Raw genomic sequence first — 144,179 nt, 5'->3', positions numbered from 1 at the left:
CAGAGGTACACACTTTACTGCTGAGGTAATGCAAAATGTAATGCAAATGATAGGTGTAGAACAAGCATTTCATACACCCTACCACCCACAGAGTTCAGGGAAGGTAGAGAGAATGAACGGGACACTAAAATTGAAAATACAGAAAACCATGGAACAAACCCATAAACCATGGCCAGTGTGTCTCCCATTAACATTATTCTCAGTAAGGTACACACCCACGGGGAAAGCTAAACTGTCACCCTTCGAGATACTGTTTGGAAGACCACCGAACACAGGGTTGTACTACCCACAGGTCTTAACACTCAATGTGGATAATTTGACAAGTTATGTAATCCAGTTGCAAAAGCATTTAACTCAAATGCATTCTCTAGTTTTCTCTTCCATTCCAGATCCAGATAGTGTGGAAGGAACTCACTGTCTACAACCTGGTGATTACGTATATGTCAAGAAACACTCCAGAAAGACCCTTGAACCCCGATATCAAGGACCTTACCAAGTACTCCTGACGACGCCTACTTCTGTTAAGTTGGAAGGACAACCAACCTGGATCCACGCATCGCATTGCAAACTAGCCACAGGAATTAACAAAGCATAAGAGTGCATAATGTTTTGGTTTGGTTTTGTTGCATTATCTGTAATAATGGTAGCTGCGTGGGACAATCTAAATTCTCCAATGTCCTTGAATAATAAGTTTATACAACATCATGAAAAAATACTAAATGATTGGTCAAATCATTTGCTGGATCTGCACACATTCAGCAGTATCAGCCACTAGTATTCCGTTCCTTGTTATTCCTATGCCACCCGAGGAATTATTTGCCTGGACCAGTGGTTCTGATACACTTGCTAATAATGCCACAAATAATGTGAAGTTATGGAACACAACTGTTGGAATACCTATTGTGGGATGGGTAGGATACCCTTGGTGGCAGGGTAATCTTTCAGGAAGTAATACATACCTTCAATATCTGGCATATAAAGGGGGGGCTTGGGTACCCAGGAATAGAACTCGATTAACCTACCTGGGGCAAATTCCAATGTATGGCCTACAAGTTAGTTTTAATGTAACTTCCCACTCTACTGACGCCTTTAAGCCAATACTGCTAGAAAGGAGGTTGCATAACACGTCCTGGGAGTATTCCAATTTATTTCCCCAGGGCAATAATGAAACTTGTTTTAATATTTCAGGTAATATACCTTGCAACGAGTCATCTGGATATGAGAAAGGAACTCCCACCTGTTGAAATCCCAATGTAGGGTATTGTAGCCCTTTAGGACAACTTCCAAATTGGTGTATGGTTCAGAATGTATCTGCGTTCATAGATTTAGTTCATAGACTGGTATTACAACATTCAGCCCTATGGGACCTACCTAGTGACATGTACTGGATATGTGGAGACAATGCATATAAATGGTTGCCAGTAGGGGTAAAAGGTGCTTGTACTCTGGGTCGTTTGACTCCAGCTACCTTTGTTTTTCCGAATGACCAGTTGAATACTCAGAGCATACCTAAACACACGTTGTACAAAAGAGCTGCTGACAATACACCTCGCCTCTCTGGGAGACCACATATAGTGCAGATGAGTGTGGCTAATAAAATTGTCAGTTCTATTTTTATTTATCCTATGATTACTCAAATGTGGGATAAATTAGTCAGGGCTACAGATTACTTAGATGACCAAATATGGGATATATTGGAGATATTGAACACCACCGTTGCTGTCCAAAATCAGCTCATCATAGCCACTAATCAGCATACCATAGTATTAGATTATTTAACTGCAGCGCAAGGAGGTATGTGTCAAGTCATCGGACCCGCTTGCTGTCATTATATAGATCCCAACAGCATTATAAAGTTAAGATCAAAAATAGAGGATGTTCAAAAACTTAGAGATCAGTACGATAAAGACAATGATCGTACTAAGGATAGTTGGTGGTCAGATACATTCTCCTTTCTTAATCCAGCTAATTGGTTTAAGGGTATTGGAGGCTGGATAACTGGGATTATACTAAGTCTATTACGTATTGTTGTTTGTATCTTCGTAATATATGTGCTATTGAAACTTGTTTTTTGGTGTATCTCTGTATGCAAGAAAAGATGTAGAAATAGATAAGGAAGTTTGACTGTAAACAACAAGAATTTAACTATTATTCCTTTGAGTCCTAGATTGACATCTCATTTCTGGCATGAAGGAGCGTACTCTTGCAATGATGGACGTGGCTTCAGTATCTGGGGGATGGAGAAGGTAGAAGACCTGTCTCCCTTGGGCAACCCGTCGGCCTGGGATAGTACCTGGTGAACGAGCCACTATCGGCTGTTGTTGCAGGATCCAGTGTTCCAGATTGTGGAAAATGAAGATGTCAAAGGGGGGAATGATAGGAACTGAAGGAGTTAAATTGAGTTCTGTCTATGTTGCATTCTCTTGTTTAAAACCTTATCTGTTCTTCGAGGAGATGTCTCAGACATCTCCCTTGTGAACCAAGGTCAAATACCTCTGCTTTTTCGCCTAAGTGACTTTCTTTGTAGAAAACAAGTTGTAAAATCATTTGTACTGCGCATGTCTGTAAATGTCTAAATTCTTTACTATAAAAGACGGAAGCCTAACTGATAAGCCAGAGGCGTCTTGGAGGCATCCCGAGTGGTATTATACAGCCGTGTCTGTGTTATCCTTCTCGACGGAGCAATTGATTAGAGACATATGGTGCTTCACACCTAAGAACATCGGTCCTTCAGATGAAAGAGTAATCTGAGGGATCCCGACACCTGAGAGCATGTAGCAGGCCCTTAGAGCATGTAGCAGACCCTGAGAGCATGTAGCAGACCCTGAGAGCATGTAGCAGGCCCTGGGAGCATGCAGCAGGCCCTGAGAGCATGTAGCAGGCCCTGAGAGCATGTAGCAGGCCCTGGGAGCATGCAGTAGGCCTTGATAGCATGTAGCAGGCCCTGAGAGCATGTAACAGGCCCTGAGAGCATGTAGCAGGCCCTGAGAGCATGTAGCAGGCCCTGAGAGCATGTAGCAGGCCCTGAGAGCATGCAGCAGGCCCTGAGAGCATGCAGCAGGCCTTGAGAGCATTGTCATGTCGGACGCTGTTCACACCACAGCATCCGGCAGGCAGAGGTAGTTCCACCTCCAACCACTATAGCCTCAGTGGCGCCGGTTTGATCTTCAGGCTCTCGGGGGTTAATCCTGCTGGAGACCAGGTTGGAAGGTTAGTCACGCCCACGGTCTTTAAATAGTCATACTGGCATATGGGCGTCGCCGATTATAGCTTGTGTTTCATACCAAGTGGTTCCGGTCTGGAGTGGAGGTGTTCAAGAGAGAGAGATTCATATCTGGTGTAGTATGATCCGTCGTTATCCTTTCTCCTTCCCATATTTGTGTTTAGTTGTGCCCTGTTCACATTACTGTATATTCCTGTGTGTGTGCGGCGCAGTGCAGTTTAAGTTCTCCCTGTCTGTCATTATTTGTGTGGGAGCTTTGGTGGTGTGACTCCTCACTGGGTGGAGGGTGGAGGGTTAAGTGCAGGGCTGAGCAGGAGATAAGGAAAGGTCGGAGGCTCAGGCATTTGCACCTTCAGCAAAAACCCTGAGTTGAGGGTCAGACAGGGTTTCCCCTAGTAAAAGGGACACCACAGGGGCCCCGGGTATTTCAGCCTTAGTTGAACTAAGCCCCCGTGACATTATAATCGGCCCACATTTTTTCAGGAGTCCATGGATCCATTAGATTCCATAACCCGCCAGTTGGCGGCGCTGTCCATACAGGTCTCCGAGTTGAAAGGGGCAGTTCAGCAGCAGGGCCTGGTAGTAGCAAAGGTGCAAACGGCATCTGCAGGTATCGGTGCAGAGCCGAAGTTTCCGCTGCCAGAACGATTTTCAGGCGATCGCAGCAAATTTGTCGTATTTCGGGAGGCCTGCAAATTATACTTCCGCATGCGGCCAATATCCTCAGGTAATGAGGCCCAGCGAGTAGGGCTGGTGTTGTCATTACTGAGTGGTGACCCCCAAGCATGGGCATTTTCCTTACCAGCTGACTCTGCTACATTTCATTCGGTCGATAATGTTTTTTCTGCCCTCGGGCTCATTTACGATGACCCTGACCGACTGGCTCTAGCGGAATCTAAAATCCGCGCCCTCCGCCAGGGGGAGCGCTTGGCAGAAGACTATTGTTCGGAATTTCGCCGCTGGGCTGTAGACACACAGTGGAATGACCCAGCACTGCGGAGCCAGTTTATTCATGGGGTATCAGGGAGGGTGAAACAAGCCCTCCTGATGTATGAGACTCCGGCATCATTGGAGTCTGCCATGAGTTTGGTGATACGTATTGATCGCCGTTTTCGTCAGGGGGCACAGGAGACGCTACCTCTGGGGGAAAACAGAGGTGCAGGTGTGGTTGAAGTAGATGAGTCTCCTGAACCTATGCAGATTGCTGGCGTGGCACAGGTTCAGCCTCGCGCTCCGGGATTCCGGAAGCCCGGAGCATGTTTCTACTGTGGTAAAGGAGGTCATTATGTTAACGTTTGCCCGGTACTACCTAAGAGGGTCACACCGGCGGAAAACTGTTAAGCTCAGAGGGTATGGAGGAGACCCAACTGAGCGTATGCATATCCTCCATGATGGTATCTCAATGTATGCTCCCTGCCAAGGTTATTATCGCCGGCAGAGAGCTACCTATATCAGTGTTTGTGGATAGCGGTTCCGCCACCAATCTCATAGATGAGGAGTTTGCACACACCGCCGGGTTTAAGATCGAAAAACTTCCTCACCCCATACAGGTGGTGACCATTAATGCTGTTCCCCTCCCTCAAGGGGAGATTACTGAGTTTGTGGCAGAGGTGAAACTCCACATTGGGGTCCTACATTCTGAGTCGGTTACATGTAGGGTCCTCCGTAATCTCCCAGCTCAAATGGTCCTGGGTTTTCCATGGCTGTCCAGGCACAACCCGGTAATTGATTGGAAAACTCAGGACATAGTACAATGGAGTGGTTTCTGCCAAGACAATTGCTTGGCCACATGTGTGTCCGCCGTGACGCCCAGCCTGCCGGAGGCTTTGCAGGATTTCGCGGATGTTTTCTCTGAGAAGGGTTGCTCAGAACTGCCTCCACATAGAGCCTATGACTGTGCTATTAGGTTAAAACCCGGGGCCAAATTACCTAAGGCCAGGATGTTTAATATTTCTGGTCCTGAGAGACAAGCTCTGAAAGACTACATCGCGGAGAGTCTGAGCAAAGGTCACATCCGGCCTTCGTCCTCGCCTGTAGCCGCGGGGTTTTTCTTCATTAAGAAGAAAGATGGGGGGTTACGCCCGTGTCTGGATTTCCGAGAGTTAAACCAGATTACTATCCGTGATCCCTACCCAATGCCGTTGATCCCGGATTTGTTCAACCAGGTAGCGGGGGCGAAATGGTTTTCCAAGCTGGACCTCAGGGGGGCGTATAACCTCATAAGGGTCCGTCAGGGGGATGAGTGGAAGACGGCGTTTAACACTCCTGAGGGTCATTTTGAGAGTCTGGTTATGCCGTTTGGGTTGACCACCGCGCCTGCCGTTTTCCAACATTTTATTAATGATGTATTTGCTCATGTCCTGGGGAGATTTGTGATTGTATACCTGGATGATATCCTCATTTATTCTAGCGATCGGGACACTCATTTGGAGCATGTTAGGCAGGTGTTACAGTTGCTCCGGGAGAACCAGCTCTATGCTAAGCTGGAAAAATGTTTATTTTTTGTCCAGGAGTTGCCCTTTTTGGGATATATTGTGTCCGCAGCCGGTTTTAAAATGGACACCGCTAAGGTGCAAGCGGTGTTGCAATGGGAGAGGCCGGAGAGTCTGAAAGCACTCCAGCGGTTCCTTGGGTTTGCGAATTATTATAGGAAATTTATAAAACACTTTTCGACTGTCGCCAAACCGCTCACGGACATGACAAAGAAGGGTGCCGATCTGGCGAACTGGCCTAAGGTGGCTATACGTGCATTTGAGCGTCTGAAGAATAGTTTTGCTTCAGCCCCCATTCTGGTGCAACCAGACGTGTCGAAACCTTTTGTGGTAGAGGTTGATGCGTCGGAGGTGGGAGTGGGGGCAGTACTGTCTCAAGGCTCGTCCTTGAGCGAGATGCATCCATGCACCTGCTTCTCCAAGAAGCTGTCGCCGGCCGAACGGAATTATGATATCGGCAACAGGGAGTTGTTGGCCATCAAACTGGCTTTTGAGGAATGGCGACACTTCTTGGAGGAGGCGGCTCACCAGGTCACAGTTATCACCGACCATAAGAATCTGCTCTACCTGGAGTCGGCCAAGCGTCTGTCTCCTAGGCAGGCTCGCTGGGCATTGTTTTTTACTCTTTTCAATTTTCTTGTGACGTACCGTCCCGGGGCTAAAAACACCAAGGCGGATGCTTTGTCTAGGTGTTTTCCGGGGGGAGAACCTCGGGAAGAGCCGGTACCCATCCTCCAGAAAGGGGTAGTGGTCTCGGCTCTCACGACTGAGGTAGAGGCGGAGATTGCCGAGGCCCAAGAGGAGGTACCACCAGGACTTCCCGCCAACAAATCATTTGTACCCCTGCATCTTCGGCCTAAGGTGTTGAAGGAACACCACGATTCGGTACTGGCTGGTCACCCAGGGGTGAAGGGCACCTTAGAGCTGGTATCGCGTCGTTTCTGGTGGCCCAAAATCCGGCAGGACGTGGTCTCGTACGTGGCAGCTTGCATCACGTGCGCTAGGGCTAAGTCACCCCGAACCCGTCCTGCTGGCACGCTACAGCCTCTGGGGGTACCCAATAGGCCATGGACAGAAATCTCCATGGATTTTATCACTGACTTGCCAGCCTCGGCAGGGAACACGGTCATCCTAGTGGTGGTTGACCGTTTTTCAAAGATGGCGCATTTTGTGGCGTTGTCCTCTTTGCCCAATGCTAAGACGTTGGCTCAGGTATTTGTGAAGGAGGTGGTCAGACTCCACGGAGTACCGTCTGACATAGTATCTGATAGGGGTACGCAATTTGTGGCGAGGTTTTGGAAAGCTTTTTGCTCTAGGTTGGGGATCAAGTTGTCACATTCATCGGCGTTTCATCCACAGTCTAATGGACAAACTGAGCGCATGAACCAAAATCTAGAACAGTATTTACGATGCTTTGTGTCCGACAACCAGGGGGAGTGGTCTACTTTCCTTCCTCTGGCCGAATTCGCATTAAATAATCACCGCCAAGAGTCATCAGGAGAGTCTCCATTCTTTTGTGTGTACGGTCAACATCCTCAGTTTTGTACCTTACGTCAGGGTGACTCCGGGGGTGTCCCGGAGGAGGATCAGCTAGGAGCCCAATTGTCATCAGTCTGGAGGCGGGTGAAACAGCGTTTGTTGAGCATGAGTGCCAGGTACAAACGGGTGGCTGACAGTAGACGCGTGCCAGGTCCGGACCTGTGTGTGGGTGAATGGGTGTGGTTAGCTACGAAGAACATAAAACTCAAAATCCCATCTTTAAAACTGGGTCCAAGGTTTATTGGGCCTTTTAGGATTTCTGCCATCATTAACCCAGTGGCTTATCGGTTGGAACTTCCTGCGGTGTACAGAATACATAACGTTTTTCACAGGGCTTTATTGAAAAAGGTGGTAGGCTTGGTGGACACGACGCCGATGCCACCTCCAGTCATGGTGGATGGCGAGTTAGAGTTCGAGGTCGCCAAGGTGGTGGACTCTCGAGTAGTACGCCGTACTCTTCAGTATTTGGTGCACTGGCGGGGGTATGGTCCAGAGGAGAGGTCTTGGGTTCCAGCCTCAGACATACATGCGGATCGGCTGGTCAGTTCTTTTCACCGTCGTCATCCGGACAAGCCGGGTCCTATGAGTCTTGAGGGCCCTGGGGTCCCTCGTAGAAGACGGGGTACTGTCATGTCGGACGCTGTTCACACCACAGCATCCGGCAGGCAGAGGTAGTTCCACCTCCAACCACTATAGCCTCAGTGGCGCCGGTTTGATCTTCAGGCTCTCGGGGGTTAATCCTGCTGGAGACCAGGTTGGAAGGTTAGTCACGCCCACGGTCTTTAAATAGTCATACTGGCATATGGGCGTCGCCGATTATAGCTTGTGTTTCATACCAAGTGGTTCCGGTCTGGAGTGGAGGTGTTCAAGAGAGAGAGATTCATATCTGGTGTCGTATGATCCGTCGTTATCCTTTCTCCTTCCCATATTTGTGTTTAGTTGTGCCCTGTTCACATTACTGTTTATTCCTGTGTGTGTGCGGCGCAGTGCAGTTTAAGTTCTCCCTGTCTGTCATTATTTGTGTGGGAGCTTTGGTGGTGTGACTCCTCACTGGGTGGAGGGTGGAGGGTTAAGTGCAGGGCTGAGCAGGAGATAAGGAAAGGTCGGAGGCTCAGGCATTTGCACCTTCAGCAAAAACCCTGAGTTGAGGGTCAGACAGGGTTTCCCCTAGTAAAAGGGACACCACAGGGGCCCCGGGTATTTCAGCCTTAGTTGAACTAAGCCCCCGTGACATTCATGCAGCAGGCCCTGAGAGCATGTAGCAGGCCCTGAGAGCATGTAGCAGGCCCTGAGAGCATGTAGCAGGCCCTGAGAGCATGTAGCAGGCCCTGAGAGCATGTAGCAGGCCCTGAGAGCATGCAGCAGGCCTTGATAGCATGTAGCAGGCCCTCAGAGCATGTAGCAGGCCCTCAGAGCATGTAGCAGGCCCTCAGAGCATGTAGCAGGCCCTCAGAGCATGTAGCAGGCCCTCAGAGCATGTAGCAGGCCCTCAGAGCATGTAGCAGGCCCTCAGAGCATGTAGCAGGTCCTCAGAGCATGTAGCAGGTCCTCAGAGCATGAAGCAGGCCCTGAGGAGCATGAAGCAGGCCCTGAGGAGCATGAAGCAGGCCCTGAGAGCATGTAGCTGGCTCTGAGAGGCTATGAGAGCATGTAGCAGGCCCTGAGAGCATGTAGCAGGCCCTGAGAGCATGTAGCAGGCCCTGAGAGCATGTAGCAGGCCCTGAGAGCATGTAGCTGGCCCTGAGAGCATGTTGCAGGCCCTGAGAGCATGTAGCAGGCCCTGAGCGTGTAGCATGCCCTGAGAGCATGTAGCAGGCCCTGAGAGCATGTAGCAGGCCCTAGGAGCATGCAGCAGGCCTTGAGAGGCTCTGAGAGCATGTAGCAGGACCTGAGAGCATGTAGCAGGCCCTGAGAGCATGCAGCAGGCCCTGAGAGCATGCAGCAGGCCCTGAGAGCATGCAGCAGGCCCTGAGAGCATGCAGCAGGCCCTGAGAGCATGCAGCAGGCCCTGAGAGCATGCAGCAGGCCCTGAGAGCATGCAGCAGGCCCTGAGAGCATGTAGCAGGCCCTGAGAGCATGTAGCAGGCCCTGAGAGCATGCAGCAGGCCCTGAGGAGCATGAAGCAGGCCCTGAGAGCATGTAGCTGGCTCTGAGAGGCTATGAGAGCATGTAGCAGGCCCTGAGGAGCATGAAGCAGGCCCTGAGAGCATGTAGCTGGCTCTGAGAGGCTATGAGAGCATGTAGCAGGCCCTGAGAGCATGTTGCAGGCCCTGAGAGCATGTTGCAGGCCCTGAGAGCATGTCGTTGGCCCTGAGAGCATGTAGCAGGCCCTGAGAGCATGTAGCAGGCCCTGAGAGCATGTAGCAGGCCCTGAGATCATGTAGCATGCCTTGAGAGCATGTAGCAGGCCCTGAGCATGTAGCAGGCCCTGAGAGCATGTAGAAGGCCCTGAGAGCATGTAGCAGGCCCTGAGAGCATGCAGCAGGCCTTGAGAGCATGTAGCAGGCCCTGAGAGGCTCTGAGAGCATGTTGCAGGCCCTGGGAGCATGTAGCAGGCCCTGGGAGCATGTAGCAGGCCCTGGGAGCATGTAGCAGGCCCTGGGAGCATGTAGCATGCCCTGTGAGCATGTAGCAGGCCCTGAGAGCGTGTAGCAGGCCCTGAGAGCATGTAGCAGGCCCTGGGAGCATGTAGCAGGCCCTGGGAGCATGTAGCAGGCCCTGAGGAGCATGTAGCAGGCCCTGAGGAGCATGTAGCAGGCCCTGAGGAGCATGTAGCAGGCCCTGAGGAGCATGTAGCAGGCCCTGAGGAGCATGTAGCAGGCCCTGAGGAGCATGTAGCAGGCCCTGAGGAGCATGTAGCATGCCCTAAGAGCATGTAGCAGGCCCTGAGAGGCTCTGAGAGCATGTAGCAGGCCCTGAGAGCATGTAGCAGGCCCTGAGAGCATGTAGCAGGCCCTGAGAGCATGTAGCAGGCCCTGAGAGCATGTAGCAGGCCCTAGGAGCATGTAGCAGGTCCTGAGAGCATGTAGCAGGCCCTGGGAGCGTGTATCAGGCCCTGAGGAGCATGTAGCAGGCCCTGGGAGCATGTAGCAGGCCCTGGGAGCGTGTATCAGGCCCTGAGGAGCATGTAGCATGCCCTAAGAGCATGTAGCAGGATATAGAGATATTTTAGCTAAAACCATGGAAAAAAAAAAAAAAAAAAAAATCGCCAATGCAATAAACACTCATCAGGGTGCGGTGCGAGCTACCCTTATCCTATAGCCACCAAATTTTCAGCATTTGTTTGAAACATACATATCTAATAGCCTGCCAAATATTACGGTTTTATTATGTTTAGTTTTAATGATATTAAATTTTAAATGTGGGAAAAAAGAGGCCTAGTGAAAAAACGTGCGGAATTAAAACGGATTTTCGGAGGCTTCGTTTTGTCTAGAGCTTCAATATTTTCAGCGATTGTTCAGATAGGAGGCCCCTAAAGGTTTGCCAAATTTTGTAGATTTTGGATGGTTGGTTTTGAAGATATTAATTTTTTAATAAAAGAAAAAGGCCTGCAGAATGAAAAATTGCGTACTTTGAAACGTATTTTTGCAGGAACCGTGCGTCCGAGCGACACGAGTTTTTGCATACAAGATCTGTCAGTAGTCCTAAGCTAGGTGTAAGAAACTCAAAACGATACCATGAAAGGATATGGAGGTATTTCATCCGAAACACTGGCTTAACAAAAAAGCCGACGCATTTCCGATGCTCTGGACACGCCCCCTTTCCCGAGTAGGGTACCAAATCGACCAGCTTGAAAAGACGAACGAATAGATGTCTGTGGTTTGCGGATCGGACGCATTTTAAAAACTTTCGACCTTTTTCGACCGGCACCTACCTCCACCCGCACTACACATAGAGAATAATGTAGCCTCTGGCACAGACCTCCACCCGCAGAGCCGCACTCCACATAGAGAATAATGGAGCCTCCGGCACAGACCTCCACCCACACTCCACATAGAGAATAATGGAGTCTCCAGCACCGACCTCCACCCACAGAGCCGCACTCCACATAGAGAATGGAGCCTCCTGCACCGACCTCCACCCGCAGAGCCGCACTCCACATAGAGAATAATGGAGCCTCCAGCACCAACCTCCACCCGCAGAGCCACACTCCACATAGAGAATAAAGGAGCCTCCAGCACCGACCTCCACCCGCAGAGCCCCACTCCACATAGAGAATAATGGAGCCTCCAGCACCGACCTCCACCCGCAGAGCCACACTCCACATAGAGAATAATGGAGCCTCCAGCACCGACCTCCACCCGCAGAGCCGCACTCCACATAGAGAAAAATGGAGCCTCCAGCACCTACCTCCACCTGCAGAGCCGCACTCCACATAGAGAATAATGGAGCCTCTGGCACCGATCTCCACCCGCAGAGCCGCACTCCACATAGAGAATGGAGCCTCCTGCACCGAGCTCCACCCGCAGAGCCACACTCCACATAGAGAATAATGGAGCCTCCAGCACCGACCTCCACCCGCAGAGCCACACTCCACATAGAGAATAATGGAGCCTCCAGCACCGACCTCCACCCGCAGAGCCCCACTCCACATAGAGAATAATGGAGCCTCCAGCACCGACCTCCACCCGCAGAGCCACACGCCACATAGAGAATAATGGAGCCTCCAGCACCGACCTCCACCCGCAGAGCCGCACTCCACAGAGAGAATAATGGAGCCTCCAGCACCTACCTCCACCTGCAGAGCCGCACTCCACATAGAGAATAATGGAGCCTCTGGCACCGATCTCCACCCGCAGAGCCGCACTCCACAGAGAATAATGTGCCTCCAGCACCGACCTCCACTCGCAGAGCCACACTCCACATAGAGAATAATGGTGCCTCCAGCACCGACCTGCACCCGCAGAGCCGCACTCCACATAGAGAATAATGGAGCCTGCAGCACCGACCTCCACCCACAGAGCCGCACTCCACATAGAGAATAATGGAGCCTCCAGCACCTACCTCCACCCGCAGAGCCTCACTCCACATAGAGAATAATGGAGCCTGCAGCACGGACCTCCACCCGCAGAGCCGCACTCCACATAGAGAATAATGGAGCCTCCAGCATCGACCTCCACGCACACTCCACATAGAGAATAATGGAGCCTCCAGCACCGACCTCCACCCGCAGAGCCGCACTCCACAGAGAGAATAATGGAGCCTCCAGCACCAACCTCCACCCGCAGAGCCGCACTCCACAGAGAGAATAATGGAGCCTCCGGCACCTACCTCCACCCGCACTCCACAGAGAGAATAATGAAGCCTCCAGCACCGACCTCCACCCGCAGAGCCGCACTCGAGAGAATAATAGAGCCTCCGGCACCTACCTCCACCCGCACTCCACAGAGAGAATAATGAAGCCTCCAGCACCGACCTCCACCCGCAGAGCCGCACTCCAGAGAGAATAATGGAGCCTCCGGCACCTACCTCCACCCGCACTCCACATAGAGAATAATGGAGCCTCCAGCACCGACCTCCACCCGCAGAGCCGCACTCCACAGAGAGAATAATGGAGCCTCCAGCACCGGTCTCCACCCGCAGAGCCACACTCCACATAGAGAATAATGGAGCCTCCAGCACCGACCTCCACCCGCAGAGCCGCACTCCACAGAGAGAATAATGGAGCCTCCAGCACCGACCTCCACCCGCAGAGCCGCACTCCACATAGAGAATAATGGAGCCTCCAGCACTGACCTCCACTCGCAGAGCCGCACTCCACAGAGAGAATAATGGAGCCTCCGGCACCTACCTCCACCCGCACTCCACATAGAGAATAATGGAGCCTCCAGCACCGACCTCCACCCGCAGAGCCACACTCCACATAGAGAATAATGGAGCCTCCAGCACCGGCCTCCACCCGCAGAGCCGCACTCCACAGAGAGAATAATGGAGCCTCCAGCACCGACCTCCACCCGCAGAGCCGCACTCCACAGAGAGAATAATGGAGCCTCCGGCACCTACCTCCACCCGCACTCCACAGAGAATAATGGAGCCTCCAGCACCGACCTCCACCCGCAGAGCCGCACTCCACATAGAGAATAATGGAGCCTCCAGCACTGACCTCCACTCGCAGAGCCGCACTCCACAGAGAGAATAATGGAGCCTCCGGCACCTACCTCCACCCGCACTCCACATAGAGAATAATGGAGCCTCCAGCACCGACCTCCACCCGCAGAGCCACACTCCACATAGAGAATAATGGAGCCTCCAGCAACGACCTCCACCCGCAGAGCCACACTCCACATAGAGAATAATGGAGCCTCCGGCACCGACCTCCACCCACAGAGCCACACTCCACACAGAGAATAATGGGGCCTCCAGCACCGACCTCCACCCGCACTCCACATAGAGAATAATGGAGCCTCCAGCACCGACCTCCACCCGCAGAGCCGCACTCCAGAGAATAATGGAGCCTCCAGCACCGACCTCCACCCGCAGAGCCGCTCTCCACAGAGAGAATAATGGAGCCTCCAGCACCAACCTCCACCCGCAGAGCCGCACTCCACAGAGAGAATAATGGAGCCTCCGGCACCTACCTCCACCCGCACTCCACAGAGAGAATAATGAAGCCTCCAGCACCGACCTCCACCCGCAGAGCCGCACTCGAGAGAATAATGGAGCCTCCGGCACCTACCTCCACCCGCACTCCACAGAGAGAATAATGAAGCCTCCAGCACCGACCTCCACCCGCAGAGCCGCACTCGAGAGAATAATGGAGCCTCCGGCACCTACCTCCACCCGCACTCCACATAGAGAATAATGGAGCCTCCAGCACCGACCTCCACCCGCAGAGCCGCACTCCACAGAGAGAATAATAGAGCCTCCGACACCTACCTCCACCCGCACTCCACATAGAGAATAATGGAGCCTCCAGCACCGACCTCCACCCGCAGAGCCGCACTCCACAGAGAGAATAATGGAGCATCCAGCACCAGCCTCCACCCGCAGAGCCACACTCCACATAGAGAATAATGGAGCCTCCAGCACCGGCCTCCACCCGCAGAGCCGCACTCCACAGAGAGAATAATGGAGCCTCCAGCACCGGCCTCCACCCGCAGAGCCGCACTCCACAGAGAGAATAATGGAGCCTCCAGCACCGACCTCCACCCGCAGAGCCGCACTCCACAGAGAGAATAATGGAGCCTCCGGCACCTACCTCCACCCGCACTCCACATAGAGAATAATGGAGCCTCCAGCACCGACCTCCACCCGCAGAGCCGCACTCCACATAGAGAATAATGGAGCCTCCAGCACCGACCTCCACCCGCAGAGCCGCACTCCACAAAGAGAATAATGGAGCCTCCGGCACCTACCTCCACCCGCACTCCACATAGAGAATAATGGAGCCTCCAGCACCGACCTCCACCCGCAGAGCCACACTCCACATAGAGAATAATGGAGCCTCCGGCACCGACCTCCACCCGCAGAGCCACACTCCACACAGAGAATAATGGGGCCTCCAGCACCGACCTCCACCCGCACTCCACATAGAGAATAATGGAGCCTCCAGCACCGACCTCCACCCGCAGAGCTGCACTCCAGAGAATAATGGAGCCTCCAGCACCGACCTCCACCCACAGAGCCACACTCCACATAGAGAATAATGGAGCCTCCAGCACCGACCTCCACCCGCAGAGCCACACTTCACATAGAGAATAATGGAGCCTCCAGCACCGACCTCCACCCGCAGAGCCACACTCCACATAGAGATTAATGGAGCCTCCAGCACCGACCTCCACCCGCAGAGCCGCACTCCACAGAGAGAATAATGGAGCCTCCAGCACCGACCTCCACACGCAGAGCCGCACTCCACAGAGAGAATAATGGAACCTCCGGCACCTACCTCCACCCGCACTCCACATAGAGAATAATGGAGCCTCCAGCACCGACCTCCACCCGCAGAGCCGCACTCCACAGAGAGAATAATGGAGCCTCCGGCACCTACCTCCACCCGCACTCCACAGAGAATAATGGAGCCTCCAGCACCGACCTCCACCCGCAGAGCCGCACTCCACATAGAGAATAATGGAGCCTCCAGCACTGACCTCCACTCGCAGAGCCGCACTCCACAGAGAGAATAATGGAGCCTCCGGCACCTACCTCCACCCGCACTCCACATAGAGAATAATGGAGCCTCCAGCACCGACCTCCACCCGCAGAGCCACACTCCACATAGAGAATAATGGAGCCTCCAGCAACGACCTCCACCCGCAGAGCCACACTCCACATAGAGAATAATGGAGCCTCCGGCACCGACCTCCACCCACAGAGCCACACTCCACACAGAGAATAATGGGGCCTCCAGCACCGACCTCCACCCGCACTCCACATAGAGAATAATGGAGCCTCCAGCACCGACCTCCACCCGCAGAGCCGCACTCCAGAGAATAATGGAGCCTCCAGCACCGACCTCCACCCGCAGAGCCGCTCTCCACAGAGAGAATAATGGAGCCTCCAGCACCAACCTCCACCCGCAGAGCCGCACTCCACAGAGAGAATAATGGAGCCTCCGGCACCTACCTCCACCCGCACTCCACAGAGAGAATAATGAAGCCTCCAGCACCGACCTCCACCCGCAGAGCCGCACTCGAGAGAATAATGGAGCCTCCGGCACCTACCTCCACCCGCACTCCACAGAGAGAATAATGAAGCCTCCAGCACCGACCTCCACCCGCAGAGCCGCACTCAAGAGAGAATAATGGAGCCTCCGGCACCTACCTCCACCCGCACTCCACATAGAGAATAATGGAGCCTCCAGCACCGACCTCCACCCGCAGAGCCGCACTCCACAGAGAGAATAATAGAGCCTCCGACACCTACCTCCACCCGCACTCCACATAGAGAATAATGGAGCCTCCAGCACCGACCTCCACCCGCAGAGCCGCACTCCACAGAGAGAATAATGGAGCATCCAGCACCAGCCTCCACCCGCAGAGCCACACTCCACATAGAGAATAATGGAGCCTCCAGCACCGGCCTCCACCCGCAGAGCCGCACTCCACAGAGAGAATAATGGAGCCTCCAGCACCGGCCTCCACCCGCAGAGCCGCACTCCACAGAGAGAATAATGGAGCCTCCAGCACCGACCTCCACCCGCAGAGCCGCACTCCACAGAGAGAATAATGGAGCCTCCGGCACCTACCTCCACCCGCACTCCACATAGAGAATAATGGAGCCTCCAGCACCGACCTCCACCCGCAGAGCCGCACTCCACATAGAGAATAATGGAGCCTCCAGCACCGACCTCCACCCGCAGAGCCGCACTCCACAAAGAGAATAATGGAGCCTCCGGCACCTACCTCCACCCGCACTCCACATAGAGAATAATGGAGCCTCCAGCACCGACCTCCACCCGCAGAGCCACACTCCACATAGAGAATAATGGAGCCTCCGGCACCGACCTCCACCCGCAGAGCCACACTCCACACAGAGAATAATGGGGCCTCCAGCACCGACCTCCACCCGCACTCCACATAGAGAATAATGGAGCCTCCAGCACCGACCTCCACCCGCAGAGCTGCACTCCAGAGAATAATGGAGCCTCCAGCACCGACCTCCACCCACAGAGCCACACTCCACATAGAGAATAATGGAGCCTCCAGCACCGACCTCCACCCGCAGAGCCACACTTCACATAGAGAATAATGGAGCCTCCAGCACCGACCTCCACCCGCAGAGCCGCACTCCACAGAGAGAATAATGGAGCCTCCAGCACCGACCTCCACACGCAGAGCCGCACTCCACAGAGAGAATAATGGAACCTCCGGCACCTACCTCCACCCGCACTCCACATAGAGAATAATGGAGCCTCCAGCACCGACCTCCACCAGCAGAGCCACACTCCACATAGAGAATAATGGAGCCTCCAGCACCGACCTCCACCCGCAGAGCCGCACTCCACATAGAGAATAATGGAGCCTCCAGCACTGTCCTCCACCTGCAGAGCCGCACTCCACATAGAGAATAATGGAGCCTCCGGCACCGACCTCCACCCGCAGAGCCACACTCCACATAGAGAATAATGGAGCCTCCGGCATCGACCTCCACCCGCAGAGCCACACTCCACATAGAGAATAATGGAGCCTCCAGCATCGACCTCCACCCGCAGAGCCACACTCCACATAGAGAATAATGGGGCCTCCAGCACCGACCTTCACCCGCACTCCACATAGAGAATAATGGAGCCTCCAGCACCGACCTCCACCCGTAGAGCCACACTCCACATAGAGAATAATGGAGCCTCCAGCACCGACCTCCACCCGCAGAGCCACACTCCACATAGAGAATAATGGAGCCTCCAGCACCGACCTCCATCCGCAGAGCCGCACTCCACATAGAGAATAATGGAGCCTCCGACACCGACCTCCACCCGCAGAGCCACACACCACATAGAGAATAATGGAGCCTCCAGCACCGACCTCCACCCGCAGTCGCACTCCACATAGAGAATAATGGAGCCTCCAGCACCGACCTCCACCCGCAGAGCCGCACTCCACATAGAGAATAATGGAGCCTCCTGCACCGACCTCCACCCGCAGAGCCACACACCACATAGAGAATAATGGAGCCTCCAGCACCGACCTCCACCCACACTCCACATAGAGAATAATGGAGCCTCCGGCACCGACCTCCACCTGCAGAGCCACACTCCACATACAGAATAATGGCGCCTCCCGCACCGACCTCCACCCGCAGAGCCGCACTCCACATAGAGAATGGAGCCTCCTGCACCGACCTGCACCCGCAGAGCCACACTCCACATAGAGAATAATGGATCCTCCAGCACCGGCCTCCACCCGCACTCCACATAGAGAATAATGGAGCCTCCAGCACCGACCTCCACCCGCAGAGCCACACTCCACATAGAGAATAATGGAGCCTCCGGCACCGACCTCCACCCGCAGAGCCGTACTCCACATAGAGAATAATGGAGCCTCCGGCACCGACCTCCACCCGCAGAGCCGCACTCCACAGAGAATAATGGAGCCTCCGGCACCGACCTCCACCCGCAGAGCCGCACTCCACAAAGAGAATAATGGAGCCTCCAGCACCGGCCTCCACCCGCACTCCACAGAGAATAATGGAGCCTCCAGCACTATCCTCCACCCGCAGATCCGCACTCCACATAGAGAATGGAGTCTCCAGCACCGACCTCCACCCGCAGAGCCTCACTCCACATAGAGAATAATGGAGCCTCCGGCACCGACCTCCACCCACAGAGCCGCCCTCCACATAGAGAATAATGGAGCCTCCGGCACAGACCTCCACCCGCAGAGCCTCACTACCCATAGAGAATAATGGAGCCTGCAGCACCGACCTCCACCCGCAGAGCCGCACTCCACATAGAGAATAATGGAGCCTCCAGCACCAACCTCCACCCGCAGAGCCGCACTCCACATAGAGAATAATGGAGCCTTCGGCACCTACCTCTACCCACACTCCACATAGAGAATAATATAATTATAGAAGGATAGGGAAAATGAAGGGAGGTCAGCTCACCAGTCTCGGTTTTTCTACCATGTACAGTCCACAATTCAATAAGATAACGGACATTGTCAAAAAATATTTACCTATTTTACACAATGATAATAAACTTGGTCAAATTCTGGACAATACCCAGATACGATACATAGCCAGGAAAGCTCCTGCTTTGAGCGATATCTTATCCCCCAGTCTTTTTATCAGTAATAGGAGAACTAAAAATAATACTTGGTTGTCATATAAAGGCTTTTCCAAATGTGGACATCATCCCTGTAAAGTCTGCAACTATGTGGTTAAAACCAGCAGATTTACTTCTAGTGTTACTGGCATATCATACCCTATTCAGTCTCACATAAATTGTAATTCAGAAGGAGTAATATATGTTATTGAATGCGTTTTTTGTAACCTACAATATGTAGGCTGCACAATAGGACCTCTTAAAAAGAGAATTAGGAAACACTTGTCAGAAGCTACTAGTAGCAATTATAATATTTCAGCAGTTTCTTATCATTGTAAAACTGTTCATGGAGGTAAAACTGATAGCCTCAAAATTATAGCAATAGAGAAAGTCTATAGATCTACTAGGGGAGGTGATTTCAGGAGAAAATTATTAAATCGTGAATCCTTTTGGATTTTTAAATTAAATACAAGAGTACCATTAGGTCTGAACAAACGACTTGATTTAATATTGCAATTAGATTGATATTTTCTTCTGTATATTTACATTCTACTTAGTCCTATTCAATTCTGGTTATTCTGATAATTTTTGTGATTGTTATTATATTCTTATGATATCTTTTCATTAGGTTTTTTTTTTTTTTTTTTTTTTTTTTTTCCTGTTTTTCCGACTAGTTTTTGTTTCAGCTCCACATTAGGCTGAGTGTTTGCAAGAGTTAACTGGTAGGGATACTCCCTATTTTCATTAATTCTTTTGTCCAACACCTGTGATTTACTAGTTTTTGTACTATTTGTAGTCGTCAGTATTGGTCTAGTGTGAACCATGAGTAAGACCCTCTAGGTCGAAACGCGTTGGTTGGAGACCACCAGAGACCCCATCTGCCTGTATGTCCTTATCCACACTTTTTCTGTTCGATTTTAAGAATTTACAATAAATGATGTATTTTTAACTGAAGTCCAGCGCTGGAGATTCCATCCTTTATTTTACATAGAGAATAATGGAGCCTCCAGCACCGACCTCCACCCGCAGAGCCACACTCCACATAGAGAATAATGGAGCCTCCAGCACCGACCTCCACCTGCAGAGCCGCACTCCACATAGAGAATAATGGAGCCTCCAGCACCGACCTCCACCCGCAGAGCCACACTCCACATAGAGAAGAATGGAGCCTCCGGCACCGACCTCCACCCGCAGAGCCGCACTCCACAGAGAATAATGGAGCCTCCGGCACCGACCTCCTCCCGCAGAGCCGCACTCCACATAGAGAATAATGGAGCCTCCAGCACCGGCCTCCACCCGCAGATCCGCACTCCACATAGAGAATGGAGTCTCCAGCACGCACCCCCACCCGCAGAGCCTCACTCCACATAGAGAATAATGGAGCCTCCGGCACCGACCTCCACCCACAGAGCTGCCCTCCACATAGAGAATAATGGAGCCTCCGGCACAGACCTCCACCCGCAGAGCCTCACTACCCATAGAGAATAATGGAACCTCCGGCAGCGACCTCCACCCGCAGAGCCTCACTCCACATAGAGAATAATGGAGCCTGAAGCACCGACCTCCACCCGCAGAGCCGCCCTCCACAGAGAATAATGAAGCCTCCAGCACCGACCTCCACCCGCAGAGCCGCATTCCACATAGAGAATAATGGAGCCTTCGGCAGCTACCTCCACCTGCAGTCGCACTCCACATAGAGAATGGAGCCTCCAGCACCGACCTCCACAGGCAGAGCCACACTCCACATAGAGAATAATGGGGCCTCCAGCACCGACCTCCACCCGCAGAGCCACACTCCACATAGACAATAATGGCGCCTCTGGCACCGACCTCCACCCGCAGAGCCACACTCCACATAGAGAATAATGGAGCCTCCAGCACCCACCTCCACCCGCAGAGCCACACTCCACATAGAGAATAATGGGGCCTCCAGCACCGACCTCCACCCGCAGTGCCACACTCCACATAGAGAATAATGGCACCTCTGGCACCGACCTCCACCCGCAGAGCCACACTCCACATAGAGAATAATGGAGCCTCCGGCAGCTACCTCCACCTGCAGTCGCACTCCACATAGAGAATGGAGCCTCCAGCACCGACCTCCACAGGCAGAGCCACACTCCACATAGAGAATGGGGCCTCCAGCACCGACCTCCACCCGCAGAGCCACACTCCACATAGAGAATAATGGCGCCTCCGGAAACGACCTCCACCCGTAGAGCCACACTCCACATAGAGAATAATGGAGCCTCCAGCACCGACCTCCACCCGCAGAGCCACACTCCACATAGAGAATAATGGAGCCTCCGGCACCGACCTGCACCCGCAGAGCCACACTCCACATAGAGAATAATGGAGCCTCCGGCACCAACCTCCACCCGCACTCCACATAGAGAATAATGGAGCCTCCAGCACCTACCTCCTCCCGCAGAGCCGCACTCAACATAGAGAATAATGGAGCCTCCGTCACCGACCTCCACCCGCAGAGCCACACTCCACATAGAGAATAATGGCGCCTCCGGCACCGACCTCCACCCGCACTCCACATAGAGAATAATGGAGCCTCCAGCACTGTCCTCCTCCCGAAGAGCCGCACTCCACATAGAGAATGGAGTCTCCAGCACCGGCCTCCACCCGCAGAGCCTCACTCCACATAGAGAATAATGGAGCCTCCGGCACCGACCTCCACCCGCAGAGCCTCACTACCCATAGAGAATAATGGAACCTCCGGCAGCGACCTCCACCCGCAGAGCCTCACTCCACATAGAGAATAATGAAGCCTGCAGCACCGACCTCCACCCGCAGAGCCGCCCTCCACAGAGAATAATGAAGCCTCCAGCACCGACCTCCACCCACAGAGCCGCACTCCACATAGAGAATAATGGAGCCTTCGGCACCTACCTCCACCCACACTCCACATAGAGAATAATGGAGCCTCCAGCACCGACCTCCACCCGCAGAGCCACACTCCACATAGAGAATAATGGAGACTCCAGCACCGACCTAAACCCGCAGAGCCACACTCCACATAGAGAATAATGGAGCCTCCGGCACCGACCTCCACCTGCAGAGCCACACTCCACATAGAGAATAATGGCGCCTCTGGCACCGACCTCCACCCGCAGAGCCACACTCCACATAGAGAATAATGGAGCCTCCGGCAGCTACCTCCACCTGCAGTCGCACTCCACATAGAGAATAATGGAGCCTCCAGCACCGAACTCCACCCGCAGAGCCACACTCCACATAAATAATGGCGCCTCCGGCACCGACCTCCACCCGCAGAGCCACACTCCACATAGAGAATAATGGAGCCTCTGGCACCGACCTCCACCCGCAGAGCCGCACTCCACATAGAGAATAATGGAGCCTCCGGCACCGACCTCCACCCGCAGAGCCGCACTCCACATAGAGAATAATGGACCCTCCAGCACCGACCTCCACCCGCAGAGCCGCACTCCACATAGAGAATAATGGAGCCTCCAGCACCGACCTCCACCCGCAGAGCCGCACTCCACATAGAGAATAATGGAGCCTCCGGCACCGACCTCCACCCGCAGAGCCACACTCCACTTAGAGAATAATGTAGCCTACAGCACTGGCCTCCACCCGCACTCCACATAGAGAATAATGGAGTCTCCAGCACTGACCTCCACCCGCAGAGCCGAACTCCACATAGAGAATGGAGCCTCCAGCACCGACCTGCACCCGCAGAGCCACACTCCACATAGAGAATAATGGAGCCTCCAGCACCGACCTCCACCCGCAGAGCCACACTCCACATAGAGAATAATGGAGCCTCCGGCACCGACCTCCACCTGCAGAGCCACACTCCACATAGAGAATAATGGCGCCTCTGGCACCGACCTCCATCCGCAGAGCCACACTCCACATAGAGAATAATGGAGCCTCCGGCAGCGACCTCCACCTGCAGTCGCACTCCACATAGAGAATGGCGCCTCCAGCACCGACCTCCACAGGCAGAGCCACACTCCACATAGAGAATAATGGGGCCTCCAGCACCGACCTCCACCCGCAGAGCCACACTCCACAGAGAATAATGGCGCCTCCGGCACCGACCTCCACCCGCAGAGCCACACTCCACATAGAGAATAATGGAGCCTCCAGCACCGACCTCCACCCGCAGAGCCACACTCCACATAGAGAATAATGGCGCCTCCGGCACAGACCTCCACCCGCAGAGCCACACTCCACATAGAGAATAATGGCGCCTCCGGCACAGACCTCCACCCGCAGAGCCACACTCCACATAGAGAATAATGGAGCCTCCAGCACCGACCTCCACCCGCAAAGCCACACTCCACATAAAGAATAATGGAGCCTCCGGCACCAACCTCCACCCGCAGTCGCACTCCACATAGAGAATAATGGAGCCTCCAGCACCGACCTCCACCCGCAGAGCCACACTCCACATAGAGAATAATGGATCCTCCGGCACCGACCTCCACCTGCAGAGCCGCACTCCACATAGAGAATAATGGAGCCTCCGGCACCTACCTCCACCCGCACTCCACATAGAGAATAATGGAGCCTCCAGCACCGACCTCCACCCGCAGAGCCGCACTCCACATAGAGAATAATGGAGCCTCCAGCACCGACCTCCACCCGCAGAGCCTCACTGCCCATAGAGAATAATGGAACGTCAGGCAGCGACCTCCACCCGCAGAGCCTCACTCCACATAGAGAATAATGGAGCCTGCAGCACCGACCTCCACCCGCAGAGCCGCCCTCCACAGAGAATAATGAAGCCTCCAGCACCGACCTCCACCCGCAGAGCCGCACTCCACATAGAGAATAATGGAGCCTCCGGCACCGACCTCCACCCGCACTCCACATAGAGAATAATGGCGCCTCTGGCACCGACCTCCACCCGCATAGCCACACTCCACATAGAGAATAATGGAGCCTCCGGCACCAACCTCCACCCGCACTCCACATAGAGAATAATGGAGCCTCCAGCACCTACCTCCTCCCGCAGAGCCGCACTCAACATAGAGAATAATGGAGCCTCCGGCACCGACCTGCACCCGCAGAGCCACCCTCCACATAGAGAATAATGGAGCCTCCGGCACCGACCTCCACCCGCAGAGCCGCACTCCACATACAGAGTAATGGAGAATCCAGCACCGACCTCCACCCGCAGAGCCACACTCCACATAGAGAATAATGGCGCCTCCGTCACCGACCTCCACCCGCAGAGCCGCACTCCACATAGAGATTAATGGAGCCTCCGGCACCGACCTCCACCCGCAGAGCCGCACTCCACATAGAGAATAATGGAGCCTCCGGCACCGACCTCCACCCGCAGAGCCGCACTCCACATAGAGAATAATGGAGCCTCCGGCACCGACCTCCACCCGCAGAGCCGCACTCCACATAGAGAATAATGGGGCCTCCAGCACCGACCTCCACCCGCAGTGCCATACTCCACATAGAGAATAATGGAGCCTCCGGCACCGACCTCCACCCGCAGAGCCACACTCTACATAGAGAATAATGGAGCCTCCAGCACCGGCCTCCACCCGCAGAGCCACACTCCACATAGAGAATAATGAAGCCTCCACTGATCTCCACCCGCAGAGCCGCACTCCACATAGAGAATAATGGAGCCTCCAGCACCGACCTCCACCCGCACTCCACATAGAGAATAATGGAGTCTCCAGCACCGACCTCCACCCGCAGAGCCGCACTCCACATAGAGAATGGAGCCTCCAGCACCGACCTGCACCCGCAGAGCCAAACTCCACATAGAGAATAATGGAGCCTCCAGCACCGGCCTCCACCCGCACTCCACATAGAGAATAATGGAGCCTCCAGCACCGACCTCCACCCACAGAGCCGCACTCCACATAGAGAATAATGGAGTCTCCAGCACCGACCTCCACCCGCAGAGCCTCACTCCACATAGAGAATAATGGAGCCTCCGGCACCTACCTCCACCCGCACTCCACATAGAGAATAATGGAGCCTCCAGCACCGACCTCCACCCGCAGAGCCACACTCCACATAGAGAATAATGGAGCCTCCGGCACCTACCTCCACCCGCACTCCACATAGAGAATAATGGTGCCTCCAGCACCGACCTCCACCCGCAGAGCCACACTCCACATAGAGAATAATGGAGCCTCTGGCACCGACCTCCACCTGCAGAGCCGCACTCCACATAGAGAATAATGGAGCCTCCGGCACCTACCTCCACCCGCACTCCACATAGAGAATAATGGAGCCTCCAGCACCGACCTCCACCCGCAGAGCCGCAGTCCACATAGAGAATAATGGAGCCTCCAGCACCGACCTCCACCCGCAGAGCCTCACTACCCATAGAGAATAATGGAACGTCCGGCAGCGACCTCCACCCGCAGAGCCTCACTCCACATAGAGAATAATGGAGCCTCCAGCACCGACCTCCACCCGCAGAGCCGCACTCCACATAGAGAATAATGGAGCCTCCGGCACCGACCTCCACCCGCACTCCACATAGAGAATAATGGAGCCTCCGGCACCGACCTCCACCCGCACTCCACAGAGCATAATGGAGCCTCCGGCACCGACCTCCACCTGCAGAGCCACACTCCACATAGAGAATAATGGCGCCTCTGGCACCGACCTCCACCCGCATAGCCACACTCCACATAGAGAATAATGGAGCCTCCAATACCTACCTCCACCCGCAGAGCCACACTCCACATAGAGAATAATGGAGCCTCTGGCACCGACCTCCACCCGCAGAGCCACACTCCACATAGAGAATAATGGAGCCTCCAGCACCGATCTCCACCCGCAGAGCCACACTCCACATAGAGAATAATGGAGCCTCCAGCACCGACCTCCACCCGCAGATCCACACTCCACATAGAGAATAATGGAGCCTCTGGCACCGACCTCCACCCGCAGAGCCACACTCCACATAGAGAATAATGGAGCCTCCAGCACCGACCTCCACCCTCAGAGCCACACTCCACATAGAGAATAATGGCGCCTCTGGCACCGACCTCCACCCGCAGAGCCGCACTCCACATAGAGAATAATGGAGCCTCCGGCACCGACCTCCACCCGCAGAGCCGCACTCCACATAGAGAATAATGGAGTCTCCAGCACCTACCTCCACCCGCAGAGCCTCACTCCACATAGAGAATAATGGAGCCTCCAGCACCGGCCTCCACCCGCAGAGCCACACTCCACATAGAGAATAATGAAGCCTCCACTGATCTCCACCCGCAGAGCCGCACTCCACATAGAGAATAATGGAGCCTCCGGCACCGACCTCCACCCGCAGAGCCGCACTCCACATAGAGAATAATGGAGCCTCCAGCACCGACCTCCACCCGCAGAGCCACACTCCACATAGAGAATGGAGCCTCCAGCACCGGCCTCCACCCGCACTCCACATAGAGAATAATGGAGTCTCCAGCACCGACCTCCACCCGCAGAGCCGCACTCCACATAGAGAATAATGGAGCCTCCAGCACCGACCTGCACCCGCAGAGCCACACTCCACATAGAGAATAATGGAGCCTCCAGCACCGGCCTCCACCCGCACTCCACATAGAGAATAATGGAGCCTCCAGCACCGACCTCCACCCACAGAGCCGCACTCCACATAGAGAATAATGGAGTCTCCAGCACCGACCTCCACCCGCAGAGCCGCACTCCACATAGAGAATAATGGAGCCTCCGGCACCTACCTCCACCCGCACTCCACATAGAGAATAATGGAGCCTCCAGCACCGACCTCCACCCGCAGAGCCACACTCCACATAGAGAATAATGGAGCCTCCGGCACCTACCTCCACCCGCACTCCACATAGAGAATAAAGGAGCCTCCGGCACCAACCTCCACCTGCAGAGCCGCACTCCACATAGAGAATAATGGAGCCTCCGGCACCTACCTCCACCCGCACTCCACATAGAGAATAATGGAGCCTCCAGCACCGACCTCCACCCGCAGAGCCACACTCCACATAGAGAATAATGGAGCCTCCGGCACCGACCTCCACCTGCAGAGCCGCACTCCACATAGAGAATAATGGAGCCTCCGGCACCTACCTCCACCCGCACTCCACATAGAGAATAATGGAGCCTCCAGCACCGACCTCCACCCGCAGAGCCGCACTCCACATAGAGAATAATGGAGCCTCCAGCACCGACCTCCACCCGCAGAGCCTCACTACCCATAGAGAATAATGGAACGTCCGGCAGCGACCTCCACCCGCAGAGCCTCACTCCACATAGAGAATAATGGAGCCTGCAGCACCGACCTCCACCCGCAGAGCCGCCCTCCACAGAGAATAATGAAGCCTCCAGCACCGACCTCCACCCGCAGAGCCGCACTCCACATAGAGAATAATGGAGCCTCCGGCACCGACCTCCACCCGCACTCCACATAGAGAATAATGGAGCCTCCGGCACCGACCTCCACCCGCACTCCACATAGAGAATAATGGAGCCTCCGGCACCGACCTCCACCTGCAGAGCCACACTCCACATAGAGAATAATGGCGCCTCTGGCACCGACCTCCACCCGCATAGCCACACTCCACATAGAGAATAATGGAGCCTCCAATACCTACCTCCACCCGCAGAGCCACACTCCACATAGAGAATAACGGAGCCTCTGGCACCGACCTCCACCCGCAGAGCCACACTCCACATAGAGAATAATGGAGCCTCCAGCACCGATCTCCACCCGCAGAGCCACACTCCACATAGAGAATAATGGAGCCTCCAGCACCGACCTCCACCCGCAGAGCCACACTCCACATAGAGAATAATGGAGCCTCTGGTACCGACCTCCACCCGCAGAGCCGCACTCCACATATAGAATAATGGAGCCTCCAGCACCGACCTACACCCGCAGAGCCGCACTCCACAGAGAGAATAATGGAGCCTCCAGCACTGACCTCCACCCACAGTGCCACACTCCACATAGAGAATAATGGAGTCTCCAGCACCGACCTCCACCCGCAGAGCCGCACTCCACATAGAGAATAATGGAGCCTCCAGCACCGACCTCCACCCGCAGAGCGGCACTCCACATAGAGAATAATGGAGCCTCCAGCACTGACCTCCACCTGCAGAGCCCCACTCCACATAGAGAATAATGGAGCCTCCGGCACCGACCTCCACCCGCAGAGCCGCACTCCACATAGAGAATAATGGAGTCTCCAGCACCTACCTCCACCCGCAGAGCCTCACTCCACATAGAGAATAATGGCGCCTCTGGCACCGACCTCCACCCGCATAGCCACACTCCACATAGAGAATAATGGAGCCTCCAATACCTACCTCCACCCGCAGAGCCACACTCCACATAGAGAATAATGGAGCCTCCAGCACCGATCTCTACCCGCAGAGCCACACTCCACATAGAGAATAATGGAGCCTCCAGCACCGACCTCCACCCACAGAGCCACACTCCACATAGAGAATAATGGAGCCTCCGGCACCGACCTCCACACGCAGAGCCAGACTCCACATAGAGAATAATGGAGTCTCCAGCACCTACCTCCACCCGCAGAGCCTCACTCCACATAGAGAATAATGGAGCCTCCAGCACCGACCTCCACCCGCAGAGCCGCACTCCACATAGATAATAATGGAGCCTCTAGCACCGACCTCCACCCGCAGAGCCACACTCCACATAGAGAATGGGGCCTCCAGCACCGACCTCCACCCGCAGAGCCGCACTCAACATAGAGAATAATGGAGTCTCCAGCACCAACCTCCACCCGCAGAGCCGCACTCCACATAGAGAATGGGGCCTCCAGCACCGACCTCCACCCGCAGAGCCACACTCCACATAGAGAATAATGGAGCCTCCAGCACCGACCTCCACCCACAGAGCCACACTCCACATAGAGAATAATGGAGCCTCTGGCACCGACCTCCACCCGCAGAGCCACACTCCACATAGAGAATAATGGCGCCTCTGGCACCGACCTCCACCCGCAGAGCCACACTCCACAGAGAATAATGGAGCCTCCAGCACCTACCTCCTCCCGCAGAGCCGCACTCCACATAGAGAATAATGGAGCCTCTGGCACCGACCTCCACCCTCAGAGCCGCACTCCACATAGAGAATAATGGATCCTCCGGCACCGACCTCCACCCGCAGAGCCGCACTCCACATAGAGAATAATGGATCCTCCGGCACCGACCTCCACCTGCAGAGCCGCACTCCACATAGAGAATAATGGAGCCTCCGGCACCGACCTCCACCTGCACAGCCGCACTCCACATAGAGAATAATGGAGCCTCCAGCACCGACCTCCACCCACACTCCACATAGAGAATAATGGAGACTCCGGCACCGACCTCCACCTGCAGAGCCGCACTCCACATATAGAATAATGGAGCCTCCAGCACCGACCTACACCCGCAGAGCCGCACTCCACAGAGAGAATAATGGAGCCTCCAGCACTGACCTCCACCCGCATTGCCACACTCCACATAGAGAATAATGGAGTCTCCAGCACCGACCTCCACCCGCAGAGCCGCACTCCACATAGAGAATAATGGAGCCTCCAGCACCGACCTCCACCCGCAGAGCGGCACTCCACATAGAGAATAATGGAGCCTCCAGCACTGACCTCCACCTGCAGAGCCCCATTCCACATAGAGAATAATGGAGCCTCCGGCACCGACCTCCACCCGCAGAGCCGCACTCCACATAGAGAATAATGGAGTCTCCAGCACCTACCTCCACCCGCAGAGCCTCACTCCACATAGAGAATAATGGAGCCTCCAGCACCGACCTCCACCCGCAGTGCCACACTCCACATAGAGAATAATGGAGTCTCCAGCACCGACCTCCACCCGCAGAGCCACACTCCACATAGAGAATAATGGAGCCTCCAGCACCGACCTCCACCCGCAGAGCCGCACTCCACATAGAGAATAATGGAGCCTCCGGCACCGACCTCCACCCGCAGAGCCGCACTCCACATAGAGAATAATGGTGTCTCCAGCACCTACCTCCACCCGCAGAGCCACACTCCACATAGAGAATAATGGAGCCTCCAGCACCGACCTCCACCCGCAGAGCCGCACTCAACATAGAGAATAATGGAGTCTCCAGCACCGACCTCCACCCGCAGAGCCGCACTCCACATAGAGAATGGGGCCTCCAGCACCGACCTCCACCCGCAGAGCCACACTCCACATAGAGAATAATGGAGCCTCCAGCACCGACCTCCACCCGCAGAGCCGCACTCCACATATATGACTGCTCTGTGCTCACAGGACCTGTGAAGAGGTCACAGGAGGGGAGGAGTAAGGGGTCACATGATGTGCTGGTTGTCATGGTGCTGGATGAGGGGAAGTTACTGTGTGGGGTCAGGAGGGGTTTACAGGGTGGATGTAGCTGAGCCGTGTGTGTGTGCGAGGTGTATGGAGTGGAGCCGTGTGTATGAGGTATACGGAGCAGAGCCGGGTGTTACGAGGTGTACGGAGCGGAGCCGTGTGTGTACGAGGTGTACGGAGCGGCGCCGTGTGTGTACGATGTGTATGGAGCGGAGCTGCGTGTGTACGAGGTGTACGGAGCGGCGCCGTGTGTGTACGAGGTTTACGGAGCAGAGCTGCGTGTGTACAAGGTGTACAGAGTGGAGCCGCGTGTGTACAAGGTGTATGGAGTGGAGCCGCGTGTGTACGAGGTGTTCGGAGCGGAGTCGCGTGTGTACGAGGTGTATGGAGTGGAACCGTGTGTACGAGGTGCACGGAGCGGAGCTGGGTGTGTACGAGGTGTACGGAGCGGAGCCGGGTGTTACGAGGTGTACGGAGCAGTCGTGTGTGTACGAGGTGTACGGAGCGGAGCCGTGTGTGTACGAGGTGTACGGAGCGGAGCCATGTGTGTACGAGGTATATGGAGCGGAGCCGCGTGTGTACGAGGTGTACGGAGCGGAGGCGCGTGTGTACGAGGTGTTTGGAGTGGAGCCGTGTGTACGAGGTGTACGGAGCGGAGCTGGGTGTGTACGAGGTGTACGGAGCGGAGCCGGGTGTTACGAGGTGTACGGAGCAGAGTCGTGTGTGTACGAGGTGTACGGAGTGGAGCCGTGTGTGTACGAGGTGTACGGAGCGGAGCCATGTGTGTACGAGGTATATGGAGCGGAGCCGCGTGTGTACGAGGTGTACGGAGCGGAGGCGCGTGTGTACGAGGTGTATGGAGTGGAGCCGCGTGTGTACGAGGTGTACGAAGTGGAGCCGCGTGTGTACGAGGTGTACGACGGAGTGGAGCCGAGTGTTACGATGTGTACGGAGCGGAGTCGATGAGTGGAAAACTGCGTTTTTACTGTCTGAGGATTATTCGGAAATTTCATCTTGCCATTCGGATTCTCCAATGCTCCAACAGGATCTCACAACTTTCTGAATGATATCTCTCTGATTACATTGGGAGATGTGTTGTGATGTTAATTCTGCTCCTGTTCTAATTCAACCCGATCTCTAAGAGCCATTCATTGCGGAGGTGAATCCTTCAAAGGTCGGGGTTCAAGCTGTTTCATCTCAGGGTTCCAAAACTCTGACCAATTTGCAGTCATTTGCATTTTTCTTGAGAAAATTTTTGCCTGCTGAAAAACAGAGACATTTTCTGGAGGGGGGCAGTACATCAAATCACTGTGGTCACTGACCACAGAAATATAGCGTATATTGATCAGCTAAACGGCTAACTCCTAGACAGGCAAGATGGTCCTTATTTTTCTCTAAATTCAATTCTTTTATGGCTTTCAGGCTGGTGTCCATGAATGTGAAGGGTGATGCATGATCACGTAGTCTTAGTTCAGTTTTTCCTCCAGAACCTCCATCATCCATTCTCACTAAGGGCATTGTGGTTTCTGTCATATCCTCGGAATTGGAAGCTGAAAGCCATAAATTCCAGTTGTTGGCTCCTTCTGCCACTTCAGGGTCCAAATTATTTGTAGTTGTGTACCTTAGATTGTGTCTGTTACAGGAGTTTCATGATTCCATCTTGAGTGGTCATCCTGATGTCACAGCTATGAAGAAAGCTATTACTAAACTTTTTTGGTGGTCGTCTATGAATATTGTTATTGAAGATTTTGTATCCGCTTGAGAAGTCTGTCATAAGTTTTCCATTGCCAATTCCAGAATCACAACAAACTTATCTGTCCATGGATTTCATTTATATCTGATGGGAAGACTTATTTGGGGGGTGCAGGCCCGGATTTAGAGGGGGGCCCAAGGGGCCCGGGCCCTGAGCCACCCACCAAGCGGGGGCCTCCCACCAATATAGGGATAAATATCTCAAATCATGTAAAATACACGTCTCTTTGCTGTGAACCGTTTCGAATGATAAGGAACATTTAACAAAAGAGAAACTATTGAAAGTGTAGGGACCTGGCTTCGTCTAATGGATTCTGTGATTGGAAACATTCACAAGAATGTATAAAAAGTCATGAGCAGTGAGCGGAACATCTGAACTCTACAATTGCTTTCAATATGAGGTTAAAAGCGATTGGGCGAATTGATACGGAGCTAACACAACAGGTCGAGGCTCAGGAGCATTATTGGAGGTCAGTATTGAAACGAGTAGTAAATGTTATTCAGTTTATCGCCGAGCGTGGCTTAGCATTTAGAGGAGGTAATGAATTGGTTGGATCACCTAGAAATGGAAACTTTCTGGGTATTCTTGAACTCATCACCCAGTACGATGACTTTCTTGCACAGCATATCAAAACTCAAGCCAATCACGGCAAGGGTCATACACTCTCTTTAAATCTGGTTGCTTAAAATGCTGTAGAAAGCTGCTCGAGTGCTGTACATTTTTTTGACTTCCTTGAAAAGCTGTTCCTCTTCTTCACAGTTTCAACGCATCGGCACCAGCTCCTGACTGAGGCTTTGAAAAATATTGACTCAGCAACAACATTGACTCTCAAACGTGTCACAACAACACGTTGATCCTGCAGAGCTGATGCTACTAAGGCCCTTAAGCTTGACTATCAGCAGATTAAAGATGTACTTAAACAGATTGCTGATTACTTTGAAGAAAAAAGCTGTGTACGGTGTGAAGCAGAAGGACTGTTAAGACAAATGAATCAGTTTGAAATTGGTATTAACACCACCTTCTGGAATGATATCCTGCAAAGAACAGATGCTACTAGTAAAAATCTACAACACACAAAACTCGATCTAAACACTTCTGTGGTGTCACTGACCAGCTTAAAAAACTGTCGCATCAAAGCGTGACTCCTTCAAAATTTATGAGAAGCAAGGCGAAGAGCTGTCTGGTTCAGCTGAGTATGTTCAGACAATAACTCGACACAGGTGCCAAAACGTGTGTCTCAATCCATTGGATTATGGCCATACGGAAGAAGTACATATCAGCCCTTCTGAAAAATACAGAACAGAAACTTTCTTGATCAGTTTATCGCTTCTCATGACCAACGTCTTCAAGCATATAAAGATAAATCAAGCAAATTTAGCTTTTTTAGCCATCTGAAAGAACTGTCTTCAGACGAGTTTAAGGCCACAGCAGAGCAACTCGTCAGGTCATATTCAGATGACTTGGACATTACATTTATCGATGACCTGTCTCATTTTGTAACATTTGCCAATTTATTCACAGACAAGGAGCCAAAAGATATCAGCACTGAACTTTTCATGTACAAGCTTATCATGGAAAAGGGTGTGCAGGACACTTTCCCAAATATTGAGATAGCTCTAAGGAAGAATCTAATTTTGATGGTAACAAACTGCAGTGGTGAGCGTTCCTTCTCAGAACTCAAATTAGTTGAAAACCAATTAAGGACATCCATGAAGCAGGAACGACTTGTAAATTTGGCTATCATGAGCATCGAGTCAGATATAATGTGTGAACTGGACTTTAGTGACATCATTAGTGATTTTGCAGCACGAAAATCAAGGAAAGTGCCTGGATTGTAAAAAATGAATGATTTTACCTGAATTACTCTGCGTAAATGATTTTTATAAATAAACTTGTTTCATTTTGTGTTTTTGCATTACATATTGCAACACCTTGAAAAATGGGCCTCCCTCCAAAATGGGCCCCGGGCCACCCACCTCTTAAATCCAGCCCTGGGGGGGTGGGGGGGTTGGCTGAATCATTACATAGGCTCATTTTTTTTTCCTTTGTCAGGGTTACATAATGCTGAGACACTCTCCAGGTTATTTGTCATGTTTTGAGATTGCATGGAATTCCTCTTAACATTGTATCTGATAGGGGAGTGCAATTTGTCTCCAAAAACTGGGGATTGACTTGTCATTGTCCTGTGCATACCACTCCGAAAGCAACGGTCATGCGGAAAGGACAAATCAATCTTTGGGACAAATTTTAAGGTGTTTTGGTGGTGCTCAGCAGGAGGACTGGTCTTCATTCTTACATCTTTCTCAGGTCGCTTCTAACAGATCAATCAGTTCATTATCATTATTTTATTTTTTTTAATTGTTTTTTTTCCCCAAGTTGTGAATTTTCTAAGGTAAGTTCATATAGAAACATGGGGATGTTACATAAGTTGAAAAAAGCCCTAGGTTCATCAAGTTCAACCATCAAGTTTAACATTTCTTTACCAATTATACATTTTTGTCACTAAATTATCTATAACACACAATTTTGTGTACTGAGGAAATCATCCAGCCTTTTTTTTAAAAACTGTTATAGTGTCAGCCTCCACTACCTCTTGTGGTCGGCATTCCACAGTCTTGACGGCTCTAGCTGTAAAGAACTCATTGAAGGGAAGGTGCCGAGATTTTTATTTTGTATATAAAAAAATACACAGTTTTTTTTTTAACCTAAGCTTGACTATGCTTTTTAAAAAACAAAAACAAAACAAAAACATTTTTAATGCAGCCACTGGTGGCTGCCATTTTATATTGCAGATCTGCAAGGGTCGCTGGACGACACAGTCTGCAAATACAGCAGCCCATGGGCATAGACGACAATGACCCTCTTACATTATATCAGCATCAGATGTGAACTAGGCACTCCTCTGGGGGCGTCGCAATTCACAGCTGTATGTGTGGCCGGGAGCCATTTTATTACAACCCAGTGCTATCTTCTAAGCTCCATTTATGCTCTATCACAAGACCTGATATGCTGGAAGCTGTACTGTTTACTTCTGGCATAACATGTCCTAGGCAAGCTGCGCATACCAGTGGAGCTGCTGGAGATCATAAGAGGAGAGGAGCTGCTGGATATTGGAGGGAACTGTTGTATACCCGAGGAGAGGCAGAAGATCATAAGATGAGAGGAAACTGGACGAGCTGCTGGAGACCCGAGGAGCTTCTGGATACCAGGGGAGCTTCAGTGATGACAGGAGCGGGGCGGTGACGTCATTCATTGGTAACTATCAGGGCTACATTGGTGAAGGGCCAGGCATGCTGCTTTTTGTACAGAGTTAAAAATATGAGAGGTGGTAGATGGCATGTGTGAGGGGAGAGATCTCATGTGCGAGATGGCATATTTGAGGAGCTGGCCACAACCTTGGGGACCGGGCCCCGGCCTTGCGCTGAGAACCTATAGGCAGGGTTCCTATCCAACCCACTCCTCCTCTCTGTTCTCTTTACTCCTTCGTTCCATAGTGTTCCTTCTCTCTCTTATGGAAGCCTAGGTTGCAGTTCTACGTCTTTCTCCTTCTCTTCTCTTTCCCGTTCCAGCTGGCTCAGGTCACTGAGGCAGCTGCAGCACTCCATCCCTTCTTCCAGGGATCCCCACTCCTCACTGAGTGGCTTCCTACTCCGCCGACCTTCTGTCTGACTGAAACTGTAATTCTAAACCTTCCCAATTTTTTATTGGGAACCGTCTTATACTGCTTCTCAGTTTCTTCCTGGCCTAACTTCGCCATGATGACAAATCCTTCTGCCTGTTTCACCGAAGACTTGAAATCATCTGCCACCCGGTTTGGTTGCCTCTGGAAAAGCATCTGACCCATCTGTACCCATCCCTGCGAAGCTTCAACTTCCTTCTGTTCCTCACTCCAGCTGACTCCCACCCTTAAGGCGTCCGCCCAGGCTATGAATTGCCACATCTTCTCTCTACTGTACTGGCCCACTATATTGATGTCCAGTGGCTGTGGATAACGTGGGCTGTTGCTGCTTAACGATGCATGGCTGCCGAGCTGTCCTGGGACTATAGCCCATGTGAACACTCCGGGCACCTTGGCCTCGTCTCAGCTAAATTTCCTGATACTCCTGCCTTACAATGTGAGTGCTGATGCTTTTTCACTCAGCCTTGATTTGATTTCTCCTCCAAAGCCTCCATCCTTCCTCAGGGTATGTGATTTCTATGGTATCTTCAGAGTTGGATGCATTGGCCCTTTCTGCTACTCCAGGTTCCAAATTATTTGTGCTGTTGTACGCAAGGTTGCATCTGTTGCAGGAGTTTCACGATTCCTATCTTGAGTTGTGACCTTTATACACTTATAGCATAATTGTCTACTATTAATTACTTTGTATTAATTATATGATACAATCAATGGTAGAGTTGGAAGGGACCTCCTGGGCCATCTGGTCCAACCCCCTGCTCAAAGCAGGATTCACTAAATCATCTTATATTGCAGCAATCGGATTAAAGAATTAAAATTTAACTTTTATTTCACACAATATAAAATCCTACAAATAAAGTGCAAGGTGCTCAAAACAGATAACACACAATAAGGAAAAAGAAAGCTGGTGTGCTAGAAATATTGGTACACTCAATATTTGCCAAAAGCGTCTGTGTTATCATGTATATTTATGACAGACACTTTGTTCTGATGTACTCATGTAGCATTTGTCTTTTAAATATTGGGTCCAGTTAAACCGAACAATGGTACCCTATTACAGATTTATTGCAAATTGCCCACCAGGCCTTTAGGCAATGATGCTATAACATATAAATGCCTTTCAAGTATTGGGCCCAAATAAATCCACAAATGGTACTCAAATTCAAACTTATTGCAGGTTGCCCGCCAGACCTTAAGTCAGTGACACAATAGCATAACTAATCTAATAGTATTATTCAGCATATAAATGGGTCTATCCACTCCTTTGGAATTGCCCTTGCTTATACTCAATACGCTGACAAAAAGACAATAAATAAATGCCACAAACCAACTCTTACCCTAATTGGACCCCAGTTGATAAATTCACTGTGGGTTCCTAGGGAGTACTTACGTACACAAATATATACGCGTCATAATAATTCATTATTATCATATTAGAAACATTGCATTATCATAAAATACCATTTTAGCAATGAATACCTCATTTCTTTCTCATTAGAGGTTACCGTATTTTTCGGACTATAGGACGCACCGGGCCGGGCCATAAGACGCACCCCAAATTTTCAGAAGGAAAATAGGGAAAAAAATAATGTGTCAAATGGGGGTCCGTCTTACAGTCCGAATTCAGCTTACCGGTGTAAGGGAAATTGAGGAGTCGGAGTCGCAGGTTTGGCTTACCGACTCCATAGCCCTGCTTTTTAGAGTTTATTTCCCTGGAATTCTGGTCAGGTTAATATATATAATATGTTGTCTATGTCATCCTACTCATATCTTGGTGTCCTCCACTTTTACTTTATTTATAATATACTATTCAGGCTTACGTGGTAATCACTTCTGTCAAGATATATATAATGCACTTCTTGGTAGTATTCTATGTATTGGGTCTCAGTGGTGGTGGGTTCTGCCACCCGTGTATTCACTTTCTATTGCTTTATTGCACACTCCCATAATCTTCATTGTGGCAGTGCGTATGCGCAGCTTTCCTGACCCTGGCCGACTTCCGGAAGTGCTTTCACACTTGCAGTTCACGGCAGCGCGATCCTGTTAGTCACACAATATATGGGGCGCAGGAGAAGCGTCATGAACCTACACACCCCTCTGAACAGCTGGGTCCTTCTCACACCCATTGGTTACCATGGTAGTAAAAAGATGGCAGCCTCTGGCAAAAATTTAGAAAATGTTGAAAGTTTTATTTTTTTTTATTTTTATGTCCTTAAATCAGAGAGTTATGTCACACAAAAGAGTTAATAAATAACATTTCCCACACCTCTACTTTACATCAGCACAATTTTTGAAACATAATTTTTTTTTTGTCTGGAAGTTATAAGGATTAAAACTTGACCATCGATTTCCCATTTTTACAACAAAATTTACAAAACCATTTTTTAGGGACCTTCTCACATTTGAAGGGACTTTAAGGGGTCTATTTGACAGAAAATACCCCAAAAGTGACACCATTCTAAAAACTGCACCCCTGATGGTGCTTAACACCACATTCAAGAAATGTATTAATTTTTCAGGTGCTTGACAGGAACTGAAGCAATGTGGAAGGAAAATATCAGCATTTAACTTTTTTTTCACAAAAATTTCCACAAGGGTATCAGAAGAAAATGGCCAATATTTGTTCTTTAATTTCTCCTGGGTATGCCGATACCTCATATGTGGGAGAAAATTACAGTTTGGGTGCACGGCAGAGCTCGAAAGGGAAGGAAAGTCATTTGATTTTTTTAATGTAATATTTCTTTGAATCATCAGTGGATGCCATCTCCTGCTTGGAGAGCCCCTGATGTGCCTAAACAGTGGAAACCCCCCACCAGTGACCCCATTTTGGAATCCAGACCCCCTCAAGGAAAGCATTTAGATGTGTGGTGAGCACCTTGAACCCCCAGGTGTTGCACAGAAGTTTATAACGTTGAGCCGTTAAAATAAATAATTATTTTTTTTTTTAGCCCCAAATTTTGCATTTTCACAAGAGTAAAAGGAGAAATTGCACCATACAATTTGTTTTGCAATTTCTCCTGAGTGTGCCGATACCTAATATGTGGGGGTCTTTATAATAGAAAATACCAAAAAGTGACACCATTATAAAATCTGAACCCCTCAGGGTGCTTAAAACCACATTCAAGAAGTTTATTAACCCTTCAGGTGCTTCATAGGAAATAATGGAATGTGGAAGGAAAAAATAAACATTTTTAAACAATTTTTATTTTATACCTATTTTTTTTTACTTTTGCAAGAGTAACAGGAGAAAATGGACCATACAATTTGTTGTGCAATTTTGTCCTGAGCATGCCGATGCCCCATATGGGGGGAAAAACCCGGCAAGGCTCGGTAGGGAAGGAGCATCGTTTCACTTTTTAAATGTAAAATTTGCTGTAATAATTAGTGGACGCCATGTCGCATTTGGAGAGTCCCTGATGTTCCTAAACAGTGGAAACCCCCACAAGTGACACCATTTTGGAAACTAGACCATCAGAGAACTTATCTAGATGTATATTGAGCACCTTGAAACCCCAGGTGCATCACAAAAGTTTATAATATTGAGCTGTGAAAACAAAACAAAAAAAATCACATTTTTCCCACATAAATGTTTTTCAGCCCCAAAGTTTGTATTTTCAGGAGAAAGTTGACCTCAATGTTTGTTGTACAATTTCTCCTGAGTTCACCGATACCCCATATGTGGCTGAAAACTACTTTTGAGGCACAGTGCAAAGCTCAGAAGGGAAGGAGCGCCATATTACAATGCTGATTTTGCTGCACTGGTTTGAGTGCCATGTTACATTGGCAGAGCCCCTGAGGTGCCAGAACAGCAGAATCCCCCATAAATGACCGCATTTTACAAACTAAACCGCTCAATGAATTCATCTAGGGGCGCAGTAATTATATTGATGCCACAGGTGTGTCACAGAATTTTATAACACTGGGCAGTGAAGAAAAAATAATTAAAACATTTTGACTACCAAGATTGTGTGTTAACCCCAAATTGTACATTTTCATACTGAGACATGGGTAAGATGGCACCAAAATGTTCCTACAATTTCTGTTGAATGTAGAAATGCCCCATATGTGTCATTTGCCTCTTGGAGCACAGATTTTCTCAGATTAGTTTTGGACTCCTTATACAGGGCCCCCAAGTGCTAGAAAAGCAGAATCCCCATCAAGTGACCCCATTTTGGAAATTATACCCCTTGGGGAATTTATCTACAGGTATAATAACGATTTTGACTCCATGGCTGTTTTCCAGAAACAAGCAGCAGTGGATGTTGCTGAGGGAAAATTGCTAATCTGCCATTGTATTGCCCACTATGTTGTAGCCACCAGTACGTTATGCCCAGCTCGTGCTTCTGGAAACACGCATTCATAAATTAGGAGGGCTCTCATCGCTGTAGAAATGCCAAAAATGTGGATGTTAAATGTGGTTTAACCATAGAATGCATGAAATATACACTTTCACATAACCCGGGCCTTTTAGGCCATTGTACAAATCATATGGAGAAACTCAAAAAAACTTTTACAAGTTTATTTCAAAATTGCAAAGTAAAATATGAAAAATGCACAACATTGTAATTATAATTGTTTGCAAAAAGTAAGCTAGTGGGCCTAAAAAGCCCGGGCACTGTGGGGCTGAGAAGGGAGAGGGGGCATTTGGATTTAGGACTGCAGAATTCACTGAATTTCTGTTGGGGGTGACGTGCTATAACGCTTTTCCAGAGCCTTTGTGCTACCAGTAATGTGGAGGCTCCCTATGTTTACGTTAACAGATGACGGACCCAAGTGGGAACTTTATTTTTTTGTGGACTGAGTTGAAGCTTTTATTGGGAACATTTTACGTAACATTTAGAATCACATTTATCCGACGCTCTACGCTGAGCATGCACTTTTAGGGATTCCATCTAAGTCTTCGAGTGAGGTGACAGATGAAACCCCTGAGGGATCCATTCACTACGATGAGGCAGCAGTAACTCCGGACTCCATCTGGCCTCTGTTCAGCGGTGTTCTGCTTTTCAGAAGTGCACAAAACTGTTGTCGACTGCCCTTTTATGCTCGCCTTAAAAGATGGATACCACCGGATCACAGGTCCTATGGCATCCACAGTGCCTCCATCTGCCTCATAGGGAATCTTCTTCCTGGGGTTCCGTCTGATCATATATTTCAGAGATTTACACTGAAACTCCAGTGTAAGTGCTCATTGGAGGCCACAGGATTTATCTGTGAAGAGTCTTACTGCGATCTTTGGGAGGCAGAATTAAAAAATCAACAGCAGGTGAAGAATTGCTTTTTTTTTTTAATATAAATTTTTATTGAAAATTTTCACTAACAACAACAGGTGGTGACATAGAAAGCATTATCCATGACAAAAAAGTATTATATTTACTACTATCATAGCATTTATAAGCTAAAGGCCTAGGATAGAAATGTCTCTCTCTAGAAATAGAAAAGGTGACCTTGTAATATTTTGCTTCCTTTGTAACAGTGTTAACAACATAAACAACAATATCAAAATCAAACAGTAAAAACAGAAAGAAAAGAGAAGGGGATCGGGAAGGGAGGCCTCTCTCAATCCACCTCTCACGGTCATCCCAACAGCCTATCTCACCTCCCCTCCAACCAGCAAAACCCCACACCAGTTATATTAAGTACATTCATCTGGCAACAGGAGTGGACCTAGATTGTGCTTAGGTTTTTCCATAAGATACCATCTAGTAGAGGAAAAAGAACTGATGATTTTTCGCCTTTCATCAATATAACAAAATTTTCCAATAAATTGTTTCCATTTTTTAAGAAATTTGCCTGCTCGTGCCTCTTTGTAAGTGCATCTCCTTGTTCAACGCCATGTAATGATGCAGTTGAGCCATCTGTTCTGGCAGCTGTGGGGAGGAAGGATCAAGCCAATGCTTGAGAATTAATTTTTTGGCTTAAATCAAAATGGTGTGTACCAGTACTGGAGGGCCCCTCTCTCCACAATCTCCAAATTTCCCCAATAGTATAAGATTGCCATCGACTGGGACAGTGGCTTAACATTTTTTCATAAGTTACTAATCAGGTCTGAAACTAAATCCCAGAATGAGACTATGTTACTACATGACCACAGTCCATGCAGTAAATCAGAGCTGGGTCGTTGGGATCTAGGGCAAGCTGTAAGTCTATCGGACGTAGCATCCGCTTTGTGGATGTTAAAAGCATAAATAGCTCCATGCATAATTTTGAATTGAGTCTCTCTCCAGGACTCATTTATAATATGTTTTCAGAAAAGAGCCCATCCTTTTCTAATCAAGGAGGGAGTTTCAACATCTTCCAATTGTTGTCTCCAGTACTTGTAAAAAGTATCTGGATGAGGATCCAATAATTGTGGTTTCATTATAGAGAATTGGTTTTATTTATTTTTTACGCCGTTCCTCGGACGGTATAAATGATTAGACGACTTTATTCTTTGGGTCAATGCGATTACAGCGATACCAGATTTATTTCAGGTTTTTATGTTTGGATGCTGTTACTTGCTTTTTTTTGCAAAAACTAGTTTTTGATTTGCCATATTTAGATAGCTATCATTTCTCCATATTTTCGTCCCACAGAGTCATGTGACCGCTTATTTTTTTGCGGTACGACTTGACGTTTATATTAGTACCATTTTCGGGCACCTGACATTTTTTTTATTGCTTTCTGTTCCAATTTTTGGGAAGCAAAATGGAAAAAAATTGAGGAATTTTTTGTGTGCTTGTTTTCTTTATAATGTTCCGCAGGTGGTAAAATTGTTAAAGCAGTTTTATTCTTCGGGTCAGTGTGATTACAGAGATACCTCATTTAAAGACTTTTTTATGTTTTGGAGCTTTTACACAATAAAAACTATGTTATAAAAAAAAAAAATGTTTGCATCACTTTATTCTGAACTGCTTGTTTTTTTGCGGGAAAAGTGACCTTTTCAGCAGTACCATTTTTATTTACCGTATCGAATATAAGCCGAGATTTTCAGCCCTTTTTTTTGGGCTGAAAGTCCCCCTCTCGGCTAATATTCGAGTCATATACACTAGGGGTTCAGAGGGGGTGGGGGTGTCAGGTCATACTTACCCATCCTGGCGCTGTCTCTTCAGCCCCAGCTTTTCCGCGATCTCTTTTCCTTCCTTCATCGGTCACATGGTACCGCTCATTAAACTCATGAATATGCACATATTCATGAGTTTTAATGAGCGGTACCATGTGACTGCTGAAGGCAGGAAGGGAGATCGCGGAGAAGCTGGGGGCTGAAGAGACAGCGCCAGGACGGGTAAGTATAGCGATACTCACCTGTCCTGCGTCCATGGCTGCTTGCTGCTGTCTGGCACGTCATCTGTCAGTGACATTCAGACAGCAGAGGGCATGGTGACGTGGTTAGTGTGCGCCGTGCCCCCTGCAGTCTGAACTTCACTGACAGATGACGTGCCAGACAGCAGCAAGCAGCCATGGACGCAGGACAGGTGAATATTTCTGGTGCCAACAGTGACACCGGCACCTAACACCCAGCGACGGAAAGGTGAGTATGTCATTTTTTTATTTTTAAATGCAGCAGCAGCGGCAGCATATGGGGGCATAATCTATGGAGCATCTTATGGGGGCAGCATATGGGGGAATAATCTATGGAGCATATTATGGGGGCAGCATATGGGGGAATAATCTATGGAGCATCTTATGGGGGCAGCATATAGGGGCATAATCTAGGGAGCATCTTATGGGGGCAGCATATGGGGGAATAATCTATGGAGCATCTTATGGGGGCAGCATATGGGGGAATAATCTATGGAGCATCTTATGGGGGCAGCATATGGGGGAATAATCTATGGAGCATCTTATGGGGGCAGCGTATGGGGGCATAATTTATGGAGCATCTTATGGGGGCAGCATATGGGGGCATAATCTATGGAACATCTTATGGGGCCATAACCTTTATGGAGCAGCATATAGGGCATCTTATGGGGTCATTATTAACCTTTGTGCAACATTATTTGGGGCATATTTTGTATGGAGCATCTTATGGGGCCATCATGAACTGTATGGAGCATTATATGGGGCTCCTGATTCAATATGGATAGTCAAAAACATTTAACCTACTGATGTCTCAATTAATTTTACCTTTATTGGTATCTATTTTTATTTCTTAAATTCACCAGTAGCTGCTGCATTTTCCATCCTAGGCTTATACTCAAGTCAATAAGTTTTCCCAGTTTTTTGTGGCAAAATTAGGGGGGTTGGCTTATACTCGGGTCAGCTTATACTCGAGTATATACGGTACATTTGTCTTTATCGTGTTTTAGTGCACTTTTAGTTCGGCAGTATGATGATAAAGCATTGTTTTTTGCTTTTTTCTTTAGTTTATTTATGGTGTTCACTGAAGGAGTTAACAACTAACAGTTTTATACGTTGCACTGGTGACAACAAATATGTATCTATTTTTACATAAATAAATGCAGTTATTAGATTAATATTTCCTTTTTTGTTCTTTTTAAAAAAAATATATTTTTACAATTTTTAATAACTTTTACATTGTTCCTCTAATTGACATTATCCTTACACTGACAGATCGCTGATCTGATGCTCTGCAATGCTTCTGCACTGCAGGGCATGAGAGCAGCATCTGATAGGCTGAGATGAGGTATGTCAGCTCCTGCTATAAGCAGGCGCTCATAGGCCACCTTGCAGCCTGGGATGATAATTAAGACCATCGGTACAACACGATCACATTGCATTGTGATGATGGGAGCTGATAGGGAGGTCACTCCCTTTGTGGTGCTCCTCGATGTCGCTGTCACCATATAATGGTGCATGTCGGCACTTGCGTTCCTGGGGCCCATGTAAGGTTGTCCCATCATGTGAGCCCTGCACCCAATCAGCACTGGTGTCGATGTCCTCACCTTCAGACAAATCAAACAATAAAAGGAAGTCAGAGAGCAATGTAGACAGTGATTGGGCACAGGGCTCGTGTGCGGTAACAACCTCACTATAAGCACAAGGAACGCGAATGCTGACACAGCTGGAACGGCACCTGCACGGAAGGTATGTATGAGTGTTTTTATTTTAATGAAGCCAAGAATGAGGAATGAAAAAGGGTTGCCTGGGTAGTGGACAAACCCTTTAAGAAAATTCAATTTTCATTTAAAACATTTCCAAAATTCTGAACATGAAAAAAGAAACCACTGAAGCAATAGACGCAGGAGGGCATGACTTTGGAATGGACAGATCTTTCAGCTCCTGCAGTTTTTGTGTGTATAGCGGTGTAGATTTTAAGTAAGAGTTTGTGCCTGGTGTACCACTGTGACGAGGGTGAGGCTTCTTTGGGTGAGGTAACTGTCTCTTTTGTGAGGATGGTGGGGGCTGGTCTTTCTCAGTGAAGGGGAGTGGGGGTTCATATAGAGGAGGTAAATTGTCTTTCTATCTCTTTCTTTCATCAGATGAATTGGAGAAGACATGTCCAAATATTATGAAAGTTACTTAAGGGTCGATTTTAATGCTGATGTTATATTGTGTATAGCTTATAATTACTCCTTATTTATAGTATCTTTCTCTTTATATATACTCATCACTTTTCCGGTAGTAGTAGTAAGTGGGTTTAAGAAATGATTCCTGCCCAGCACAGCTACTGGATATAGTGATAGTTTCTACAACCAAAATACTGTGAATTGGTGAATTATTAGAGCTGGCTACGATACATGCAGCATAATAGTTTTTGAGGCATGACAGATGTCATTTTATAGGTATTCAGACTGTGGCTACCTCCTTTATTATGGTTTACTTTTCACATTCCCCATGATGGGATCCTCAATGCAGGATGTCTAGTGACTGTTATTTTGCTTTAGTTACAAGTATTATCGATCATAATTTGGTAGAGTTGCATTGATAAATTATTCTGTTGGAGCTCTGGAATTGTGTTACTTGTAGGCACAGTCTTTCCATAGCATGTAGAAATGGTTGATGGCGGCCAAGTCCATTTAAGGTGTCAAATGGCCTCTTTGTGGCAGTTTAAGAATCAGGTGGAAGTTGCGGACAAGGTGGACTCATTTTAACTAATAGAGGAGGTAAAAATTTCATGGTGGTGAACAGGCTCGGCTTTGGTGGCCAGCCTCAAGGATGTTGTAATGGTAACGTCAATCAGGGGCAGGCACAGTGATTAAGCACAAGAGTGAGGATAATAGGGTCACTGATGCCCTGCAAGTTTACTGGCTAAGATTGAATGGCTGTCTGTCCTGGTGCTATAATATGTCAGACAGCTGGGGGTATCAAAGTACTTGTGAATCCCAATGTAAAGCACTTCACCTGACTCCTACTGTGGTTGTTTTAATCTTGTGATTTAAATAAAGCTGTGGCCAGTTTGGCAACCAAAATAGTGTCTTGTGTATTTATTCTAGTGCCTAGGTTTACTGTAGTTATGGTTGTTTTAAGATGGAGTGGAGATCTGTCCCATATCCAAAAGTCAAGGCTTCTCCCCTGTGTGACTTCTCTGATGTTTATTAAGAGTTGATTTCCATGTAAAACATTTCCCACATTCTAAACATGAAAATGGCTTCTCCCCTGTGTGGGTTCTCTGGTGCTTAACCAAATCTGATTTATTGTTAAAACATTTCACACATTCTGAGCATGAAAAAGGCTTCTCCCCAGTGTGAATTCTCTGGTGCTGATCAAGGTGCCATTTCCGGCTAAAACATTTCTCACATTCTGAGCATGGAAAAGGCTTCTCCCCTGTGTGGGTTCTCTGGTGCTTAACAACATTTGATTTATAGTTAAAATGTTTCCCACATTCTGAACATGAAAATGGCTTCTTCCCTGTGTGAATTCTCTCATGCCTAACTAGATTTGATTTAGAGTAAAAACATTTCCCACACTTGGAACAAAAAAATCTATTCTCTGCTATGTGTATTTTTTGATGTTTAAGAAAAGACTTTTCGAGGGGAAAACTATTTCCATCTTCTGAAAGTGAAAATGGCTTCTTTTCTTTAAGAGCAGCTTGTTTTTTAATGCTTATTTTGTGATTTTTATTTTTCTTAGTAGTCAGTAATGAATCAGAAGGCAGGACCTGTTTCATAGGATCAGATGACAGATCTTTGCTGTGAAGGGATGATGGTATATCTGGAGTAATGGCATTCACTTCAGTTGTATTTTGTGGGATCTCAAGATCATCCGATTTTAAAATTGAAGATGTCAGCTGTTCCTCTGATCTCCTGGTACAGACATCTGCCGAGAATAAACCAATTATTTTTTTAATAAAATATTTTAATAAAAGCTCATTAAATGTTATATTTTGGAACATTTACTACTTAAAACTGTCTGCAGAAATGGCAAATTATGTAAAAACATTGGATTATTGACAGTCTAAAAGAAAATCCAATTGGATGAACCAGTAGAGCGTGGTGTTCAACTGTTTGTTCATTCTGCCTCCCAATTATGCAATAAAAAATAAAAAGCCACCAAACAATGTTATGTAGGAAAAAAAATACCATTAAAAGCTTCTACGCAATGTTAGGCTAGTTTCACACTAGCGTTTATGAGCGCAGTGACGGCCTGCGCACGGCCGCAGCTAAGCCCCGCCCCTGCCGGTAGCTCCGCCCACCGGCGCATGACGCTGGATGCGCCCTGCGTCCCCTATCTTTATCACAGGGGGCGCAGGCCGTGCGCAGTATGCGTTTGGCAGCACATGCGTCCTCTTGACGGTGCGCCGACCTGCGCCAAACGCAACCTGCTGCAGTTTGGTTGCGTCGGCGCACCGTCAAAAAGGCGCATGCGCCGCCAAAAGCATACTGCGCACGGCCTGTGCCCCCTGTGATAAAGACAGGGGATGCAGGGCGCATGCAGCATCATGCGCCGGTGGGGGCGCGGCAGCCGTCGCTGCGCTCATAAACGCTAGTGTGAAACTAGCCTTAGGCGTCGGATTCCTGGCACTGCACAGGGGGAATCCAGAGCCAGACATCCTGCGGTCTCCCATTCTTCCTCAACCGCTCCAGGTGTTGCTCAGCAAACACAGCGAGCCAGGCCTGCTGCTCAGACTCACTCTGGCAGCCTGGATGTTGCTGCCGCCTCTGGTGCAGCAATGGCAGCGCAACCTGCTTTGCAGGGAACCGCTCCTGAGGCTAAGTCCTCATGCCGTGCTACTGGGCATGCCCGCAACTCGACCTCTCACTGGAGAGCAGGGGTCACATGCTCAGGTCCTGCGTCGGATCTGATTGGTCCTTCCCAAGCTAATGGAAGGTTCCGGAAGCGCATCGCTATAAAAAGCCCGCAGGGCGGATCGGCGATGCGCTAGTGTAGACTTATCTTGCTATGTGTGTGAATGGTGACGGATGCATGGACTGGTGGCTGACTTATTATGAAACCCCTTCCCTCGGATAATACGATTGGTGACAGAGTGTGTTCTTAGGCCAGCACCAGGTAGAGGCAAGCTACGCCACAGTGCTCCTTCGCCTACACTAGCGTCCGTCGGTGCCCGGTCCTCAGCGCTGACGCTTGCGGCTATAGTTGCCGCTGCGCTGCATTACCAGCAGCAATTGGTGTTCGCGGCTGCGACGCCACACGCTGACTCCTGTGACGATAACAGGGCCAGAACCTTTGTATATATTTCTGGCAAGCGACTCTGTGTCTGAACAGAGCCGCTCCTAGCGTTCGGGTGACGTTAACCCGTGCACACTACTTCACCTTCTGGTGCATCTGCCATTGCCCAGCAGCGGTCTTACCAACTACCGCACGGTGGACCCCGGGCGGCGAACGCACCTCTTATTATTTTATATCTGGTGCGTTCCGCCGACCATAACATTACACTAGCGCCCTAAACAATGCGGTGGCCGATTCCACTGGTCAGACGTCCTTTCTCCTAAATTATGGTCAACACCCTCGCGTCCCTGTCCCAATGCCGGTGTCCTCCGCTGACTCCAGGGTGGCAGACTGGGCAGTGGAGGCCCGGGACATTTGGGATCGCACGCAGGATGCTATCTGGGCATCTAAAGAAAGGATGAGGGCGTCCGCCGACACGCATCGGTGACCCGCACCAAGCTTCTCCCCTGGCGACATGGTGTGGCTCTCCACCCGGAATATCAAACTGCGGGTCGAGTCTCCCAAATTCGCACCACATTACATTGGACCGTTCAAGGTCCTCGAGCGCCTTAGCTCAGTGGTCTACCGCCTGGCTCTTCCTCCACATTTGGCCATATCGGACGTGTTTCATGTGTCCCTCCTCAAACCAGTTCACATGGTCCGGTTTTCTGAACCATCCACCGGGTCATCAGACTTATCGTCTGACGAGTTTGAGGTTAACGCCATCGTGGGGTGCAGGTTTGTCCGTGGCAAAAAGTTTTATTTGGTGGACTGGAAGGGTCATGGTCCCGAGGCTCGGACCTGGGAGCTGGTGGAGAACATTCATGCACCGCTCCTGATCGCAGCTTTTGAGCGCAGTGAGGAAGGGGCCCTAGGAGGGGGGGTAATGTTAGGCATCGGATTCCTGGCACTGCACAGTGGGAATCCAGAGCCAGACATCCTGCGGTCTCCCATTCTTCCTCGACCGCTCCGGGTGTTGCTCAGCAAACACAGTAAGCCAGGCCTGCTGCTCAGACTCGCTCTGGCAGCCTGGATGTTGCTGCCGCCTCTGGTGCAGCAATGGCAGCGTAACCTGCTTTGCAGGCAACCGCTCCTGAGGCTAAGTCCTCATGCCGTGCTACTGGGCATGCCCGCAACTCGACCTCTCACTGGAGAGCAGGGGTCACATGCTCAGGTCCTGCGTCGGATCTGATTGGTCCTTCCCAAGCTAATGGAAGGTTCCGGAAGCGCATCGCTATAAAAAGCCCGCAGGGCGGCTTGGCGATGCGCTAGTGTAGACTTATCTTGCTATGTGTGTGAATGGTGACGGATGCATGGACTGGTGGCTGACTCATTATGAAACCCCTTCCCTCGGATAATACGATTGGTGACAGAGTATGTTCTTAGGCCAGCACCAGGTAGAGGCAAGCTACGCCACAGTGCTCCTTCGCCTACACTAGCGTCCGTCGGTGCCCGGTCCTTGGCGCCGTCACTTGCGGTTATAGTTGCCGCTGCGCTGCATTACCAGCAGCTATTGGTGTTCGCGGCTGCGACGCCACACGCTGACTCCTGTGACGATAACAGGGCCAGCACCTTTGTATATATTTCTGGCAAGCGACTCTGTGTCTGAACAGAGCCGCTCCTAGCGTTCGGGTGACGTTAACCCGTGCGCACTACTTCACCTTCTGGTGCATCTGCCATTGCCCAGCAGCGGTCTTACCAACTACCGCACGGTGGACCCCGGACGGCGAACGCACCTCTTATTATTTTATATCTGGTGCGTTCCGCCGACCATAACAATCATCTTGCAAAAAAACAAGTCGCCACTCAGGTCCATCATCTGTCAATGGAAAAACAGATGTTTCCACATTATTAGTGGCTCAAAGGATCTTAAAATGCAACATGCCTTCCATTAACCAATCCAGCACAATTCACTGAAACACAAACAAAAAGCACAGAATGACAAATGTGCAAAAATACCTTGCTGATTACTGTTATATGTCTTATTGCAAGGTATTTTTGCACATTTGTCATTCTGTGCTCTTTGTTTGTGTTTCAGTCAGTGGGTGGTGTGAACATGGTCCAACAGACTTGTTCACATTGTGCATGTCACATGTGTTTTTAATCCAGTTTTTTTGTGCTTATGCATGATTTGAGAGACCCCACCCCTTTCTTGTGTGACATGCACATAAGGAGCTGTCTTGCACCACGTGCCCATACCAGAAAGCGCCTGTCTTAATCCTGCTCATTTAGACACTGTTCATATGTTCAGGTTTTAAATACATTAGATAGGGACTGCTTCAATACGGGTTACTTTGACGTTGGTGAAGCAGCTTGGCATATATTTTTTTGCAAAAAAACGTATCGACTAAATAAACTGTGTTTGTTATTACCTTTTATCAGCACTTGCTGATTACTGTCATATGTCTTATTGCAAGGTATTTTTGCACATTTGTCATTCTGTGCTTTTTGTTTGTGTTTCAGTCAGGGTGGTGTGAACATGGTCTAATAGACTTGTTCAAATTGTGCATGTCACATGTGTTTTTAATACAATTCACTGAAAGTCAAATTTCCCCCTCGCTTCGGAGCCTTGCAGTGTGCCCAAACGACATTTAGCATCCATGTACAGTGGGGAAAAAAAGTATTTGGTCAGCCACCAATTGTGCAAGTTCTCCCACTTAAAAAGATGAGAGAGGCCTGTAATTGACATAATAGGTAGACCACAACTATGAGAGACAAAATGAAAAAACAAATCCAGAAAATCTCCTTGTCTGATTTGGCAAGATTTATTTTGCAAATTATGGTGGAAAATAAGAATTTGGCCATTAACAAAAGCTCATCTCAATATTTTGTTTTATATCCTTTGTTGGCAATGACAGAGGTCAAACATTTTCTGTAAGTCTTCACAAGGTTACAAGACACTGTTGGTGGTACGTTGGCCCACTCTTTCATGCATATCTCCTCTAGAGCAGTGATATTTTGAGCTTGTCATTGGACAACATGGACTTTCAAATCCATCCAGAGGTTTTCTATGGGGTTGACATCGGAGATCAGAGTATTTTGGGCACTAACTACTGTAGTGAAACTGTGTATAGACAATAACACATATACTGAAATGATCAAACTCAACAGTCTTCATGGGTAAAAAATGAGTAACTAGTGATGAAACTTCTCTGGAGTAAATAAAGTATGGGGCAAGGTGGCTCTTTGCAATTTAAACTATCGTGAGTGCCAATAATTTTTGTCAGATGAGTTTCAAGAAGGAATATTAGACATTTAAAAATAACTTTTTAAAATAGTACAGAGCTGAGGTGTCCTAAATTTAGATCTCGGGTATTTGGAAGCGGCAATGGAGAACACTTTTAAAGATAATGTCATGATCCAGGACGGGGATTCGCTTCGGCCCGTCCAGGTCTGATTGGGGGTTAATTGTTCCGCCTCTGCCTGGCAGAGGGCGGCTATTTAATGCTCACTGGACATAGGTCCAGTGTCAGTTATACTCCTGCCCACGGCTAAGTTAGTTGACCTTGTGCGTACGTGTGCCTTGTGCCTGATATCTTGCTTGCTTGTTTGGTTTTTGATCCGGTTCTGTCCCTGTTACGAGTTCTGCCTGTCCCTCTTGTACTGCGCTACCTCTCGTGTATGACTCTCTGCTTGTGACCCGACTTCTCTCTGCTCGTCCCCTTGGTACCACGTCGCCCTCTTGTGTATGACCTTTGGCTTTGTCTGATCTCCCGTCTGTTTACCCCTCCTGTACCTCGCTGTCTGTACTGTGAACGACCTCCGTTTTGCCTGACTCTGAGTTTGCAGTCTTCTCTGAAAGCAGGACGCTAAGCCACGCCCCCTTGCAGTCACATGACCATAGGTCCCGTGCCGGCTTGCTAAACTTCAGCACTAAGGTCCTGTGCACCTATACTTTCCGGCTATTCTGGTTCCCAGGGGTCCCTACAGTGCGGATGAGTCCCTGCTCAACGGAGGCTGTATGCCGGCGCTGTCAGGATCCTGATATTATAACTGACCGATACCATTTTTTTTCTCTGCTTCCATTCACCTGTGTGTGTGATGGATCCTATGCACTCTCTTTCTGAGCAGGTTAAACACCTAACCCAGATGTCTCAGAAACTCCTTGGAGAACGAGTCCTTGCTCAGTCTCAGCAGCTGATCGCTGACGCTGTGCAGGGGGCTTTTTCATCGGGGGCTCGGGATATTACATTAGTTTCCCCTGAGTCTCCAGTGAAGTTACCAGATACCTTTTCTGGAAATAAAAAAGAGTTCAGAGTTTTCAAGGAGGGCTGTAAGCTTTTTCTTTTCCTTAAGACCACACTCTTCTGGGGATGAAAATCAGAGAGTGGGGGTCATTATGTCTCTGTTAAGGGGAGCCCCCCAAGCTTGGGCTTTCTCCCTTCCGACCACGGCCCCTGAGCGTATGACGGTAGATGCATTTTTTAAGGCCCTGGGGCATATTTATGATGAGCCTGATCGTATGCATATGACTGAGGACATGGTGATGAGTGTGTGCCAGGGAAAGCACTCAGCCAAGTGGTTTTGTACAGAATTCAGACGCTGGGCTGCTGAGGTCTGCTGGAATGATGCCGCCCTCCGGGGTTTGTTCCGTAGAGGCCTGTCTGAATATCTGACAGATGCCTTGGCTCTCCACCCTCCGCCTGATTCCCTGGAGGAGGCTATGACACAGGCCGTCCGAATGGATCGCCGGCTACGGGCGAGGGGAGTGATGCAAAGTGAAAGACCGTTATTCTCCCAAGGAAGGGGACCAGTCCTATTTTGGAGATCGCGGAGATGGGAACCATCGACCTCAAGGACAATGAAAGGAGACCACGGAGCGAGGGAAAAGACTGTTTTCACTGTGGCGATTCTGGACATTGGAGAAAGGTGTGCCCCTCCCATCCACTAACCAAGCGACTGAGCCCGGGTGATTGTCGTGGAGGTCACCCAGGCTCTCAGGTACCTTTTTCTGCCTTCTCTAGAATGTTGTTGCAGGTGGAACTTTGTTGTGGGAGTGTCTCCACATCCACTTCTGCCTTTGTGGATTGTGGATAAGCATTGAACTTTATTGACTCTGATTTGGTATCCAGGTGTAAGTTAGGGACAGTTAGGTTGGAGACTCCTATTCACATTGTGGCCATTAACAAAACACCACTGGTAAAAAATTACATTATGTTTCGTACTGAAGAGTTTCTCCTTAAAGTGAGTTCCTTGCACCAGGAACGTATTTCATGTTCTGTGATGGACAACCTGCCAGCGGGACTGGTGGTGGGGTTCCCCTGGTTACAATTGCATAATCCTGTAATTAATTGGGAATGTCGGGACATTGTTAAATGGGGTTCCTATTGTTCTGAGAAATGTCTTGGTACTGTGTCTGTGTCGTCCGTGGGTCTGGAAGGTATTCCGGAGTGCCTGATAGACTATAAGGACGTTTTCTCCGAAAAAGAGGCTGAGGTTTTACCACCACACCGCCCATTTGATTGTGCCATTGACCTGGTTCCAGGTGCTAAATTGCCCAAGGCCCACTTGTATAACCTTTCGGGTCCAGAATGGGCTGCGATGAAGGAGTATATTTCCGAGAGCCTCCGTAAGGGACACATTCGTCCTTCTGTTTCTCCTGTGGCGGCGGGGTTCTTTTTTGTAAAGAAAAAAGACGGTGGTTTACGCCCATGCCTCGATTTTCGTGAGTTAAATAAGATAACTGTGAGGAATACGTATCCCCTTCCACTTATTCCTGATTTATACAACCAATTGTCCGGAGCTAAGTGGTTTTCAAAATTAGATCTATGGGGAGCGTATAACCTTATCCGAGTCTGAGACGGAGATGAATGGAAAACCGCTTTTCTCACTAGTGAAGGGTTGTTTGAAAATCTGGTCATGCCTTTCGGCTTGACCAATGCTCCAGCGGTCTTCCAAAACTTCATAAATCACGTGTTCTCTGATTTTATTGGACATTTTTTGGTGGTATATTTGGATGACATATTGATCTATTCTCCTGATAAACAGACTCACATTGGTCATGTTCGGGCAGTTCTCCAAATGCTCCGCCGGGAGAACTGTCTCTTTGCTAAACTGGAAAAATGTTTGTTTTTTGTTCAGGAACTGTCGTTTCTGGGGTTTATCGTGTCTGCTGAAGGGTATCGCATGGATCCTAATAAGGTGCAGGCCATTGTCGAGTAGGTTCAACCTTGTGATTTGAAGGCTCTGCAGCGTTTCCTAGGATTTGCCAATTACTATCGCAAATTTATAAAGGGGTTCTGACAGGTGGTTAAACCCCTCACAGACATGACTCAAAAGGGGGCCGATATCAAGAATTGGTCAACTGCAGCGGTTGCGGCATTTCAGTTTTTGAAAACATGTTTCATGTCGGCCCCGGTTCTTGTTCAACCGGACCCGTCTGAACCATTTATTGTTGAGGTAGATGCCTCAGAGGTGGGGGGTGGGGGCGGTATTGTCCCAAGGACCCGCCACTTTGACCAATTTAAGACCTTGCGCCTTTTTCTCAAAGAAATTCTCTCCTGTGGAGAGAAACTATGATGTGGGAAATCGAGAACGTCTGGCCGTTAAGTTGGCCTTTGAAGAATGGAGGCATTTTTTGGAGGGGGCTGTCCATCCTATAACCGTAATTACGGACCACAAAAACCTAGCTTATATTGAGTCAGCTAAGAGGTTGACTCCTAGACAGGCTAGATGGTCACTTTTTTTTACCGATTCAACTTCTCGATCTAAAAGGATCTAAAAATGTCAGAGCAGATGCCTTGTCACGCAGTCTAGATCCGGTGTCCCCCCCGGAACCTCCATCCTTCAACCTGGGGTGGTGGTGGCAGGTATTTCAAATATGTTGGAACGAGAGATTCGGGAAGCCCAGTCTCTTGCACCGCCGGCTAAGCCGGTGGACAAACTTTTTGTGCCAGCTCAACTTCGCCTTAAGGTCCTCCGGGAGTTCCATGACTCAGTTCTGGGTGGACATCCAGGGATCTTGGCTACCCGGAAGGCCATTGCTAGAGTATTCTGGTGGTCTGCTTTAGCCTCTGATCTTGGGGAATATGTGTCTGCTTGTGATGTTTGTGCCCGTGCAAAAACCCCCCATAACCGGCCGGCCACGGAATTGGTACCACTGCCAATTCCTGAGAGACCATGGACGCATTTGTCCATGGATTTCATCACCAACCTTCCCCTCTCCAAGGGTAATACCGTCGTCTGGGTTGTGGTGGACAGGTTTAGTAAGCAGGCACATTTTGTACCTTTGGCAGCTCTACCTAATGCGGAAACATTGTCCAGATTGTTTGTTGAGCATGTGGTGCTGTTGCATGGGGTACCCTTGAATGTGGTGTCTGATAGAGGAGTGCAATTTGTTTCCAGATTTTGGAGGGCTTTTTGTACAAGGTTGGGTATTGGTCTGTCCTTTTCATCCGCTTATCATCCAGAGACTAATGGGCAGACCGAGCGGACCAATCAGTCTCTGGAGCAAATTCTGCGTTGCTTGACTCCAGACCGATAAGATGATTGGTGTTCTGTGTTACCGTTGGGCGAGTTTGCATTTAACAACCGTGTTAACCAGTCTACGGGTACATCTCCTTTTTTTTGCAATTATGGGTTTCATCCTCATTTTGGAGAATTTTCCCGTTTGAATTCTGGGTGTCCTGGGGCGGATGAGACGATCCAGCGGTTGGGGGAGGTATGGCGAGAGGTCTAGGGTAATATTACGAAGGCCCAGGACAAGTTTAAATTTTTTGCAGACAAAAAACGATCCGCGGGACCGGTGTTGCAGATTGGGGATAAGGTATGGTTGTCCACCAAGAATATAAGACTCAAGGTCCCCTCTGCGAAGCTTGGACCCAAGTTTATCGGTCTGTTGTGAGTTCATTTTCCCCTTCATTACTGAGGCCCGAGGAACTCCCTCTTCTGGTAAAGAAAGGTAGTGAGCCTGATTGTCAAACACCTGAGGCTGATGATTGTGACTGGCTGAGTGGAGTTACGGACTGGATATAATGCTGCCGACGCCCTTCTGCCCTGCGGGTGATTTCTCTGTGGGATCCTTGGAGACCAGTCTGAATTCCTGCTCCTCCAAAGCTAAGTTTGCTGCTCGGCCTTTTGCTTTTGTGCTTTGATTTTGTTTTTGTTTTGTTTTTCTGGATTTCTGCCATTCCCTGCTGGGGTGTGCTGAATTCATTTAGCTCTGTCTTCGGAAAATACCTGAGTGCTGATTCAGTTTTTGAAGCCTAGCTGTTTCAGGGCCTTTTTCATATCAGCTGGTTGGCTTATGTCTTTGATAGGGTTTTGGCAGATTGCAGACAGCAGCCTTCCTGTCCTTTCCTATCTAGGTAGTTTTGGGGCCCCGTCTTTGCTCAGTCTATCTTTCTGTCTGTGTTGGTATTTTCATCTTGCTTCACCGTCATTATATGTTGGGGGCTGCCTATTGCTTTGGGGTCTGCTCTGGGGCAGTTTAGATTTCCCCTTTCTTTCTTTAGGCCTATGTATTTCTCCGGCTGTGATCGAGGGGTCTAGGGCATCGTAGGAACCCCCCACGGCTACTGCTAGTTGTGTTGATAGGTTCAGGGGTCTGCAATCTGATAGTTGCCAACTTCTCTGGTTTTCTGGACTTAGCTTGTATTTCTGCTTTTGCCTCCTATGGTGACTCATTTCATAACAGAATCACCCGCCATACCACAGATTCTAGGGTACTCAATAGCAGGAAAGAATTGTAAAAAAAAAAAAAAAAAAAAGTGTATATTTTTTCCTCTATATCTCTGAGGCTGTAGGGGGAATTTTTTTTTTCTCTCAATGGAGATAAAGCAATTGTCTGATCGTGTGGAGCAGCTCGCTGCGGAAGTGCGGGGAATTTCCGCCTACCTTGCTCATTCACATGCTGCTGAACCAAAGATTCCTACACCTGATGTATTTTTTGGGGATCGGTCTAAATTTTTGAATTTCAAAAATAATTGTAAATTATTTTTTGCCTTGAAGCCTAACTCGTCAGGGAGCTCCGCGCAGCAGGTTAAAATAGTCATCTCTTTGCTGCGTGGCGATCCCCAGGATTGGGCGTTTTCTTTGAAACCAGATGATCCTATTCTGACTAATGTGAACGCATTCTTTCAAGCTTTGGGGTTGTTGTATGACGAACCTAATGCCATTGATCAGGCTGAAAAGACCCTGCTGGCATTGAGCCAGGGTCATGATTCTGCAGAATTGTACTGTCAAAAATTCCGAAAGTGGGCAGTACTTACTACCTGGAATGATAATGCCTTGGCTGCTCTCTTTCGGAAGGGGTTGTCAGAAGCCGTAAAAGATACTATGGTGGGATTTCCTGTTCCCTCTGGTCTTGACGATTCTATGTCATTAGCCATTCAGGTTGATCGGTGTTTGCGCGAACGCAAAGCTGCACGAGAGGTGTTGCCACCTGTTGAACAAATGTCTGAACCTATGCAATGTGATAGAGTTTTTTCCAGAGAGCAGTGTCAGGAGTTCAGAAGGCGTAATAAGTTGTGTTTTTTCTGTGGAGATGCCTCGCATATTATTTCTGTCTGTCCCAAACGAGAGAAACGCTTTGCACACACGTTTTCTGTTGGGGGTGTTCAACCTAAGTTTCTTCTGGCTATTACTCTGATCTGCTCCCTGTCCACATTTTCCGCCAAGGCGTTTGTGGATTCGGGAGCAGCCCTAAACCTAATGGACTTGGATTTTGCTAAACGTTCTGGATTTCCGATGACACCTCTGCAGACGCCTATCCCTTTGAGGGGAATTGATGCTACTCCTTTGGCTAAAAATAAACCCCAGTTTTGGACCCAGGTGGTAATGCGGGTCGCCCCAGACCATCAAGAAAATTGTAGATTTCTGGTGTTGCATAATCTGCATGATACTGTTGTTCTGGGGTTTCCCTGGTTACAGATTCATAATCCAGTTTTGGATTGGAAATCTGTGTCTGTGGTGAGTTGGGGTTGTCGGTGTGCCTTTAGTGAGGCTCCGGTGTTTTCCACTTCTCCTCAGTCGCATGATGTTCCTGATTATTTGGCGGACTTTTATGATGTATTTAGTGAGAATGAGTCTGCGTCTCTGCCTCCTCATAGGAGTTATGACTGTGCAATTGAACTGAGCCCGGGGTGTAAATTTCCCAAGGGTCGGCTCTTCAATTTATCTGTACCCGAGCACGAGGCTATGCGATCCTATATTAAGGAGGCGTTGGAGAAGGGTCATATTAGACCATCCTCGTCACCCTTGGGTGCCGTTTTTTTTTTTTTGTAGCCAAAAAGGATGGATCATTAAGACCTTGTATTGATTATCGTGCCCTCAACAAAATTACTGTTAAATATCAGTATCTGTTACCCCTGATTTCTGATCTATTCTCCAGAGTTAAAGGTGCTTGCTGGTTTACCAAGCTTGACCTCAGGGGGGTGTATAATCTTATTCGCATTAAGCATGGGGATGAATGGAAGACGGCGTTTAATACTCCGGAGGGACATTTTGAGTACCTGGTGATGCCTTTTGGGCTCACTAATGCCCCTTCTGTCTTCCAGTGCTTCATGAACGATATTTTCTGAGATTTTGTCGATAAATTATTGATTATCTATCTGGATGATATTTTGATCTTCTCCAAGGATTGGGATTCTCATGTGGAACATATTCGGACTGTGTTCCGGATCTTGAGGGAGAATTCCCTGTATGTCAAGGGATCTAAATGCCTTTTTGGAGTACAGAGGATTTCTTTTTTGGGATTTATTTTGTCCCCGTCAACTATTGAAATGGACCCGGCCAAGGTACAGGCCATTCACGATTGGGTTCAGCCCACTTCTTTGAAGGCCCTCCAGAAGTTTTTGGATTTTGCTAATTTTTATCGGAAATTTATAGCAAAATTTTCTAGTATTGCCAAGCCATTGACTGATTTGACTAAAAAGGGTGCTGATGTGTTAAATTGGTCTCCGGAGGCTGTTTCTTTCTTTCAGGAGTTGAAGCGAAGATTCACCTCCGCCCCGGATTTGCGGCAACCTGATGTCTCACTTCCATTCCAGGTAAAGGTGGATGCTTCTGAGATTGGTGCAGGAGCTGTTTTGTCCCAAAAGGATCCTGTAACATCTAAAATGAATCCCTGTGCTTTCTTTTCCCGAAAGTTCTCTCCATCTGAACGTAACTATGATGTAGGGAATAGGGAACTGTTGGCCATGAAATGGGCATTTGAGGAGTGGAGACATTGGTTGGAGGGAGCTAAGCATCAAGTCGTGGTCCTCACTGACCACAAGAATTTAATTTACCTAGAGTCGGCTAAGCGCTTGAACCCTAGACAGGCTAGGTGGGCCTTGTTTTTACACGTTTTGATTTTGTGGTTTCTTTTCTTCCTGGAACAAAGAATGTCAAGGCAGACGCCCTCTCTAGGAGCTTCCTTGCTGATTCTCCTGTGGTGACCAAGCCTGCTACCATCTTAGGCGAAGGGGTAGTTCTTTCTGCCATCTCGCCCGATTTGAGACGTGCTCTGGAAGAGTTCCAGGAGGACAAACCTGAGCGTTGTCCCAGTGGAAAGTTGTATGTTCCTGACCAGTGGAAGAAGAGAGTGATGTCTGAAGTTCATTGCTCTGCTTTGGCTGGTCATCCAGGTATTTTTGGTACTAGAGATCTGGTGAGTCGGTTTTTTTGGTGGCCCTCCTTGTCTCGTGATGTCAGGAATTTTGTGCAGTCCTGTGCGACGTGCTCCCGGTCTAAATCGTGTTCTCGCTCTAGTGGGTTGTTGATGCCTTTGCCTGTCCCCAAGAGGCCATGGACCCATATTTCAATGGATTTCATCTCTGATATGCCTGTCTCTCAGAGGATGACTGTTATTTGGGTGATTTGTGATAGGTTCTCTAAGATAGTTCATCTTGTACCACTCCCTAAGTTGCCGTCTTCCTCTGAGTTGGTGCCCCTGTTTTTACAACAGGTGGTTCGTTTGCACGGGATTCCTGAGAACATTGTATCTGACAGAGGAGTGCAGTTTCTGTCTAGATTTTGGAGAACTTTCTGTTCCAGGCTGGGAATTCAGTTGTCCTTCTCCTCTGCTTTTCACCCTCAGACCAATGGGCAGACAGAGAGAACAAACCAGACCTTGGAGTCATATTTGAGATGTTTTATTTCTGCTGATCAGGATGATTGGGTTTCATTTTTGCCCTTGGCCGAATTTTCTTTGAATAATAGAGCTAGTTCTGCCACTTTGATGTCACCTTTTTTTTGTAACTTTGGGTTTCATCCTCGATTTTCTTCAGGGCAGGTGGAGCCCTCTGCCTGCCCAGGTGTTGACACTGTGGTGGAGAGAATGCACCAGATCTGGGACCAAGTGGTGGATAAGTTATATCTCTCCCAGGAGAAGGCCCAGCGGTTTTCCAATCGACATAGGACCATTGGTCCCCAGTTTAAGGTTGGTGATATGGTGTGGTTATCATCAAAAAATATTGCTATGAAGGTGGCTTCTCCTAAGTTTAAGCCTAGATTTATTGGACCTTACAAGATTGTGGAGATTATTAATCCGGTCTCTTTTTATTTGGCTCTTCCTGTCACATTTAAAATCCATAATGTGTTCCATAAATCTTTGTTGAAGAGGTTTGTTGAACCTGTTGCTCCGGGGGTGGCACCTCCAGACCCTGTATTGGTTGAAGGTAACATGGAGTATGAGGTAGAGAAAGTACTGGATTCCCGTCTGGCTAGACGGAGACTCCAGTATTTGGTTAAGTGGAAGGGTTATGGCCAGGAGGATAATTCCTGGGTTTCCGCCTCTGATATTCATGCCAAACGATTGGTGCGTGCCTTTCATCGGGCTCACCCTGATCGCCCTGGTGGCATAGTTGAGGGTTCGGTGACCCCTCCTCAAGGGGGAGGTACTGTTGTGAGTTCATTTTCCCCTTCATTACTGAGGCCCAAGGAACTCCCTCTTCTGGTAAAGAAAGGTAGTGAGCCTGATTGTCAAACACCTGAGGCTGATGATTGTGACTGGCTGAGTGGAGTTACGGACTGGATATAATGCTGCCGACGCCCTTCTGCCCTGCGGGTGATTTCTCTGTGGGATCCTTGGAGACCAGTCTGAATTCCTGCTCCTCCAAAGCTAAGTTTGCTGCTCGGCCTTTTGCTTTTGTGCTTTGACTTTGTTTTTGCTTTGTTTTTCTGGATTTCTGCCATTCCCTGCTGGGGTGTGCTGAATTCATTTAGCTCTGTCTTCGGAAAATACCTGAGTGCTGATTCAGTTTTTGAAGCCTAGCTGCTTCAGGGCCTTTTTCATATCAGCTGGTTGGCTTATGTCTTTGATAGGGTTTTGGCAGATTGCAGACAGCAGCCTTCCTGTCCTTTCCTATCTAGGTAGTTTTGGGGCCCCGTCTTTGCTCAGTCTATCTTTCTGTCTGTGTTGGTATTTTCATCTTGCTTCACCGTCATTATATGTTAGGGGCTGCCTATTGCTTTGGGGTCTGCTCTGGGGCAGTTTAGATTTCCCCTTTCTTTCTTTAGGCCTATGTATTTCTCCGGCTGTGATCGAGGGGTCTATGGCATCGTAGGAACCCCCCACGGCTACTGCTAGTTGTGTTGATAGGTTCAGGGGTCTGCACTCTGATAGTTGCCAACTTCTCTGGTTTTCTGGACTTGGCTTGTATTTCTGCTTTTGCCTCCTACGGTGACTCATTTCATAACATCGGTCCTTATGAAATTACTGAGGCAGTTAACCCGGTGGCTTTTCGGTTGCGTCTCCCGCCATCTCTGCGGATCCCAAATGTTTTTCATAAGGCCCTTTTGAAACCTGTGAGGTCCGCTGGGGAGGGATCATCAGCTTCCCCAACACCGGTTTTGGTAGACGGGCAGTCGGAGTATGAGGTGGAACGAATTGTCGATTCCAGGTTGGTCCGTCGTGCCCTTCAATATCTGGTACATTGGAAAGGCTACGGTCCTGAAGAAAGCTCGTGGGTTCCTGCTCGATCGGTTCGTGCGGATCGGTTGGTCCGGGCCTTTCACGCCAAGTACCCTGAGAGACCTGGGGGTCCGGTGGCCCCCCATTGAGAGGAGGGTACTGTCATGATCCAGGACGGGATTTCGCTTTGGCCCGTCCTGGTCTGATTGGGGGTTAATTGTTCCGCCTCTCCCTGGCAGAGGGCGGCTATTTAATGCTCACTGGACCTAGGTCCGGTGTCAGTTATACTCCTGCCCTCGGCTGAGTTAGTTGACCTTGTGCGTTCGTGTGCCTTGTGCCTGATATCTTGCTTGCTTGTTTGGTTTTTGATTCGGTTCTGTCCCTGTTACGAGTTCTGCCTGTCCCTCTTGTACTGCGCTACCTCTCGTGTATGACTCTTTGCTTGTGACCCGACTTCTCTCTGCTCGTCCCCTTGGTACCGCGTCGCCCTCTTGTGTATGACCTTTGGCTTTGTCTGATCTCCCGTCTGTTTACCCCTCCTGTACCTCGCTGTCCGTACTGTGAAAGACCTCCGTTTTGCCTGACTCTGAGTTTGCTGTCTTCTCTGAAAGCAGGACGCTAAGCCCCGCCCCCTTGCAGTCACATGACCATAGGTCCCGTGCCAGCTTGCTAAACTTCATCACTAAGGTCCTGTGCACCTATACTTTCCGGCTATTCTGGTTCCTAGGGTCCCTACAGTGCGGGTGAGTCCCTGCTCAGCGGAGGCTGTACGCCGGCGCTGTCAGGATCCTGATAGATTACCAGGGAGTTAAGGGCCTGTCACACTAAGAGATATCGCTAGCAATATTGCTATAACTTGTGACGTTATAGCGATATTGCTAACGATATCGCTATGTCTGATACTTACCTACAACCCGCTCCCCCGCTGATTATCGCTGATCGCGCGAGAACAGGCTGGACTGTTTCTCGTTGTCAGCTTCCTGTGGTGCTTCCTGCTGTGATGACGAGCGACGCGTGAAGCCGGGCGGGAGGACGCAGGATCCCCTGGTGTGACAGGTAAGTAGCGACCCCCGTCCCCAGCGATGTCGTTAGTGAGATCTTAGCGATGTACCAGCGATCCTGACCGTGTCATATCGCTGGTCCGGATCGCTGGTACATCGCTAAGTGTGACAGTACCTTTACAGATTCATAAGTGATACAGACCGATCCCACCACAGTTAAACTATCTTTCAGAAAGAACTTGTAAAAGAAGACATAGAATAAAAAAGTACGTTATATCCCCAACAATAACGTATGTCTTGGGGAGAACTTCAATGTTAAACTGGAGTTGCACTTATTTATAATGGACCATTGGAGCTACTGTGAGTCCTGACCAGAAGAGAAGCGAAAGTACAAGTGCCCCCCATTTCAGGAGAGATTGTGCAGTAATCTGAACTCCTTATGATCGAAAATATAATGTAATTTATGATGATTGGAATGATTCCATGAAACCAGGGCTCAAGTCATGCCAACACATCTCCTGCAGGAGTGAATAAATGTACACTGCTCAAAAAAATAAAGGGAACACTCAAATAACACATCCTAGATCTGAATGAATGAAATATTCTCATTGAATACTTTGCTCTGTACAAAGTTGAATGTGCTGACAACAAAATCACACAAAAATCATCAATGGAAATCAAATTTATTAACCAATGGAGGGCTGGATTTGGAGTCACACACAAAATTAAAGTGAAATGTAATGTCCTTAAAAAAAGTCAAAATGATGCTCAGTGTTGTGTGTGGCCTACATGTGCCTGTATGACCGCCCTACAACACCTGGGCATGCTCCTGATGAGGCGACGGATGGTCTCCGGAGGGTTCTCCTCCCAGACCTGGACTAAAGCATTTGCCAACTCCTGGATAGTCTGTGGTGCAACGTGACGTTGATGTATGGTGCGAGACATGATGTCCCAGATGTGTTCAATCAGATTCAGGTCTGGGGAACGGGCGGGCCAGTCCATAGCTTCAATGCCTTCATCTTGCAGGAACTGCTGACACACTCCAGCCACATGAGGTCTCGCATTCCACATGAGATCTGGCATTGTCCTGCATTAGGAGGAACCCAGGGCCAACCGCACCAGCATAGGGTCTCAAAAGAGGTCTGAGGGTCTCATCTTGGTACCTAATGGCAGTCAGGCTACCTCTGGCGAACACATGGAGGGCTGTGCGGCCCTCCAAAGAAATGCCACCCCACACCATTACTGACCCACTGCCAAACCGGTCATGCTGAAGGATGTTTCAGGCAGCAGATCGCTCTCCACGGCGTCTCCAGACTCTGTCACGTCTGCTACATGTGCTCAGTGTGAACCTGCTTTCTTCTGTGAAGAGTACAGGGCACCTGTTGTGAATTCTCTTTCTGGCCTCCCTCTGGTAATTACTGAAGGTAGTGGAGTTGGTCAGATTGACAGAGGGGTTGTGAGTTCTCTTTCTGGGCTCCCTCTGGTGGTTACTGGAGATAGTGGAGCTGATCTGATTGACAGAGGCTTGCCACCAGGTAATGAGGATGACGATTGGAGATCTGGGGTTTCTGATTGGGATTTAAGACAGCTGACTGCCTCTATCCCTGCTGGTGAATTTCTTCCTGTGCCTTCTGAGGTCTGATGTCTCCTGCTCTGTCCCTGCATGGTTCAGCTAAGTGGTTCACTTGTTATTCTGTTTGCATATGATCTGGTTTTGTCTATCTCTGCTTTGTGCGGGTCAGCTAGCTCCGGCTGGGACTGTGCTGAATCACCGTCCATATGTTACTGCTTGTGCCAGTTTGTTTTGTCCCCTGATATATTGGTCTCTTTTTGCATTGCTTTCAGAATATACCAGAGTGCTGATATATTGGGGGCGAAGTCGTGCGACTTCAGTGTTTTTTGTGCATCAGACGTGTTGGACTTTTTGCAGGGTTTTTTGCGTGATTGCAGACAGTGTCTTTCCTTTCCTGTCCTGTCTAGTCAGTATGGGCCCCATCATTTGCTCAGTCTATTTTTCTGCCTGCGTTTGTGTTTTCATCTTGTCTCACCGACAATATATGTTTGGGGGCTAACTATTCCTTTGGGGTCTGCTCCGGGGCAGTTTAGATTTCCCCTTTCTTGCTTTAGGCTTAGTTAGCTCTCCGGCTGTGCCGAGGCGTCTAGGATCATCGTAGGTATGCTCCACGGCTACTGCTAGTTATGTGGATAGGATCAGGGGTCTGCAATCCGCTTAGTTACCAACCTCTCTGGTTTCCTGTGGCTTAGCCTGGGCCTACTATCCTCCTTGGTGACCCATTCATAACAGAATCACCAGCCTAACTGTAGACTCTAGGGTACTCTAAAGAAGGAAAGAATTAAAAAAAAAAAAAAAAAGTGTCAGGATTTTTTTTTATTTTTTTTTCCGTCTTTTTTTTCTGGGGCTGTAGGAGGATAATTTTTGTCTAAATGGAGACTAAGCAATTGTCTGATCATGTTAAGCAGCTCGCTGCTGAAGTGCAGGGAATTTCTGCCTATCTCGCTCAATCATCTGCTGTTGAACCAAAAATCCCTACTCCTGATGTGTTTTCTGGGGATCGGTCTAAATTTTTGAATTTTGGGAATAATTGAAAACTATTTTGTGCCTTGAAACCTAACTCATCGGGGAGCTCTGTGCAGCAGGTTAAAATTGTCATCTCCCGGCTGCGCGGCGATTCCCAGGATTGGGCCTTTTGACACTCGGAGATCCTATTCTGGCTAATGTGGATGCGTTTTTTCAAGCCTTGGGGTTGTTGTATGATGAACCTAATGCTATTAATCAAGCTGAGAAAACCTTATTGGCATTGAACCAGGGTCAGGATTCTGCAGAGTTATATTGTCAAAAATTCTGAAAGTGGGCAGTCTTTACTAAATGGAATGACGATACCCTAGCAGCTCTCTTTTGGAAGGGTTTGGCAGAAACCGTAAAAGATGTTATGGTGGAATTTCCTGTTCCCTCTCGTCTTGACGACTCTGTCATTGGCCATTCAAATTGATCGGCGTTTACGTGAACGTAAAACTACACGAGAGGCATTGCCGCCTTTCGAACGAACTTCTGAACCCATGCAATGCGATAGGGTTTTGTCTAGGGCGCAACGTCAGGCGTTTAGAAGGCGTAATAAGTTGTGTCTTTTTTGTGGGGACGCCTCTCATACTATTTCTGTCTGCCCTAAACGAGAAAAGTGTTTTGCTGACACATTTGCGGTGGGCAGTGTACAGCCTAAGTTCCTTTTGGCGATTACCCTGATCTGCTCCTTGTCTACATTTTCCGCTAAGGCTTTTGTTGATTCAGGAGCAGCTTTGAATATGATGGATTTGGACTTTGCTAAACGTTGTGGTTTTCCCATGATACCCCTGCGGACTCCTATCCCTTTGAGGGGTATTGATGATACTCCTTTGGCGGAGAATAAACCCCAGTTTGGACCCAGGTGATAATGCGGGTCGCCCCGGACCACCAAGAAAATTGTAACTATTTGGTGTTGCACAATTTGCATGATACTATTGTTCTGGGTTTTCCTTGGTTGCAAACTCATAATCCTGTTTTGGATTGGAAGTCTGTGTCTGTGGTGAGTTGGGGTTGTCAATGTGTTGTTAGTGACACTCCTGTTTCCTCCACCTCTCCTCAGTCTCATGATATTCCTGACTATTTGGCTGATTTTTCTGAAGCATTTAGTGAGAGTAAGTCTGCATTTTTGCATCCTTATAGGAGTTATGACTGTGCAATTGAGTTAATGCCCGGGTGTAAATTTCCCAAGGGTCGGCTTTTCAACTTATCGGTACCCGAACATGATGCAATGCAATCTTATATCAAGGAGTCATTGGAGAAGGCTCATATTAGACCATCCTCTTCACCTTTAGGTGCTGGGTTTTTTTTTGTGGCCAAGAAAGATGGTTCATTAAGGCCATGTATTGACTATCGTTCCCTTAACAAAATCAATGTTAAATATCAGTACCCGTTACTGATTTACTGATTCTGATTTATTTTTCAGAGTTAAAAGTGCTTGTTGGTTTACCAAGCTTGACCTCAGGGGGGCGTATAATCTTATTCGCATCAAGCACGGGGATGAATGGAAGACGGCGTTTAATACTCCGGAGGGACATTTTGAGTACCTGGTGATGCCCTTTGGGCTCACTAATGCCCCTTCTGTCTTCCAATCTTTTATGAACGATATTTTCCGGGACTTTGTGGATAAGTTTTTGATCATTTACCTGGATGATATTTTGATCTTTTCCAGTGATTGGGATTCTCATGTGGAAAATGTCCGGACTGTGTTTCGGATTTTGAGGGAGAATTCTCTGTATGTTAAGGGATCGAAGTGCCTCTTTGGTGTACAGAGGATTTCATTTTTGGGATTCATTTTGTCCCCGTCTGCTATTGAAATGGACCTGGCCAAGATACAGGCCATTTATGATTGGGTTCAGCCCACTTCTTGGAAGGCTGTCCAGAAGTTTTTGGGTTTTGCTAATTTCTAATGTAAATTTATAAGTAATTTTTCTGGTATTGTTAAACCACTGACTGATTTGACCAAAAAAGGCGCTGATGTGGTGAATTGGTCTCCATAGGCAGGTTTCGGCATTTCAGGAGCTTAAGCGGAGATTCACTTCTGCTCCGGTTCTACGGCAACCTGATGTCTCACTACCATTTCAGGTGGAGGTAGATGCTTCTGAGATTGGTGCAGGAGCCATTTTGTCCCAAAGAGATCCAGTGACTTCTAAGATGAATCTTTGTGCCTTCTTTTCTCAAAAATTCTCCCCATCTGAATGTGGCACCCCTGAGGCTCTGTCGCCACAGAGGTACTGCACCTTGCTCTCTCTCCAGGGTGTGGTACCCCACCATCCAGGTAAGGTAGGAACTCCTTTCCACACTCCAACACTCGCACTACACAACAGGGTAGTTCTGCACAACCACATTGCGGCTCCTTGCTCGGAGGGTAGCAGAGCACCTTTGCTGGTTCCCTGCTTGGAACACTGGATGTGCTGGGAGGTGGCTGGAGTTGAGATACATAAAAGAGTGGGAAAGTGTAGGATGACAGGTCAGTCTGACAGAAGGTCAGTCGGGTAGGAAGTCACTCAGACAGGAGTGAGGGATCCCTGGAAGAAGGGATGGAGGAAGGAGTGCTGCAGCTGCCTCAGTGATCTGAGCCAGCTGGCACGGGAAAGGAAAAGAAGGAGAAAGATGTAGAACTGAAACCTAAGCTTCCATAGAAAGAAAGACAAGCAAGGAACGAAGGAGTAGAGAGAACAGAGAGGACGTGGGTTAGAAGAGGAACCCTGCCTATAGGTTCTCAGCGCAAGGCCGGGGCCCGGTCCCCGAGGTTGTATGGACACTTATGGTTCTGCAGCAGACACCGGTCGAGTAGTTGGCTGTAAATGCACTACTCCCATCTAAGACTTGGGTCACAACAGCAATTGAATAGAGAGCCGGGACTCAGGAGAAGGGAGTCCCTGAAGCAGGCTACAGCTGTCTGCCGTACGAGTAGAATTATTAGGAACATCTGTCAGGAGGAGCTCCAGAGTACCACGGTACTGGAGATCTTCACACTAAAAGGCGCTATAGAGGAGACGTTCAGGAAAGGCACATAAGTTGGCGGAGTGTTGGTGGGGAGCTTTCCATCTTGCCTGGAGGTTGACTGAGTCTCTGACCCGGAGGACACGGTACAGAAGCGGGCACTACGAACTGTGAGTAAAGCATTGGAACTACATGCCCTGGTGTCCTCCATTCCTTCCTGCGTCCGCCAGCACTGCTACATCCCCTGCGCCGGACACTACACCATTTAAGTGTCTCCACATCTACACTGCCCTGGGACAACAGCCCTGCCTGTGGAGGGCTATACCATCATTGCTGCACCACACCATCTGTCCCAGAGGAACTGTCTGCAGCGTCGGCTTAACACCTCCCTTGTCAAACACCACAGGTGGCGTCACGAACTATTCATCTACTATATTCCACCATTCACAACATCCTCGCCATTGACTTGGGCGCCCAGGGCCACGGTCCGGGTCACCGCTGCTGTGACACATCCCACCGACACCGGCCCGGTGCCGAGTACTCCGCGGCCCTGGGAGGGCGACCCAACTTGGCGTCACGAACAGGATGACGAGACCCGATGCCGTCGGGTTCTGTGTGCCTGATATTTGTTGGACTTTGAACTTTTGAAAATGTGCAGAAGACCCAATTTAATAGACTGTGACATGACTACTAAAAATGGCCGCTGGCGCGGAGAAGGGCGTGAAGAGATGGGAGGTCCTATTAAAAGACCGCGAAGAGTCTTGGGCCTCCCCTGCCTGAATTACTATGTAACAGCGACATGGCCCACCCCCCGAGGGGTTCATATACTGGCTTGGTATGGAGGCGCTGGAAGAAGACGCCGCCCCCGGAAGGAGGGGCAGAAGAAGCCAGTGGCGGGAAAGGGGCCGAGGCAGGAAGAAGAATGCCATTTTGGAGAGAGAGGGAAGGAGGCCTGTAGAGCGCGCGGAGGTCAAGTCGGATCTCCCCGGTGCCATGGCTGAAGGCTCCGACCCCGTCTCTGGGATGAACCGCCAGCAGCTGGAAGATGACATCGCCCAGCTGACGCGCCGCCTGCAACTGAGGCAGGAGGCCTTATGGAGGCTGAGCAGGCCGCACGCCCAGGAGGGGCCTACACCACCGGCACCTCTGGATCTGGTACCTTGACCAACGGTACCTGCCACCGCTGCACCGGACCGTCCTCTATACAGCTAGTCGCGGCCATGATCCCGCCTGGACATGACGCGGCTGCACAGGTCCCACTGGAGGCCCCTGCAGACCCGGAGCCACCATCCGCTCCACTGGCACCCAGACCAGCCATTCCGGTAGATATCCCTGCGGCGGCCCACCGTCTCAAGCCTGTACCGGAGCCGGAACACCACCAGGAGGCCCCAAGTATGACCGCAGCCCCTGCACCTGGGAAGGCCCTGGGGTGTATACCCATGATAGCGGCGGGACAGGTCGTGCTGGACCTTATCTGGGACCGGGATACTAGTCCCAGGGGGGAGATGTCTGAACCCCTAACGGTGGTGCCGCGGGCCCCAGTGGGTGAAAGCAGGTCCCAGGAGGAGGAAGAGAAGGCTGAGGCCTATTGTCAGCAAACCATACGGCAACTGGCAGCTGAGCACAGGGAGAGGGAGCAGAGCCGGTTAGCGATACCGGATCTGGAGGGGAAGGAGAAGGCCCGTGCGGGTCGCTATTGTCCCCGGGACTCAGCTGGATGGGGACAGGTCCTCAACGTGAACCGTGAGCGGGCGTTTGGGTTCATTGCCGACCCCCAGAGGATCTCTGACTTATTTTTCAGCCAGAGGGATGTGGAGTCTCACCTCCGGAAGGGACACCCAGCGCGAGACCTGCAGCCAGGGGAATATGTCACCTACACCCGGCATGAGGGCCTACGTGGTTGGTACGCTTTAAACATACGCCACATCCTGGAGGACTTATTGTCCATGTACCAGAAGGAGAAGGTGCGTGTATCCCCACTGGTACCAGTCTCCACCTCTGCGGTACCCCAAGCAGCATCTTGGCAGAAACCACCTACTGCTCCCATTGGCCAGAGTGTACCAAAGGTACAGAAAACCCCAAAGTTCCCCTCACTGGAAGAGGAGTACTTGAGGACTGCCTGTGCCTACCTTTCATCTGGTAGCAGTTCCCAAGCTTCCAGAACCCAAGGAGGGGACCAACACTAAAAGTTTGTACCAGTAACTCTCGTGACCCAGGAGGGTTTGTTTGCACCGTTGTGCTTCTTGTTTTATTTTTGACCATCATGGTTGGTTTTGTTTTCCCAGTGTTGCCCTGTGTTGATGGCAGTCTTTATATTGAACTAGCGATCATGAACTTGGAGTGATCCAAAAACTCTTACTTGTAAATAGTTGCACCTCTTTAGGTTCCCTCTCTTGGTTTTACATAAGGACACTTTGCGAAGATGATGTCTACCTTAAAGGACACTGCAAGAAATCCCGGCTGGGAGCGGTGTCCAGCACTTACAAGAATTATTGTTGAAAGTTTTAATGTGAAGTATTTGATAATGTGTCTTATGATAACTTTTATATAGAACTAGCTGAAGAGCCCGGCGCTGCCCGGGCATAGTAACTAACTGTGGTTAGTTATAGCAAATTATAATTATCCTCCATCCCATAGTCCCGTGCCCATATACCCATCATACATATCCACGATCCCATAGGCCCGTGCCCATATACCCATCATACATATCCTCCATCCCATAGTCGAGTGCCCATATACCCATCACACATCCTCCATCCCATAGTCCCATGCCCATATACCCATCACACATTCGCCATCCCATAGTCCCATGCCCATATACCCATCATACATATTCGCCATCCCATAGTCGAGTGCCCATATACCCATCACACATTCTTCATCTCATAGTCCTATGCCCATATACCCATCATACATATTCGCCATCCCATAGTCGAGTGCCCATATACCCATCACACATCCTTCATCTCATAGTCCCATGCCCATATACCCATCATACATATCCGCCATCCCATAGTCCCATGCCCATATACCCATCATACATATCTGCCGTCCCGTGCCCATATGCCCATCATACATATCCTCCATCCCATAGTCCAGTGCCCATATACCCATCACACATCCTCCATCCCATAGTCAACCATTATGACATCATAATGAGCGGCGGGGCTTGCAACCTATGATGACATCAGCGTCGCCATGGCAACCATTATGACATCATAATGAGGGGCGGGGCTTGATACGCACACACTGTTTCCCCATTATGTAGATAGGGGCATTATGACCTCATAATGAGGGGCGGGGCTTGACGCGCACACACTTTTTCCCCAGTATGTAGATAGGGGCAAAATTGTTTGGTGAATTGGAACACGCAGGGTTAAAATTTCGCCTCACAACATAGTTTAGGACGCTCTCGGGGTCCAGACGTGTGACTGTGCCAAATTTTGTGGCTGTAGCTATGACGGTGCGGATGCCTATCCCAGACATACACACACACACACACACACACACACACACATACACACATACATACATACACACTTTGAGCTTTATATATTAGATAAAGAGTTGAAAATGTAAATGGTGAGCCAGGTATCACGGATGTCACTTGAAAGAAAGTAGAAAATGTGCACTAGAAAGAGAAGAAGAAATGTGTACTAGAGAAGGAAAGATGAAAAATACTGAAGTGATAGTGAGTCACAGATAATAGCACTTAGAATTACGTAAAGTATGAAAAATTGCACTTTTTGACATAGAATTTTAGGTAGTTAATTGATAACTGTTTGCAACGTTCAAGAATGAGTGCCTCTCATATTGGGAAATCTAGTATAAGAGATGTTGTTCAGCATTGTAAAATTTTTGTATGTTCCTGTACTGTCAACTTTGTTTATCTTGCAGCCCGCGGACGTGCTGTGTTTGACGGGGGGGTATGTGGTGCCCCTGAGGCTCGGTCGCCACAGAGGTACTGCACCTTGCTCTCTCTCCAGGGTGTGGTACCCCACCATAGAGGTAAGGTGGGAACTCCTTTCCACACTCCAACACTCGCACCCCACACAACAGGGTAGTTCTGCACAACCACATTGCGGCTCCTTGCTCGGAGGGTTGCAGAGCACCTTTGCTGGTTCCCTGCTTGGAGCACTGGATGTGCTGGGAGGTGGGTGGAGTAGAGATACATAAAAGAGTGGGAAAGTGTAGGATGACAGGTCAGTCTGACAGAAGATCAGTCAGGTAGGAAGTCACTCAGACAGGAGTGAGGGATCTCTGGAAGAAGGGATGGAGGAAGAAGTGCTGCGGCTGCCTCAGTGATCTGAGCCAGCTGGCACGGGAAAGGAAAAGGAGAAAGACGTAGAACTGAAACCTAAGCTTCCATAGAAAGAAAGACAAGCACGTAACAAAGGAGTAGAGAGAACAGAGAGGACGTGGGTTAGAAGAGCAACCCTGCCTATAGGTTCTCAGCGCAAGGCTGGGGCCCAGTCCCCGAGGTTGTATGGACACTTATGGTTCTGCAGCAGACACGGGTGGAGTAGTTGGTTGTAAATGCACTATTCCCATCTAAGACTTGGGTCACAACAGCAATTGAATAGAGAGCCGGGTCTCAGGAGAAGTGAGTCCCTGAAGCAGGCTACGGCTGTCTGCCGTACGAGTTGAATTCTTAGGAACATCTGTCAGGAGGAACTCCAGAGTACCACGGTACTGGAGATCTTCACACTAAAAGGTGCTATAGAGGAGACATTCAGGAAAGGCATATAAGTTGGGGGAGTGTTGGTGGGGAGCTTTCCATCTTGCCTGGAGGTTGACTGAGTCTCTGACCCGGAGGACACGGTACAGAAGCGGGCACTACGAACTGTGACTAAAGCGTTGGAACTACATGCCCTGGTGTCCTCCATTCCTTCCTGCATCTGCCAGCACTGCTACATCCCCTGCGCCGAACACTATACCATCTAAGTGTCTCCACATCTACACTGCCCTGGGACAACAGCCCTGCTTGTGGAGGGCTATACCATCATTGCTGCACCACACCATCTGTCCCAGAGGAACTGTCTGCAGCGTCGGCTTAACACCTCCCTTGCCGAACACCACAGGTAGCGTCACGAGCTATTCATCTGCTATATTCCACCATTCACAACATCCCCGCCATTGACTTGGGCGCCCAGGGCCACGGTCCGGGTCACCGCTGCTGTGACACATCCCACTGACACCGGCCCGGTACTGAGTACCCCGCGGCCCTGGGAGGGCGACCCATGAACGTAACTATGACGTGGGGAATCAGGAATTGTTGGCCATGAAATGGGCATTTGAAGAGTGGAGACATTGGTTGGAGGGAGCTAGACATCAAGTTGTGGTCCTCACCGACCACAAAAATCTGATTTATCTTGAATCAGCCAAACGCTTGAATCCTAGACAGGCTAGGTGGCCCTTCTTTTTTGCATGTTTTAACTTTGTGGTCTCTTTTGTTCCGGGCACTAAGAATGTTAAGGCGGACGCCCTTTCTAGGAGTTTCTTTGCAGATTCTCTTGATGTGACCGAGCCTACTACCATTATAAATGAGGGTGTAGTTCTTTCTGCCATCTCACCCGATTTGAGATGAGCCCTGGAGGAATTTCAGGAGGACAAACCTGAATGTTGCCCTATGGGAAAATTGTATGTCCTTGACCAGTGGAGGAAAAGAGTAATGTCTGAAATTCATTGCTCCGCGTTGGCTGGTCATCCAGGTATTTTTGGTACCAGAGATTTGGTGAGTCTGTCTTTTTGGTGGCCTGCATTATCTCATGATGTCAGAAATTTTGTGCAGTCCTGTGGGACTTGTTCTCGGTCCAAGCCCTGTTCTCGTTCTAGTGGGTTGTTGATGCCCCTGCCGGTGTCCAGGAGGCCATGGACCCATATCTCAATGGATTTTATTTCTGATCTTCCTCTCTCTCAGAGAATGACTGTTATCTGGGTGATCTGTGATAGATTTTCTAAGATGGTCCATCTTGTACCACTCCCAAAGTTGCCATCTTCTTCTGAGTTGGTGCCCTTGTTTTTACAACAGGTGGTTCGCTTGCACGGGATTCCTGAGAACATTGTGTCGGACAGAGGAGTCCAGTTTGCTTCCAGATTTTGGAGAGCTTTTTGTTCCAAACTTGGAATTCAGTTTTTCTTTCTCCTCTGCATTTCATCCTCAGACCAATGGGCAGACTGAGAGAACAAACCAGACTTTGGAGTCATATTTGAGATGTTTCATAACTGCTGATCAGGATGACTGGGTCTCATTTTTGCCCTTGGCCGAATTTGCGCTAAAGAATAGGGCTAGTTCTGCCACTTTGATGTCGCCCTTTTACTGTAACTTTGGCTTTCATCCTCGATTTTCTTCAGGGCAGGTGGAATCTTTGGCCTGCCCAAGTGTGGATTCTGTGGTAGCAAGAATGCAGCAGATTTGGGACCAAGTGGTGCATAAGTTGTCCCACTCTCAGGAAAAAGCCCAACGGTTTTCCAACTGGCATAGGACCATTGGTCCCCCGTTTAAAGTGGGTGGTATGGTTTGGTTGTCTTCAAAGAATATTCCTATGAAGGTTGCGTCTCCAAAATTCAAGCCAAGATTCATTGGACCTTATAAGATTTTGGAAATCCTTAATCCCGTTTCTTTCCGTTTGGATCTTCCAGTTACGTTTAAGATTCATAACGTGTTTAATAAATCTTTGCTGAAGAAGTTTGTGGAGCCAGTAGTTCCCATGGCGGCGCCTCCTGACCCTGTATTGGTTAAAGGTAATTTGGAGTATGAGGTAGAGAAAATATTGTATTCTCGTTTGGCTAGACGGAGACTCCAGTACTTGGTCAAATGGAAGGGTTATGGCCAGGAGGATAATTCTTGGGTCTCTGTTTCTGACATTCATGCTGAAAGACTGGTTTGTGCTTTTCACTGGGCCCATCCTTACCGGCCTGGTGGCATGGATGAGGGTTCGGTGACCCCTCCTCAAGGGGGGGTACTGTTGTGAATTCTCTTTCTGGCCTCCCTCTGGTGATTACTGAAGGTAGTGGAGCTGGTCAGATTGACAGAGGGGTTGCGAGTTCTCTTTCTGGGCTCCCTCTGGTGGTTACTGGAGGTAGTGGAGCTGATCTGATTGACAGAGGCTTGGAATGACGATTGGAGATGTGGGGATTCTGATTGAGATTTAAGACAGCTGTCTCCGTCTATCCCTGCTGGTGAATTTCTTCCTGTGCCTTCTGAGGTCTGATGTCTCCTGCTCTGTCCCTGCATGGTTCAGCTAAGTGGTTCATTTTCTATTCTGTTTGCATTTGATCTGGTTTTGTCTATCTCTGCTTTGTGCGGGTTAGCTAGCTCTGGCTGGGGTTGTGCTGAATCACCGCCCATATGTTACTGCTTGTGCCAGTTTGTTTTGTCCCCTGTTATATTGGTCTCTTTTTGCTTTGCTTTCAGAATATACCAGAGTGCTGATATAGTGGGGGCGAAGTCGTGCGACTTCAGTGTTTTTGTGCATTAGACGTGTTGGACTTTTTGCAGGGCTTTTTGCGTGATTGCATACAGTGTCTTTCCTTTCCTGTCTACTCAGTGTGGGCCCCATCATTTGCTCAGTCTATTTTTCTGCCTGCGTTTGTGTTTTCATCTTGTCTCACCGACAATATATGTTTGAGGGCTATCTATTCCTTTGGGGTCTGCTCCTGGGCAGTTTAGATTTCCCCTTTCTTGCTTTAGGCTTAGTTAGCTCTCCGGCTGTGCCGAGGCGTCTAGGATCATCTTAGGTACGCTCCATGACTACTGCTAGTTGTGTTGATAGGATCAGGGGTCTGCAATCCGCTTAGATACCAACCTCTCTGGTTTTCTGTGGCTTAGCCTGAGCCTGCTATCCTCCTTGGTGACCCATTCATAACAGCACCTGTGGCGAATTTGCCAACCCTGGTGTTCTGTGGCAAATGCCAAGCATCCTGCACGGTGCTGGGCTGTGAGCACAACCCCCATCTGTGGGGGGCACTGTTTGTGCAGACACATGCATATTTGTGGCCTGCTGGAAGTTATTTTGCAGGGCTCTGGAAGTGCTCCTCCTGTTCCTCCTTGCACAACAGCTGCTGTGGCAGACCTGCTGCTGGGTTGTTGCCCTCCTACAGCCCCCTTCACATCTCCTGGTGTACTGGCCTGTCTCCTGGTAGCGCCTTCAGCCTGTGGACACTACGCCGATAGACACAGCAAACCTTCTTGCCACCGCTCGCATTGATGTTCCATCCTGGATCAGCTGCACTACCTGAGCCATTTGTGTGGGTTGTAGAGTCCATCTCATGCTACCATGAGTGTGAAAGCACAACCAACATTCAAAAGTGACCAAAACATCAGCCAGAAAGCATTGGTACTAAGATGTGGTCTGTGGTCCCCACCTGCAGAACCACTCCTTAAGGCCTCTTTCACACATCAGGTTTTCGCCGTCAGGCGCGATCCGGCGCTTTTGACAAAAACCGGATCCGGCGAAATGCAATGCCGGATCCGGTTTCCCCCCCATTGACTTGCATTAGAGCCGGATCGAGCCGGATGGCCATGCGTTTCATCCGATTTTCGCCGGATCCGGCAATGTGACGCGATCCGGCGTCTGGAAAAAACGGCTACTGTAACGTTTTTTGTCTCCGGCGAAAAAGCCGGACACGCCGGATCCGGCGTGTCCGGCTTTTTCATACAATGAAAGCCTATGAGCGCCGCAATGCGCCTGATCTGGCGACAGCCGGATCCGGCGGCCGGATCCGTTTTTTTTGGTCTGAGCATGCTCAGTAGCTCTGCCCACAAGACATATATAAAAGCAAGACAGTGTGACCCTCAGCCACACCCAACATGCCACCCAAGCCAAGAACCAGGAGCAGAAGGCAGCAGACATCTGCAGCAGCAGCACCATCAGCACCACCCCAAATGGAGCAGCATGCTGAACAACGGGAGGGGAGTCCAGCAGCAGATGAGAGACGGTAATTATCAAATCCCCCATTCCTCCAAACTAGGGCTATGGAATATCAAGATATTCATTGGCCCTTTGTTTCTCTTTATTCAACAGCCGCCCAATAGATGCAGCAGCAGCAGCAGCAGCAGCAATGGCAGCAGCAGGAACACCACCCACAGCCATGGAGTCTGGCCATGAGGAAGACAGCACATCTTCTTCTGGGAGCCCTCCCTCGCATTGTCAGCGTTTGACGGTAAGTTTTTATTTCCAAAATCCATCATCTCTGGAATATATTTCTATTCATTGCCTTTTATTTCAAAACAGGAATCACAAGATGAAGAGGAGCTCCCAGAAGAAGAAGGAAGGGGTGGACAGACACTTGGAGTGGGCTCACAATTGGTAAGTTTTTTGCATCAAACGCAGAAACACAACATCACACTACACACAACACATAGAAAACAATGTTCTGCAGACCACACACAGCAAACAAATGCCTACATCCAAAGACATAACATTTTTTGTTTTCTTCTCTAGTCTTCCCAATCTGGTGCTCGGCCAAGAGGTCCTCGCAGTGCCTCCCGGGGTCGTCAGCGACAGCAACGCGGCGGTCACCAGCGTGTAAGTATAAATATTTTTGCTTTGTTTTTTTTGCACTTTTTATTTCATTTCTTTTATGGAGGCTAATTATGTTATTTTTGTCTTTTTCTTTAACAGCCTTCACAGCGTGCTCCCGACTCTGACGGTGAGGATGGAGGGATTGATGTGGACAGCCTCATCGATCTCGTCAGAGAAAGGGAGCCGCTCTGGAATATGGCTGACCGCCGCCACGCTGACCTTATCGTTACCCGACGACTCTGGGAGGAAATCTGTTCGCTCCTTGTGGACTGCTGGGAGGACCTCGAAGCTCGGGCCCAGATTAAAGAGCGTAAGTATATACAGTACCGGTTGCTTGATTTAAACCAGTGTTTCCTGAACTCCAGTCCTCGTGGTCCCCACGGATCATGTGTTCAGAATTTCTATTTACTTTGGAAATCCTGAAAACATGAACCCTGGGGACCATGAGGACTGGAGTTTGGGAAACACTGATGTTGTATACTAACCACTTTGTCCTTTCTCGTTTCAGGGGAGAGAATTGTGAAGCGGTGGCGGTCTGTGAGGGATCGTTTCAAGAAGGAGTTCAATAAAGAGATGCGGGCCCCGAGTGGATCTGGAGGACGCAGGAGCAAGTACAAGTACGCACGAGCCCTGTCGTTCCTCCGGGAGACAATGCTCACCAGAAGGTAAATATTACACACCACATGTGACAAAAAAATGTTTAGATGTAACTTTTTTTTTTCAGCCAGGGCCATACCATGTCACTATTTTAATTGTTTTTTTTTCTCTTTATTCCACAGCACGGTGAGCAGCACTCGGGAGCCTGCACGACTGGACCCTTCTGAGGCGATCCCTGAGGAGACCGTCACCGAGGGACACTTCGACCGCCCCGGTACATCTGCACCTTCCCAGCCTTCCCACACATTCGACCCATCTGTCCCATCCACCAGCACAGGAGCATCGTGGCCGCCTACATTACATGAAGCTGCTGGTGAGGAGATCGCTTTCCCTTTACCCCACCCTTCTGCCCCTGCCACCTCTAGTACACCTGCGGGTACTGGGCGGCAGCGGCAGAGGGGTCAGGAAAAGAGTTATGCGCCAGAGTTCTTGCATCTGAATGCATCTTTCCAGAACTGTCTAAAAGTCTTGTCAGAGCAAATCTCCGCAGGCTTTCAGCAGATCAACTCCAGCATTCTGGAGGTGAAGACACTTCTGCAAACCATGCATTCAGAAGCAAGATCTTCGCCAAACCACACCTTTTTCAGGTCTGTTGTGGAGCGCATGGCAACACTATCTCCTACCCAGCAGATGCATGTAATGCATTCGTGCCACGGTGCTCTACAGCAGGTTACCTCCCAACCTCCACCTCCCACCACTGTAGTTCCTCCACCTGCACCCCCTCCAGCCACTTTCCATCCTCCTCCTCCTATTACATCTGCACCCCCTCCAGCCACTTTCCATCCTCCCCCTCCTATTACATCTGCACCCCCTCCAGCCACTTTCCATCCTCCCCCTCCTATTACATACCAGCAACCTCCACAGTACCAGCAACCTCCCCAGTACCAGCAACCTCCCCAGTACCAGACATCTCCCCACTTCCAGCAACCTGCCCCGTACCAAACTCCTTCCCCGTACCAAACTCCTTCCCCGTACCAAACTCCTTCCCCATACAACTTTCCATCAACATCATCTGCTCCTACAGTCCCTGCCCAACCCTCCACTCCACCGCCCACCACCTCTTCTGCCTCCCACATGTCCACCCATTCTGTAGCTTTTTCCACACCATCACCTCTAACTGTTCCTTCCCCACCACGATCCCAGTCCTCTCTCCACACTCCCAGTGTCGAAGTGTCCCGCAGCCCCTCCAGCAGTATTTCCACCCCACACTACACAGATTTGTAATGTGTGTTTTGTAATAAAAATGCCCAGTTTTTTTTCAAACCTTTATTAAAAAAGTTTTTTTTTACTTTAAAAACAGTTTACAAAAAAAAATATTTTAAATAAAAGTTAAATTATTGTTTACACTGGTTGTCTGTCATTTCTTTCTGCGGCGAAATATGTTTAAAAAAAAAAGTTAAATACAGGGTATTTAAAAGGTAAAAAGGTATTCAAAACCAGGTATATAACTGTGGGTAAATTTTAGCTTTTTGCCACAGTTGTGTTCCTGGTTGTGTTTGAAGCAAAGTATTTCACCTAAAAAGTTGTGTTTATTGTTGGTGATTTCCTAACAATGTACACAACTTTTGTTAAAAGGTGAAATACTTTGCATAAAACACAACCAGGTACACACCTGTGACCTAAAGCTAAAAATAGAGACCATGACAAAATAGCCAACTTTGGTTGGCAAAGGTATATACTGTTGGTACAGAAGGTACACAAGTTTGGTTGGGCACAAATCTTTCACACTCTGTCATCCTGCCAGTGTACTCTGCCTTGAGGTGACATAAAGTATAGTGCAAAATTGTCCCTCATTACTGAAACCGTCACAGAACTTCTAGTGGTAATGTCATGGTAATCTTGCAAGGTGGTTTCTTCAGAGGTGTCCTCAATAGAAATGGGTTCCTTGCAGATAACAAAATTGTGGAGTACCACGCAAGCTTTGATCACCTCGTCCACAGTTTCTGTCTTGAGGTTGATCGCAGTCAATAGGACCCGCCATTTGGCTGTCAGAATACCAAAGGTACATTCAACCATTCTTCTTGCTCTTGTGAGGCGGTACTTTAAAATGCGTTTTGGTCTTGTCAATCCTCTGCTAGAGTACGGTTTCAAAAGGTGTTTTGACAGCTGGAAGGCTTCATCCCCTACACAGACAAATGGCATAGGTGGACCAGATGTTTGCGGCAGCGGTCTAGGTGGTGGGAACTGGAAGGTGTTTCCATACAGTTTACGCCCCATGGCAGACAGTTTGAAAACTTGAGAGTCATTGGAGCGGCCATAGGCCCCAATATCAACCGCAATAAATTTGTATTCCGCATCAGCGATGGCCATGAGGACAATTGAAAAATATTTCTTGTAATTGAAATATTCCGATCCCGATCCGGCTGGCTTTACAATGCGGATATGTTTCCCGTCCACAGCGCCCAAGCAGTTGGGAAACTGACATATCTGTTGAAACTTGTCAGCAATTTCAATCCACCTCTCTGCTGTGGGCTCTAGTAAAAACTCTTCAGCTAAGGAGTCCCACAGTGCACGGCATGTGTACTTCACTATTCCAGATATGGTGGAAATCCCGAGTCTGTACTGGAAATGCAGTGACAAAAGGGATTCTCCAGTTGCAAGAAATCTGTGGGGAATTAAAAAACAATAAATTAGTTTTAAATCACAGCATTACATACCAAAACTCAACTATAACACTTGGAGATACAAACTACCACCAACAAGATTGCAGTGAAAGTGTGCTCTGATGCGAGCATATCCAATAAATGTGGCTTACCTTAAAGTCACCATCAGACGCTCTGCGGGTGAAACAGAGAAGCGGCAATAGGTGTCCGCTTTTCTTATGAGGTGTGCAATGCGCTCCACCAAGTAATCAAAATTCTCCATTTTCATCCGAACATATCCAAAAAATTTAGCCGGGTTTCGTCGAAGGTCCATGCAGAGTGTAGAATAGACCCCACGCGTCATTCTCTTGGCTGTGATGGGGTGGATCCACAAACGTCGTCTACAATGCCTGATGCGCTGCTGTCTCGCTCTCTCCTTCTCCAGAACAATCACCCTCAAATGATTCGCCTCCGCTATAAAATCCGCCAAATTCTTCAAAATATTTCCAATCACAACATCCATCTTCGCCAGTAACTTGCTCTTCTCTCCAACCTGCACTTTCTCCTCTCCAACCTGTCAAAGAAGGGCTGTAGGAACACGCTATATATAGTTTTCCAGTAGCCAATCCCGTTCGGAAGGCCACAAGGGTCAATTTTAAAAACCGGATCCGGCGTAATCCGTCGAAAAACGGATAGAAAAACGGATGAACCGGATGAGACGGATCCGGTTTTTTCTGTCAAGAACAAGACGGATCCGGCAGAGAAACGGATCCAGCACATCAGGTTTTACAAAACATTTGCCGGATCCGGCGTTCCGGCACGACGCCGAAAACCTGATGTGTGAAAGTAGCCTTATTGAGTGTGTCTTGATAATTGCCAATAATTTCCATCTGTTGTATGTATATACCAATGGCGCTAAGGCGTACAACCACAGAGCACAAAGCGGCAAGTATTAGGACAACACACCACTCAAATTGTCTCCATAAAAATAATAATAAATAAACCTTGTATAAACTTGCGCTAGTTGAATGTGTCCTGGTTAAAAAACATAAAATTGAAAGGCGATATCCTATGAAGAGATCTGTTACCTTTAATGGAGCTAAAACTGGCGAGCACGGAGAAGAGTCTTCAGAAGACAGATAAATGTCCAGGTCCTTTCCAAAGATACTCCCCGACACAGCGATATATAAAGTTACTGGAGCTAAAGGGTGCTACCTCCTAGCATGCCGCCGTCCCGGCCGGTGACTGGCGTGCAGCTCGAGGTATATCACGGCAGGCTGTAGAGATAACAGCCGCCGCTTGCAAAAGCAGGCCTGCAAGGTCCAAAAACACTGAAGGACCTTGCGTGGCGTCACAGTCACGTGGGAGGTCACGTGACAGGCAAAAAAGAGCTATGAGGCGCTGAAGGGGCCAGAATACAATGGCAAATCCTACGCGTTGCGGAATTCACTGATTCCTTCTTCAGGGATGGCCCCCTGGGACAAGAGTAACCCTTATATAGCCTCCTGAAAGGTACCTTGCAGAAATGCAGGTCCTCATCAAATGTGGCTTTGATAAGGGTTATATAAAAAAAGAGGAATTTGACTTTATTAACACCACTCACCCTAGGATACCATACTTTTATTACATCCCAAAAATTCATAAGAGTTCGATCAAACCCCCTGGCCGACCAATAATATCGGCTATTGGTGGCCTTACAGCTAACCTCTCTAAATTTGTGGATTACCACTTACAGCAACTAGTCCCTGCTCTTCCAGCCTATCTGAAGGACACTACTCACGTTTTACAGGTTTTAAACACTATAGAATGGAAGGACCATTTCATCTTAGGGTCTTTAGATATAACTTCCCTCTATACAGTTATTGAACATGAAAAGGGATGCAAATCTGCAGAATTTTTTATGTCAGAGGCTAAAAGCTTACCTAGCGACCAAATCGCTTTTATTTTTGATTGTATTTATTTTATACTCACTCACAACTATTTCTACTATGGAGCGAACTACTACTCCCAGAAGTGAGGGACCGCAATGGGTACCAGATTCGCGCCCAGTTATGCAAATCTGTATGTCGGAAAGTGGGAACATGAAACCATCTTTCCTGAGGGCAGGCGGCGCGCGAATCTGGTACTCTGGCACCGCTTCATAGACGATATTGTCTTTATTTGGTCTGGTGGGCCTACTCTTTTAACTGATTTTATTGATGAATTGAATAAAAATTGTTATTTTTTAAAATTCACTGCAACTACTAGTCTCACGGAGATTAACTTTTTAGACCTAAAAATCTTTATCGAGGACACATTCAGACACAACTATTTCATAAACCCACTGACTCAAACAATTATATTTCATTAGAAAGCTGCCATCTCCCAAGTTGGCTTCTTAATATTCCAAAGAGCCAATTTATACGGGCTCATAGAAACTGCTCCAAGTTACAGGACTATCTAACTGAAGCTGAAACTCTAATCAAAAAATTCTGCCAAAAAGGATATGATACCCAATCCCTGCGAGCCACCAGGGAACATATTGGGAACATACCGAGGGAACATTTCCTCAGACATAAAATAAAGAAAATTCCATTATAGATGAGATTCCTGTCATTACTCAATATAATTCAAATAGTCAAATTCTCAGAAAAATTGAAAATAAACACTGGGGTATTTTGAAAAATGATAAAACCATAGGGGAAGTTTTGCCAGCTCGCCCCAGGTTTGTCTTTAGAAGGGCAAACAATTTGGGTAACCTGGTAGCCCCTTCTATTTCTATATCAACACCAGGCCCCAATTCCCATCTACAACAGCAATTAAATGGGTTTTTTCCCTGCAAAAAATGTGCACCTTGCAGAAAATTAGGCAGTAAGAAACAACTCTCCATTGTGAATAAGTCTATGGAGATTCAGATTCGTGATTTCATCACCTGTGACACGAAGGGGGTGATATATTGTATCACATGTCCATGTGATAAATTATATATAGGACGAACGATACGTCCCCTAAGGCTGTGTGCCCACGTAGCGATTTTTAAGCGTTTTTGCCCCGATTTTCGGCTTGAAAACGCAGCGAAAATGTTTAAAAATCGTGCACAGAACGCCCCCCATGCATTCCTATGGCATTCCGCACATGCTGTGCTAATGCTGCGCTTTTTTCCGCGGCGGAATCGCATCGCGGAAAAAATCGCAGCATGCTCATTCTTTTGTGCGGAATCACAAAGAATTGCCGCGATTCCGCACCCATAGGAATGCATGAGAATCGCTTACTTCCCGCATGTGGCTATGCGGGAAGTTAAGCGTCTCATGTGCGGTTGGTACCTACGGTGTGGAGGAGAGGAGACTGTCCTCCAGGCCCTGGGTACCATACCCCTGTAAAAAAAAGAATTAGAAATAAAAAATCGGGGTTTATTTACCTTCCGGCGTCTCGCGCTGCATTCCCGGCCTAAGCGTTCCCAGTAATGCCTTGCGGCACGGTCCAGTGATGACGTAGTCTTGCGTGACTCTAGCGGTCTCGCGAGATCGCTATAGCAACGCGAGACTACGTCATCACAGGTCTCGCAAGGCATTACTGGGAATGCTGTGGCCCGGGAATGCAGCGCGGGACGCCGGAAGGTAAATATACACCGATTTTTTTATTTTTTTTAGCATTTTAACATTCTATATTTTACTATTGAGGCCGCATAGGCGGCCTCAATAGTAAAAACCTGGTCACACTTGTCAAACACTATGTTTGACGAGTGTGACCAACCTGTCAATCACTTTCCAAGCGATGCTTCAAATCGCTTGGAAAGTGCTTGAATATCGCACACGAAAATCGCTGCAAAATCGCGATCATAATCGGTGAAATCGCGCGGAAAAAAACGCGCGATTTCTGGGAAGGAGTCCGGTTTTTGGTGTGCGTTTTAACACGCACCGTGGGCACATAGCCTAAATGTCAGAATTGGGGAACATCTACGAAATATTTGTAAGAGATTCACTGGTCACCCCCTTTCTAACCATTACCTTACATATCATGGGGGCTCTTTAAGGGACACTAAGGTGACTGGGATCCAAATTGTTAAAAGAAGCTTTAGGAAAGGTAACTTTATCCATCAAATGTCCAGGGTAGAAAGCAAATGGATATTTGAATTAAATACTCTGATCCCAAATGGTTTAAACAGCGAAATTTAGCTATTTGCTTTTAATGTATAATATGATGTTTTGTCATTGGAGGCTACATACTGGAGGCTATATAAGGGTTACTCTTGTCCCAGGGGGCCATCCCTGAAGAAGGAATCAGTGAATTCCGCAACGCGTAGGATTTGCCATTGTATTCTGGCCCCTTCAGCGCCTCATAGCGCTTCTTTGCCTGTCACGTGACCTCCCACGTGACTGTGACGTCACGCAAGGTCCTTCAGTGTTTTTGGACCTTGCAGGCCTGCTTTTGCAAGCGGCGGCTGTTATCTCTACAGCCTGCCGTGATATACCTCGAGCTGCACGCCAGTCACCGGCCGGGACGGCGGCATACTAGGAGGTAGCACCCTTTAGCTCCAGTAACTTTATATATCGCTGTGTCGGGCAGTATCTTTGGAAAGGACCTGGACATTTATCTGTCTTCTGAAGACTCTTCTCCGTGCTCGCCAGTTTTAGCTCCATTAAAGGTAACAGATCTCTTCATAGGGTATCTCCTTTCAATTTTATGTTTTTTAACCAGGACACATTCAACTAGCGCAAGTTTATACAAGGTTTATTTATTATTAATTTCCATCTGTTGTCTATTCCATTTGTACAACAGCATTTGAAATTGATTGTCAATCATTGTTGCTTCCTAAGTGGACAGTTTGATATCACAGAAGTTTGATTTACTTGGAGCTATATTCTGTTGTTTAAGTGTTCCCTTTATTTTTTTTGAGCAGTGGATATTACAGCCATCAGCCACACACAGCATAGAGATATATCATGGCACAGGTGTAATGTTTTTTATGTAGTTTATCACAATCCTGCTTGAAGTTAGTTGGCCTTAAAAGAAATTGAAAAGTCAGGATAAAGGGAAACTGCTGTTATTGTACAGAAATTCACACTTGGCCTTACTGCTGATTAAATAATGTCGATCTTAAAAGTGAAGTTTGGCCAGGAAGCCAGGACCTGGTCTTGTAGGGACCATATGAGCACATTCAGCAGCACAGAAGGAAGAGAAGGTAGATTCATCCAATAAGATATCATGAATCTAGGAAGCCAACAGCATCATTACCCTCCGCTTTCTATTACATGCCCATCAAAATATTTTTCTTCAAATGATTTTCTAACTTGTCAGCACTTTCTATGTACGCTGTCATTTGGCTTTGTGGTTTACAGATCTGGGCAGGTAAGGGTCAACATCTTCTAATTTAGGTAGGTGAATCCTCCAGGTTGCAAGTTATATAAAACAGGGCTTTCAATGACAAAAGTAATTTGATCAGTTTTGGTGGAGGAGAATGTTGTGGTCTTTAAGGGCAAAATGGTGATCACACGATTGTGATAAGGCCGGACTACACGACCGATAAAGTTGCCACAATCGGTGGCTTAGAACAATCTGTGACTTCTCTGTATTTAGTGGTTACTACTCACCTGGGTAGTCATATGTAGGAATCTCCTCTTTACATCGCTCATCACCCCTCACATATGTCTCTGTAGTATTAATATGGGTCAGATCTTCACCCTGAAAGAAATATTGTAAAAGTCAGACATGTATGATCAGCTCTAATTCTGCCATCTCCACCGTTCTCATTACACAAGTATAAAACATACAGTCAAGGCTGAAAGTGTAGGCACTAGTGATGAGCGAATGTGCTCACCACTACTCGTTAGTCGCCCGAGTATCACGGTTCTCGGCGAGCACTGAGCATTTCTGAGATTACTCGGTGGGAACTCGGGTCTCCACCCAGCTTTTTTGGCGGTCTACAGAGACCCAATCCTCATGCAGGGATTGTCTGCCAGGCACTGTAACGCCGCGCCATCTTTGTTGTTGGTCTTGCAGTGATTGGCTGGCCGCACAGCATCATAAGGGGTATAAGAGACCGGACGCCGCCCTGCTCGGCGCATTCAGCTCCGGATCGAGATAGTGTAGGGAGAGCTACTGCCGAGATAGGGTCAGATTTGGGGATTTATTAATCAGTGTGGGGTCTACCATCCTAAAGTACTCAAATCCAGCTAAACCAACAGTCCTTCTAATTCCGGAGGATATAGGTTGCAGTTTTAGTATGTCGCTCTATACATATCAGTGCAAAGCCTTCAGGCACTCTATGTGTGTATATACTGTGGTGTAGTAACCACTGAGTCCGCTAGGGGACGCTGTGTGGATGTCCCAGGAGAAAGGATGAATGGCAGAATACGGAATGGCCATTAGGTATCCCAAAGTGGGTGGCTTTGGGATGGAGACTTATGTGTTGTACAGCAATGATATTGCTGAGGTGTTGCTTCAATGTATAAGGGAGAAGTCTCCAGGTAACTAGAGAGATGGGCGTGCCTGGTTACCTGCAAACCCTCCCAGGGGGTGTGTTTAACACACTATTGTAAAGAGTGTGTAAAGGCTTGAAGGACCAGTGATGAGGTCAGAGTTATGTGACCCGGTGGGCGTGGCTATGGACCATATAATCTGGCCAGGGTAGGTCACATGGGGGTGAATGCTGGGACCTGGTTGGTCCAGTGTGGAAGGTCCCGCTGAGATGGAGCTTCCTGGCTAACAGCCTGTGGAGTGGCTGTGGTGAATGGCTGCACGTGTCTGAGTGTTCCCAGGTGAGGGAATGAACGTCTGCAGTAAGCTGAAGCAGCCATGAGGAGACCCGGACGTAGGTGAGATAAATGAGGCTAAGAGAGCCTGTATGCTGGACATTGTAAAACCTGTGTGAACACAGGGTTTACAGAGTGAAGCTATAATGGACGCTCTGCTGTTTATATGCTGTTGCATATTGCTTTGGTTTATGATGTTGAATAAACCGCATGGACTATGCTTGTTTTATGGAAAACCCATGCTGGATCTAGTTTTGTGGCTGCTAAGCGAGTATCCCCTACCCAAAAGACAGCGCTACCTCACAATTGGTGGAGAAAGCAATAAGCTATGGGCAGTATTGTAGCCTTGTTGCTGGGAGCAACGGAAGAGGACTGCAAAGTTTCGGTTGCTAAGGGCTGACAATTGGGGAAGCCACTGCGCGGCTGTGGTTCTGGAACCGTGCGGCAGCCTAGTGAGTAAGGCACTGTCCGGATCGGTGATCCCAGTGAGGCCGTTTCCCCAGGAGAAAGACTTATAGGACAGCTCTGCGGTAGAGGGGTCCGAGAACCTGCGTGGCCAGCAGGTGACGGTCGTGAAAACCGTGTTGTACTGACCGGGGTCACTGAGAAAGAGACTGGTGATTGTTAGGGTGCCTCTGTGGAGAAGAGGTATCCGAGGACCTGTGTGGCTGACACAGGTAACGGACAGGTGTTCGTGTTGTACTGACCTGGGTCAGTGGGAAAGACTGTGTACCTGGAGGGTCCAGTGAGCAAGGTCCTGAGGGTCAGTGTTTGGAGATTCTAGGAGAAGAATCATCTCCCTGGAGCACGTGGTATGACCTTGGACCTGGTGAGGCATGAGTGCTGGGCAGTCTCAAGTGGAGGCGGATGTCCTGAAGAGCACCCGCTGAGCCCCTGGACCTGGTGAGGCCGGTGTGTTGGGAAACCCTGGGAGGAGGGTCGGCTCCCTGAATAGCACCCGGTGTGCCCTGTGTGTTGGATGGTCTCAGGCGGAGACGGTATGTCCTGAATAGCACACAGACAGAACACGTGTGTTTTTTGTGTGGTGTTTTTTTTCTTCTTTTCTCAACTCAGCCTGTAGTGACTCAGTGGGAGTCAAGAAGGTGACAAGCGGCTTCCGGTAACACGGCGGGGTTACGAAGAGGACAAGCGTCTTCCTGTAACTCGGCGGGGTTACGAAGAGGACACCAGCCGCTGTGTGTGAACAGCAGCCGGTGGTGTCGGTGATCGGTGACAGCAGGAGCTGTGGTGGTGCCAACAAGGACTTGTGTGGTATCGTAAAAGAGACAAACTGTGTTGTGTGAACTGTGGACTAAGGAGACTGGTATAACGGACATGGGGAAATCCCGAAAGGTGGCGGTGGCCCAAATTGGGGTGCTATCTGAAAAGGGGGTGGAGTCCCAGAAGGGGGTGGAGTCCCAAAAGGGGGTGGAGTCCCAGAGGGAGGCGGTGACCCAAATTGGGGTGGTAACCCAAAAAGGGGTGAAGTCCCGGGAGGGGGCAGTGACCCAAATTGGGGTGGTTCAGGAAATGGCAGCACTGGTTGCCTCAGTGGGTATGTCTGGGGAACCGCAGTGTGTCAGTATGAGTTTTGAGGAGTGCGGCATGTATTTTCCAGATAATGACGGGCCACAGGTGTGTACCGTGATGCTGCACCGGGAAGGAGTCTTTGGTAGACTGGACTCAGAGAGTCAGTAGAAAAAAGAGTCAGGTAACGCTGACAGGAACTCTGCTTGTTTTATCTCTGACCGAGAAAAACGCCAGGGTTCGTTGTAAACATGGGGTCACAGTGAACTATGTAGTAGACCGAGTAATGTTTGAGGGGACCAAAGGTAGTGTCTGCCAAGGGGGCGGGATACCACGGGACTTAGTCTATGCCTTGGAGAGGGGCCGGGACTTTGTTTTGTTTGATGACGTATGGTCGGACGATGGAGACGTTTCGACTGTGGGGCCAGCAGACACTGAGACAGTGACGGCTCCTGACGTGGACAGGTCAGAGGTAGAACTGAGCGGGAAAAGAAGTACATATGTCCAACTGACAGACCTGACGTCTCGTGACAAGACAGATGGTGGGCTGGGAGATGAGGTGACTGGAGTGGACACACGGTCAGAGGGTAACTGGAGGGTTGACTCGGATGATCGGCATGACTCAGACTCTAGGGGTGACTGTGGCTCTGAGAGAGAAAGGGAGCACAGACTGGATGAGCTAGAGAAAGAAGTCTTCGAGCTCAAAGGTCACCTGGCATCATGGCAAGGTCTGAATAAGTCCCTCAGAGAAGAGGTAGGAGTACTAACAAAAACTGTAAGAGGTCTTCTGCTGGAGAAGAAGTGGGACAAAGACTTACAGTGGCCAGGCCTGAGTGAGGAACAGTGTGAAGAGAAAAACAAACTGAAAAGTATGGAAGCAGAGGTGATTCGTTTGCAGATGGAGCTTGCTGCTGCAGAGTGTGCTAAAAGACAAGCACAGCAGGAAAAAGATGAACTGGCTGATGTGATTGCCAACAACAGAGGTGAAGGTGCTCTGGCTTTGGAAGAAAAGAGGCGGTTAGAGTCTCGCATTGTTCAGCTTGAAGAAGTGCAGGAAGAACACAACAACGTTGAATTAGCCAATAACAAGCTGAGAAAGGCCACACTTCAGGTTGACCAGATGGATGCTGATCTGAAGACAGAACGTAGTAAGGCTCAGAAGAATGAGAATGCCCGTCAGCAATTAGTTCGCCAGAATAAGGACTTAGAAGCAAAGGTTGCACTACTGAAGGATGTGGTGCTAATAAAAATATGTATATCTTATAGCCTACATATTGTAATATATTGTTAATAGGCTTTGATATAGTGTGTTCCCTAGACCAAGGGTGGAATGTATTGCAAATATGAAATATGGTTGTTTGAATCCAAACACTATATATTGCAATATACCATGGTGTAATATCATTAATGATGAACTTTGATACTGAGCCACAAAGCGTTTGCTCTGTGTTAATACCGTAAGACAAGGTTGATAAGGTTTATTGTTCTTTGGTCTTTGAAGCTGTATGTTTCAAAGATTCATTATCCTGATTCGCACACAAGTGACCACTGTGATATTTGCTTTGTCAAACAGTGATAGATACTGAATACTTTCACTTTTCTATATCCTGCCAATTGGGGGGGTGGTTGATGGGAATTCTACAAGGGAGACCAAACTGTAGCAATGGTCATGCATGGCATCAATAATCAAGGACCGATTGTGATATAAATGAGACAAGTATGAGTGTGTGCCTGGGTTACGATAGGTATCCAGTTTTCAGAATAGGTGATTATGAAAGTCATGCTGCCCATATAGTTACCATTTTAGAGCGTTATGCTATGATCATGAAGAGTTAACTTTGTAACAAGCAACATATGTTGAACTTTGATAGGCAGCCTTGATTGTTAGAGGCAAACAGATCTTGGGTTGTAATTAGTAGCAAACAACCTTTAAGCATTGTGCTATTGTTAAGAGACATGCTAATGGCAAACAGATATTGGGTTGGTGCAAACAAACTTTGAGATTGTAGTAGTTTATAACAAACAGACCGTGAAGTCTTGTGCTGTTATCAAGACAACAACCAACTGTGCAATTTCAAGATTCTGATGATTCAGCCTAAACATACTGCACAAATGTCATATGGGAGGATGTGGAAGTTGTGTATAAAAAGGTGGACCCTGTGTCAGTAAGGTAGGAACATTTTCCAGAAAGTATCGTGGGTGCACGGTTTCTGTGATAACAAGACCAGAGTATTTCCTTCTCGTTGACACTGTGGTACCTCCAGTGGAGAAGTGATGTTACAATACTTGGTAATGTATAGTATTTAAAATATTAAAAAATAATTGCGCTAATATAACCCACTAGAATACAATTTATCACTCAATAGCGATCCATAGTAAAATTAACCAAATAATCTCAAAAGACAGAAATATCTCCCAGAAGTTTATGTGGATAGCGCAAATAATAAAGAAATCTCCTAAAACTGTTATCAAGATAATAATGATAATAATAATGCCAGCAACCGTGGGTCTCTTAACACGAGGAGACAATTTAAATGACCGTCCAGGTCACTGTTCACAACACGTGCGTTATTAAAAGTTCAACTTGCACAAATGTTTCTCCTACCTTACCACTATAGGCTGGGATGATAACGCATTCCACAATGCCAATGCTGTATTTGTAGAAAATTCAATAGAGATTTCAGCTGGCGGAGAGACGCTCTCCTCCTGTGCTCCTACGTGCTGGAGTGATGGTACGTTCCCAAATGGTGACGATCACATAGATGTTTAGGAAGTAACTGATAAGAAATAAAAAGTGTCCACCTCTGATGTGAGTAGGTAATGGGCAATGCTCCGGCCGGTAGCAATAGCCCAAATCTCCAATAGTATTCGCCGATAAAAAGCGGGTCCAGCGGCGGGAGATATGAAAAAAGCCGGCAAGGTGCAGGACCTTGCGTGACGTCACTATCACGTGATGAACTACGGGATCGGCTGAAATGACTGACAGGACCAAATACCAATCCTACGCGTTTCGGAGGCTTACTGCTTCCTTCTTCAGGGATGATCCATGTCATAGAGGTGACACTTATATATCCAATCGAGAAAAAAAAAAAAAAAAAAAAATTATTTATTGAAAGCGAATAGTTCAATTTCGCTATTTAAACCATTAGGTATAAGAGTATTCATTTTAAAAATCCATTCGCTTTCTTCTCTTGACATCTGCGCAATAAAATCGCCTTTTCTCCAGCTTTTTTTGACAGTCTTAATACCAGTTACCAAAATGTCCTTAATAGAGCCTCCATGATGCTTACAGAAATGATTAGAAAGGGGATGTCCATTAAATGTATTAATAATGTTACGAAAATGTTCAGCAATTCGTGCGAAAACCTTTTTTCCATGTAAAAGATGTGGACCCTGTAAAAAATTGAACACTAAGAAACAAATGTTCATTAGTAATAAGGGTACGGAAAACAAAATAATGGATTTTATTAATTGTGACACAAAAGGGGTTACCTATGGAATTACTTGTCCATGTGGTAAATTGTATATAGGAAGAACTATTCGCCCATTACGTGCACGAATTGCTGAACATCTTCGTAACATTATTAATAAATTTACTGGACATCCCCTTTCTAATCATTTCTGTAAGCATCATGGAGGCTCTATTAAGGACATTTTGGTAACTGGTATTAAGACTGTCAAAAAAAGCTGGAGAAAAGGCGATTTTATTGCGCAGATGTCAAGAGAAGAAAGCGAATGGATTTTTAAAATGAATACTCTTATACCTAATGGTTTAAATAGCGAAATTGAACTATTCGCTTTCAATAAATAATTTTTTTTTTTTTTTTTTTCTCTCTCGATTGGATATATAAGTGTCACCTCTATGACATGGATCATCCCTGAAGAAGGAAGCAGTAAGCCTCCGAAACGCGTAGGATTGGTTTTTGGACCTGTCAGTCATTTCAGCCGATCACGTAGTTCATCACGTGATAGTGACGTCACGCAAGGTCCTGCACCTTGCCGGCTTTTTTCATATCTCCCACTGCTGGACCCGCTCTTTATCGGCGATTACTATTGGAGATTTGGGCTATTGCTACCGGCCGGAGCATTGCCCGTCACCTACTCACATCAGAGGTGGACACTTTTTATTTCTTATCCGTTACTTCCTAAACATCTATGTGATCATCACCATTTGGGAACGTACCATCACTCCAGCACGTAGGAGCACAGGAGGAGAGCGTCTCTCCGCCAGCTGAAATCTCTATTGAATTTTCTACAAATACAGCATTGGCATTGTGGAATGCGTTATCATCCCACCCTATAGTGGTAAGGTAGGAGAAACATTTGTGCAAGTTGAACTTTTAATAACGCACGTGTTGTGAACAGTGACCTGGACGGTCATTTAAATTGTCTCCTCGTGTTAAGAGACCCACGGTTGCTGGCATTATTATTATCATTATTATCTTGATAACAGTTTTAGGAGATTTCTTTATTATTTGCGCTATCCACATAAACTTCTGGGAGATATTTCTGTCTTTTGAGATTATTTGGTTAATTTTACTATGGATCGCTATTGAGTGATAAATTGTATTCTAGTGGGTTATATTAGCGCAATTATTTTTTAATATTTTAATTGTTTTATCAGTCAGACAAAAAGGTGGTGTTGTCTGATAATTTGCAGCTTGTATATCCCTAAACGCAGCGCCACTGGTTGTATTATATTCGTTTAATGTATAGTATTGATGCTTATTTCTCTATGTACTATAATTCATATTAATTTTATGATTCACATGAAATTAATTAACAAAACAGGGTAATATTATATCTGCCATTCCATTAATTTGGTGTTTTATCATTTAAATTAATCATTGTATAATAAAATTGTGTCATATCTAAGTGGTGCCTTCTTTAACCCCTTAACGACCGCCGATACGCCTTTTAACGGCGGTAATTAAGGGTACTTAAACCACAGCGCCGTTAATTCACGGCGCTGTGATTTAAGTGAATAGCGCCCCCCAGTGTCGGATTTTCTCCGGGGTCTCGGCTGCCAGGGGTAGCCGAGACCCCAGAGAACATGAATCGGTCGGTTTTTACCGACCCCCGCTTTTGCGATCGCCGTTATTAACCCTATAACGGCGACCGCAAAAAAAAAAAAAAGCCGCGATTTTACATTTAATTTCTCTTTCCTCTGATGTGATCGCACATCAGAGGATTGAGAAATAGGGTCCCCGATCCCCCCGGTCCCCTCCCGGTACCTCTCCCTTGTCCTCCGTCCCCTCCCGGTGGTCCCGCGCCCGCCGGCGTCATCCGATGGGCGCCGCCATCTTGAAAATGGCGGGCGCATGTGCAGTGCGCCCGCCGGGAATCTGCTGGCTCCGGCTGGCAGATTCCATTCATTATTTTGATCACTATGATAAACGATCATAGTGATCAAAATAATAAAAATAGTACATAACCCCCCCGTTTATCACCCCCTTATATAGGCACACATAATGAAATAAAAAGAATATTTTTTTTTTCAGTTTTCCATAAGGGTTAGGGTTAGGGTTAGGCTAGGGTTAGGGTTAGGGTTAGGCTAGGGTTAGGGTTAGGCTAGGGTTAGGGTTAGGCTAGGGTTAGGGTTAGGCTAGGGTTAGGCTAGGGTTAGGCTAGGGTTAGGGTTAGGCTAGGGTTAGGGTTAGGCTAGGGTTAGGGTTAGGCTAGGGTTAGGGTTAGGCTAGGGTTAGGCTAGGGTTAGGGTTAGGCTAGGGTTAGGGTTAGGCTAGGGTTAGGGTTAGGTTAGGGTTAGGCTAGGGTTAGGCTAGGGTTAGGGCTAGGCTAGGGTTAGGGCTAGGGTTAGGGTTGGGCTAGGGTTAAGGGTTAGGGTTGGGCTAGGGTTAGGGTTGGGCTAGGGTTAAGGGTTAGGGTTGGGCTAGGGTTAAGGGTTAGGGTTGGGCTAGGGTTAGGGCTAGGGTTGGGCTAGGGTTGGGCTAGGGTTAGGGCGAACTAGGATTAGGGTTGGGATTAGGGTTAGGGGTGTGTTGGGGTTAGGGTTGGAGCAAGAATTGAGGGGTTTCCACTATTTACCAACTTTGGGGGTCTAAAAATTGGGGTCTAAAAAATCACTTTTGTGGAAATAAAAAAGACTTTTTATTTTCACGGCTCTGCGTTTATAAACTTCTGTGACGCGCTTGGGGGTTCAAAGTGCTCACCACACATCTAGATAAGTTCCTTAGGGGGTCTAATTTCCAAAATGGGGTCACTTGTGGGGGGTTTCCACTGTTTAGGCCCATCAGGGGCTCTGCAAACGCAACATGATGCCAGCAGACCATTCCATCAAAGTCTGCATTCCAAAATGGCGCTCCTTCCCTTCCGAGCTCTCCCATGCGCCCAAACAGTGGTTCCCCCCCACATATGGGGTATCGGCGTACTCAGGACAAATCGCATAATAACTGTGGGAGTATGATTTCTCCTGTTACCCTTGTAAAAATAAAAATTTGGGCGCGAAAAGATCATTTTTGTGGAAAAAAAATGGATTTCTTATTTTCACGGCTCTACGTTATAAACTTCTGTGAAGCACTTGAAGGTTCAAAGTGCTCACCACACATCTAGATAAGCTCCTTCGTGGGTCTAGTTTCCAAAATGGAGTCACTTGTTGGGAGTTTCCACTGTTTAGGCCCATCAGAGGCTCTGCAAACGCAACATGATGCCCGCAGACCATTCCATCAAAGTCTGCATTCCAAAATGGCACTCCTTCCCTTCCAAGCTCTCCCATGCACCCAAACAGTGGTTCCTCCCCACATATGGGGTATCAGCGTACTCAGGACAAATCGCATAATAACTGTGGGGGTATGATTTCTCCTGTTACCCTTGTAAAAATAAAAATTTGGGGGCGAAAAGATCATTTTTGTGGAAAAAAAAATGGATTTCTTATTTTCACGGCTCTACGTTATAAACTTCTGTGAAGCACTTGAAGGTTCAAAGTGCTCACCACACATCTAGATAAGTTCCTTAATGGGTCTAGTTTCCAAAATGGGGTCACTTGTTGAAGTTTTCCACTGTTTAGGCACATTAAGGGCTCTCCGAACGCAACATGGCATCCGATCTTAATTCCAGCCAATTCTGCGTTGAAAAAGTCAAACGGTGCTCCATCCCTTGCGAGCTCTGCCGTGTGCTGAAAAAGGGGTTTACCCCCACATATGGGGTATCGGCGTATTCAGGAGAAATTGTACAACAGATTTTGTGGTTGATTTTCTCTTTTAACACTTGTGAAAAAAAAAAAATTGGTTCTGAAGTAATTTTTTTCCAAAAAAAAGTTAAATGTTAATTTTTTCCATCCACATTGCTTTCGTTCTTGTGAAGCACTTAAAGGGTTAATAAACTTCTTGAATGTGGTTTTGAGCACCTTGAGGGGTCTAGTTTTTAGAATGGTGCCACTTTTGGGTATTTTCTGTCATGTACACCCCTCAAAATGACTTTAAATATGATGTGGTCCCTAAAAAAAATGGCTTTGTAAATTTTGTTGTAAAAATGAGAAATCGCTGGTCAACTTTTAACCCTTATAACTTCCTAACAAAAAAAAAATTTGCATACAAAATTGTGCTGATGTAAAGTAGACATGTGGGAAATGTTATTTATTAAGAAATTTATGTGACACATCTCTCTGATTTAAGGGCATAAAAATTTAAAGTTTTAAAATTGCAAAATTTTAAATTTTTTTGCCATATTTCTGTTTTTTTCATAGATAAACACAAGACTTATCGAAGAAATTTTACCACTAACATGAAGTACAATATGTCATGAAAAAACAATCTCAGAATCAGCAGGATCCATTAAAGCGTTCCAGAGTTATAACCTCATAAAGGGACAGTGGTCAGAATTGTAAAAATTGGCCTGGTCATTAAGCTGCAAACTGGCTCTGTCGCTAAGGGGTTAAAGCCGTATCCGAACCTTATTGCTAAACAGTTGGCAATACAGAGTAACAGCTTGATGCAGAAATTAAAGTGCGACAATCTGCTAGCAAACAAGTACGTCGTACGGAGAAAAAACTGAAGGTTGTACTAAGGCAAATGGATGATGAAACGCGTAATTCTGAGCAGTACCAAGACCTGGCGGAGGGAAATGATGTGCGTCTGAAACAGTTGAAATGCGAGGTGGAAGAAGCAGAGAAAAAGGCTCAACGTGCCAATAGGTTGCACCGTAGATTAAAGTGTGAACTGGAGGTTGCTACAGAGAAAGCAGATGCAAAGAACTGTGAGGTTAATGCACTGAAAATTAAACTTAGATGTGGTGGGGTAACATTTGTTACAAGACGCTTAGATAGAGAAAGGATGGTGACTAACCAGTGTCGACGCAGACAGACCGTGACTGGAGGGTCAAAGCCAATGACCAATATTCTGACTGCTGGAGGTGGGGGAGGTCTAACGTAGGAACGAGGCCGTATGACAGATGGAGACGGTTCTCTCGACCTGTGCGAGACCATGGTGTAATGTTGTGTGTTCAACCCCACAAGTTTGAACAGAGGGGGATAGGTATGTGGTATAGTAACCACTGAGTCCGCTAGGGGGCGCTGTGTGGATGTCCCAGGAGAAAGGATGAATGGCAGAATACGGAATGGCGGTTATGTATCCCAAAGTGGGTGGCTTTGGGATGGAGACTTATGTGTTGTACAGCAATGATATTGCTGAGGTGTTGCTTCAATGTATAAGGGAGAAGTCTCCAGGTAACTAGAGAGATGGGCAGGCCTGGTTACCTGCAAACCCACCCAGGGGGTGTGTTTAAAGCACTATTGTAAAGAGTGTGTAAAGGCTTGAAGGACCAGTGATGAGGTCAGAGTCATGTGACCCAGTGGGCGTGGCTATGGACCATATAATCTGGCCAGGGTAGGTCACATGGGGGTGAATGCTGGGACCTGGTTGGTCCAGTGTGGAAGGTCCCGCTGAGATGGAGCTTCCTGGCTAACGGCCTGTGGAGTGGCTGTGGTGAATGGCTGCATGTGTCTGAGAGTTCCCAGGGGAGGGAATGAACGTCTGCAGTAAGCTGAAGCAGCCATGAGGAGACCCGGATGTGGGTGAGATAAATGAGGCTAAGAGAGCCTGTATGCTGGACATTGTACAACCTGTGTGAACACGGGGTTTACAGAGTGAAGCTATAATGGACGCTCTGCTGTTTATATGCTGTTGCATATTGCTTTGGTTTATGATGTTGAATAAACCGCATGGACTATGCTTGTCTTATGGAAAACCCGTGCTGGATCTAGTTTTGTGGCTGCTAAGCGAGTATCCCCTACCCGAATGACAGCACAACCTCACAATACATATCATTGCATACATCAGGAGAATCCATTCCCTTACTGTCTGCTGCTACCTATAGGACATATTGTTCTTATATACCTAACCCCGGGTCGAATTGGCTAGGAAAATTTTTTTTGTCAGTTTAATAGAGATTATTTTATTGCAAAGCAATCCAGAGCCCTTTTTTTTTCTCCATTTGCTTTTTGACACTGCACAATACAGCCAGATGCTTTTCCTAGCAAAGTATGAAAATCCAGCAATTTTAAAGGGGTCCTAAAAATCACTTTTGAGTGCGCAGAGAAATTTTTCATTTTTATGTGGTACGATAGAGTAGAATTTTTTTGAGTGTCTTACACAATTTCTTGACACCATTTTGCTGAACCCCCCCAAAAAAATACATACAGGCCACATATTTGGCAGTGTGGTATCTCCGTGCCAGGCCTCATATATCTGCCTGGTCCAAGTATCGCCATTTTAGGCTGGTATGCCAGTGTTTTCCTGTCTGTCACTAGTTATATACATCACTATGTTGCATTTTTAAAAAAAATCAGGCCATCTTTTTTCACAATGTAGTATATCTGTGACACGCCTCATACATCCGTGTGATAAAAATATGGGCATTTTAGGCCGGTATTCCAGTGTTTTCCTGTCTGTTACTCAAGTTATATACAGCACTATGTTGCATTTTTTTAAAAAAACAGGCCACATACTTTACAATGTGGTATATCTGTGACACGTCTCATACATCTGTGTGCTAAAAATTTGGGCATTTTAGGCCTATGATAGGAACTGAAGGAGTTAAATTGAGTTCTGTCTATGTTGGATTCTCTTGTTTAAAACCTTATCTGTTCTTCGAGGAGATGTCTCAGACATCTCCCTTGTGAACCAAGGTCAAATACCTCTGCTTTTTCGCCTAAATGACTTTCTTTGTCGAAAACAAGTTGTAAAATCATTTGTACTGCGCATGTCTGTAAAATGTTTAAATTCTTTACTATAAAAGACGGAAGCCTAACTGATAAGCCAGAGGCGTCTTGAGAGGCATCCCGAGTGGTATTATACAGCCGTGTCTGTGTTATCCTTCTCGACGGAGCAATTGATTAGAGACATATGGTGCTTCACACCTAAGAACATCGGTCCTTCAGATGAAAGAGTAATCTGAGGGATCCCGACAGTTTCCTGGCGCCCGAAACAGGGACCTGATATAGGCACCTCTCCAAGACTACCCGATCTACAGACCACTCCAGTTACTGATGAAATTGTGAACAGCAGACCTAAACACCTGGCCAGGTAAGAGATCAATTTTTCTCTTCTCTGCTCTTCATAATCTATCATTATAACTAAGGTCCGTATAAAGGGGAATCTAGTAGAGGAGGGGGCCGTAAAATCAGGTCCATATAAGAACTCTGAGGAAATCGGGTGTGACACGCATATGTAATTTCTGCTCGAATGAGAGGTTACTGTAGGTTCTGTGTGTGCACAGCTATTTTTAGAAAAAGAGCTGATGCAAATCAAAATGGGAGAGGTCTGACATTACGGAATATAAGGCTGGGTGAACAGTTCATACTGCGCAGCCCGGACGGACAAGTTTTTCACAATAGACGGTTCCGCACTAGGAATAGAGGAGGTTGTTGAATGGCTACTTTGATTTGAAAGGTTGTGGAAAGTAGAAAAATAAGCTGCACAGTAGGTATTCGTTCAAAGAGTGGTGATATTGCCTAACTGGGTCATGTGACAGCGTCCTTTCGGGGAGGTCACCGCCTAAGCTTAAATCAACACCCTTTACGAATAAACCTTGTGACAGATAAGAGTGTGACCGAATGAGCACAGGACCGTGAAATGAGCCTGTGACAGGATATGACTGAAGAACCCCAGTAGATGGACACTTTATTTACAATCCTGTGTGTTGTGGGAGTATTTCTGTTCGGATGCTACATAGCATATAAGTACACGAAACACGTAGTACACCGAGGAACAGACACTCCATTTAGCCTGTTAGCACCTTAGGAAGAAGGTAACGAGGTATAGTAGAGCCTAGTCTTGAGCTTACCCAATACACCACCTAAGGCAGGGGACTAACAGGAAGACAACAAGAGAGACAGGATAAGAATAAAAGATAAGATGGGGAACAGTCAGGGAAAGATACCTGAAGAAGGAAATCGGTTATGTGATATAATTGAGGATAGATAAGGAAGTAGTGCAGCAAAGAACCTGGAAAAAGTATTAATCAAATCCAAAGTGCAAGATAGGCAGGCTGTGTGAATCCTTGTATATATGTCTATGAGAACCTCTGAATAAGATGAGAGATGAGTAATTGAGTATAAAACAAAAAAAAAAAATCAGTGAAGAGCACGTATGAATGAATCATCAATTCATCACACATCATTTTTGTGTCAAGAGATTTGTGACCTTTCTAGTTGTGGTGGAATCCCGGACAGATGCGTTATAGATATTTCAAATCTACATCTGAGACTGAATGAATTGAGTAATGATATAGTTCGTGTTATATGTGGCATTACATTGTAAAGTTTCCTGAATGCATTTGGCCAGAAAAAGGGCAAGACATGGTTAATCTCATTATACAGTTATCTGCCCTTACAGTGAAATCCCGTGATTTTGAGTTTCTTTGTAGAAATTGATTTTGATAAGTCTAAAGAACTACAGAATTCTGTGAAGGACGACGCTGCATTCTGACGGGAGGGGGGAATGATACCGCTGCGTAGTTTTTCTTCTCCCTTCGCTCTTATCTCTGCTGAGTGTGAGCTGTGCTCAAAATTCTCTGTAATTCTATCCGTAAGGTACACGCTGAAAGATTTGTGCATTTTAAAGCAACAGTACTTAATTGAAGATTGGAAGTTAAAAGTAAGATATGGTGCCTAATTTAGAAGGGAATTGTAAGTGATTGCTTGGTCATTAATGTGTTTGAACCTGCTTCTAGTTGTGTGATTGATTTGTATAGCAAATTGTGTCAAATTACAAAAGACAGAGAAGGAAGGAAGCAGTAAAACAAGTGGGACAAATATTGAAAAAGGCAAAAATACCAGAGTGTGAATGTTTGGATGTACAAAAAGGCACAGACAAGTGAAGAAAATAGCAAGTGAATAAATGATGCTTGAGAATGTGCAGCAGTGTGGAAGGTGTATTATGAATGTTTGATTGACAAAGTGTAACCAGAGACCCAGACAAAACAGATGGACTTGTAAACACTGTGGTCAGACTCAGACAAACCCAGACTGAATAGCTACTTGTGTGACCTGTGCTACTGACCTAAGAGAATTGCACTAAATCTTATCCAGACAAGATCATAAGAAGCTGACATAATAGTGTGGATAGTGGGTAGTGGGGACATTGGCCCTTGAGGAGTAAGCTGACAGTAGACATCAGACGGCCAACCCCAGCAGGACCTAGAAGTGTGACTAGAATAAGAAAGATACAGGTGTATTATCCCTGGAGCCCCTCTGACCAGCTAGCTTTGCTGAAGCAGCTGCCTGCCCCTGAAGACCAACCATTCCCGTTTTACAGACACATAAAGGAAGTACAGCAGACATATAAGTGTACCTGGGCAGACCTAGAGAGGTTGATGAGTTTAAAGGCAGGTGACGCACTAGATCATATAATTAAGACACACACAGATGTGACAAAGAATCAGGCTTGGGGCATGGATGATAAATCTGCACGATCTGGGGAGACGTACTGTGAGTCACTAAGACAATGGGCTGCAGTGGAACAATCAGAGCAGTCTGTACTCCTGACTAATGTGACACAGCAAAGAGGAGAGAGAGTAGAGATATACCTTGGACGGTTACAGCTGAAATGGGCAGACATGGGGTACATTTGCATAAACCCACTTGATGTTAGAATACTGGTGAATGCATTCATTGACGGTATGAACAAAGACTTACGAGACGCAGTACAGACAGCCAGACCTGAATGGAGACATGTAGATCCGAAAGACCTCCTTAAGGTAGCTAAAGAAATTGAGCAAACAAGGACAATAAAACGACCTGTCATGTATGCTGGAGCACAAGGAAAAAAGTGGAGACGTAATAGGGAAGGCATGTGAGATGACACTGACGTTTCTTTTGACAATCTATTCCCCACATGACATCCATGCCATACTCCTACAAGTTCAACCAAAACATCTGTCTATGGCCAGACAGCTCCGACTTGAGTGTGCTCTACTAATTCCTGAGTATGTCACTCCTCAAAAGATGTAACGTTCTGAATCCAGCCACCCTCCTGCCTGTGGATTCAGAAAAGGGGGAATTGGTGACCGTATTGGCAAGTGAGGAAGGATACTTTGACATGACGCATGAACATGTCTGCATAGAACTGATGAGTCAGGAGACAGTGGGGTTTGCACACATTCATGAAAAACCTGTTCCTAATGCAGACTTTGAGTTTCTTTTTTGTAGATGGCCCCAGATACCACCAGGATGGACGATTCTACACTGGATATGCAGTAGTATCCTCACATGAGGTAATCCGAGCGGAACCACTCTCTCCTCACATGTCGGCGCAGGAGGCAGAGTTGAAGGCACTCACTGAGGCGTGTAGAGCCGTTGCAGGTAAAGTCGCTAATATTTTCACAGATTCGAAGCCCATTAAAAATGCAGAGCTGGTGAAACAATTGATGGAGGCATTGATGTTACCAGTCCAGGTTGGCATTGTCAAGGTAAAAGCACACACAAAGGTGACTCCGTGGAGGTAGAGGGCAATAGAAGGGCGAACGAGGCTGCTAAAATAGCACAAGGCGGCCTAGAGAGAGCAGTGGACGGTGGCGGGGAGTCAGCGTATTCCAGCCACATTGGGTCTAGATGTCCTGAAATCCCTCCAGCAAAAGGCTGCCCAAACAGAGAAGGTACACCGGGGGAGACTGGGAGCTGAGCTGAACTCAAATGGAGTATGGGAGAATAAGGATAAAATGTGCCCACCAAAGTCCCTGTTCCCAATCATGGCGCAAGCAGCACATGGCCCCAATCACACCTCAAAAAGTCACATGTGTGCCATGGTAGATGCCTTCTGGATCGCTCCTGGCTTCAGTTGCGCAGCCGCGAAACTTGTACAATCATGCCTCATCTGTGCACAGCACAACCCAGGTAAAACAGTAAAAGTCCCTAAGAAAGCGACACCTAGGCCTCTCTACCCGTTTCAGAGACGGCAGATTGACGACATACAGCTACCAAGGTAGGAGTGTATGCAAATATCCTAGTATGTGTAGATCTCTTCTCTGGATGGCCAGAGGCCTACCCGGTGAAAACGGCTACAGCTCGAGCCACTGCAAAGAAACTGGTGATGGAACTAGTACCACGATTCGGTGTCCCTGAAACAATTGAATCAGACAGAGGTACACACTTTACTGCTGAGGTAATGCAAAATGTCATGCAAATGATAGGTGTAGAACAGGCATTTCATACACCCTACCACCCACAGAGTTCAGGGAAGGTAGAGAGAATGAACGGGACACTAAAATTGAAAATACAGAAAACCATGGAGCAGACCCATAGACCATGGCCAGAGTGTCTCCCATTAGCATTATTCTCAGTAAGGTACACACCCACGGGGAAAGCTAAACTGTCACCCTTCGAGATACTGTTTGGAAGACCACCGAACACAGGGTTGTACTACCCACAGGTCTTAACACTCAATGTGGATAATTTGACAAGTTATGTAATCCAGTTGCAAAAGCATTTAACTCAAATGCATTCTCTAGTTTTCTCTTCCATTCCAGATCCAGATAGTGTGGAAGGAACTCACTGTCTACAACCTGGTGATTACGTATATGTCAAGAAACACTCCAGAAAGACCCTTGAACCCCGATATCAAGGACCTTACCAAGTACTCCTAACAACGCCTACTTCTGTTAAGTTGGAAGGACGACCAACCTGGATCCACGCATCGCATTGCAAACTAGCCACAGGAGTTAACAAAGCATAAGAGTGCATAATGTTTTGGTTTGGTTTTGTTGCATTATCTGTAATAATGGTAGCTGCGTGGGACAATCTAAATTCTCCAATGTCCTTGAATAATAAGTTTATACAACATCATGAAAAATTACTGAATGATTGGTCAAATCATTTGCTGGATCTGCACACATTCACCAGTATCAGCCACTAGTATTCCGTTCCTTGTTATTCCTGTGCCACCCGAGGAATTATTTGCCTGGACCAGTTGTTCTGATACACTTGCTAATAATGCCACAAATAATGTGAAGTTATGGAACACAACTGTTGGTATACCTATTGTGGGATGGGTAGGATACCCTTGGTGGCAGGGTAATCTTTCAGGAAGTAATACATACCTTCAATATCTGGCATATAAAGGGGGGGCTTGGGTACCCAGGAATAGAACTCGATTAACCTACCTGGGGCAAATTCCAATGTATGGCCTACAAGTTAGTTTTAATGTAACTTCCCACTCTACTGATGCCTTCAAACCAATACTGCTAGAAAGAAGGTTGCATAACACGTCCTGGGAGTATTCCAATTTATTTCCCCAGGGCAATAATGAAACTTGTTTTAATATTTCAGGTAATATACCTTGCAACGAGTCATCTGGATATGAGAAAGGAACTCCCACCTGTGGAAATCCCGATGTAGGGTATTGTAGCCCTTTAGGACAACTTCCAAATTGGTGTATGGTTCAGAATGTATCTGCGTTCATAGATTTAGTTCATAGACTGGTATTACAACATTCAGCCCTATGGGACCTACCTAGTGACATGTACTGGATATGTGGAGACAATGCATATAAATGGTTGCCAGTAGGGGTAAAAGGTGCTTGTACTCTGGGTCGTTTGACTCCAGCTACCTTTGTTATTCCGAATGACCAGTTGAATACTCAGAGCATACCTAAACACACGTTGTACAAAAGAGCTGCTGACAATACACCTCGCCTCTCTGGGAGACCACATATAGTGCAGATGAGTGTGGCCAATAAAATTGTCAGCTCTATTTTTATTTATCCTATGATTACTCAAATGTGGGATAAATTAGTCAGGGCTACAGATTACTTAGATGACCAAATATGGGATATATTGGATATACTGAACACCACCGTTGCTGTCCAAAATCAGCTTATTATAGTCACTAATCAGCATACCATAGTATTAGATTATTTAACTGCAGCGCAAGGAGGTATGTGTCAAGTCATCGGACCAGCTTGCTGTCATTATATAGATCCCAACAGTAGTTTAAAGTTAAGATCAAAAATAGAGGATGTTCAAAAACTTAGAGATCAGTACAATAAAGACAATGATCGTACTAAGGATAGTTGGTGGTCAGATACATTCTCCTTTCTTAATCCAGCTAATTGGTTTAAGGGTATTGGAGGCTGGATAGCTGGGATTATACTAAGTCTATTACGTATTGTTGTTTGTATCTTCGTAATATATGTGCTATTGAAACTTGTTTTTTGGTGTATCTCTGTATGCAAGAAAAGATGTAGAAATAGATAAGGAAGTTTGACTGTAAACAACAAGAATTTAACTATTATTCCTTTGAGTCCTAGATTGACATCTCATTTCTGGCATGAAGGAGCGTACTCTTGCAATGATGGACGTGGCTTCAGTATCTGGGGGATGGAGAAGGTAGAAGACCTGTCTCCCTTGGGCAACCCGTCGGCCTGGGATAGTACCTGGTGAACGAGCCACTATCCACTGTTGTTGCAGGATCCAGTGTTCCAGATTGTGGAAAATGAAGATGTCAAAGGGGGGAATGATAGGAACTGAAGGAGTTAAATTGAGTTCTGTCTATGTTGCATTCTCTTGTTTAAAACCTTATCTGTTCTTCCAGGAGATGTCTCAGACATCTCCCTTGTGAACCAAGGTCAAATACCTCTGCTTTTTCGCCTAAATGACTTTCTTTGTCGAAAACAAGTTGTAAAATCATTTGTACTGCGCATGTCTGTAAAATGTTTAAATTCTTTACTATAAAAGACGGAAGCCTAACTGATAAGCCAGAGGCGTCTTGAGAGGCATCCCGAGTGGTATTATACAGCCGTGTCTGTGTTATCCTTCTCGACGGAGCAATTGATTAGAGACATATGGTGCTTCACACCTAAGAACATCGGTCCTTCAGATGAAAGAGTAATCTGAGGGATCCCGACAGCCTATATATTCTATTTTTTGCTGTCTGTTACGGTACTTATTGATACCAATTTGATAATCAAAAAAACATTTTTAACTACAGTCCAGATAGTTTAAAGTGTGGTTTTCTCACACGCGTATCACATACAAGTTCGCTTTAAAATCAGCCATTTGTAGTGAACGTGTAAAATATTCTAGTCCATTTACAATGGTCAAGGCGTGTGGCAAGGGACGGGGAAGCGGTGTATGCCGAGGCCGTGGGCAAGCTGAAATTGGGCCACAGAAAACACCCGCATCTTCTTGCAGGACCTTAGTGTCCCAAGTCCTAGGGGACCACAGCAAGACAGCACTATTGAAGCCAGAGCAGTGTGAAAAGGTTGGTTGGATAGCGGATAATACTTCCAGTTACATGGCCACCACCACCAGCACCCTGTCTTACACACGGTCAAGTCTGAATAGCCGTGAATCTGGACCGCATATTCCTCACCCTGATCCTCCTTCCTCCCACCATGCTGAGTGTCCTGAGACAACTGATCCCACACTCGGATACTCCGAAGAGCTGTTCAGTTTTCCATTTATAAATTCAGGCCTCTCCCCGATCCACTTGAAGTGGGGCAAGATGAGATTCCATGTAGCGATGCGCAAATATTTCAGTAGCCATGGTCCCAAGAGGTGGACGATGATGAGACGCATTTGCCAGGAAGTCAGGAGGACCAGGGTGCAGAAGATGAGGTGGTGGAGGATATAGTAACTGACCCAACCTGGCAGCAGGACATGCAGAGCGAGGACAGCAGCACACAGCGGGACGGAGATGTAGCACCCCTTCAGGCAGGAAGAAGCCGTGTGGTGGTTGCAGACAGAAGGCGGACAACCGTTCCCCGTAACACCGACATGATGGAAGTTGCCAGTCCAACTGTTAGGTTGTTCCCGAGTCTGGTTATTTTTTAAAGACTTTTTTAAAAATAAAAAATACAGGCCACATATTGTACAGTCTGGTATCACTGTCAGACGTCTGATGTATTTGTGGCCTACAACTTGTGGCAATTCAGGACTACATTCCACTGTATTTGCTGTCTGTTACCCTAGTTCTCTACACTATTTTGGGGTAAAAATACAGGCCACATATTGAACAGTGTTGTATCTGGGTAAAAATACTTTGGTTTCAAGTTGTTATGGCTGCTTCATGACTGTCTTAAATGCTTCAACTACTACCACCATCATCATCTTCTGCCTAGAGGCAGTCACTGCGCAGATAGAAAGTCTGAGGAGCAGACGGTGAATGCTTGGGCAGTGTTGTACTCTGTCTCTGGATTATAAAGGCAAAATCTTCTAGATTAAATCATGACTGGAAGAGCCAGAGCAAGAGCACGTGGAAGAGCATGGGGCCAGAACTCGCAACTACTGAAGCCTGGTGTTCCTGGGCCAGATTCTGACAAGACAACACCTACTAATACTGAACTGGCTGGACGATGATGTAAAAAAGGAGCCCCTGCATTTTCTATAACAGAAGCTAGAGATTTTGAAATTTCAGCTGCATTTCAAGAGGTGTCAATTGGAGAGCATGGTGGTCGTAGATGTGACTTCTACATCACCACATGAGCTGCCTCTCCACCACCCGAGGTGCCGCACCCCCAACCTTCTGTCTCTTCCCCATTATCCCGTAGAATGTAAGTCCGCAAGGACAAGGTCCTCTCCCCTCTGTACCAGTCTGTAATTGTATTTTTGTTCACTGTAAACTATATCTATTACTTTGTATGTAACCCCTTCTCATGTACAGGACCATGGAATTAATGGTGCTATAGAATAATAACAATACAGGCCCCATCACAAGAAGAGGGGGCGTGTTTAGATAGGGAACCTTGTCAGAAGCTGAGGGAAAAAAAACGCACAACAGGAGTGAGTCCCCAGCTGTGAGCGTGTGAGCAGCAAGGGGAGCAGTGCACTACGCACCCGAAGCGCCGACACTGCGGCAAACTGCAGCAGACAGACCCCGGCGATCTAGAGGCAGGGGATCAGCTTAAGAGAAAGTGGGCAAGACAGCAGAGATTTTTGGCGTGGACAAGCAGCGCATAGGAGGCTGAGCAGTGTGCTCCATCCTTAGAGCACTGGCGCTGCAAAGGACTGTTCCTGTTGGCTCCTACCATTAAAAGCGGTACTGCCATTTAGCGAGGCACCGTGTGCCCAGTGACCGCCAGAGAGCGAGTCGCCGTGCGCTCCTTGACAGTGAGTACAGCGCACGTGCGCAGTAGAGAGAGCGAGTTCATGCCACGTATTCAGTGTGGATAACCAATAATTATAAGGCACAGAGGAATGACAGAGGACGTTGGTATGGTCAGTAAGGTACTCCCTCAGGTTTTCCCAAACTTTGCACTCCTTGTGAGAGTCCCCCATGCCTCAGGGCCAGGGCGATGGGAGGGTCTGAGAAAACTCTCCCCGAACTTTTCCTCTGCTGGAATGGAGTTGTGTCTCTCTCACCTGTACTCCTTACTTGGCCAAGGAACTGTGACCTCTGCTGCCAGCGTTTTCATAAGGGAATTTTTTTAATAATTCTGCAAGAAGGGCCCTCTGGTCCTCCAACATTTTAGTACACTTGTCTGCCTCTGGAATAAGAGATATAAAGTTCTTCTTGTAGTGTGGGCCTAGAAGTGTCACAAATCAGTATTGGCCGTCACCCAATGAGAACGCGAGGGTGACGGGAAAGGCAGTGTAACAAACTCAGCCATGCATGCAAGACTGCTAACAGTCAATACTTCCGTGTCCTCACCAAGAGGACGACTGACCATGCTCTCCTCCTCCTCGTTGTCCTCGACTTTTGACTAACCTCCGTAATATCTTTGTAAAAACATCATTGTAAATACATTCTTGTAAATACACCTCTGTAGTTTTTATCTCCCCCACCTCATTGTAGATTGTAAGTTGTCCTGAGCAGGATTGTTTGTTTTGAGTTTAATTATTCTTATCGTTGTTACTTAAGGTACTGTCACACTTAGCGATGCACCAGTGATCCCGACCAGCGATATGACGCGGTCAGCATCGCTGGTGCATCGCTAAGTGGTCGCTAGTGAGCTGCCACACAGGCAGATCTCACCAGCGACATCGCAGGGGTCGGGGGTCACTACTTACCTGTCAGACGAGGCGATCCTGACGTCCTCCCGCCCGCGTCCATGCGTCGCTCGTCTCCACAGCAGGAAGCCCAGCAGGAAGCTGACGACGAGAAGCGGTCCAGGACGTTCTCGCGCAATCAGCGATAACCAGCGGGAGAGCGGTCGGAGGTAAGTATCAGACATAGCGATATGTTATACGTTATAGCGATATTGCTAGCGATATCGCTTAGTGTCACAGGCCCTTTAGTGTAGATTGTAAACTGTCACGAGCAGGGTAGTTTTATTTTAGTATAATTATTGTATTGTTGTTTCTTTGTGTAGATTGTAAGCTGTCACGAGCAGGGTCGTTTTATTTTGGTTTAATTATTGTATTATTGTTATTGTTGTTACTTAGGACTGTTGTGTTTGAAACTGTTAAACTGTATGTATGTTTCCGCTATATAATAACTATAAATATTCATATTAGAACAAAGAGAAGCAGGATGGAGATGTTAATTATGGTGTCATTGACGCTCACCATCTTGGTGGATTCCTCAGAGTTTTGGAGGATGGTACATATGTCTGACATCATGTCCACTCCTGAGATCTTATATGTGAAGTCAGAACTGAATACTGTCAACCTTGTTGATTCTGGTAGACTAGTCACCAACTGCCCTCTTCTGCTCACAAATCCTTTCCAACATCTGCAGTGTAGAGTTCCAATGCCTGGGGACATCACCCACCAGTCGGTGAGACAGAAGCTGCCGGCGCTGCTGAAGCACGGCAAGGGCGGATGAAGCTGCAGCTGACTTTCTAAAATGGGTACGCAGAGCATTCTACTTTTCCTAGCAGATCTGGAAGCTCCGTGTCACTTTTCAGAAAACGATGACCAATGAGGTTAAGCGCATGAGCCAGTCATGGCACGTGTGTGAGCTCGCCTCGCCACAGAGCAGCCATTGTTACACATAGCCATGCCTGGCTGTGGGTTCAGCGGTGTCAGCCACAGATCTTCCTGCTCTTTCAGAACTATCCACTACTCTTCATCATTCTGTTGTTTGTCACCTAAGCATATTAGCTTCAGCACAGCCTGTTCCCGCTTTGATGAGGCAGTGCTGCAGTGCTTCCAGCTTGTGACTGATGTGCTACTTTTTGTAGTTGGAGACTGAAGAGGAGGCGAAGGAGGAGGAGCAGGAGCTGTAGACTGTGGGGGCAACCAAGATTGATGTAGGGCTCGCAATACTTGGGGTTGGGAGGACATGCACCATACCAAAGTCAGAGTGGGTCCTGGCTTCCACTAGATTAAGCCAGTGTGCCCTCAGCTAGATGTACCGTCCCTAACCACAAGCACTTGTCCACATGTTTGTGGTTAGGTGGACTTTCCAAGTAACAGCATTGTGGAGGACACGGGTAATGTTGTGGGACACGTGCCTGTGTAATGCCTTGGACGGCACACCGGGACAAATAGCATGTTCGTGGCCTCAGGGTGATCCTCGACTCTGCCCTCACTTTCAAGCTACATATCCAAGTCCTTGCCTCCTCCTGCCCACTACAACTCAAAAACATTTACTGGATCTGTATATTCTAAGAAACTTCAAAAAATTTCTTGCACGCCCTCATGATCTCCCGCCTCGACTATTGCAACCTTTTACTCTCTGGCCTCCACTCTAGCACTCTTGCACCACTCAAATCTACCCTAAACTCTGCTGTCAGAGTAATCCAACTGTCCCTCCGTTATTCCTCAACCTCTCCTCTCTGCCAGGCCCTTCACTGCCATCCTATTGCCCATAGGCTACAGTACAAAACCCTAACTATGACCCTAGCTATGACATCCAAAGCATTCCAGAACCTGTCTCCCAATGTCCGACTGAGTCATGACTTCTTCTACGCTAACCTAGTGTGCCATCAGCGAGATGTACTGTCCCTGCCCACAAGCACTTGTCCACGTGTCCGTGGTTAGGTGCACTTTCCCTGTAACAGCACTGTTGATGGCCCGGGTAATGTTGTGGGACACGTGCTTGCTTGTGTAATGTTGTGACAGCAGACCGGGAGAAATAGTGGCGGGTGGGGACCAAGTACCATGTTACGGTCACCGCCATTCTGTTGTGGAAAGCTTTCATCTCCCACGAACCTAAAATGCAACATTTCGAGAGCAAGCATACAAGAAATCTGTGAATTTAGTAATGTGGCGTTGGCTGCGTATTTCCGCTTGCGTTCCAAGGACTGGGGTATGGACAAGTGAACGCTGCATTGGGACAAGGACGTGATTGTTAATGGTGCTAGTTGAGTTTGTGTGCAACTACAGATGCAGGGCATGAGGCATCTTTGCATGCACCATAGACATTGCATGCACCATAGACAAGGGATTGGCTTGCAAGCACAACAGTGGAAGAAGCAGTGGTATCACCCGCAGACACTGTTCATGGAGCCTGGTGTTCAACCAACAAAGTCAGGTGCTTGGCTGCCTTGTGCCTGATCATGCTGGTGGTGGTAAGGCTGGTAGTTTTGCTACCCCTGCTGATGCGGGCATGGCCAGTCGTGCAAATGGCCTCTTTGGGGTTATCGGCAGAAAACAACAAGACAGTTAGAGGGACATTCATTGTCTCCTCCCACACTACTTCCTCACCTTGACAACTGTCTTTCGGTGTTCCACCAAGGTTCTGTTCTAGGACTCCTACTCTTCTCCATCTACACCTTCTGCCTGGGACAGCTGATGTCATGGCATGGTTTGCAATATCATCACTACGCCGATGACACACAGATCTACCTATCTGTACCTGACATCACTTCCTTACTGACCAAAATCACACGTCTCCCCGCTATATCATCCTTCTTTTCTGCTCGCTTTCAAAAAGTGGACATGGACAAATCAGAATACATCATCTTTCAAGCATCTCACGCTGAGTACACATGAGAGCTGTGTATGCATCATTTGGTAACATTTTAGTAAGAGGGAAACTTTGCCCTAGAGAAAATTATTTTCCAGACATTAACAGCCTTTTTTGCACAGTTTTTGCAGCTGTCAACTTCATCTTCTTGGTGTGGATGTGGTAAATTTCAAAGTCATTATCAATACTATCATCGTCCATACCTTGTAAAGAGGAAATCTGGTGTTAACAATGGTCGTGGTTATGTATGTTTAGTGGCATTCCTTTTACAGTGTTAGTTACACTAGGACAAATAATTTTCGACTGGGACATTTGGATATTATTGGTAATATGTATGGGTGAAGATGAAGAAGCTTGTGCCACAGGTGTGTTTATAGTTACGGATGGTGCACTTCATGAGCATCGATCAGTTTGTTTGAGTTTCCTCAAACACTGATCTGCTTTTTCTAATTCAGCATCTCACGAACATGTTGCACTTTGCCCTTTATACAGACCCGTGCGTGTTTTGCAACATATTTTGGAAGGGCATTTCTTAGGCCGAGTCTCACACGTGCATCTGTTACACCGATCTTCTGACGGGCATGAAACCGATTCTGGTTATTGATGGTGGCTAAACGATGAATCATTGTAAGCTGTATACTGGATCTCATACCTCCCATAGCCACTGCTGTTATTAATCATGTACTTTCCCATTACTGTCATCACCATGCCCCTTTTCCTGATTACTTTATCCAACAATTTGTCCGCCATATTTTTACTAAAAACCTGCACCCTCCCAGCATCAACTGTGTAGAAAATCACGTTACAGTTTTGCAAGGGGTTTATGATGCCCCTAAAAAAAAATCACACATTATGTTGATAGCTACCCTCAGGGGGAAATTGTTAATAATTCAACACTGGCTGTAGCAGCACGGAACACGTTAACCCTGGTGATCTAGTGGCGGTGGATGATGAGACGCGGAGGAAGGCCTGATTAAAAAATATGGCCAATTTAAAGGAGCGAGTCTCCTAGAATTGTAATGCCCATACTATGAGCGTGTTGAATTATTTACAAGGGTGGGTGGTTATGCTGGGCGTAAAATACTTGTTATGGAAAAGGTTTAGGTGTACCCCACAGGGGAATATGTTTGACAGCCCATACGCTTAGTGTATGGGCATTGTAAGTGTAGGAGACCCGCTCCTTTAAATTGGGCATATTTTTTAACCCCTTTACCCTAAGGGTGGTTTGCACGTTAATGACTGGGCCAATTATTACAATTCTGACCACTGTCCCTTTATGAGGTATTAACTTTAGAACGCTTCCATGGATCCCGGTGATTCTGACATTGTTTTCTCGTGACACTTCATGTTAGTGGTAAAATTTCATTCATAAAACTTAAGTTTATTTGTGAAAAAATGGAAATTTGGCGAAAATGTTGCAATTTTCCAACTTTGAATTTTTATGTCCTTAAATCACAGAGATATGGCACAGAAAAAAAACTTAATAAGTAACATTTACCACATGTTTACTTTACATCAGCACAATTTTGGAACCAAAATTTTTTTTGTTAGGAAGTTATAAGGGTTAAAAGCTGACCAGCGATTTCTAATTTTTACAACTCCTTTTTTTTTTAGGGACCACATCACATTTGAAGTCGCTTTGAGGGGTCTATATGATAGAAAATACCCAAAATGATAGCATTCCAAAAACTGCACCCCTGACGGTACTCATTCAAGAAGTTCATTAACCCTTCAGGTGCATCACAGGAATTTTTTGAATGTTTAAAAAAAATGAACATTTAACTTTTTTTTCACAAAAAAATTACTTCAGATCCAATTTTTTTTATTTTACCAAGGGTAACAGGAGAAATTGGACTGGGAAAGGTATTGTGTAATTTGTCCCGAGTACGCTGATACCTGATATGTGGGGGAGAACAACTGTTTGGGCGCATGGCAGAGCTCGGAAGGGAAGGAGCACTGTTTGACGCAAAATTGGCTGGAATTGAGATCGAACGCCATGTCGCGTTTGGAGAGCCCCTGATGTGCCTGAACAGTGGAAACCCCCACAAGTAACCCCATTTTGGAAACTAGACACCCCCAAAGGAACTTATCTAGATGTGTTGTGAGCAGTTTGAACCCCCAAGTGCTTCACAGAAGTTTATAACGCCCGGGCGTGAAAATAAAAAAAAAATATTTTTTCCACAAACATGATCTTTTAGTCCCTGATTTTTTTTATTTTCCCAAGGGTAACAGGAGAAATTGGATCTCAAAAGTTGTTTTGCAATTTGTCCTGAGTATGCTGATACCCCATATGTGGGGGTAAAACACTGTTTGGGCGCATGGCAGAGCTTGGAAGGGAAGGAGCACCGTTTGACTTTTTCAGCGCAGAATTGGCTGGAATTGAGATCAGACGCCATGTTGCATTTGGAGAGCACCTGATGTGCCCAAACAGTGGAAACCCCCAATTCTAACTCCAGGCCTAACCCCAACACACCACTAACCCTAATCTCAGCCCTAATCCTAACCGGAAAATGGAAATAAATACATTTTTGTTATTTTTATTATTTTCCCCTAAATAAGGGGGAGATAAAAAGGGGTTTGATTTACTATATATGGCGGATTTTTATGTTTGGCAGCTGTCACATGCTAAAAGACTTTTTTTATTGTAAAAATAAATTTTGCATCACCACTAGTGTTGAGCATTCCGATACTGCAAATATCGGGTATCGGCCGATATTCGCTGTATCGGAATTCCGATACCGAGTACCGATATTTTTTCAATATCGGATACCGGAATCGGAAGTCCCCATAATGCAATGAGCCACTGTGCCGACTGCGGGGGATCTGTACGGGCCTCTCTGGGGCCTGTGCCGGCTGTCGGAGGTCTGTGTCGGCTGCCGGGGGTCTGTGCCGGCGGTCTGTACGGGCCTCTCGCGGGCCTGTGCCGGCTGTCGGTGGTCTGTGCCGGGGGTCTGTGCCGGCTGCCGGTGGTCTGTACGGGCCTCTCAGGGGCCTGTGCCGGCTGTCGGTGGTCTGTGCCGGCTGCCGGGGGCCTGTGCCGGCTGTCGGTGGTCTGTACGGGCCTGCTGGGGGCCTGTGCCAGCTGTCGGTGGTCTGTACGGGCCTCTCAGGGGCCTGTGCCGGCTGTCGGTGGTCTGTGCCGGCTGCCGGGGGCCTGTTCCGGCTGTCGGTGGTCTGTACGGGCCTGCCGGGGGCCTGTGCGGGCCTCTCGGGGGCCTGTGCCGGCTGTCGGTGGTCTGTACGGGCCTCTCGGGGGCCTGTGCCGGCTGTCGGTGGTCTGTGCCGGCTGTCGGTGGTCTGTGCGGGCCTGCCGGGGGTCTTGTGTGTGTGTGCAGGCATCGTCCGATGGGACTACAAGTCCCATTGGGCGATGACTGCTACACTGACAGTGATTGACACATTAGCCAATGATGGGACAGTAGTAGTCCTATCATCCGGCTAATGTGTTGAATGTAAAAAAAATATATATATATACATACTACATACATACTACATATATACAACATTCATACAACATACATACATACTACATACATACTGCATATATACAAGATTCATACAACATACATACATACTACATATATACTACATTCATACAACATACATACATACTACATACATGCTACATATATACCACATTCATACAACATACATATATACTACATACATGCTACATATATACTACATTCATACAACATACATACATACTACATTCATACAACATATATATATACTACATACATGCTACTAGGGTTGAGCTATACCATCCGATATTCAAAAGTATCGGATCGGAATGGATCAGCCTGATACATAAAAAAGTATCGGGTATCGCCGATTCCGATACCGGAAATCCCATTAAAGTCAATGGGACAGAAATATCGGAATTAAAAAAAACCCTTTCGAGAGGAGGGAAGAGTGTGGGCGGTGCGTGGGCGGACACTGTGCATGTCAGTGTGTGCGGGCGGGGTCTGTGCGGGCTGTCGGTGGTCTGTACGGGCCTGCCGGGGGCCTGTGCCGGCTGCCGGTGGTCTGTACAGGCCTCTCGGGGGCCTGTGCCGGCTGTCGGTGGTCTGTGCCGGCTGCCGGGGGCCTGTGCTGACTGCCGGTGGTCTGTACGGGCCTCTCGGGGGCCTGTGCCGGCTGTCGGTCGTCTGTGCCAGCTGCCGGGGGTCTGTGCCAGCTGCCGGTGGTCTGTACGGGTCTCTCGGGGGCCTGTGCAGGCTGTCGGTGGTCTGTGCCAGCTGCCAGGGGCCTGTGGCGGCTGCCGGTGGTCTGTATGGGCCTCTCGGGGGGGCCTGTGCCGGCTGTCGGTGGTCTGTGCCGGCTGCCGGGGGCCTGTGCCAGCTGCCGGTGGTCTGTACGGACCTCTCAGGGGCCTGTGCCGGCTGCCGGGGTCCTGTGCTGGCTGCCGGTGGTCTGCACGGGCCTCTCGGGGGCCTGTGCCGGCTGTCGGTGGTCTGTACGGGCCTCTCGGGGGCCTGTGCCGGCTGTCAGTGGTCTGTGCTGGCTGCCTGGGGCCTGTGCCGGCTGCCAGTGGTCTGTACGGGCCTCTCGGGGCCTGTGCCGGCTGTCGGTGGTCTGTGCCGGTTGCCGGGGGGGCCTGTGCCGGCTGTCGGTGGTCTGTGCTGGGTCTTGTGTGTGTGCAGGCATCGTCCGATGGGACTACAAGTCCCATCGGGGGATGCCTGCTACACTGACAGTGATTGACACATTAGCCAATGATGGGACAGTAGTAGTCCCATCTTCCGGCTAATGTGTTGAATGTAAAAAAAAATATATATATATATACACATACTACATACATAATACATACATACATACATACTACATATATACAACATTCATACAACATTCATACTACATACATACTACATGCATACTACATATATACTACATTCATACAACATACATACATACTACATACATGCTACATATATACTACATTCATACAACATACATACACTCACTGGCCACTTTATTAGGTACACCTGTCCAACTGTGTGTTAAGACTTAATTTCTAATCAGCCAATCACATGGCGGCAACTCAGTGCATTTAGGCATGTAGACATGGTCAAGACAATCTCCTGCAGTTCAAACCGAGCATCAGTATGGGGAAGAAAGGTGATTTGAGTGCCTTTGAATGTGGCATGATTGTTGGTGCCAGAAGGGCTGGTCTGAGAATTTCAGAAACTGCTGATCTACTGGGATTTTCACGCACAACCATCTCTAGGGTTTACAGAGAATGGTCCGAAAAAGAAAAAAAATCCAGGGAGCGGCAGTTCTGTGGCCGGAAATGCCATGTTGATGCCAGAGGTCAGAGGAGAATGGGCAGACTGGTTCGAGCTGATAGAAAGGCAACAGTGACTCAAATTGCCACCCGTTACAACCAAGGTGGCCAGAAGAGCATCTCTGAACGCACAGTGCGTCGAACTTTGAGGCAGATGGGCTACAGCAGCAGAAGACCACACTGGGTACCACTCCTCTCAGCTAAGAACAGGAAACTGAGGCTACAATTTGCACAAGCTCATCGAAATTGGACAGTAGAAGATTGGAAAAACGTTGCCTGGTCTGATGAGTCTCGATTTCTGCTGCGACATTCGGATGGTAGGGTCAGAATTTGGCGTAAACAACATGAAAGCATGGATCCATCCTGCCTTGTATCAACAGTTCAGGCTGGTGGTGGTGGTGTCATGGTGTGGGGAATTTTTTCTGGGCACTCTTTGGGCCCCTTAGTACCAATTGAGCATCGTTGCAACGCCACAGCCTACCTGAGTATTGTTGCTGACCATGTCCATCCCTTTATGACCACAATGTACCCAACATCTGATGGCTACTTTCAGCAGGATAATGCGCCATGTCCTAAAGCTCGAATCATCTCAGATTGGTTTCTTGAACATGACAATGAGTTTACTGTACTCAAATGGCCTCCTCAGTCACCAGATCTCAATCCAATAGAGCATCTTTGGGATGTGGTGGAACGGGAGATTCGCATCAGGGATGTGCAGCCGACAAATCTGCGCCAACTGTGTGATGCCATCATGTCAATATGGTCCAAAATCTCTGAGGAATGCTTCCAGCACCTTGTTGAATCTCTGCCACGAAGAATTGAGGCAGTTCTGAAGGCAAAAGGGGGTCCAACCCCTTACTAGCATGGTGTACCTAATAAAGTGGCCAGTGAGTGTATATACTACATACATGCTACATATATACTACATTCATACAACATACATATATACTACATACTACATAAATACTACATTCATACAACATACATACTACATACATGCTACATTCATACAACATACATATATACTACATACTACATGCTACATATATACTACATTCATACAACATACATATATACTACATACATGCTACATATATACTACCTTCATACAACATACATATATACTACATACATGCACATATATACTACATTCATACAACACATATATATTACATACATGCTACACATATACTACATTCATACAACTACATATATACTACATACTACATACATGCTACATATATACTACATTCATACAACATGCATATATACTACATACATGCTACATATATACTACGTTCATACAACATACATATATACTACATACATGTAGACCCGTACAGACCACCGACAGCCGGCATAGACCACCGACAGCCGGCACAGGCCCCCGAGAGGCCCATACAGACCACCGACAGCCGGAACAGGCCCCCGAGAGGCCCGTACAGACCACCGGCAGCCGGCACAGACCACCAACAGCCGGCACAGGCCCCCGAGAGGCCCGTACAGACCACCGAGAGCCGGCACAGGCCCCCGAGAGGCCAGTACAGACCACCGGCAGCCGGCACAGACCACCGACAGCCGGCACAGGCCCCTGAGAGGCCCGTACAGACCACCGACAGCCGGCACAGACCACCGACAGCCGGCACAGGCCCCCGAGAGGCCCGTACAGACCACCGACAGCCGGCACAGGCCCCCGAGAGGCCCGTACAAACTATCGGCAGCCGGCACAGACCACCGACAGCCGGCACAGGCCCCCGAGAGGCCCGTACAGACCACCGACAGCCGGCACAGGCCCCCGAGAGGCCCGTACAGACCACCGGCAGCCGGCACAGACCACCGACAGCCGGCACAGGCCCCCGAGAGACCCGTACAGACCACAGGCAGCCAGGACTAGCCAGCCGGCACAGACCACCGACACCCGGCACAGGCCCCCGAGAGGCCCGTACAGACCACCGACAGCCGGCACAGGCCCCCGAGAGGCCTGTACAGATCACCGGCAGCCGGCACAGACCACCGACAGCTTGCACAGGCCCCCGAGAGGCCCGTACAGACCACCGACAGCCGGAACAGGCCCCCGAGAGGCCCGTACAGACCACCGGCAGCCGGCACAGACCACCAACAGCCGGCACAGGCCCCCGAGAGGCCCGTACAGACCACCGAGAGCCGGCACAGGCCCCCGAGAGGCCAGTACAGACCACCGGCAGCCGGCACAGACCACCGACAGCCGGCACAGGCCCCTGAGAGGCCCGTACAGACCACCGACAGCCGGCACAGACCACCGACAGCCGACACAGGCCCCTGAGAGGCCCATACAGACCACCGACAGCCGGAACAGGCCCCCGAGAGGCCCGTACAGACCACCGGCAGCCGGCACAGACCACCAACAGCCGGCACAGGCCCCCGAGAGGCCCGTACAGACCACCGAGAGCCGGCACAGGCCCCCGAGAGGCCAGTACAGACCACCGGCAGCCGGCACAGACCACCGACAGCCGGCACAGGCCCCTGAGAGGCCCGTACAGACCACCGACAGCCGGCACAGACCACCGACAGCCGGCACAGGCCCCCGAGAGGCCAGTACAGACCACCGGCAGCCGGCACAGACCACCGACAGCCGGCACAGGCCCCTGAGAGGCCCGTACAGACCACCGACAGCCGGCACAGACCACCGACAGCCGGCACAGGCCCCCGAGAGGCCCGTACAGACCACCGACAGCCGGCACAGGCCCCCGAGGCCCGTACAAACTATCGGCAGCCGGCACAGACCACCGACAGCCGGCACAGGCCCCCGAGAGGCCCGTACAGACCACCGACAGCCGGCACAGGCCCCCGAGAGGCCCGTACAGACCACCGGCAGCCGGCACAGACCACCGACAGCCGGCACAGGCCCCCGAGAGACCCGTACAGACCACAGGCAGCCAGGACTAGCCATTCGGCACAGACCACCGACACCCGGCACAGGCCCCCGAGAGGCCCGTACAGACCACCGACAGCCGGCACAGGCCCCCGAGAGGCCCGTACAGACCACTGGCAGCCGGCACAGACCACCGACACCCGGCACAGGCCCCCGAGAGGCCCGTACAGACCACCGACAGCCGGCACAGGCCCCCGAGAGGCCCGTACAGACCACCGGCAGCCGGCACAGACCACTGACAGCCGGCACAGGCCCCCGAGAGGCCCGTACAGACCACCGACAGCCGGAACAGGCCCCCGAGAGGCCCGTACAGACCACCGGCAGCCGGCACAGACCACCAACAGCCGGCACAGGCCCCCGAGAGGCCCGTACAGACCACCAAGAGCCGGCACAGGCCCCCGAGAGGCCAGTACAGACCACCGGCAGCCGGCACAGACCACCGACAGCCGGCACAGGCCCCTGAGAGGCCCGTACAGACCACCGACAGCTGGCACAGACCACCGACAGCCGGCACAGGCCCCCGAGTGGCCCGTACAGACCACCGACAGCCGGCACAGGCTCCCGAGAGGCCCGTACAAACTATCGGCAGCCGGCACAGACCACCGACAGCTGGCACAGACCACCGACAGCCGGCACAGGCCCCCCAGAGGCCCGTACAGACCACCGACAGCCGGCACAGGCCCCCGAGAGGCCCGTACAGACCACCGGTAGCCGGCACAGACCACCGACAGCCGGCACAGGCCCCCGAGAGACCCGTACAGACCACAGGCAGCCAGGACTAGCCAGCCGGCACAGACCACCGACACCCGGCACAGGCCCCCGAGAGGCCCGTACAGACCACCGAAAGCCCGCACAGACCCCGCCCGCACACACAGACATGCACAGTGTCCACCCACGCACCGCCCACACTCTTCCCCCCTCCCGAAAGGGTTTTTTTTAATTCCGATATTTCTGTCCCATTGACTTTAATGGGACTTCTGGTATTGGAATCAGAATCGGCGATACCCGATATTTGTTTGTGTATCGGGCCGATCCATTCCGATCCGATACTTTTGAATATCGGATGGTATCGCTCAACCCTATTAGCATGTATGTAGTATATATATGTTGTATGAATGTAGTATATATTGTGAGAATCATGTGGGAATAGTGGATGAGGGCAGGTATATCTCGCCCAGATTCCTTTCCTATGTGGCCTAGTCTGGTCAGTATCGCACCTGCTTGCTAATGAATAATGGGAGGTGGATATAAAAGGATGCCAGGTGGTTGTGTGAGTGTCTCAGCCTGGGAACACAGAGAGCCTGTCTGTGTGAGAGACACCAGTGAGTGAAAGCAGTGCCCACTGCAACTGTGGTTTGGCTGGACGGGAGAAGCCCGCCAGTTGGTAGTTAGGTTGTCCATTGTTTAGTTAGTGCCGGACAGGCAAGGATTTGTTTTATGTTTTATTTCCTTTTGCATTGCTTTCACCATTAATAAACCTGTCCCAGTGACAGTTATACCCGAATCCCAGCTCTGCGCCTGAGTTTCACGCTGAACGCACGTGACCTTTGACCCCAGCAAAGGCGTTCCCGGAGTGTTTTATCACATTGTGGTGGAGAACGCGGGCATCACGTTGCAAGCATGAGCATGGAGGACGTGGTGAAAGCGCTGGTACAGTCCACCACCGTCCAGCAAGAAGCTAATCGGGTGATGATGGCCCAGCTGAAGGAGTTGGTGGACATGAGAGATACCGATCGTTCGCTTCTCCAGCAGGTGGCGCAGCGCCTGGCAAGCCTACATGAGGTTAACCTGGAAGCCGAGTCGAGAGTGATTCACGTGAGTCGGTACTGGCAGAAGATGACGACCGAAGATGACGTCGAGGCATACCTGACCACGTTTGAACGGACGGCGGTGCGAGAAAAATGGACGAAGGCACGATGGGCCGGCCTGATTGCCCCGTTTCTTTCCGGTGAGGCCCAAAAGGCTTATTATGACTTAGAACCTGAAGCTGCGCAGGACTTTGACAAACTGAAAGCCGAGATCTTGGCCCGGCTGGGAGTGACGACCGCTGTCCGTGCACAGAGAGTGCATCAATGGACTTATCAGCCGGATAAACCACCGCGGTCACAGATGTTCGACCTGATCCACGTGACGAAGAAGTGGCTACAACCCGAGGTGCTGACAGCGCCAGAGATAATCCAGAGAGTCGTCATGGACAAGTACCTGAGAGCTCTACCGCCAGCCCTGAGGAAGTGGGTAAGCCATGGAAATCCTACGACGGCAGATCAACTGGTGGATCTGGTTGAACGTTACTCCGTGGCAGAAGGACTCCGAGACGACGCTACCCCACCTCGTTCTTCATCATCTCCACGTGGAACCGGTAAGACTGTTCCAGGGAGTAGGGGAGGTGGAAAAATCCATAAGACAGTGGGGGAGGAAAACGGGACTGCCCGCACTGCGAGGCCGAGAGTAACGAACTATGGTCTAAGCAAGGGGCCCGTTAGGTGTTTCCGCTGCCAAGAGATGGGACATATTGCTGCGAACTGTCCGGTCACTACTGAACCCATGCAGTGCGACGTCACAGACTCTAAAAACCGCATGTCCATGGTTGCACGGGTAGTGAGTGTGAATGCCGGTCAAAAGGATGTGGAAAAACACTTGTGTGATTTAACTCTTGATGGCAAAAATGTGGTGGCATTGTTAGACTCGGGAAGTGTGGTGACTCTGGTGAAGGCCAGTCTGGTGTCAGCCCCGACTGGACCATCAGACAAATTTTCTGTAACGTGTGTGCATGGAGACACCTGTTCGTACCTCACCACGGTCATATGCATTACTACTTCCTATGGGTCTGTGCAACCTAAAGTGGGACTCGTCCCGGCGTTATTGCATGATGTTATCCTGGGCCGGGATTTTCCCCACTTCTGGCAATTGTGGGAGAATCAGTTGATGCCCTCGGGTAATAGTGTACATGATTCTTCTCCCAGGGCGCATGTGGGTCCCGAACCCCTGGAAGAGGTCTCCCCGGAAGACTCGGGGGAAGAGTCTGCGGGAAATGACCTGCAGTTCCCGTTTTCAGTCATGGCGGGTGATACGGAGGAGACCGGGGAAGAGGAGGAGGCCGACAGCCGTCCACCTCCCCGTTTGCCGGATTTAGAAGTTCAGAAAGATGACTTCCAAAGCGAGCAAATGAAGGATCCTACCCTTTCTCAGGCTAGGACAAATGTAAAAGTGATAAATGGGGTACCCGTAGAACCTGGCTCTAGGCTGGCATATCCTTACATGGTTCTGGAGAATGATTTACTCTATCAGATAGAGAAAAAGGGGGAAGATACGGTGCAACTATTAGACGTGCCAAAACCCTACCGGCGGCAGGTGCTGGACCTGGCCCACGGACATGTGATGGGAGGTCACCTGGGAGTCCAGAAAACCACCGAAAGGATATTACACTGTTTTGTTTGGCCAGGCATGCATCACGATATTCGTGTATATTGTGAGTCTTGTCCTGACTGCCAAGCCTCTGCACCTAAGCCCCGGTTCTGTAGCCCTTTGGTACCCCTACCTATTATTGAAGTCCCGTTTGAGAGGATTGGGATGGATTTAGTTGGGCCCTTCCACGGTCTGCACGTGGACACCAACATATCCTGGTCATCTTGGATTATGCCACTCGTTACCCGGAGGCCATCCCTTTGCGTAACATGGCCATCAAGACGATTGCCAAGGAACTGGTGCATGTGTTTAGTCGGGTCGGTATACCAAAACAGATACTCACCGACCAGGGGACCCCCTTTATGTCCAGGGTAATGAAGGAGCTCTGCCGATTGTTACAAATCGAACCGTTACGCACATCCGTGTATCACCCTCAAACAGACGGGTTGGTCGAACGGTTCAATAAAACTCTGAAGCAGATGCTGAGAAAGGCGATAGACAAGGATGGGAAGCACTGGGACTATTTACTTCCGTATTTGCTTTTTGCCATCAGGGAAGTACCCCAGTCTTCCACGGGATTCTCGCCTTTCGAGTTATTGTACGCCCGACGTCCTCGCGGACTGTTAGACGTTGCAAAAGAAACCTGGGAGGGTCAGGTCACTCCGTTTAAAACAGTGATAGATCACGTCACACAAATGCAGGACCGTATTGCGGCTGTTATGCCTATCGTCAAAGAACACATGATACAGGCTCAGGGAGCCCAAAAAAGAATCTAAGATTGGGGCGCCAAGATCCGTACGTTTGCACCCGGAGATAGGGTGTTGATCCTGGTCCCCAAGGTGGACAGTAAGTTCCTGGCAAAGTGGCAGGGCCCCTTTGAGATTAAGGAAAGAGTTGGTGAAGTAAACTACAAAGTATACCAGGCAGGTAAACGGAAACCTGAACAGATTTATCATGTAAATCTGATAAAACCCTGGAAAGATCGGTCTGCCTTGTCAGCGGAGCTGGCCCGTCCCGTCTGCTCGCATACCATACCGGAGGTACGGGTTGCAGAGACTCTCTCTGAGCGGCAAAAGACTGAGGTCAGGCAGTTTCTACTTCACAACCAAAAGTTTTTCTCAGAAAAACCTGGGCAGACTACGCTAATGAAACATGACATCGTAACGGAACCTGGTGTCACAGTTCACGTAAAGCCCTACCGAATCCCGGAAGCGCGCCGTGAAGCCGTTTCCCGAGAAGTGAAGGCAATGTTAGAGTTAGGCGTCATTGAGGAATCGCACAGTGCTTGGTCCAGCCCGATTGTGTTAATTCCTAAACCGGACGGCACAATCCGGTTCTGCAATGACTTCAGGAAACTGAATGTGGTCTCAAAATTTGATGCCTACCCTACGCCCAGGGTCGACGAGTTAATAGATCGGTTAGGAAAAGCCCGGTATATTACGACCCTAGACCTAACAAAGGGGTATTGGCAGATCCCTCTGGGGGAGGCTGCCAGAGAAAAGACGGCATTTGCTACCCCAGAAGGTCTATTTCAGTATGTGTATATGCCGTTTGGACTGCACGGAGCACCGGCGACCTTCCAGAGACTGATGGATCGAGTCCTGAGGCCACATAAGCAGTATGCTTCGGCCTATTTGGACGACATTGTCATTTACAGCTGGGACTGGGAGACTCATCTCCAGAAAGTACAAGCTGTGATTGACGACCTGTGGGAGGCAGGTCTAACCGCGAACCCCAAGAAATGTCACATCGGGCTAGAAGAAGCCCGGTATTTGGGGTATGTAATTGGGAGGGGTGTTGTTATACCCCAGGTTGATAAGATTCAGGCGGTTCAGGACTGGCCACAACCTGTCAACAAGAAGCAGGTGCAAGCCTTCCTGGGGATCGCCGGCTATTATCGCCGGTTCATACCCAATTTTGCAGCCAACGCTACCCCCCTGACGGATCTTACAAAAGGGAAAGACTCCGTCATGATTAAATGGAGTTTAGCGGCTGAAGAAGCCTTCCATAGCCTAAAACGGGCACTTTGCTCTCAGCCCGTACTGGTGACTCCGGACTTCCGCAGCGAGTTTGTGGTACAAACGGATGCCTCTGATACCGGTATCGGGGCCGTACTCTCACAAGCGAGGGACGGAGTGGAACACCCAGTCCTCTATCTCAGCAGGAAGCTGAATAAACACGAGCAAAGGTATGCAGTCGTAGAAAAAGAGTGCCTCGCCATTAAGTGGGCTCTAGAGGCCCTCAAATATTACCTGGTGAAAGTTCAGGCTGATCACTGACCATGCCCCTCTCAAGTGGATGCACTTGAACAAGGAACGGAACAGCCGGGTGACCCGGTGGTTCCTTGCCCTGCAGGCCTACACTTTTACGGTGGAGCACCGCCCAGGGGTACAGATGGGAAATGCAGATGCCCTGTCCCGAGTGCACTGTTTGGCGGGTGTCATTGCTCGACCGGAGTGGTCTGAGCAGAGGGGGGGGATATGTGAGAATCATGTGGGAATAGTGGATGAGGGCAGGTATATCTCGCCCAGATTCCTTTCCTATGTGGCCTAGTCTGGTCAGTATCGCACCTGCTTGCTAATGAATAATGGGAGGTGGATATAAAAGGATGCCAGGTGGTTGTGTGAGTGTCTCAGCCTGGGAACACAGAGAGCCTGTCTGTGTGAGAGACACACGTGTGTGAAAGCAGTGCCCACTGCAACTGTGGTTTGGCTGGACGGGAGAAGCCCGCCAGTTGGTAGTTAGGTTGTCCATTGTTTAGTTAGTGCCGGACAGGCAAGGATTTGTTTTATGTTTTATTTCCTTTTGCATTGCTTTCACCATTAATAAACCTGGCCCAGTGTCAGTTATACCCGAGTCCCAGCTCTGCGCCTGAGTTTCATGCAAGTGACCTTTGACCCCAGCAAAAGCGATCCCGGAGTGTTTTATCACAATATGTAGTATATATGTATGTTGTATGAATGTAGTATGTATGTAGTATGTATGTATGTTGTATGAATGTAGTATATATGTAGCATGTATGTAGTATATATGTATGTTGTATGAATGTAGTATATACACTCACTGGCCACTTTATTAGGTACACCATGCTAGTAACGGGTTGGACCCCCTTTTGCCTTCAGAACTGCCTCAATTCTTCGTGGCAGAGATTCAACAAGGTGCTGGAAGCATTCCTCAGAGATTTTGGACCATATTGACATGATGGCATCACACAGTTGGCGCAGATTTGTCGGCTGCACATCCCTGATGCGAATCTCCCGTTCCACCACATCCCAAAGATGCTCTATTGGATTGAGATCTGGTGACTGAGGAGGCCATTTGAGTACAGTGAACTCATTGTCATGTTCAAGAAACCAATCTGAGATGATTCGAGCTTTATGACATGGCGCATTATCCTGCTGAAAGTAGCCATCAGATGCCTGTTCTTAGCTGAGAGGAGTGGTACCCAGTGTGGTCTTCTGCTGCTGTAGCCCATCTGCCTCAAAGTTCGACGCACTGTGCGTTCAGAGATGCTCTTCTGCCTACCTTGGTTGTAACGGGTGGCAATTTGAGTCACTGTTGCCTTTCTATCAGCTCGAACCAGTCTGCCCATTCTCCTCTGACCTCTGGCATCAACAAGGCATTTCCGGCCACAGAACTGCCGCTCACTGGATTTTTTTTCTTTTTCGGACCATTCTCTGTAAACCCTAGAGATGGTTGTGCGTGAAAATCCCAGTAGATCAGCAGTTTCTGAAATACTCAGACCAGCCCTTCTGGCACCAACAATCATGCCACGTTCAAAGGCACTCAAATCACCTTTCTTCCCCATACTGATGCTCGGTTTGAACTGCAGGAGATTGTCTTGACCATGTCTACATGCCTAAATGCACTGAGTTGCCGCCATGTGATTGGCTGATTAGAAATTAAGTCTTAACACACAGTTGGACAGGTGTACCTAATAAAGTGGCCAGTGAGTGTATGTAGCATGTATGTAGTATGTATGTATGTTGTATGAATGTAGTATATATGTAGTATGTATGTCGTATGTAGTATGTATGTTGTATGAATGTTGTATATATGTAGCATGTATGTAGTATATATGTATGTTGTATGAATGTAGTATATATGTAGCATGTATGTAGTATTTAGTATGAATGTTGTATATATGTAGTATGTATGTAGTATGTATTTTTTTTTTTTTTTTTACATTCAACACATTAGCCGGATGATGGAACTACTACTGTCCCATCATTGGCTAATGTGTCAATCACTGTCAGTGTAGCAGTCATCGCCCGATGGGACTTATAGACCCATCGGACGATGCCTGCACACACACAAGACCCCCGGCAGCCCCGCACAGACCACCGACAGCCGGCACAGACCCCCGGCAGCCGGCACAGGCCCCTGAGAGGCCCGTACAGACCACCGGCAGCTGGCACAGGCCCCCGGCAGCCGGCACAGACCACCGACAGCCGGCACAGGCCCCCAAGAGGCCAGTACAGACCACCGGCAGCCGGCACAGGCCCCCGGCAGGCCCGTACAGACCACCGACAGCAGGCACAGACCCCGCCCGCGCACACAGACACGCACAGTGTCCGCCCACGCACCGCCCACACTCTTCCCCCCTCCCCAAAGGGTTTTTTTTAATTCCGATATTTCTGTCCCATTGACTTTAATGGGACTTCCGGTATCGGAATCGGCGATACCTGATACTTTTTTTGTATCGGCCGATTCATTCCGATCCGATACTTTTGAATATCGGATGGTATCGCTCAACCCTAATCACCACATTTTGAGAGTTATAATTTTTCTGTATTTTGACTCACAGAGTCATGTGAGGTCTTATTTTTTGCGGGACGAGTTGAAGTTTTTATTGGTACTGTTTTCAGGCACGTGACCATTTTTTGATCGCTTTTTATTCCGATTTTTGGGATGCAGAATGAACAAAAACCAGCATTTCATGAATTTCTTTTTTTGGGTGGGGGGGCGTTTACACCGTTCTGCGTGTGGTAAAATTGATAAAGCAGTTTTATTCCTCGGGTCAGTACGATTACAGCGATACATCATTTATTTTTTTTTATGTTTTGGTGCTTTTATACAATAAAAACAATTTTATATAAAAAAATTATTATTTTTGCATCGCATTATTCTGTGAGCTATAACTTAATTTTTTCGCTGATGATGCTGTATGGCAGCTCGTTTTTTGTGGGACAAGATGACGTTTTCAGCGGTACCATGGTTATTTATATTCGTCTTTTTGATCGAGCATTATTGCACTTTTTGTTTGGCGGTATTTGATAAAGCATTGCTTTTTGCTTTGTTTTTTATTTTTTTATGAGGTTCACTAAAGGGGTTAACTAGTGGGACAGTTTTATAGGGCGGGTCATTACGGACGCGGCGATAATAAATGTGTATTTTTGATTTTTTTAATTTACAAAAAAAAGAATTTATTGGGGATTTTTTTTTATTTATTTAGCAATTTTTCATTAATTATTTTTACACTTGATTTTTTTTTTAACTTTATTATATTGTCCTGGGGGGGACATTACAATAAAGTGTCAGATCGCTGATCTGACAATTTGCACAGCACTGTGTCAGATCAGCGACCTGACAGGCGCTGCAGAGGCTTTTTCAGTGAGTGCTCTCAGCAGGCACTGAAGAAGTCGCCTCCCTGCAGGACCCCGAAGACCCCGTGGCCATATTGGATCCGGGGGCCTGCTACGGAGGAGACCTTTGGAGCAGCTTGAGCACATCGCGCTGCTCCGAGTGTCTTAGGGAAGCATGCAGGGAGCCCCCTCCCTGCATGATTTTTCCCTATGCCCCGATACACTCCGATCACGTTTGATCGCAGTGTGCCGGGGGTTAAATGTGCCGGGGGCGGTCCGTGACTGCCCCTGGCACATAGTGCCGGGTGTCAGCTGTGATAATCAGCTGACACCCGGCCGTGATCAGCTGCGCCTCACCCGTGAGTGCCGCTGATCGCGGTGACGTACTATCCCGTCCCCAGTCATATGGGCCCGGGTGCCGTGGACGGGATAGTACGTCGGGTGTCAGAAAGGGGTTAATCAGGCCTTCCTCCACATCTCATCATCCATCGCCACGAGATCACCAGGGTTAACGTGTTTTGTGCTGCTATAGCCAGTTTCGAGTTTCGAATCCTAACAAGGGTGGGTGGTTAAGCTGGGCATAAAATACTTGTTATCAAAAAGGTTGAGGTGTACCCCACAAGGGAAAATGTTTGCCAGCCAATACAGGTCTAGTAGACCCGCTCCTTTGTAATGGGACATTTTTTTTTTATGAGGCCCTCCTCCATGTTTCTTCCAAGGAGGGATTGGGGTTATTGTGGTGCATGTAACTTTGGGGCAGGCCAGGCCTTGTATTCAATGCATCATTTTTTTAGGAAGCCCTTCAGTACCTCTCGTGAAAGGGGTATTGTGGTGCGTCATAATTCTTGGCAGCCCATCCACTCACTGCATAGACAATAACAGCATAGAAGACCCACTGTTTAATAATGGCCCTTTAAGAAGATTAATGCTGCCTGATGCCCCTGTAAAAATAGGCTCTGTGACTTTAGAGTCCTTCATAAATGAAACAAGATGTGTCTGCTTATGTGTCTCGCAAAACATGGTCAGCTAGGGTTGTTAAATGTTACAATGACATTTCCCAGTGAATGCATTTGTATTGGTTGAAAGCAATGCTAAAGTTGCAAAACGCTTCAAAAACGCTGTGTGTGAACATAGCCTGTCATGACGGCGTCCGCTACCGCCGCTGCTGTGCCCACCTCGCGCCTCCCCACTCACGTGCCCGCCTCACTGCTTCCACATCCTGCTGCCCAGGGGTCCCAGCGTCTCTCTCCTTCATTGTCGGCCTTCCGGCTGTCAGCATACCCGCGCATGCGTCTTAGGCTGTGCGCTCCCCAGCTCCTTTAATCCTGCAGCACCTGCCCCGGAAGCACTAGTACTGCAATCAGGTGCTGACACAGGGTATATCAGTCGGCTCCTCCATATAGGAGGCGCCTGATTATCGTGTGCATGTTATGCGTTAGTCCTGGCCTTGTTCGTGGGTTCTGCCCACTACTTTCTTTGTTATTTAGTCAGTCTTTGTTCTCCTTTGCCTTCTCCGTCCTGATAATCCTGTCCTCCTGCTCCGTCCGGATAATCCTGTCCTCCTGCTCCGTCCGGATAATCCTGTCCTCCTGCTCCGTCCGGATAATCCTGTCCTCCTGCTCCATCCGGATAATACTGTCCTCCTGCTCCGTCCGGATAATACTGTCCTCCTGCTCCGTCCGGATAATACTGTCCTCCTGCTCCGTCCGGATAATCCTGTGCTCCTGCTCCGTCTGGATAATCCTGTCCTCCTGCTCCATCCGGATAGTTCTGTCCCCCTTGCTCTGTCCTAGTTGAGCCCCACCTGTTCCTCTAGTCCAGTCTGCGTGGCTTCTCTGCCTCCCCTTGAGCCGCCCCTCTTGGTACCAGCTGTCGCGGTACCTGTCTCCCTCGGGTCTGCCCCTAACGATCCCTGTACAGGGGTTGGCCCCACCTGGTCCGCTCACTCGGGGGAGCTTAAGTGCCGCAACCCAGAGGGTCCACTCTCAGAAGCATGCCACCCCCTAGGCGTTACATTGCCCAAGTGGTGGAGGAACATTTTTGTTTTGGGTTAATTATTTTGGCTTAGATAAAAGTCATTAACCTGGAAAGGATGTTCCTTAACATATTTCCCAGCAAAATCCATTTTGGTTTAGTTTTTGTAGGTTTTTGGGTGTGTCTGTAAAAAGAGCATAAACCTCTGACTGTCAGGAACACTGCGCTGCACCTGCTCACTGAGCCAGTACGCCTGTCCTGAGTATAAAACTGTGCACAAAGATACCTGTGGAATGGGGCAGCAGTGGTGACGATGCATGCTCCAGTCTCACAGGACCTGAAGCATGTGACTGCTGAGGGCGTGGTCTAAACTCCAGAGAGCTAGGAGCTGAGGAAAACTCCTAGAAAGGTAACTACAGGACAATGTTACCAAGGGGCATAGACTCAGACAGAAACCAGATCAAGCCAGGGTCAAAGCACAAGACAGCACAACAGTACCAAAGGGTTAGGCAGAATGGATAGTCAGGACATAGCAATAGAGCAGAAAACCAGAACGGGCAATAGACGGTACAATAGGGACAAACTGTAACGGAGTAACGATAGCCAAGTCAGGAGGTCAGAACCGGAAAGGACAATAATACCAAAATGAGAGACGGAGTACAGAGTGAGGGGACAGACCGGGTCATACACGGGAAGCAAACAAGCAATGCAGTGCACACCAGGGGGGTCAGACACACAATCAGAACAACAGTATAGCTGACAGAGAACCCTGGTAAAGAGTGAGTATAAATACCCCTCCCAGATGCAGAAAGAGGCCATGTACACTTAACCCTGTGAGTGCAGGGCAAGAACACTGTCCAAACCATGACACTGACAACATTGTTTAGAGCTGTGATCTTGGAGTGAGAAATGCTTCCAGGGCAGATGCCATGATGTTCTTGTGGCATTTTTGCAGCATTTCCATCATCTTCTGACCTTTTTAGACCTTGGGGGGAGGATCGCGGTAAAAATGCTTGGGTCTCCCATAGACTTACATTAGGCTCATTCTTCTGTCTGAGTACCCGAGTATTCCAACTCGCTCGACCCGAGCATTGAGCACCCTAGCATTTTAGTGCTCGCTCATCACTAGTAGGCACCCTTGGAATTGCTCCAGAAAATACAGCCGAGAGCCCAATAACCATGGAAAGCCAAGGAACATCCAGACAAGAAATATATAATAAAAGGTATATCTTTATTTAATAAAACAAAGAGTGGTACTATAAAAAAACTGTGCACGTATCAGGACCAGATATATATGGTTAACATTTAAAAAAAAGAAGGAAGAGAATTTAATTATATATAAAAAGCAATATTACAATATGTCAGATTAAAGGTAATAGTGATTAAAGGTAATGGTGAAGCAAGTTCCTTACAAAGGAACTTGCTTCCCAAACGTGCGTCGGGGTGTGCGCATTGTCAAGATCTGGCGATTCTTAAATTTCTTTAATTTCACCACAATGTCACTTTAGCACTGTACACTTTTTGTGTGTTGTTAAGGTGTTCTGTTTATTTTGACACTTATGCACTGTTAGGGCTTTCGTTCGCACCCAATAATATAAAGTAGAGGCTAGGTGCATTCGCAGCCTGGGGTCCACCGTGCAGAGATAGTAGACTGCTGCTTAGTAATGGCGGAATAAAAAACACACACCGGCAGGTTAACCACTGACTCGGTGTGCTCAGGAGCCAACCCTGTTTAATCACAGAGCCGCTAAAACAAACGCCGGAGCCTGTTGAACTCACAGAGGTTGGCTGGGTGAGCGCTACTTAAAGGTCACAGAACTCTGCCCAGGGCGGTGCCAGCAAAAGGAAAGCAATATACAATCGCGCCAAGTGTGCACTGTACCACTTCGGCGGACACCACTAACCACCCAGAGTGGGGAGGAAAGCGGAAGACTTGGGCACGGCACCGCATTACTGCTACCTGGCGCGGTACGACAGTGCCCTGAGCAGAGAGGCACAATCAGACGCTAGCAAGTGCAGAGGACTGGGATGCACTGTGGCGTATAGCCTAGCCACTGACAGGCGCTGACTCTATCCACAAGACCCTAACAACAGACAAAACCAAGGGTAGGGGTTTTATAATGAGTCAGTCATCAGATACATGCATCCATCATCATACACGCCATAAGTATTTGAGTCTATACTAGCGCATGGCCAAGCGGCCATGCAAACCTTTTATAGCTGCGTCCTTCTGGGACCTACCTGATGGTCCAATCGCAACAGGAACGGGACCTGAGCATGTGACCCCTGAACTCCAATGGGAGATTGAGCCACGGGCATGCTTAGTGGAGTGAAAAAAGGGACTTAGTCCCAGGAGCTGCTTGCCACTGGCTAGTGCAGGCTGCTAGAGCTGAACCAGGGAGGGCAGCACTAGTTGAACAAGGCGTCAGGAACGACGTCTTTGCTGAACAGGCTCCTCTGCGGCCGGGACTGAATGGGAGACCGCAGCAGGCAAGGTTCGGGATTCCTCCTGTGCAGAAGCAGGAACCCGACACCTAACATACACCTTAGTATTTGGCTTCACTAGAAGGTCCCCGTCCTGTTAATTATTTACTTTTAATTATTTTTGTGTATACACATGCATGGAATAGTTTAACATATGCGATTTTAGTTTTAATTTTTATATGGTAAAAAATGTTTTTTGGTGCTATTTTTGATTCTTCTTTATGGTACTCACATATATAATTTTATTTAATTTTATGTGATTATTTCACATCATGATTACCTTTATACCGCCATATTGTAATATTGTTTTTTATATATAATTAAATTCTCTTCTTTTTTTAATGTTAATCATATATATTTGGGCCTGATAAAAGGTATATGAAAATGTGCATGTATTATAAACAGCTCTGGCAAAGAACACCACATCAAAACCCTGTCATGAGCAGCCCATTCTCCAGACCTGAACCCCATTGAAAACCTCTGGAATGTAATCAAGAGGATGATGGATAGTCACAAGCCATCAAACAAAGAAGAACTGCTTACATTTTTGCACCAGAAGCAGTGTGAAAGACTGGTGGAAAGCATGCCAAGACGCATGAAAGCTGTTTTTAAAAATCATGGTTATTTCACAAAATATTGATTTCTGAACTCTTCTTGAATTAAAACATTAGTATTGTTGTTTCTAAATGATTATGAACTTGTTTTCTTTGCATTATTTGAGGTCTGAAAGCACTGTTTTTTTTAATTTTGACCATTTCTCCTTTTCAGAAGGAAAAAACAACAAAATTTATTGCTTGGAAATTCAGAGACATGTCAGAAGTTTGTAGACTAAAAGAACAATTTACATTTTACTCAAAAATATACCTATAAAGAGAAAAATAAGACAAACTGAACATTTGGAAGCGGTCTCTTAATTTTTGCCAGAGCTGTATTTCTTGTCTGGGTGTTTCTTGGCTTTCCATGGTTATTGGGCTCTTGGTTGTTTTTTCTCTTTGAGTGGGTTCCACTTCTTTACAGAGCACCACGGCTATTTTACTATAGGAATTAACATATATACTGTATTTTTATTCCTTTATATATAAACGTATAGTCACGTAAGGTTTTACTGTGTTTGTTCCAGAAAATGAAGTATTTCGGAAAATTATTGCTATTACACATGTTTTGTTATGCACATGTTCATTTTTTGTGTTGTTCCAATACACAAAGGAAATAAAAGTGTGTATCAAAACATGTGTAATTGCAATAATTTTCTGGGAGAAATACTTCACTTTCTGGAACAATATCGACGATGCCAACAGTTTTGGTCATGACTTTATAATACTGGTGGATAAAACAAGACTGAGCACAAGACCTTCACAGCTATCTACACATCATAGGGGAGATCTCATGACACCTTCTCTCCATCTACCTGATGATCCTGAGGAACATTGGGATCTTCTTGTTTACAGTCCTGTGGAAGAAGAGGACGGGGACATCTCTCTGGTGTTGGCCTCTTACTGGATAGATCTGGAGGAAACACATACAGGGACTGAATTCATTCTTTACATACAGATAATTATAGGCCGTGTGTATTTAGTCCTGTCTATTACCTGGTGATGTGAGGGGCTGGGGAACCTCCATCATGACGTCCTTGTACAGATGTTTGTGTTCTTCTAAATACTCCCACTCCTCCATGGAGAAATAGACGGCGACATCCTGACACCTTATAGGAACCTGACACATACAATGATACCGTCATCCCCCAGATCCCTTGATAGCGTTACTGTATAATGTCCCAGCATTCCCAGCAGCGTCACCTCTCCAGTCAGCAGCTCAATCATCTTGTAGGTGAGTTCTAGGATCTTCTGGTCATTGATGTCCCCATGTATCAGGAGGTGAAGTGGAGGCCCTGTGATTGGGCTCAGAAGTCTTCCCCATCCCTCAGACACAGGGGCCTGACAGCGCTCACTAGAGGTCTTCTTCACTACTGTGTAATCCTGGTTATGGAGAGACACATTAATAAATCTCACTACAGACATTTCCAGAGTCCTGACCTCTCCAGTTCTGTCCATCTGTTATTCCCATAGATAAGAATGATGTAATGTGACGTCATCAGAATCTCTCACCTCTCCAGTAAGCCAGAAGAGGATCTCTAGGGTGAGGTGTAATATCCTCTCCACCATCTTGTCTCTGTCCAGATCCATCTTGATGGGTAAATCAGGAAAATTCTCTTATATAGAAGATCTTCACTGAGAGGATCCGATATTGTAGAGACCTGAATGAGAAGATGAGCCGATGTAACATCATAAAATCCTGTGTAATAATACAATTACTGGAGATAATAAGGGAAACATATGAGGAGATTTATTATTTTACAGTATTTAGTTTCCTTCTTTATATCTACTAATAAAACCTATATATTTAGGCCACAGACAACAAGCAGTTTCTTCCTCGGAGTCGGCAGCTGAATACGTTTCTCAGAGACTCATCTTCCATAACGCTAATTCTCGTCTCATTTACCGACACTGGAATCGGCATTAGCAATACTGCAGGAGATATTCATTACACGTGACATGAGAAATAACTACTGTATTTTTCGAATTATAAGATGCACTTTTATGATCTCCAAAATTAGGGGGAAAATGGGGGTGCATCTTATAAACCTAACACTGTTCTTACTGAGGGTTCAATGCTGTGGGCCCAGAGCTGGGGGTGTTGCGGTAGTGGTGCATTGGTCCTGTGGAGTGCGGTGGTGGTACAGCGGCGAGCGGTCGTCCGCCAGTGGTGGTGCGGCGGTGGGGGTAGCCCTGTGGTGGTGGCATATGACGGTCGCCATTCTTCTTCCAGGGTCCGGCTTCTCACTCGTCGCAGGTGTAGATGGAGATAAGGCGAGATCTCCATCCGCGCCTGCCTCTACGTGATGTCTCCAGGAAAATGGCCATGGATGCGGTACAGGCGCAGATGGAGATCTTGGCATCAAGATCTCGGTAGATCAGATTTCAACGCTAACATCTCCATCTGCACCTGCGCCACCCCGGCAGCCATTTTCGCGGTCTCCACTGCATAGTAAACAGTGCAAGGGCTCTGGGCTTTCACAAAACGTTGGCGGAGCACCCACACCACCGGACGCCCACAGTTTCACTCTTGCCTCTTCCAGCAGTGACCTTGGGACACTGCTCCACTGTGGCCTGCACTACCGAACACTCGCAGCATCGCACATATGAACACCCCTTTCTCCCAGTCTGGGGTCCGCAGCTTTGCCCCACTTCTGCCTCCACCAGTGGTGACCCTGGACATCTTCATCTTCTAATACGGCTCTAGAAACATATTTGTCCAGAGTCCGTCACTGACTCCATCACCACCGGCCGTCTATATGAATGTTTCCCGTCTTCCCCGCACTGTAATCTTCTATCACGTTACATCTCAGGTCTGAGTCACACACAGAAGTTTGAGGCTTTTATAAAAGCTTTTTTGTTTGCACAAACATCATGGACAGAAATTATCTGATACGAGGGGCGCCTGAAAAGTTCGAGGCCCACCCATGAAATCTTTTTTGCATGGTCTTGTTTTGCAATGCAATATGTTATTTAGTTAGTTGAATGGTCTCATGAGCAATCTGGATTTATTTTGAATTTTTTTTGTTTCCGTTACAGCATTTTAAAGTTGGGACGCAAGGCTGAAATATGGAAATGGAGAAGTTGGCAAAGTTTACACATCGGCTGTTGCAATGGCTGCAATTCCACCTTCCACCAAGGTGCTTTTTCATCTGTGGGAATAGGTGATAGTCCGAGGGAGCCAAATCAGGGGAATAGGGTGGGCGCTGAAGCAGTAGGAAACCACAGGAGTGAATTGCAGCCATTGCAACAGCCGATGTGTGAACTTTGCCAAATTCTCCAATTCCACATTTCAGCCTTGCGACCCAGCTTTAACCCCTTTCTGCCATGAGACGTACTATCCCGTCCATGTGCCCTGGGACTTAATTCCCAGGGACGGGATAGTACGTCATAGCGATCAGCGGCGCTCACGTGAGCACCGCTGATCGCGGCCGGGTGTCAGCTGATTATCACAGCTGAAACCCGGCACAATGTGTCAGGGGCAGTCACGGACCGCCCCCGACACGATAACCCCTTGTACACCGCGATCAAACACGATCGTGGTGTACCGGGGATTAAAGGGAAGCATCGGCAGGGAGGGGGCTCCCTCTGTGCTTCCCTGAGCTCCCCACGGCAGCGCAATGTGCAGCGCTGCTGCGGGGGGCTCTTTCCCTACAGGCCTCCGGATCCAAAATGGTGGCGGGGACCTTCGGGGGCCTGTAGGGAGCCGACTTCCTCACTGCCTGCAAAGCGCAGGCATGAGGAAGTCTGCAGCAGTGCCTGTGACAGATCGCTGCAGTGATCTGTGATGTGACAGATCAGCGATCTGTCACAGGACAGTGATGTCCCATCTGGGACAATGTACTGTAATAAAGTAAAAAAAAAAAAAAAGTGTAAAAATAATTTTTTAAAAATCGCTAAACGAGCCGCCATACAACGTCATCCGCAAAAAAATAAAAAAAAGTTATAGCTTGCAGAATAAAACAATGCAAAAATAATTATTTTTTATATAAAATAGTTTTCATTGCATAAAACCGACAAAACATAAAAAAACTACATAAATGAGGTATCGCTGTAACCGTACTGACCCGAAGAATAAAACTGCTTTATCAATTTTACCACACGCGGAACGGTGTAAACGCATCCCCCAAAAGAATTTCATGAAACGCTGGTTTTTGTTCATTCTGCGCCCCAAAAATCGGAATAAAAAGCGATCAAAAAATGTCACGTGCCCGAAAATGGTACCAATAAAAACATCATCTCGTCCCGCAAAAAATAAGATCTCATATGACTCTGTGGGTCAAAATATGGAAAAATTATAGCTCTCAATATGTGGTGATGCAAAAACTATTTTTACAATAAAAAGCGTCTTTTAGCGTGCGACAGCTGCCAAACATAAAAACCGCCATAAATAGTAAATCAAACCCCCCGTTATCACCCCCTTAGTTAGGGAAAAATAATAAAATAAAAAAAATATATTTATTTCCATTTTCCCATTAGGGTTAGGGTTAGGGTTGGAGTTAGAATTGGGGGTTTCCACTGTTTGGGCACATCAGGGGCTCTCCAAATGCAACATGGCGTCTGATCTCAATTCCAGCCAATTCTGCATTGAAAAAGTCAAATGGTGCTCCTTCCCTTCCAAGCTCTGCCATGTGCCCAAACAGTGTTTTACCCCCACATATAGGGTATCAGCATACTCAGGACAAATTGCAAAACAACTTTTGGGGTCCAATTTCTCCTTGTACCCTTGGGAAAATAAAAAAATTGGTGACTAAAAGATCATGTTTGTGGAAAAAATACGATTTTTTTATTTTCACGCCCGGGCGTTCTAAACTTCTGTGAAGCCCTTGGGGGTTCAAAGTGCTCACCACACATCTAGATAAGTTCCTTGGGGGGTCTAGTTTCCAAAATGGTGTCAGTTCTGGGGGATTTCCACTGTTTTGGTACATCAGGGGCTTTCCAAACGCGACATGGTGTTCGATCTCAATTCCAGCCAAAAACGTCAAATGGCGCTGCTTCCCTTCCGAGCTCTGCCATGCGCCCAAATAGTCATTTACACCCACATATGGGGTATCAGCGTACTCAGGACAAATTGCAAAATAACTTTTAGGGTCCTGTTACCCTTGGAAAAATAAAAATTGGGGGTGAAAAGATCATTTTTGTGGAAAAAATATGATTTTTTAATTGTACCGCTGTACATTATAAACTTCTGTGAAGCCCTTGTGGGTTCAAAGTTCTCATCACATATCTAGATAAGTTCCTTGGGGGGTGTAATTTCCAAAATGGGGTCACTTGTGGGGGGTTTACACTGTTTAGGTACATCAGGGGCTCTCCAAACGCGACATGGCATCCGATCTGAATTCCAGCCAATTTTGCATTGAAAAAGTCAAACGGCGCTCCTTCCCTTCTGAGCTCTGCCATGCGCCGAAACAGTGGTTCCCCCCCACATATCAGGTATCAGCATACTCCAGAAAAATTGCAGAATAACTTTTGCAGTCCAATTTCTCCTGTTACCCTTGGTAAAATAAAAAAAATTGAACCTGAAGTATTTTTTTTGTGAAAAAAAGTTAAATGTTCATTTTTTTTTTTAAATATTCTAAAAATTCCTGTGACGCACCTAAAGGGTTAATAAACTTCTTGAATGTGGTTTTGAGCACCTTAAGGGGTGCAGTTTTTAGAATGGTGTCACTTTTGGGTATTTTCTATCATATAGACCCCTCAAAAGTGGCTTCAAAGGTGATGTGGTCCGTAAAAATAAAATGGTGTTGCAAAAATGAGAAATCGCTGGTCAAATTTTAACCCTTATAACTTCCTAACAAAACAAAATTTTGGTTCCAAAATTGTGCTGATGTAAAGTAAACATGTGGGAAATGTTATTTATTAAGCTTTTTGTGTGCCGTATCTCTGTGATTTAAGGGCATGAAAATTCAAATTTGGAAAATTGCGAAATTTTCAAAATTTTCGCCAAATTTCCGTTTTTTTCACAAATAAACGCAAGTTATATGAATGAAATTATACCACTATCATGAAGTACAATATGTCACCTGAAAACAATGTCAGAATCACCGGGATCCATGGAAGTGTTTGAGAGTTATAACCTCATAAAGGGACAGTGGTCAGAATTGTAAAAATTGGCCCGGTCATGAACGTGCAAACCACCCTTGGGGCTTAAGGGGTTAAAATGCTGTAACGGAAACAAAAAAAAATCAAAATAAATCCAGATTGCTCATGAGACCATTCAACTAACTAAATAACATATTGCATTGCAAAACAAGACCATGCAAAAAAGATTTCATGGGTGGGCCTCGAACTTTTCAGGCGCCCCTTGTACCAAAGTCTCCATGTACAGTGTTTTATGGGATTTATTTCTGGCCTTGGGAGCGGCCTAGTTACTACGATACTTACATGCCTAATAATGGTGTCTGGGCTGCAATGTACGAATGACTATTAGGCCGGGCCAGAGGCAGCGTCCAATAAGTTACCTTTTAATGTCCCCATACACATTAGACTAAAGATACATGATAGCACTGATTTCGGGGGGTTTGGTCGACTATATAATGAATTTAGGGGCCTCGCGACAGATGATGTCAGGGCAGAGAAGGATCTGGCATCCTCAATTTTAGAGGCTAATCCGTTTGCTCTTCCTGTAGATAATCCTCCTCTAGAGGAGTCTGGAGGCTACTCTCTCATACAGACCACAGGAAAGCTGGACTATCTGTGTATATAAGGGAGTCGGGAGAGATAGCCGTCTGCCAAATTACCATTCAGCCAACACTTATCTCATGTGTATGGGGTCGTTAGTATTACTCTGACAGGCAGTGATGATACACGGCACTACAGTAGTACAGAACATCACCGGAGCCATCAGAGGCTTGTATGTTGTATGATCACACTAATCAGAGGGGTTTAAAAAAAGGTTTAAACGTGAAAAAAAAATATCACAGCTTTAGTAACAAAAAATATCCGTCACTACAGTATAGGAAAAACAGAGCCACTGCACAATGTTAGTTAAGTCATGTCCTTAACAATTTTATTATACCCTATTATCCTATACACTTCAGTGTAGATAGAAATCACAGGTCTGACAGCAAAAGCTGGAATTGGTATATATATATATATATATATATATATATATTGTGATGCAGTGAACCCTGTGACAGCTAGGGGGCGGTGTATGGGTCATGCACACAGGCATATCCATTGTGGTAATGGGCATAGGATGTTAAATGACCGTTATGTATCCCGGGGGGGGGTGGCCTTGGGATAGAAGCTTGAATGATTGTTGATCAGCAGAGGTACTGCTCAGGTTTTGTTACAATGTATCAGGGAGAGCTTTCAGATGGCTTGTGAGACGGGTGGAACCAGTCACCTACAAACCCACCCAAGGGCATGTGTCTAAAAATGCCCATAGTAAGGCTGTATATGTGTGTATGCATGGGTATCTGATATAGGACCTGCAATGAGGTCATAGCCATGTGATCCGGTGGGCGTGGCTACGTACCAAATAAGGTGACCAGGGTAGGTCACATGAGAGTGCCTGGATCTGATTGGTCCGTGTGGAAGGTCCCGGAAGGCCACGTGTGAGAGCAGAGTCTGTGACAGACTGCGTTTGGGGAGCCACTGTCCGGCTGTGGTTCTGGAACCGTGAGGCAGCCTAGTGAATAAGGCACTGTCTGGAACGTGAGCACAGTGCGGCCGCTTCCCTGAGAGAAAGGACTAACCGAGGAACAGAAGCTCCTAAGAGGTAACCCCAGACAGAGGGGGGGGATTATCTGAGAGACTGTAGAGCCTGTTTGCTGGATAAAGCACAGCCTGTGTGAACACAGGGCTAAGGGAGTGGAGATCCACTATGAACATTTGTTTTTGTCTGCTGTAAGACTGTTATCGTTTTCCTCATGCTGCAATGATTTATGCTGCACAATAAACCGTATGGACTATGTTATATGAAAAAGCCTGTGCCAAACCTGCAGCCAAGTGAGTGTTCCCCAATACCCTCAGTGAGTGCTACCTCACATATGGTGGAGAATGCTAAGGGCACTGTTGTAGCCTTGTTGCTAGGGGCAATGAACGAGGTCTAGAAATTCGGTTGCCAGGTGCAACGGTTTCAAGAAGCACATGTTACAGTGCTGGCAACTCTGAGCCAGGTAACAGACAGGAGGCTGTGGTATGCTGACCAGGGTCAGAGGAAGACTGTTTGAGAAGTCGCTCTAGGGTGCCTCTGTGATTATGAGTTATGAGGTACCCAGGAACCTGTGTGGCCGACACCAGCAGGTAATGGACAGGAGTCCGTGTTGTACTGACCAGGGTCAGTGAGAAAGACTGTGTACCTGAATGGTTCAGGGTGCCAGGTCCTGGAGGATCAGTGTTGGGAAATTCATGCAGAAGAATCAGATCCCTGGAGCACGTGCTATGACCTTGGACATGGTGAGGCGTGAGTGTTGGGCGGTATCAGGAGGAGACAGATGTCCTGAATAGCACCTGCTGAGGTCCTGATCCTGGTGGCTGGTGTCTTGGGAACCCTGGGGAGGAGGGTGGATCCCTGAATAGCACCCGGTGAGGCGTAAGTGTTGGACGGTCTCAGGTGGAGACAGACGTCCTGAATAGCACCCGCTGAGGCCCTGGACCTGGTGAGGCCGGTGTCTTGGTGTTAGGCATCGGGTTCCTGCAGCTGCACAGCGGGAATCCAGAGCCTTGCATCCAGCGGTCTCCCATTCTCCTCCGACCGCTCAGGAGCCTGCACAGCTATCTCGGCATCTCAGATGCTCTGCTCAGACCAGCTCTGTAGGACTGGTTGTTGTTGCCACCTCGGGGTCAGCAATAGCAGTGCAGGCTGTCCTGCAACAAGCCACCCCAGTGGCTAAGTCCTCTTGTCGCGGTACTAGGCATGCTCACGAGACGATCTCCCATTGGAGATCGGGAGTAATGTGCTCAGGTCCTGCTCCTGATCTGATTGGTCCATCTCTGAGATCTGGAAGGTCCCGGAAGCGCACAGCTATAAAAGGTCCGCATGGCCACTCGGCCATG

General features: G+C 48.1%; 1 protein-coding gene across 1 annotated transcript; it reads right to left on the bottom strand.

The window, feature by feature from the left end:
- Positions 1-43,105: 43,105 nt before the first annotated feature.
- On the bottom strand, positions 43,106-136,833 carry LOC141055906 (uncharacterized). The gene is made up of 6 exons (XM_073552622.1): positions 136,689-136,833; positions 136,380-136,559; positions 136,173-136,296; positions 135,992-136,089; positions 86,948-87,038; positions 43,106-46,902 (listed from the first exon to the last, which is right to left on the bottom strand). Exons 1-6 carry the CDS (start codon positions 136,764-136,766, stop codon positions 46,145-46,147), a joined length of 1,329 nt encoding a protein of 442 aa, XP_073408723.1. The 5' UTR covers positions 136,767-136,833; the 3' UTR covers positions 43,106-46,144.
- Positions 136,834-144,179: the final 7,346 nt, after the last annotated feature.

Source organism: Dendrobates tinctorius, unplaced genomic scaffold, assembly GCF_039654945.1.
Source record: "Dendrobates tinctorius isolate UK_male_01 unplaced genomic scaffold, ASM3965494v1 ptg000192l, whole genome shotgun sequence".
Taxonomy (NCBI): domain Eukaryota; kingdom Metazoa; phylum Chordata; class Amphibia; order Anura; family Dendrobatidae; genus Dendrobates; species Dendrobates tinctorius.
This window is presented reverse-complemented; position numbering and strand designations above follow the sequence as displayed.

Coding starts and splice junctions, on each gene's coding strand:
- LOC141055906 (XM_073552622.1), bottom strand. CDS start 136,766: ATGGATCTGGACAGAGACAAGATGGTGGAGAGGATATTACACCTCACC. Junction 136,560..136,688: donor TCTTCTGGCTTACTGGAGAG/GTGAGAGATTCT, acceptor CTCCATAACCAG/GATTACACAGTAGTGAAGAA. Junction 87,039..135,991: donor ATGTTCCTCAGGATCATCAG/GTAGATGGAGAG, acceptor TATTTCTTTCAG/GGTGAAGATCTGACCCATAT.